This window comes from Myxine glutinosa, chromosome 2 (genome assembly GCF_964187855.1).
Source record: "Myxine glutinosa chromosome 2, kmMyxGlut1.1, whole genome shotgun sequence".
Taxonomy (NCBI): Eukaryota; Metazoa; Chordata; class Myxini; order Myxiniformes; family Myxinidae; genus Myxine; species Myxine glutinosa.
In genome coordinates, this window is record NC_136262.1 from 55,673,946 (window position 1) to 55,818,124 (window position 144,179).

General features: G+C 48.9%; 1 protein-coding gene across 1 annotated transcript; it reads right to left on the minus strand.

Annotated features, from left to right (window-relative positions):
• Positions 1 to 41,048: 41,048 nt before the first annotated feature.
• Positions 41,049 to 99,732, minus strand: LOC144890888 (uncharacterized). Its single transcript, XM_078772785.1, has 3 exons — positions 99,597 to 99,732; positions 92,263 to 92,342; positions 41,049 to 43,139 (listed from the first exon to the last, which is right to left on the minus strand). The coding sequence occupies exons 1-3, from the start codon at positions 99,681 to 99,683 to the stop codon at positions 42,899 to 42,901; spliced, it is 408 nt and encodes a 135-aa protein (XP_078628911.1). The 5' UTR covers positions 99,684 to 99,732; the 3' UTR covers positions 41,049 to 42,898.
• Between the last annotated feature and the right edge of the window lie 44,447 nt (positions 99,733 to 144,179).

Genomic DNA, 144,179 nt, shown 5'->3' on the forward strand with positions numbered 1-144,179 from the left:
GGTCCGAATCTCACTCCTCGACACCAATTGTTACAGACACGACTTTGATGTTAAGGTGGGCCGAGCGGAATGGCCGTCGTGTCCGCACAAATTACCCGATTGTACTCGAACGTTGACGAAGCCGCGCCACGCTGGCTCAATAAGGAAAAAGAAGACACACGGCTGAATTATAATGACAGACACCAGGGATACGGTTCTCAAGACCTCCGGAGGAGATTATATTCATGCGGAAGGTCAGATTACAGGGACGAGAGGTACAACATAGAAAGACAAGCACTTAGACACAATCTTATATTATTCCCCAACAGACGACAGGCAAACGGGACAAGGCTGACTCACACGGGGGTTGATGGCAGGAAAGCGGTTGTCGATGGCTCCAGGTCCTCCTGGGCTCAGGGCAGGATCGACCCGGTCCGGTCCAGAGATGCGGAAGGTTGCACAGCGCTCGAAGTGGCGTCTTTTCGTCTCAAGCTGGGGGCGCATCTGACGTCACATCCGGCGCGTGGCCGCGTATATCCGGCGGGGAGTGACACGCCCTCGGCTCGTTAGCTCCGCCTCGTGGAATCGGCACGTTGCTTCTCATTGGGTGCGTGCGGGGGGTTTACCAGGCTCCGCCCTTGACGAGGAGCTGACAAGGAGCCCCTTCGTGGTAACCCCGTGGAGCGCATGGTCTGGAGCGCATCGTCTGGAGCGCATTGTCGATGGCGGCGAACCGAGCCGGTGGGAGGACGCACACTCCCCCCTGCGCAGCGCCGTGCCCCTCTGTTGTTGTAGACGGGGAAGAAGATGGGAGGAGGTATGGGAAAGGTCCTAAACTCACTACTGGTGCCATATAATCACATTCTGGTGCAACGAAGAGTCATAATTAATGGAAACGAGGCCTTAACTGACATAGATTAAGAATAACTAGGAAGATGTCCGAAAGTGGTCTACGTGTGGTGCGGTGGACCTGGGCACGACATTTAATGGGGGAATAAGGGGAAGGTCGGCTCTACTGATTGTTATTTACATGCAATGGGACTAGGGAATGGGGGATTGGGGAAAGTTGGGGAGTATTGGAGAAAATAGGGGAATATTTACAAGCGGATATGGAGGCCAAATTCCATATTCGCAACAATATATATATTATATATATATATATATATATATATATATATATATATATATATATATATACACACACATATATATATCATACATAAATATATAAGTACGATAATAAACCTTTGTACAAAATGTGAAAAAACTCAGGTGTGTGAATACTTTCCGAAAGCACTGCATTTTATTTTACGATTCAGATCTGTATTGAAATCTTATTTTTCTTTTTATAATATCCATCATGGAACGTACAGCAAGTTTCAGGTTCCTCACCTTTGCATCAGAGTGAGGGTGGAAGTGTGGCCCAAAGCTAATTAAACACCTGACTTCGTTCAAGGTCTCCCATGAAATCTGCTTTTCAGACTTACGCCTATATAAGAAGCTTATCAATAGAAATAGAGGAAAATTGCACTGGTACTTACATTTTGAATGCACACTTGGCAGCGAAATTGCTATTCCTAGACAAGCCCACATGTTAAGCTGAATAAGGTACTGTGATGGGGCATCCTGGATCGGAGTGATGGTTAGGAAAAATAAATAAAAAATCAAGTGCGCAAAAGTGCAAAAAGTAATTGTATTTGAAGGACATTTGGCAATCCCACTCCCCCAAGCCAAACCCTAACACCTTACATAAGAGAAAGATGATTAATTCATTTTCATATCGAATGTAGCCTGTGGCTGCTGTTAGTTGCACCATTTCAGGAAGCACAGCTGTGCCTCTGATACAGTGCCCCCTGCAGGTTTGAGCAGGAATTTGTAATTTGTTCATGGTGCTGAGAATATATGTACATATTGTTACATTTGTGGGGGTAGGGATACTTTAGACCAGGTAGATTTGTGTAGGTAGCATACTCCGACTGTTGTAAAGAAGAAGAACCGCCACCATGTAATAATTAGAGGACCTGTTTGGCCCAGATGTCGGATGAAGTTGTATATTTGCCCTCGTCATGAGGGGGCGGGGCATGTTATTTAGCTAAGGGATTAGGTTAAGTAATTCCCTGTTCGTCGTTCCCTTTGTGATTTATCCTTTATCTCTTTTGGCACCACACCATAGACACTAGCGCAGAAAATGCCCATTAACTGCATTAAATAATAATAATAATAAAAACCAAATGGAAGCCAGTTCTGAGCACTGCTAATAGGACACTACCATCTACATCACTACGAAGGTCGAGCAAGCTGAAGACACGCCCAGAAGGACAGTGATTGGGCAGGAGTTGACCAACAGGAAGGCCGGCGTAAGAAGTAACTCACCGATTGGTAGAGGGAAGGGCGAGTCGGACTGCATCACAAGAGTGGACTGCATGTGGATCGGTGGAGAGCTAGACAATGTAGCGGTGGCCTGCGGGCATTGGTGGAGAGGCACAGATGACGTCACGAGACGATCAATAAAAGAAGACTCGGACGTACATTTTAACTCTTCTTCTTGCCACTCACGTTTTCCTCTTGCCCTCACGTCTTCCTCTTGCCCCTCACCTCCCTCGCTTCTTGGTTCTACTTTTGGCTCTTTGCTCTGATGGTAGTCTTTTGTTCACGGGGAAGGCTTCATCGCGGCCAGGAGTTTCACCCAGACAGGCGTGGCTGGAAGAGCGAATCGCACGCCTGCTCGTTCACTTCACACACTGTGCCAGGAGTGAGCAGACCATGCAGCGAGGCATGGCTTTGCACGCGCGCAAAACGACGAGCGGTTTCCCGCCAACACCAGAGCCGCGGCGGGACTGCGCGCCGGGGCCTGGAATAATTCAGGCGTGACGCATGGCCAAGTTGAGCTAAGTGCCACGATAAAACACACTGTACATTCATTTTCAGTTATTCTTCCCTTTCGTCTGTTTTCAAGTCTGTTTGTGGGGACGTCCCGCTTCAGCATCTTATTACCGTCGCGTTTTTCTTGTTACCTGCATTCCGTTTAACCCTTTGAGTATGGGATTTTTTTTTTTTATAAAAGTACCCCCGGTACGGGATTCATTTGGCATTACGGGAATGCAACCACGTACTAACGATCTATGTATAGGTATCGTCGATGATGTGCAGTAACATCATCCGTACACAAAACTTTTCCACGGGTTGCGGCACTGGACGTCATCCGTACTCAAAGGGTTAATAAACCTGTTATTTTTGTACATTCTAATTCCCGTCTTTGGGACTGCCCGCGGGATAGACAGGAAAAACCCTTCCTCCCTCCCCCTTATCTTTCTTCCTCCAACGTATACATAAAGTCAGCATTTGAACTGAACGCCCCGGAGTAACGCTCGATTGCCTTCCATGACTCTCCCGGTGTTAACTTAGAGGAGCAGTCATGCGACAGTATGGATCGATATAAATAAATAAATATATATATATATATATATATATATATATATATATATATAACATCATTTCAAAACACACCTGGTCACAAGTGTGCCTCACTGACTGGGTCCTCAGTCGAGGTCCTCAGCATCATCCTGTTTTTGGCCCTTCAACCTCGGTACGGTCAGCTAAGGTGGGCCAGCAGGGGCACATACGTCTCCACATGCAGCAGCTACACCTGGATGCGTACATATCCCCACCCCCAGCCAGTGAGAACACAGATGACAACAACAAAACTGCCTCCACTCCCACAATCCACTCACTCACAAACAAAACCCCCCCCCCCCAAAAAAACCACACCTAACCAACCGACCACCTACTCTTAAAACATGCACCACTCAAACAAAAACACATTCATGCAAAAAAAAACCCACTCCTGCAACACACACACACACACACACACACTCACACCATTCACGCACTCCAAGCCGAGCAAGAAATGCAGAAAAGAACCTGCCAATATATCCTCTACACCCCACCTCAAATAGCTGACATGACAATTGCCAACCCTTCTCCCGACACTGCCTCCAGCTCACTTTACTTTACGCTCTTCCACTCGTGCACCTCCTCCATACCATACACACACACACACACACACACACACACACACACACGCACACACACACACACACATATATATATATATATATATATATATATATATATATATATATATTGTTACAGACGCGGTGGTGGATGTTAGTTTACCGAGCGGTTTGGTATGACCACGTCTGCACAGTTTACCCGATTATGCTCGAACGTTGACTAGTCGCGCTACGCTAGATCAATGAAGGAAAAGGACACAACTGCTGGATTCAAATGACACGACACCAAGGGTTCAGTTCTCAAGACCTCCGGAGGAGGTTATATTATGGCGGAAGGTTAGACTACAGAAATGAGAGGGACAGCATAGAAAGACAAGCACTTAGACACACTCTTATATTAACCCCAACAGACGACAGATAAACGGGACAAAAGGCTGACTCACACGGGGATTGATGGCAAGGAAAGGCAGGCAGTCGATGGCTCCAGGTGCACCTGGGCTCAGGGCAGAATCGACCCAGTTCGGTCCGGTCCAAAGATGCGGGGAGGTATCGTCGCGCTGGGGGTGGCGGTGGCTTCCTCTGCTCTCCGTAGTTCAGGCGCATCTCACCTCACATCCGGTAAGTCGCCGCGTATATCCGGCGGGGAGTGACACGCCCTCGGCTCGTTAGCTCCGCCCCAGCTGGAATCGGCTCGTTGCTTCTCATTGGGTGCGTGCGGGGGGGTTACCGGCTCCGCCCTTGACGAGGGCTGACAGGGAGCCCCTTCGTGGTAACCCCGTCGGAGCGCATGGTCATGGCGTGAGGACGCACACTCCCCGCACGCCGCACCGCGCCCCTCTGTTGTTGTAGTTGTTGTTGTAATTGTTGTTGTTGTTGTTGTTGTTGTAGTTGTTGTTTCATGGGGAAGATGGGAGGAGGTAAGGGGAGGTCCTAAACTCACTACTGGTGCCATACAATCACATTCTGGTGCAACGAAGAGTCATAATTAATGGAAACGAGTCCTTAACTGACATAGACTAAGAATAACTAGCAAGATGTCCGAAAGTTGTCTACGTGAGATGCGGTGGACCTGGGCACGACATTTAATGGGGGAAAAAGGGGAAGGTCGGTTCTACAGAGTGTTATTTACAGGCAATGGGACTAGGGAATGGGGGATTGGGGATAGTTGGGGAGTATTGGGGAAATAGGGGAATATTTACAAGCGGATATGGAGGCCAAATGCCATATTCGCAACATTGCACCCTTCTCTACCCTCGGGGCGTCCCGACCCGATAAATTTTTACCTACTTTAGTGTGGCACGCAGATGTAGTTCCCTCTACTATTAACTCTACCCTGAGTGCGACAGTTTTACAGATATTCACAAATGAGTAAATATGTCCCCCTGCGACGTTGCACCCTTCTCCTCACAGAAACACACCCACAGGATAACCGAATCCGGAAAGAATTCGCAAACTAAACATACAGCCGGTAGGGAGCATTATTTACAAGACTACGCTGATATTTACACTACGATCCAGGACCTGTTTTTGGAGGAACACATGCAGATGTTATGCATAGAGAGAGCACGCATGCCAGCATCGATACCACCAACCCACGAGTGCTCTGTGGCCTACGGCCTTTAATAATGTGCAGAGCACCCCTTCCAAGCATCAAAAGCACCACCCCATCACACAGTCAGCACCATCCGGTGCACCAATAAAGTGTCTATAAATCATTGTGTGGTGTCGCAGCCGGCCGATGTTCTGCCGCTGGTCTTGCCTTCGTGTGGTGCACTTGGCCTTCTTACTTCTTTAAAAAATAAAGAAAGGCGCCAACCGCGTCCATTTCTCTATTGTGACCGTCAGGGGGCCAACTGTTAGTGGTTCACCTTGTATGGCATAGGTGCCACGTTGACCCATAGGTCCATCCATGGGTGGTGCTTGGCCGCAAAAGAACTGCGGTCCATTGTGGGTGGCCACAAACATTGCGGTCCATATGGTGTATCGATCCAGGCAGCAAGCAGCGAAAGTGCAGGCCCACAACTGCGTAGCCAGCACCTCTCTCTCCTCTCTCTCTACCCCAAAGCCAGATCCTCGGAGGTGGGAGACAAAAGAAGAAGACAAGTGAGTAAGGTGGTAAGGGCGCAAAAGTGCACGCAATGTAAGGTGATGCACACTGGGGGCACATGGGAACCAGGTGAGACAGGTACGTTCCTACCGTACGCCCCCCCCCCCCACCAGGTAACCTACATGGCCCCTCCCTTACCCCTTACTGTATCCACAAAACACAACACTACCCATAAACATCTACTTTACAAATCAACAAACATCCCTACTGTCTTCCCCGTTCCTCCCATATACCAAATTCGTCTTCTCTCCCTCCTAACCAATCAAATTTTCCATTTTCAACTCAACATCATAATTTGCCATCTCCAACTCAACATCATAATTTGCCATTACCAATTCATCATCAGTCCCTCCTAGGGAGGGAGAGATGGAATCACCCCAATGTCTCATCCACGTCGTGATGCGTCTCACAAATCCAACAGCAGTCCTTACTTCCTGCAACACAAAACAAAGAAAACACAGGTGTGGAGTCATCATCATCACCACAGGTAAGTGGCTGCGTATGGTGCGACAGGTTCATCAATCCTAACTATTTCCTAAATGACTTTAACAACTTTACACTACCCGGGGTCTTTCTCCGGCCAAACCATTGGCCCTCTTACACTATGGGTTCTAAAAACCAATTCCCATTGGCCAAACTGTGGTGCTTTTCAATTTGGGGTCTCACTCCCCCGATTCATCTCCCGGTGCCCTCGTACAATTTCTGGGCTGCGACGTGTCCCTCTCCCAGCGGGTCTACCCACCTGCACACCTCCACCACTGCAGTTGCCTCCGAGCTTACCTGCTCCTTACCCTAACCTAACTACCTGGGGAAGGCCCTCTGGCACTGTCCCCACTCGGTGCCCTCTCTGGCACTGGGCTGCCCGATCCACACCCAGGATCCTCAGGCACCCACTCACAACTACCGGCTCCCAGAGCCCACCTGCGGCCTCACCTGGCCGACATCCTCACAGTGGTGGAGTGCCCAACCAACTACACACACTAACAGGCTACACGCCCAGCCATTTCCACGACACTAATGCACCCATCCACAATACCATTCTGCAACCGCACCACAAATGCCAATATCCAACCACAATTTACCTATACCCTCTACCTAACACTTACACTACCCGCCCCGGGTACTCGTGAAAGGGGTCCACTCTTCCCCCATTCACACCTTCGCACCATGCACACCACGCCGTACCACTTACTCCAACTCTCTCCACACACCTGTACCTGCACACCTGTGCTCTCACACCTGGTGCCACCTGCACCCTTCTCTCCCCAAGCGCATTCGCGCTGATCCACACACTCATTACTCACACACTGCTCCACACACCTGTCCAGTTCTCACACCTGTGCAATCACACCTGTTCGATCACACCTGTTCAATCCTCACCTGTTCAATCCTCACACACACGGCATCATCTCAGCTAACTACTCCCCTCTGAAACTTGCGCTTCCCAGTCGTCCCTTTAAACGATTGCGCTCCCACGTCATTATCATCCATACTAATCTACCTGCGTCCCCACTACAGGTATCAGTCACTAACTAACCTTAACGTCACCTAATGTCAATCTCTTCTAGATCCCTACAATATAACCTAACCCACCCGGGCTAGTTTTCACTGCCACACACCCCATAAGCTATTGCTCCTTTGCCCCCACCATGGGAAGGGTGGCAGGGATGCCACCCTTACCCACCGGGCCTATCGCTCCTCAATTCCCCAGTCCTCTGGCACTAATAAGCCCCCCTTATTCAGAGGTACTGGGTCCCGCCTCGGCATCTAAAGCCGAGGCAATCCACGGGGGCGCCTGCTCGCCGGTGTAAGGTCTTATCCGGTCGGCGTGGACGATCCGAGGGAGGGCTCGTGGCCCCATTTTGATCTTAATGACCACGTCACAGATTTGCGACAGGACGACTCCTGGGCCTTGCCAGGGGGAGGTGAGTTTTGGGCACCTTCCCTTCCGCCTCCGGGGATTAAAGAACCAAATCTTCATCCCCGGAGCGTATTGACTCCCCTGGCTCCGGTCGTCGTACCTGCGCTTCATCTTTTCCCCCGCCAGATGGAGTTGGCGGCGGGCGAAGGCATGGACTAGCTCCATGCCTTCCTCTAGGTGACGTGCGTACCCCTCCCTCGGCGGGTTAACCACTGTGTCTGGCACGGGACCGCATAGCAAGTCGGCGGGAGCCCGTAACTCCCGCCCATACATAAGCAACGCTGGACTGCATGCGGTGGCCCCGTGCTGGCTGGTTCGGTAGGCCATAAGCAGATAAGGGAGATGTTCGTCCCAGTCATCCTGACGGGTGGCGGTGAACAGTGCCAGTTGTTGTATCAATGTTCTGTTGAACCGTTCCACCATCCCGTCAGATTGTGGCCGCAAGGGCGTGGTTCTTGTTTTCCGAATTGACAGGAGACTGCACACATCTTTTAGCAATTTGCTCTCAAAATTTCGTCCCTGGTCGGTGTGCAACTCCTGTGGAATCCCATGCCGGCACACAAATCCTTCCACGAAGGCCTGCGCTACCACCCCTGCTTCTTGGTTGGGGAGGGCGTAGGCCTCCGGCCACTTGGTGAAATAGTCCATTACAACGAGGATATACTTATTACCTTGGCGGGCGCGGGGCAGCGGTCCTAGAATATCCATAGCCACCCGCTCAAGGGGGGCCCCCACCTGATGTAATTGAAGGGGGGCCCTCATCCTCCGTGCTGGTCCCTTTTTGGCAGAACAGGCGTCGCATCTCCGACACCAGTCCTGTATGTCGCGCCCCATATTCACCCAATAGAACCTCCGGCGGACCCGAGATATTGTCTTTGTCCTGCCCAAATGGCCGCCGGAGCGGGTACCATGCACCTGTTGCAATATGACGTTCTTGAATTTGTCAGGGACTATCACCAGCCAGGAAGTTCTATCAGAGGGAACCTCCACCCACTTGCGATACAAGATGTTGCCTTTCAATTCCAGGGTCTGCCACTGAGCCCAATATGCCTTTGTTTGTGCTCCGAGGGGGGTGACCTCTTCCCCCTTTGGTCTGTGCCCCAATTTGACCCAATTGAACACTGGCCCCAGGACAGGATCCTCCTGCTGGGCCGTGCTCCATGCCAAAGTTCCGAATTCCTCATCTGCGGTTAGTGGCAAAATTGGCCCTCTCACCCGGGTTGCCCGGACAACGAGGGTCGGGTCCGAATCGCCCAATTGTTCCCTCTCCTCGTGTCTCGCACAAAATTTGCAGTTTTCCCCCAGACAAGGACGCCGAGAGAGTGCGTCCGCATTACCATGGGCCTTCCCGGCCCTATGGGCCACATCAAAATCGTACTGCTGCAACTTTTCCAACCACCTTGCAATTTGGCCCTCCGGTTCCTTGAACCGAAGGAGCCATTGCAAGGAGGAATGGTCAGTTCTAACCAAAAATTTCCGCCCGTACAAGTACGGGTGGAAATGGTTCATGGCAGCCAGCATAGCCAATAACTCTTTGCGAGTGACGCAATAATTTCTCTCGGGCCTACTTAAGGCCCGACTATAATAACCAATCACTCTCTCCACGCCCTCCTGTGTCTGAGACAAAACTGCGCCCAATCCTTCCTGGCTCGCATCCGTGTCCAGGGTAAATGCCCCGTCGCTAGTGGGGTAAGCTAGAAGGGGTGCGGATGTGAGACACCCCTTCAATTTTTGGAAGGCCTCGTGGCACTCCCGTGTCCAATTAAATCGCGTCCCCTTCTCCGTAAGCCGGTGGAGGGGACGGGCCAACTCCGCAAATTTCGCCACAAAGCGCCAGTAGTAGGAGCAGAGTCCCAAAAATCCCCGCACCTCTTTGATGGTACGTGGTGCGGGCCACTCCTCTACCGCTTTAATTTTGTCTGGGTCCGTTTTTACCCCCTCGCGGCCGATCACGTGACCTAGATAGGCCACCTCTCTTGCAAACAAAGTGCACTTACTCGGGTTCAGCTTCAACCCTGCCTGTCTGAGGCACCCGAACACCTGGTCCAAATTAGCTACTGCCTGGGGGAACGTTTGGGCATGTACCAGGACGTCATCCAGGTACACCAGGCATGATTGCCATGGCATGCCGCCCAGTACATGCTCCATCAATCTTTCAAAGGTGGCGGGGGCGTTACACAAACCAAACGGCATCACAGTAAACTGATACAGTCCCTTACCTGTGGAAAATGCCGTTTTCTCCTTCCCTGCCCGATCCATCTCCACCTGCCAATACCCACTCTTGAGGTCCAAAGTTGTGAACCAATTTGAGCCCGCAACGGCATCGAGGGTGTCATCAATCCTTGGCAGGGGATATGAGTCCTTGAGTGTCACGTTGTTTAGCTGGCGATAGTCCACGCAGAACCGCGTGGTCCCATCCTTCTTTTTGACCAGCACAACAGGTGACATCCAAGGACTTCCCGAGGGCTCGATCACGCCTGCGTCGAGCATTTTTTCAACCTGCTCGTCAGCTTCCGCCCTCTTGCTCCAAGGGAGCCGTCGGGCGGCCTGACGAATAGGCCGGGCCTCACCGGTGTGGATCTGATGTTTCACCAGGCCCGTACGTCCAATATCCTCGGTGGACAGGGAGAAGAGGTCCAAATGGGACCCAACCAGTTTGTGTAAGGCCTCCCTCTGGGTACCTCCCAACTCTACGCTACTACGATTTACCATCTCGCAAATGGGATCGGGCCAATTCCTACTTGTTATTGAAGGCTCCCCCCGGGGTCGGCTCGGCTGGACGTTCTCGCCCCTCACTGTCGCGACTTCCTCAACTGGGGTGCAGCCAGCTACCCTCGTGCCCCTTACTATAGTGCGTGGTTCTGTACTTATATTTATTACTCGGACGGCCACTACCGGTCCGTCCGTTTTTACAAGGGTGCGGCCCACGATTAAACCCGGTATGGACTGCGCTGCCACCGGTTCGACCAGGCCGCAGGACTCCTGCCACGTTGGGCGAGCTGCCCACCGGGCCGGCACTATCGCCTCGGCCCTTGGGGGGATGGTCACGGCCTCGGAAGCCTCCAGCTCCGCTCTCTCGGCCGTGCTCACTCCCCCTAACGGCAGCTCTTCTACTCCCACCTGCAGGATCCCCCGGCACAAATCGATTTTACAGCCGCTGGCAGTCAACAGGTCCAACCCTATTAAACATGGGTCGCACACCTCCGCCACCCAAACATCTATCTCCCTCCTTACCGACCCTAACTTGAGGGTCACAGAACCACGCCCTATGATCGGGGCCGTTACCCCGGTAGCAAGCTGCAAACTATAATTTTGCAGGCGCTGGATCTTATCCCAGCCACCTGCGCTCGAATCAAGGACCACAGGGCTGATGATCGTGGCGCTAGCTCCTGTGTCCACTACGGCGTCTACCCCCACGCCGGCAATTTTGCATCGAATTGTCAGGCTACCGGTTCCAATTTGGCCACAATAAATGACCTGTCGCGTCAATGAGGGCTCTCCTCCATCCTCTTCTGCCGAACACCGCCCTACGTGCCCGACACCTTCTAGTTTCCCGGGGTCTGGCGGGGGGGTGTCTGGGGTCGGCTAACCCGCTCCCCCCTGGGCGGAGTTGAGGACCTCAACCGCCGGGGATCATCCCGGCGCGCGGCTCGACAGTGCCGCGCCAGGTGACCCAGACGGTTGCAGGTATAGCACCTCACCTGATAAGGTGCTTGCCTCCGGAATTCCAAATTTCCCCCCCTGTAGGTCCGAATTGGATTACCCGCTCGTGGTCCACCGCGGGCCACCTCCGGGGCCGCCTGCCATGGTCCAGGTCCCGCCAGGCGCTGGTCCACCAGCCTCCGGACCATGCCCGCCAGGTCAGGACCCACGTCGTGGGCGGGCCCCCTAAGGGGTCCGCCCTCCATCGGGGGTCCCACCTGGCGGACCGCCATTGCGAGACGCTCGCCCCCCCGGGCCAGGGGCCTCGCTGCTTCCCAACGGGTCGCAGCGTCAGCCGCCTGGCTCAGAGTCTGCGGGCGCCACATGGCGAGCTGTTGCCGGAGCTCAATGTCCGGGAGGGCCTGGATAAAATGGTCCAGCGCCAGGCTTTCCCGGGAATCCGCTGCCATGCTAGCATGTGCGATCCCCACTGCGCGGCGAATGTCGTGGGCAAGTTCCCCGATGGCTTCCTGGGGCTTGCGCTTTCGCAGCGCGAGCTGAGCTTTAACAAGCTCGCTCTGCTGTTCTATGCCGAATCGATTAATTAGGGCGTCGCGGAGGGCTGGCAGGGTGAGAGCACCCGCTGGTAATGCCGTCAGTACCTCCGCCGCCGCGCCGCGCAATGCGGCCACCAGGTGTACTCCACCTTCGTCCTCACCCCAACCGTTGCCCTTACACACACAGTCGAACTGCGCCAGGTACGCGCGTAGATCACTCTTGCCGTCATACGGCGCGAGTGGGACCTTGTGGGACCACCTCGCATGCGAGTCGTTGCCCGCCTGCCGGACCCCGTGCGTCGCCCCTTGCGGGGTCAGCGCGGGGCCGAACCGGCCGGGCCCCCACAGTACATTACCCCCAAGGGGCTCTCGTGCCTCCCCGGTCCCTCCAACAACTACCCCTGTTGGTGTCGATGCATGGGTCACCCCTCCGCAACCCGCTACCCATGCTATACCACCACAACCTTGCTCACCCACACCTCGCACCTCTCGTTCCATACCCTCCGGACCAGCCATACACCTCACTCTTGGCCTCTCACGAACATCCGGGTCTATCTCGACCCCCAAGCTTATTAAATCACCTGGCGCATCATACGCACGACCATATTGGTCACCACTTACACCGGGTCCTCTTTCTCTTCGCTTCTCCTCCATCACCTGCGAATCCCTCATCCGGTTAATGAGCACATCATCACGATCCGAACACAGACTTTGGACCAATTCTTTTACTTCCTCCTTTATCTCTTTCTTATCCTCTCTCCGTCGCTTCTTAATTTCGCTCACCCCTTCTTCCACTTCTTCTAATTTCTGCTTCACCTCCTTCATCTCTTCGTGCGCCCCTTTAAGTTCTTCCTCTAACTCCACTTTATTTTTTTCTTTGTGCTCCCGCACCTCCCGCTCTTTAACCTCCATCACCTCTACCACCTTGTCCATTTTCCTCGTCAGGTCCTCATGTACCGTCTGACACTCTTTTTTAATTACCCCTACGTCCTTTTTCATCTCCTTCTGTGTCGATTTTAAACCCTCTATTACCGCTGTGTTCTTCTTTACCTGGTCCCCCAACTCCTTTTGTCCCACTGTCAGTTGTTCTACTCCCAGCGTCAACTCCTCTATACCACCTTGCAATTTTACAGTCCCCTTTCTCACCTCCTTCTCCATGCGCTCCTTACAGTGCCTCACCTCCTCGCGCACTCCTCCGACCTCCTCACTCACTCCTCTTCTGATCTCCTCTCCCATCACTTGCATCTCCTGCCCAGATGCCACCCTCATCTGCTCCATTTCCTCCCTGTGAGCATCCAGTTTGGTTTCTACCCCCATTCTGACCCCCTCTATCTGCTGCCCCATTTGTTTAACTTCCCTTTCCGCTTGGTCCCTCATGTCCCTCAATTTGCCTTCCATGGTGTTTTCTAACCCCTCTAACCCTTTTTGCATCCCTTCCATTTGATTCTCTTGAGCGGCCATTCTGTTTTCTACCCCCATTAACCCCTCCTGTATTTCCCCTAATCTATTGTCTAATTTCCCAAATTTCTCGTCTAATCCCTTAAAATTATTGTCTAATCCCTCACCAGTACCCCTCGCTTCGTCCCTCATTACCCCCATTTGGCCCTCTAATCGCTCACCCTGAGCATCCATCCGGTTCCCCATTACCCCCATTTGGCCCTCCAATCGCTCACTATTCTGGGCCATAAGGGCCTTTATTTGTATAAAAAAAAGGTTCAAATCCACCAGGGGCGCTGCCACGGTCACGGGCGTGGACGCCGTCGCCATCTGCGAGGCGCCATTTTGCGCGCCCGCTACTTCGTGCGTGACGGTGCTACTTTGCGAACCTGCTACCCTCACTGCTTCGCTCTCCTCGCGTCCCTCAATTTGGTCCTGGACCGACCCTGCCTCACTCTCCACTACCGGACCCCAGCTGTCTTGGTCTGCCATAGCGCGACTTTCAAAATTCGGGTTTTTATTTTCGTATAACAAAATCAAATTTCGCCGTTATAATTTCGCGCGGGAAACGCGCTCCGAATCGATTCTACTACAAATTTGGGCCTAATAAATTTAGTCCCGGGTCCGAATTCCACTCCTCGACACCAATTGTTACAGACGCGGTGGTGGATGTTAGTTTACCGAGCGGTTTGGTATGACCACGTCTGCACAGTTTACCCGATTATGCTCGAACGTTGACTAGTCGCGCTACGCTAGATCAATGAAGGAAAAGGACACAACTGCTGGATTCAAATGACACGACACCAAGGGTTCAGTTCTCAAGACCTCCGGAGGAGGTTATATTATGGCGGAAGGTTAGACTACAGAAATGAGAGGGACAGCATAGAAAGACAAGCACTTAGACACACTCTTATATTAACCCCAACAGACGACAGATAAACGGGACAAAAGGCTGACTCACACGGGGATTGATGGCAAGGAAAGGCAGGCAGTCGATGGCTCCAGGTGCACCTGGGCTCAGGGCAGAATCGACCCGGTTCGGTCCGGTCCAAAGATGCGGGGAGGTATCGTCGCGCTGGGGGTGGCGGTGGCTTCCTCTGCTCTCCGTAGTTCAGGCGCATCTCACCTCACATCCGGTAAGTCGCCGCGTATATCCGGCGGGGAGTGACACGCCCTCGGCTCGTTAGCTCCGCCCCAGCTGGAATCGGCTCGTTGCTTCTCATTGGGTGCGTGCGGGGGGGTTACCGGCTCCGCCCTTGACGAGGGCTGACAGGGAGCCCCTTCGTGGTAACCCCGTCGGAGCGCATGGTCATGGCGTGAGGACGCACACTCCCCGCACGCCGCACCGCGCCCCTCTGTTGTTGTAGTTGTTGTTGTAATTGTTGTTGTTGTTGTTGTTGTTGTAGTTGTTGTTTCATGGGGAAGATGGGAGGAGGTAAGGGGAGGTCCTAAACTCACTACTGGTGCCATACAATCACATTCTGGTGCAACGAAGAGTCATAATTAATGGAAACGAGTCCTTAACTGACATAGACTAAGAATAACTAGCAAGATGTCCGAAAGTTGTCTACGTGAGATGCGGTGGACCTGGGCACGACATTTAATGGGGGAAAAAGGGGAAGGTCGGTTCTACAGAGTGTTATTTACAGGCAATGGGACTAGGGAATGGGGGATTGGGGATAGTTGGGGAGTATTGGGGAAATAGGGGAATATTTACAAGCGGATATGGAGGCCAAATGCCATATTCGCAACAATATATATATATATATATATATATATATATATATATATATATAGATATATATATATATATATATATATATATATATATATATATATATATATATATTGTTACAGACACGACTTTGATGTTATGGTGGGCCGAGCGGAATGGCCGCCGTGTCCGCACAAGTTACCCGATTATACTCGAACCTTGGCCGAGCCGCGCTACGCTAGATCAATGAAGGAAAAGGACACAACGGCTGGGATTAAAATGACACGACACCAGGGATACGGTTCTCAAGACCTCCGGAGGAGGTTATAATATGGCGGAAGGTTAGATTACAGGAATGAGAGGGACAGCATAGAAAGATAGGCACTTAGACACACTTATCTTAATTCCCGACAGACCACAGATAAACAGGACAAAACTGACTCACACGGGGATTGATGGCAAGGAAAGCGGGCAGTCGATGGCTCAAGGTGCACTCTTGGCTCAAGGACAGAATCGACCCGGTCCGGTCCAAAGATGCGGGGAGGTATCGTCGCGCTGGGGGTGGCGTCCTTTGCTCTCCGTAGTTCAGGCGCATCTGACTTCACATCCGGTAAGTCGCTGCGTATCTCCGGCGGGGAGTGACACGCCCTCGGCTCGTTAGCTCCGCCCCAGATGGAATCGGCCCGTTGCTTCTCATTGGGTGCGGGGGGTTACCGGCTCCGCCCTTGACGAGGGGCCGACAGGCAGCCCCTTCGTGGTAACCCCGTCGGCGCACATGGGTAATGGCGGCTAACCGAGCCGGAGTGAGGACGCACACTCCCCGCGCGCGCCGTTGTTGTAGTTGTTGTAGTTGTTGTTGTAGTTGTTGTTTGGGGAAGAAGATGGGAGGAGGTATGGGAAGGTCCTAAACTCACTACTGGTGCCATACGATCACATTCTGGTGCAACGAAGAGTCAGAATTAATGGAAACGAGTCCTTAACTGACATAGACTAAGAATAACTAGCAAGATGTCCGAAAGTTGTCTACGTGAGATGCGGTGGACCTGGGCACGACATTTAATGGGGGAAAAAGGGGAAGGTCGGTTCTACAGAGTGTTATTTACAGGCAATGGGACTAGGGAATGGGGGATTGGGGATAGTTGGGGAGTATTGGGGAAATAGGGGAATATTTACAAGCGGATATGGAGGCCAAATGCCATATCCGCAACATTGCACCCTTCTCTACCCTCGGGGCGTCCCGACCCGATAAATTTTTACCTATTTTAGTGTGGCACTCAGATGTAGTTCCCTCTACTATTAACTCTACCCTGAGTGCGACAGTTTTACGGATATTCACAAATGAGTAAATATGTCCCCCTGCGACGTTGCACCCTTCTCCTCACAGAAACACACCCACAGGATAACCGAATCGCGGAAAGAATTCTCAAACTAAACATACAGCCGGTAGGGAGCATTATTTACAAGACTACGCTGATATTTACACTACGATCCAGGACCTGTTTTTGGAGGAACACATGCAGATGTTATGCATAGAGAGAGCACGCATGCCAGCATCGATACACCAACCCACGAGTGCTCTGTGGCCTTACGGCCTTTAATAATGTGCAGAGCACCCCTTCCAAGCACCAAAAGCACCACCCCATCACATAGTCAGCACCATCCGGTGCACCAATAAAATGTTTAATGATCATGGTGTGGTGTCGCAGCCGGCCGATGTTCTGCCGCTGGTCTTGCCTTCGTGTGGTGCACTTGGCCTTCGTACTTCTTTCAAAAATAAAGAAAGGCGCCAACCGCGTCCATTTCTAGATTGTGGCCGTCAGGGGGCCAACTATAAGTGGTTCACCTGTATGGCATAGGTGCCACGTTGACCCATAGGTCCATCCACGGGTGGTGCTTGGCCGCAATAGAACTGCGGTCCATTGTGGGTGGCCACAAACATTGCGGTCCATATGGTGTATCGATCCAGGCAGCAAGCAGCGAAAGTGCAGGCCCACAACTGCGAAGCCAGCACCTCTCTCTCCTCTCTCTCTCTGCCCCAAAGCCAGATCCTCGGAGGTGGGAGACAAAAGAAGCAGACAAGTGAGTAAGGTGGTAAGGGCGCAAAAGTGCACGCAACACAAGGTAATGCACACTAAGGGCACATGGGAACCAGGTGAGACAGGTACGTTCCTACCGTACGCTCCCCCCCCCCCCCCCCACCAGGTAACCGACATGGCCCCTCCCTTACCCCTTACTGTATCCACAAAACACAACACTACCCATAAACATCTATTTTACTAATCAACAAACGTCCCTACTGTCTTCCCCGTTCCTCCCATAAACCAAATTCGTCTTCTCTCCCTCCTAACCAATCAAATTTGCCATTTTCAACTCTCATCAAAATTTGCCATCACCAATTCATCATCAGTCCCTCCTAAGGAGGGAGAGATGGAATCACCCCAATGTCTCATCCACGTCGTGATGCGTCTCACAAATCCTCACAGCAATTCTCATTTCCTGCACACAGAACAAAGAAAACACAGGTGTGGAGTCATCATCATCACCACAGGTAAGTGGCTGCGTATGGTGCGACAGGCTCATCAATCCTAACTATTTCCTAAATTACTTTAACAACTTTACACTACCCGGGGTCTTTCTCCTGCCAAACCATTGGCCCTCTTACACTATGGGTTCTAAAAACCAATTCCCATTGACCAACCTGTGGTGCTTTTCAATTTGGGGTCTCACTCCCCTGATTCATCTCCCGGTGCCCTCACACAATTTCTGGGCTGCGACGTGTACCTCTCCCAGCGGGTCTACCCACCTGCACACCTCCACCACTGCAGTTGCCTCCGAGCTTACCTGCTCCTTACCCTAACCTAACTACCTGGGGAAGGCCCTCTGGCGCTCTCCCCACTCGGTGCCCTCTCTGGCACTGGGCTACCCGATCCACACCCGGGATCCTCAGGCACCCACTGACACTAACGGCTCCCAGAGCCCACCTGCGGCCACACCTGGCCGACATCCTCACAGTGGTGGAGTGCCCAACCAACTACACACACTAACAGGCTACACGCCCAGCCATTTCCACAACACTAATGCACCCATCCACAATACCATTCTGCAACCGCACCACAAATGCCAATATCCAACCACAATTTACCTATACCCTCTACCTAACACTTACACTACCCGCCCCGGGTATCCGTGATGGGGGTCCACTCTTCCCCCATTCACACCTTCGCACCATGCACACCACTCCGTACCACTTACTCCAACTCTCTCCACACACCTGTACTTGCACACCTGTGCTCTCACACCTGGTGCCACCTGCACCCTTCTCTCCCCAAGCGCATTCGCGCTGATCAACACACCCACTACTCATACACTGCTCCACACACCTGTCCAGTTGCACACCTGTGCAATTCTCACCTGTTCAATTCTCACACACACGGCATCATCTCAGCTAACTACTCCCCTCTGAAACTTGCGCTTCCCAGTCGTCCCTTTAAACTATTGCGCTCCCTCGTCATTATCATCCACACTAATCTACCTGCGTCCCCACTACAGGTATCAGTCACTAACTAACCTTAACGTTACCTAATGTCATCGTCTAGGGCCCTATCAATATCCTAACCCACCCGGGCTAGTTTTCACTGCCATCAACCCCATCAGCTATTGCTCCTTTGCCCCCACATGGGAAGGGTGGCAGGGATGCCACCCTTACCCACCGGGCCCATCGCTCACTACCAATTTTGCACATCAAATTTCAACAAATCAAAAATTTTGCCAATCACTACCCATCATCTGCCAATCACTACTGCCAATCCCTTGCCAATCATCAAATTTTGTTTTTCTCTAATTTTGGGTCCAAAACACTAACCTCATCACCCAGTCTACTCACTAATGCCTCTCGGTGCGCCAATTCCCGTCCAAAGCCCGGCTTCGTAAAGCCAAGCCATGAATGCGGGTTGTTCCGTGCTAGCGGCTGGATGCGTCCGGCATTCGGTGCAGGGACGGGGGCTTACCCGGGCCGAGATCCCACGCACCATCTCGGCGTGGAGCCATCCAATGTCCCGATCTCGACCTGCCGGACTGCCTCAACAAAAAGTGGTCGCCATGACGACCCTTTCTATCGGGCTGCCCGCTTCGCCTAGTGGAGCACGGACGCGGCCGTTCAAAGCGAGGCCCAGCACGCACCGAGGGCCCGATTCGGCTAAAAGTCGACCTAACCTCTAAACCGGTTACCTTCGATGCCTCACCTGCATGCTTACACCCCGCAGCCCGTTCCTTGCTCACACATCCAGCCGTTTCCATGCTCCTCGTACCTTTCCTTACACACCCAGGTACACCCATTCCACTCACAGCCTTGGTCACACATCTGACCACCGAACACTTTGGCACACATTCGTTGGTCGCACACCTCACCAACACATCTCTTCGCGCCCCCTCCTCGGTCACCTCCTCTGTGACAATCACAGGTGTGCTCTCATTCGCACACCCAACCACGTGCCTCACTACCAATTCCAGCGTGCATTCCCACTCACGCTCTACCATTCCAGGTGTGCATCCTTCCATCCCAGGTGTACATCCTCGCTCACCTGTCACAACCAACTCACTCTCCTTGTCACTCTCACTACTCTCACCTCCATTCTTGACAGCGCACTCACCCTTACTCTTGACAGCGCACTCTTTCCTCATGCACCTGTCCGTTACACACCTTTCTCGCGCACACTCTCCCGTTACCCCCTCTGTAACACTCACCACAGGTGTGCATTCTTCCTTGCCTTTGACAGCGCACTCTTTCCCCATGCACCCGTCCGTCACACACCTTTCTCGCGCACACTCTTGCGCACACTCTCCCGTCACACCCTCTGTAACACTTACCACACCGCGCTTCCATGTGCTCCCTCGCACACGCGCTACGACCGACTCATTCTCGCCAGCACCCTCACTCCTTGGCACGCACTTTTTCCTCACACACCCCAGAGTCGGACTTTCTCGCACACCTCCTTTTTCGCACACCAGACCTGTCGCACACTTCACCAACGGCCTCTCACGAACACCCGGGTCCATCTCGACCCCCAAGCTTCTTAAATCCCCTGGCGCATCATACGCACGACCATATTGGTCACCACTTACACCGGGTCCTCTTCCTCTTCGCTTCTCCTCCATCACCTGCGAATCCCTCATCCGGTTAATGAGCACATCATCACGATCCAAACACAGACTTTGGACCAATTCTTTTATCTCCTCTTTTATCTCTTTCTTATCCCCTCTCCGTCGCTTCTTAATTTCGCTCACCCCTTCTTCCACTTCTTCTAATTTCTGCTTCACCTCTTTTATTTCCCGGTACGTCTACTCAAGCTCGTCCTCCAAGGCTACCTTGACCGTTTCCATGTGCGTCCTCACCTGCCGGTCCTTCGTCTCCATTACCTCTATCACCTCGTCCAACCTCGTTGTCAGTCCCTCACGTACCATCTGACATTCCCTCTTCGTCGCTATCAAGTCATCTTTTAGTTCTTTCTGTGTCGCTTTTAATCCTCTCAATACCGCAGTGTTCCTTTGAACCTGCTCCGTTACTTCTTTTTGTCCCTCCGTCAGCTGTTCCACCTCCTGCGTCAGGTCCTCTATGCCCCCTTGTAACTTTACAGTCCCCTTTCTCACCTCCTTCTCCATGCGCTCCTTACAGTGCCTCACCTCCTCGCGCACTCCTCCGACCTCCTCACTCACCCCTCTTCTGATCTCCTCTCCCATCACTTGCATCTCCTGCCCAGATGCCACCCTCATCTGCTCCATTTCCTCCCTGTGAGCATCCAGTTTGGTTTCTACCCCCATTCTGACCCCCTCTATCTGCTGCCCCATTTGTTTAACTACCCTTTCCGCTTGGTCCCTCATGTCCCTCAATTTGCCTTCCATCCTGTTTTCTAACCCCTCTAACCCCTTTCGCATCCCTTCCATTTGATTCTCTTGAGCGGCCATTCTGTTTTCTACCCCCTCTAACCCCTTTTGCATCCCTTCCATTTGATTCTCTTGAGCGGCCATTCTGTTTTCTACCCCCATTAACCCCTCCTGTATTTCCCCTAATCTATCGTCTAATTTCCCAAATTTCTCGTCTAATCCCTGAAAATTATTGTCTAATCCCTCACCAGTACCCCTCGCTTCGTCCCTCATTACCCCCATTTGGCCCTCTAATCGCTCACCCATTTGTTCCATAAAGGCCCTCATTTGCAGGAGGAAAAGGTTCGAATCCACCAGGGGCGCTGCCACGGTCGCGGGCGCGGTCGCCGTGACCAGCGAGGCGCCATTTTGCGCGCCCGCAACGTCGGGCGCAACGACGCTATTTTGTGCGTCGGCTACCCTCACTGCTTCGCTCTCCTCACGTCCCTCAATTTGGTCCTGGACCGACCCTGCCTCACTCTCCTCTACCGGACCCCAGCCGACTTGGTCTGCCATAGCGCGACTTTCAAAATTCGGGTTTTTATATTTTGTAAAACACAATCAAATTTCGCTGTTATAATTTCGAGCGCGTAAAACGCGCTCCGGATCGAATTCTACTTCCCAACACCAAAATGTTACCCTAATGGTATCCTTGGTGTTCCAAAATTTGGGCTAAATGAATTTAGTCCCAGGTCCGAATCCGACACTCCTGACACCAATTGTTACAGACACGACTTTGATGTTATGGTGGGCCGAGCGGAATGGCCGCCGTGTCCGCACAAGTTACCCGATTATACTCGAACCTTGGCCGAGCCGCGCTACGCTAGATCAATGAAGGAAAAGGACACAACGGCTGGGATTAAAATGACACGACACCAGGGATACGGTTCTCAAGACCTCCGGAGGAGGTGATAATATGGCGGAAGGTTAGATTACAGGAATGAGAGGGACAGCATAGAAAGATAGGCACTTAGACACACTTATCTTAATTCCCGACAGACCACAGATAAACAGGACAAAACTGACTCACACGGGGATTGATGGCAAGGAAAGCGGGCAGTCGATGGCTCAAGGTGCACTCTTGGCTCAAGGACAGAATCGACCCGGTCCGGTCCAAAGATGCGGGGAGGTATCATCGCGCTGGGGGTGGCGTCCTTTGCTCTCCGTAGTTCAGGCGCATCTGACTTCACATCCGGTAAGTCGCTGCGTATCTCCGGCGGGGAGTGATACACCCTCGGCTCGTTAGCTCCGCCCCAGATGGAATCGGCCCGTTGCTTCTCATTGGGTGCGGGGGGTTACCGGCTCCGCCCTTGACGAGGGGCCGACAGGCAGCCCCTTCGTGGTAACCCCGTCGGCGCACATGGGTAATGGCGGCTAACCGAGCCGGAGTGAGGACGCACACTCCCCGCGCGCGCCGTTGTTGTAGTTGTTGTAGTTGTTGTTGTAGTTGTTGTTTGGGGAAGAAGATGGGAGGAGGTATGGGAAGGTCCTAAACTCACTACTGGTGCCATACGATCACATTCTGGTGCAACGAAGAGTCAGAATTAATGGAAACGAGTCCTTAACTGACATAGACTAAGAATAACTAGCAAGATGTCCGAAAGTTGTCTACGTGAGATGCGGTGGACCTGGGCACGACATTTAATGGGGGAAAAAGGGGAAGGTCGGTTCTACAGAGTGTTATTTACAGGCAATGGGACTAGGGAATGGGGGATTGGGGATCGTTGGGGAGTATTGGGGAAATAGGGGAATATTTACAAGCGGATATGGAGGCCAAATGCCATATCCGCAACAATATATATATATATATATATATTATATATATATATATATACATATATATATATATATATATATATATATATATATATATATATATATATATAGTTACATTTGTGGGGGTAGGTGATGTAATACCAGAAGGGAGATAGAACTGTGTAGGGTAGCATTGACCACATGAGAGTGGGAAGCCAATCTCGATGTATTTATGTGGAAAAACTGTGAGCTTCAGATCGTTTACATGTCACTGTAGGAGCTTTGCTCCCACGTCAATTGGAAGAATGGACGCGACAAAAAGCTGGAATTCGTCCGAGTTTCTTTATTGTCACAAAACCACTCGGGTACTCTGAAAAGCCCGTTTATCGGGCAGCAATATATATACACACATTATCCCGGAGCGTTTGCCCGGGAAAGGCGAGAGGGGGCGTGGCCGGGCGTCCTGGCCGCGGCCTGGCAAGTCGAGGGCGGGCATGCCCGGGCATGCCCGGGCGTCCCGGACGCGGCCTGGCAAGTCGAGAGCGGGCGTGGCCGGGCGTGCCCGGGCATGCCCGGGCGTCCCGGCCGAGGCCTGGCAAGTTGAGCGCGGGCCTGCCCGGGCGTCCTGGATGAGCCCGGCATGGTGATCGCTCCGCATCCTTGGTAGGTGCAAGGCGATTGTGTAAACCCAGCGGTAGCCGCTACACACGTCCCCCCAGAATCGACTTGCACCGGCAGGGTCAATTTAAGGGGGGTCCTGATGACCCGGCCGAAGCGACCCCTGGTGGGTCGTGCGGGGGGGGGTCCGGTGTGGTGGTGGGGCGGTCGAGTGGGGGGCACCGTGGACGGGGGGTGGCCTCGCCGCGGTGGAAGGGCCAACCGTGGCGGTTGGTCGATGTCCACGTGCGCCGGCTTGAGGCGGTCCACCGCAATCCGGTCCGACCTGCCGCCGATGTCGATGATGAACGACTTGTCGTCCCGTCGCAGGACCCGGAAGGGCCCGTCGTACGGCGGCCGGAGTGGCCCCCGATGTGCGTCATGACGCACAAAAACGTACTCCGCTGTGCGAAGCGCTGGGGGGTACGTAGGACTGGGGGTCACCGTGGTGGGATGTTGGCACGGGGGCAAACCGTTGGGCGGCCTCCTGGAGGTCCGAGCGCTGGTGAGCTGTGGACCAGGGACTGGTAGCGTCGGGCACGAATTCGCCCGGGACGCGTAGCGCCTGGCCGTAGACAAGCTCGGCGGTGGATGCCCGGAGGTCCTCCTTGGGGGCCGTGCGGAGGCCCAAAAGGACCCACGGCAGCCGGTCGGCCCAACCGCCGTCTTGAAGGCCGGCCATGAGCGCGGCCTTCATGGAGCGGTGGAATCGCCCGCACAACCTGTTGGCTTGGGGGTGGTAGGCCGTAGTATGGTGGAGCTTGACCCCCAGGTTGCGGGCGACTGCGCCCCACAGCTCGGAGGTGAACTGCGGTCCGCGCTCCGACGAGATGTCCGCCGGTGCGCCGAAGCGGGCGACCCAGGTGGCGATGAAAGCCTGCGCCACGTCGGCGGTGGTGGTGGAGACGAGGGGAACGGCCTCCGGCCACCTGGTGGTCGTGTCCACCATGGTGAGCAGGTGTGGTCGAAACGTCGTTCAGGCACGGTGAAAGGTGCCAGCGGGGCCTGGGTGTGTCGGTGGACCTTGGCCTGTTGGCAGGCTGTGCAGGTGCTGGTCCAATCGCGGACGTCCCATCGAAGGCCGTGCCAGACGAATCGCGCCGACACCAGCTTCTGGGAAGCTTTCCGGCCCGGGTGGGAAAGGCCGTGGAGGGAGGCGAAGATGCGGCGTTGCCAGGTAACGGGCACGATGGGGCGAGGCTGGCCTTGGGAGACGTCGCAGAGCAGGACAGTGTCCGCGAAGGGGATGTCGGCCAGGCGGAGGCCCGTGTCCGCCGCCCGGAGGGCTTGCACCGTGGTGTCGGTGGTTTGGTCCGCCGCCATAAGCGCGAAGTCCACGCCGAGGTGGACTGCGTTTGCGCTGGCCCGAGAAAGACAGTCGGCCACGGCGTTGTTTTTGCCGGCGACGTGCCGGATGTCCGTGGTAAACTCCGACACGGCGGAGAGGTGGCGCTGTTGGCGGGCCGACCACGGCTCCGTGACCTTGGCCATTGCGTAAACCAACGGCTTGTGGTCGACGAACGCCGTGAAGAGTCGGCCCTCCAGGAGGTGGCGGAAATGGCGAACGGCCAGTTGTAGACCGAGGAGCTCACGGTCAAACGTGCTGTATTTGAGCTCGTTCGGCCGGAGCTGCCGGCTGAAAAAAGTGAGTGGCTGCCAAACCCCGTTCACCCATTGCTCATGTACGGCGCCCACCGCGTAGTTGGAGGCATCCGTGGTGAGGGCGATGGGAGCGTTGAGCACCGGGTGAGCGAGCAGTGTTGCGTCGGCGAGGGCCCGCTTTGAGCTTTGGAAGGCTGCGTCCATTGCTGCGGACCAGACGATGTCGTGCTTGGCCGGCTTGCCCCGGAGGGCTTCGTAGAGGGGCCGCATGAGTTGAGCAGGGTGGGGCATGAAGCGGTGATAGAAATTCACCATTCCCAGGAATTCCTGCAGGGCCTTTATGGAGCGGGGACGCAGAAACGTGGTGATGGCCTCGACCTTGGTTGGCAGCGGCACGGCCCCGTTCTTGGTGATGTGGTGGCCCAAAAAATCAACGGCCGTCGTGCCAAAGTGGCATTTGGCCGGGTTGACGATGAGGCCGTGCTCGCTGAGGCACCCGAACAGTGTTCGGAGGTGGAGGAGGTGCTCGGCCCGGGACGTGCTGGCGACGAGGATGTCGTCCAGGTAAACGAAGAGGAACGGCAGGTCACGCAGCATGCCGTCCATCAAGCGCTGGAACGCCTGAGCCGCGTTCTTGAGGCCAAACGGCATCCGTAGGAATTCGAATAAGCCGAACGGCGTGATGACGGCCGTTTTAGGGACGTCGGCCGCCCTGACAGGTACCTGGTGATATCCCCGTATGAGATCGATTTTTGAAAAAATGACCCGTCCTGCCAGACGGGCGGAGAAGTCTTGGATGTGTGGGATCGGATACCTGTCGGGGGTGGTAGCGTCGTTAAGGCGGCGGTAGTCACCACATGGGCGCCAGCCGCCCCCTGGCTTTGGGACGATGTGTAGTGGCGAAGCCCACGCGCTATCGGAGCGCCGCACGATGCCGAGGTGTTCCAAAGCGTCGAACTCGGCTTTGGCCACGGCGAGCTTGGCTGGGTCGAGGCGGCGGGCTCTGGCGTAGACCGGCGGGCCTGTGGTTGGTATGTGGTGCTCGAACCCATGTCGTACTGCGACGGCCGAAAACGTCGGCCGCGTGAGGGCCGGGAACTCCGTGAGCAGGCGAGCAAACTCGTTTGCCGCCGGGAGGGCGCATGCCAGCTCGGTCGGAGCAGAGCTGCTCAATGTGCATACCAGGGAGCTGATGGTCTCGGCGTTGATGAGGCGACGCCGTTGGACGTCCACCAGCAGTCCATGTGCGCAAAGGAAGTCGGCACCTAGCAGAGCCATGGGCACGTTTGCGGTTACAAACGTCCAAGTAAAGCGTTGGCCGCCGAAGCAGAGGGTGACGTTGCGCGGGCCGAAGGTGCGGATGGCCGATCCGTTGGCCGCAACCAAGGAGGGGCCGCAAACCGCGGACTGCCTGTCCTGATCAGAGGTGGGTGTGACGCTCAGTTGGGCGCCGGTGTCGCACAGGAAGCGCCGTCCGGACGCTTTGTCCGTGATGAAAAGTAAGTTGCCCGTGTGGCCGGCGCTCATGGCTGGTAATGAACGCCGGCCCGGCCGTTTCCCGGCCTGCCTAAGGTGCACGGGGGTCGGCATGTCCGGGCCTTCTGTCCGAACCTGGCATGATAGTAACACCACGCTTGGTCAGGTGGAGGCCCCGGTCGTCGTGCTGGAGGTGGTCGGCTCGGCGTAGCGGCCGCCAATTGCGTCGGCAGTTCGGTCGTCGACCGTGCCGGGTGCTCGGGTGCCATGGGCGTTGCGTCGGACGGCGGTGGGCCCCAGGTCGCTGCTGCAATGCGTTGGCCTGCCGCGGAGATCTTGTCGGCTTCCCTGGCGAGGGCGCGGGGATCCGTGATCGTCGTGCTCGCCAGGGCAAGGCGTACCGGGCTAGGCAGCTGACGGAGGAACAGCTCCTGGAACAGGAATGCCGGAGAGTGCTCGCCGAGCAGCGAAAGCATGTAGTCCATTCGCTCGGACGGGCACGTGTCGCCGAGCTCGGGCAGGTCGAGCAGGCGCCGTGCGCGTTCCGCCTATGGGAGGGCGAAAACGTCGAGGAGGAGCTTTTTAATCGCGCCGTATTGGTCAGCGGCTGGCGGGCTCTCGAGGAGGCTCTGCGCGCGGGCCGCGGTGGCTGAACCGAGCGCTGCTACCACATGGTGGAAGCGGGTGTCGTCGGCCGTGATGCCTCGCAGGGCAAACAGGGAGTCCGCCTGGGCGAACCAAACCACCGCGTGAGCCTCCCAGAAGGTAGGCAGTTTAAGGGCAACTGCCGTGTCCATGTCGGTAGGTCACCAATGTAGGAGCTGTGCTTCCACATCAATCGGAAGAATGGACGCGACAAAAAGCTGGAATTCGTCCGAGTTTCTTTATTGTCACAAAACCACTCAGGTACTCTGAAAAGCCCGTTTATCGGGCAGCAATATATATACACACATTATCCCGGAGCGTTTGCCCGGGAAAGGCAAGAGGGGGCGTGGCCGGGCGTCCCGGACGTGGCCTGGCAAGTCGAGAGCGGGCGTGGCCGGGTGTGCCCGGGCATGCCCGGGCGTCCCGGCCGAGGCCTGGCAAGTTGAGCGCGGGCCTGCCTGGGCGTCCTGGACGAGCCCGGCATGGTGATCGCTCCGCGTCCTTGGTAGGTGCAAGGCGATTGTGTAAACCCAGCGGTAGCCGCTACATCACCACACAGAGGTGATGTTATATTAATTAGGTAGGGTTTAAGTCTAGTTTTTCCCGGTATGTGATTACCTCCTGTGATTTTTCCTATGTTCTTACAATTATAACAAGCCATCCATAAAAACCCACGTCTTTAACCAACAACAACAACAACCAACATAACTGCCGACAGAAACTTGAACATTCTCCAGCAGAGCCGATCATTATCGATAGATAATTAACCCCGCCCACCAATCTAGCAAGGATAAAGGCCACGCCCCGAAGTTTGTCATTGATCGGGCCTGACCATGGGGCGATTTTATGGGGCTCGGTGATTGGTCGGGTTGACATCAGGGTTACGTAAGAGCGAGAAGGTTCGAGCAGGGGAAGATGAAGAATCGGAGTCTTTCTCTCGTGCTGACTTCGTGCCGGCCCTCCGTGCGACTCGAACGGGTCGCGTGCTTCTCCCTCCTCCAGCCGTGCCCGGACTCATCCACGCGGAGTCGCCTCCTTGTCTGGAACCAAGATGAGAGGTCCGCCGGCACAGGAACGCGCAAAGGGCAACAGGGGAAGAAAGGAACGGGTCTCCAACGTGGGGAGGCAGGAAGAGGCAGGCAGAGGTGAAGAGGCGAAGAAGCGAAGAGAAGAGTGAAAGGGCCAAGAGTCGAAGAACAACAACATGCATTTTAAAGGCCATTTTCCCTGCTAGAGCGGGGGTTAGCCTTGCGGTCCCCATGACAATCTTCTCCATTTTGCCCTATTTTCTGCATCTCTCCTTGTTAACCCCCTTGACCACATTTCTTCTTCCACCATCTTTAGCCAAGTCTTTTTCGGTCTTCCCCGTCCTCTGCTTCCTTCTACATTCATTTCCATCACTCTTCTCAACCAGTCACTTTCATCCTTCCTCAACACATGACCAAACCATCTCAACCTGTTCCTCTTCACAGCATCAATCACAGGCTCTATTCCCATCATCTTTCGCAATTCATCATTTGTCTTCCTCTCTCTCAACGATACTCCACACATCCACCGAACCATTCGCATTTCCACCCTTTCCAACCTTCGTTGCTGCACTACGTTTATTACCCATGTCTCGCTCCCATAAATCATAACACTTCTCACACATGCAGCATACACCTTTCCCTTCAGCTTCAACGACACTCCCCTCATCATCAGCACGCCACCCAGTTCCCGAAACTTCTTCCATGCACATCTCACTCGAGCAACCGTTGCCGAGTCTGATCCACCTTCTCCATTCAGCATGTCTCCGAGGTAGCAAAATGTTTTCACACCTTCCAGCTTCACGCCATCTCCAAGATCCAACTCAACATTTCCTCCATCTGCAGCTCCCTCTGTGCACACCTTACATTTGAATGTAGCTGCCACACTGGTTAATGACCCTCTCAGACCACTACACTTTTGATGAACCCACTCAGCGCACATTGTACATTGAATGGAGTTCACTCCGACACCCTTCCTACACACAGCACAGGGCCACTTCCCAGTTCTTTCCACCTCACCACATGCTTTACCACTTGCCATCACCTTCGTCTTTCCGATATTCACCTTCAGACCTTTTGTCTCCATACATTCCTTCCACGTGGTCATCTTTTCCTTCAGTCCATCCATACTTTCCGCAATCAACACCAGATCATCTGCATACAACAACTCCCATGGTAAACCCTCCTTTACGTTCTGAGCCAGCACCTCCATCACAGCTACAAATAGTAATGGACTTAGTACCGACCCCTGATGCACTCCCACCTTCACCTCAAACTCACCACTGTTCCCGTCCTTCGTCCTTACAGCTGTGCGCGCTCTTTTGTACATTGCCATCACTACTCTGATCAACCATTCCTCCACTCCTAACTTCCTCAATGCCCATGTCAATACTTTGCGTGGTACCCTATCGAATGCTTTCTCCAGATCAACAAACCCAAGAAACAACTTCTTCCTCTTCTCCATGTACTTCTCCTGCAACTGCCTCACAATGAAAAGCGCGTCTGTCGTTCCTCTTCCTGGCATGAATCCAAACTGCATTTCGTCGATCTTCACTTTCTTCCTTATCCTCCTCTCCAACACCCTTTCCAATACCTTCATTCCATGCTCCAATAACTTTATCGCTCGGTACGAGCCACACTCCAGAGGGTCACCTTTCCCCTTGTATAGAGGGATGAAGGTACTCAGTTCCCAATCCACTGGAATGCGGCCTTCTTTCACCACCAGATTACAGATCTCTGTCATTCTCTTCACACCCCAACTTCCTGCTGCCTTCAACATATCTCCCACAACTCCCGTCGGCCCTCCCGCTTTTCTACCCTTCATTGCTTTTATCGCTTCCTCAACTTCCTTCTCAGTTATCTTCTCTGCCGGTCCTAAAACAGGGTTACTCTCTATGTTGCCATCCCATTCATTCTCTGTATTCAACAGCATTTCCATATATCTTTTCCATCTTCCTTTAATTCCATCTGGGTCGACAACGATTTGTCCCACTTCATCCTTCAAGCAACTCACCCCCATCACATCACACCTCTCTTTCGCTATCTGCTTTGCAATCCTGAATACTGCTTTCTGACCCTCTTCCGAATCCAAGCGTTCTCCGAACATTTTCCTACATGCCTCCTGCGCCTTTGCTACCTCTTTCTTTGCAGCCTTCCTGGCTGCCTTATAACTTTCATGCTCTGCTGTTTCTGCTCCCGTACCCTTCGCCTTCTGCCACTCCTTGAACTTCTTCCTCTTCTCGTCAATCCTCTTTCCAACTTCATCATCCCACCACCATGTTTCCGAGTGCCTCGGTGGTCCTTTTGTCCATCCACATACCTCACCAACGGCTCCCAACAGACAAGCTTTCATTGACATCCAACCACTTTCAAGCTCAACCACATCATCCTCGACCCTACTCAGCCTCTCTTTTAATGCCTCCCTTACTGTCACCTCTTTCAACCTCCACACCTTCATTCTCGGTTGGTACTTCACCCGCCGAGCTCTCCTCGCACCTTTCACCCTTACGTCGCAGACAACCAAGTGGTGCTGTGAAACAGCCTCCTCCCCCGGGATCACCTTTGTGTCCCGGAGGTGCCCCCTATCTCGCCTACGCACCATCAGGTAGTCAACGGTTGTCGTCGACCCACCTGACGTGTATGTAACAAGCTTATTATCCTCTTTCTGGAACTGAGTATTACAAATCAACAAATCAGCTCCATCAGCAAACTCCAAAATCCTTTCACCTTCTCCATTTCTCACACCATATCCGTAACCCCCATGAACTCCGTCAAAACCATCCATACTCCTTCCCACATGTCCATTTAGGTCTCCTCCTACCACAACAACTTCCTCATCTTTCACGTTTTCCATCAGCTTCTCTATCGCACACCAGAACGTGTCCTTTTCTTCATCGCTTCGACCAACCTGCGGAGCATATCCCGAGATGACGTTCACCAAGAGCTTTCCAATCATCATTTTCACCATCATCAACCTATCACTCACTCTAGTCACACTCACCACACTGTCTATAAACTCCTCAGAAAACAGGACACCAACACCATTCACGCCCTCCGGGCAGCCTTGCCACACAAACTTGTATTTCTGTCCCTGCCTACCCTTCACCATTCTCACACCACTTCCCTTCCATCTCGTCTCTTGCACACATGCACACACATGCACACACATTGCACACATGCATTGCACACACTCTTGCACAAGAGTCGAAGAACGATGAGGTAAAATGTCGATCTCTTCTCACTTTTATCAGACGTCCTCTGACATCACTGGCGCTTCCCTTCCAATCAGCGCGTTGCTTCTTGGACATCTTTCGCTCCCTCTGCACATCGCCGGCGCTTCTCCTCCAATCAGCACGTTGCTTCTTGTGGTTCTTTCGCGCCCTCCTCACTGATTGGCCAAGTGTCTCGCGCCTTTGGTGTTGGTGTCATCAGTCGGTGGCCAATCAGTGTGGCACGTCCTTCACCTTCCGTACTCTCCGATCGGCAACCTGGTTGTTACTCGCCCCTCCTCTGGCCAATCACAAGTTCTCCTGGGCGTGGCTCTTGGCCTGCCTGTTTGATGTTTGCCTGCCATGCCGCCGTAGTAAGTGGTTGCTTCCGGTCTGTTCTTCCAGTCAGGTTTTATTATGAGAGGGAAGTTAATTAGTGGATGCGCTAATGGGCCTAGCTAATGTCTATGGGTGTGTTGCCATACGGGACACCGGGATGATCACAGGTTTGACATACCAGGGAGTTAGCCTAATACCTACTCTACCTATCAAACGATCATCCTTGTATGACCACAGATATACACTTAATCCGACTAACCGGGCGAGACAGGTCCCTGACTTCCTTACTTCGCGATGGTTCTTCTTCTTCGTGACGTCGGAGCACGTACCTATGCAGATCTACCTGGATCTATTTCTGCCCCTACTCAAAATTCATAACAATATAAAAGTTTTATGAATATAAATTTCATGATTATAGGCAAACATCACCGACTAGATATAAATTTAGGTTTTTATTTCACAGTTTACAGTTATATAAATTACAATTTTCAAATGCTAGATATCGATTGAGGTTTTGTTACGGATGCTTTTACGATATTTTTTCTGTAAATTTTCATTTACTGACACTTTCCGATGGTTCTGTGATTCTTTCCATTGTATCGGCTTCGATGTCCATCGACACGTCAAAGTTCAGCTTTCTATGACACCTGGATGATACCGAACATGAACATAGGTCAGTCAGTGATTAGAAAGAGCTATATATATGTGCAGTGTAGCGGTTACCTTATTGGGACATAATCCACGTGCACGGGCCAGTGGGGCTTTTGATGATGTGGGCATGACGTACGAGCGGTTGTTGAAGCCACGCCCTCCTGTTACGGATTCGTCACTTCCGTCGTTGTGGTTTTCATCCACTGTAAGCATTTTGGGTTCCATGTACTATTAATTGTTATCGTTTAAGTGAAATGGAGATAAGTGTTTTCAAAAGGTAAAAAAATTAGTGTTTTAAAAGAAACTGGAAAACGGATCGGGGGGCATCGGAAGAAGAAGAAGAAGAGAAGAAAAAAAGCGGAGCAAGTGAGGTCGGGAAGAAAAGCTGAGCTGCTTTGAGGTCTCATGGAGACGCTGGCGAACGGGGGTCACGAGCGAACTTTGTGTTTCCTGGGAAAGGGATTCCTGTGACAGAGTGGTTATCGCTGTGACAGATAAACCTGCGTGTCGGGTTTTGCGGTTGATTCTGAAGAGAATCGTTGTTGGAGTGCAGGTACGCCTCCAGTACGGGCCAGTCGGCCATTTTGCCTCGCTACCGCCATTTCGCATCGCTCCAGCCTTTTCACCGCGCTCCAGCCATTTCACCGCACCCAGCCGTTAGCCTGGTTTGCGTGTGTAATGTGGATTTCGATTGGGAATTTGTGGTTCTCCGTTTGGGAGCCGTTGAACGTTCATACCGGAAGATGTGATTTCCCAGTCACCTTTTGAGGGCACCTTTGCACCTCTTTGGCAGCGTGACTGTCAGCCGAACTGGATTCTGGTCTCGATACGACATTTTTCTTGCGATCACCGGAGTGTAGATCGACTTTGGCATGATGCTGGGACAGAAACTTTGGGAATGTTCTTTTCGCTCACTTGGAGCACAGTGAGTTATATTGTAAGAAACTGATGGTACCATCATAGGAATGATATAATATTTGCTGTACAATTGATTAATATTGTTCTTGTGCTGTTATTCTTGTGTGACCTTAATACAATACTTGTTTTTTGATAACAATTGGTGTGGTTTCACCATTGGTCATTGACACACAGAGTAACACATCTTTCTGCCGTGACTCCTTTCGGGGCTCAGAGGTACACTGTGTCCGAGGTTTGGGGAGGATCACGTAACAGAAATTGGGGGCTCGTCCGGGATAGAATTCCCCAACATTCCCAAAATTCCCAAATTTGGAATTTTCTAACATTCCCAAATTTTTCAAAAAAATTGGATTTTTTTGTGTGAATGTTAACAGGTGCTAACTGATAGTCAACATGGTGTTTGATGCAGAAAAGTTTGTGGCATCCCCTAATGAGGCACAGTTCCAGGCGTTAAAAAGATCAGAACTCATGATATTGGCCAAATATTTTAACTTGGAGGTCCGAGTTAGTATGAAGAAAGCAGAGATGCAGTAATTGGTGGTAGAATCTCTAGTGGGACAAGGAACATGGGAAGAGGTAGCCTTGGATTGGTTACCAGAGGAAAAAGGAAATGTGCAGCTCCGGAAAATGGAGATGCAACTGCAGAGCCAGGAAAGGTTAAAAGAGTTGGAATGGAAAGCCGAGGAAAGAAGAGCAGAGGAAAGGAGAGCTGAAGAGGAAAGAAGAGCAGAGGAAAGAGCAGAGGAAAGGAGAGCCGAAAGGGAGTTAAAGGAACGGGACATGGATTATCAGAGGGAACTTATACTCAAGGAGCTGGAATTACTGGGGGGACGGAGAGAAGTAGTATCCATGCCGGCTAGTACGACAACCAGTCAGAACTCTTGGGATGTTGGTAGGCATGTGAGGCTGGTTCCACCCTTCAATGAAAAGGAGGTAGCCAAGTTTTGTTTACAGTTTGAGAAGGTGGCTCAAATGTTAAAATGGCCTGTGGGGTCCTGGACTATGTTAGTGCAAAGTGTTCTGGTAGGTAAAGCTCAAGATATCTATTCGGCTTTACCGATTGATCAATGTGCAGATCATGAGATAGTGAAGAAAGCCATTCTCAAAGCCTATGAATTGGTCACTGAAGCTTACCGACAAAAATTCAGCAATGCCAGGAAGATGGAGAGTGAGACCCATGTGGAGTTTGCCAGAATGAAGGAAACTATGTTTGATAGGTGGTGTGACTCGAAGGAGATTGGGAAAGACTTCAACTTTTTGCGACAATTCATCTTGGTGGAGGAATTCAAACAGTGTGTCCACGTGGACATTAAAGTATATCTGGATGAAAAAAAAGTACCGGAGATGTATGAGGCAGCAACAGTGGCAGATGACTATGCCTTGACACACAGGATGGAGTTCCACAAACCTAACTTCCCGCCTAGAGTTAGCCAGGGGAGTTATGGTAAATCAGGTTCGGAGAACAAATTTTCATGGAGGCGGCCTAGAGAGGACTATGGGGACAAATCTGATACCGCGACTTTTAGGGATCAGAAGACTGCAGTTCCAAGACATTCCTATCTTCCGGGGGGCCCGAGGCAGACCACGAGTTTTTCCTCCGGACCGACTTGCGCTTTTTGCAAGAAACCTGGGCATTTGATGTCCCAATGTTACGTCCTGAAAAGGAAAAATCAGGAGCGGAGTCAGACTAGTGCAACTCTAAATGCGTTGGCCAATGCGAGAAATCGTCCTTGGAGGACAGTGCCTTGTGAAGGTTCCCGTGCCAAAGTTACGGCATCACAGAACGACCTTGTCCAAGAGGTTTACAAACCTTTTATTTCCGAGGGGTTTGTGTCACTGGATGGGGACTTAACCAACCAGAGACCTGTTAGGGTATTGAGGGACACAGGAGCACATCAATCTTTGATGCTTGAGGGCATTTTGCCATTGTTGTCGGAGAAGACGGCAACAGGGGTTAGTGTTCTTTTACAGGGGGTTGGTGGCTATGTTAAAGCTCCTCTTCATGTCATCCATATAAAGTCTGATTTGGTGTCAGGACCGGTCACTGTGGGGTTACAAGCCACTCTTCCTGTAGAGGATATCTCTTTTATTATCGGGAATGATTTGGCCGGTGGTCGAGTTTCTGGTAATCCGATGCTGATTGAAAAGCCCAGTATGGAAAATAACACAGCACAGTTAGAGCAGGAGATTACGGGTATCTTTCCATCCTGTGCCGTGACTCGTGCTATGGGTAGGAAGTGCTCTGAAGAGAAGGAGAAGGAAGGCGATGTGGATTTGGGTTCCATAGAGATATTGGAGGAAAGTCTGGAAGAGGTAATAGGAAAGGGAGTGATTTCAATGAACCGAAGGAAAAGGTGGCATCTGGACCAAAAGAGGAAATGGAGTGTCTGTCGGAGACATCTGGGAACGAGACTGAACAAACGATGCTGGTCCGAAAGAGACTTGTTGAAGAACAACACGGAGATTCGGAGCTCCGGAGTTTGATTGATAAAGCCGTTGCAGAGGAGGAGGCTATGAAGATACCTGTTGGTTACTTCATGAAAGGGGAAATACTCATGAGAAAATGGAGACCACCGGAGGTACCAGCAAACGATAAGTGGAAAGTTCATTACCAAATTGTGGTGCCACTGCCGTAACGGAAGGAGATATTGAGTTTGGCACATTAGACACCTTTGGCCGGGCACCTTGGAGTGAACAAGACATGTGACAGAATATTGGTACATTTTTTCTGGCCCGGATTGCGATGTGATGTGGCAGAGTTCTGTAAATCTTGCCATTCTTGCCAGCTGGTGGGAAAACCTAATCAGAAAGTCCCATCCACATCTTTAAAACCAATTCCAGCTTTTGAAGAGCCATTCAGTCGAGTCATTATTGACTGTGTAGGCCCTTTACCTAAAACTAAGGCTGGACATCAGTATTTGTTGACCATCATGTGTGCTTCCACAAGGTTCCCAGAAGCAGTGCCTCTTAGGAAAATTACTGCGGCAGTTATTGCGAAGGCCTTGATTAAATTTTTCACTTTGGTTGGCCTACCTAAGGTCATCCAGTCTGATCAGGGTTCCAATTTCATGTCAACGCTTTTTCAGAAAGTGGTACACCTGTTGGGATTGGAGCAAGTAAGATCAAGTACTTACCATCCCGAGAGCCAAGGGGCCTTGGAAAGGTTTCACCAGACATTGAAGAATATGATCAGAACATATTGTTTTGAATGTGACAAGGATTGGGATGAAGGAATACCCTTATTGTTGTTTGCTACGAGGGAATCCGTTCAGGAGTCATTGGGATTCAGTGCTTTTGAACTTGTGTTTGGACACGCAGTTCGAGGACCATTGAAATTGGTGAAATAACAGTGGCTACAGGCGGAGTCGCAGTCGACAATGGTAGAGTATGTGTCAATGGTTAGGCACAGATTGGCAAAGGCTTGTGAAGTTGCGAGAAGAAACTTGAAAGTGACACAGGATAAAATGAAAGTGAGACATGACAAGAAATCTCAGATAAGAAATTTCAGTCCTGAGGACCGAGTGTTAGTGTTGCTTCCTGTTCCAGGTCAGCCACCACAGGCTAGGTATTTTGGTCCCTATGCAATCGAAAGGAGGGTTAATGAAACAGATTACGTGGTGACAACTCCCGACCGACGGAAAAAGCGGCAGCTGTGTCATGTCAACCGACTGAAGAAATACTATGAGAAGAAGCCTGTGAAAAAAATGGTTCCTGTCTCACCTGTCGTGCCTGTAGTTGGGGTGCAAGAGAATCCAGTGTTAAAACTTTTCACTGATCACAACCCCTTAACCTTCATTCAAAAAATGAAAAATAAAAAACAGAGGTTGATGAGATGGAGTTTGGCTTTGCATGAGTTCAACTTGGAAATTGAGCATGTAAAGGGCAGGGACAATGTCGTTGCTGATGCTTTATCCAGAGTGAACTAACTTTGGAAATTCCTCTAGGTTGTTGGAAGTTTCGTTGCTTTATTCTGGGGAATATTAATTATTGTTGCTCACGAGAATTGATCAATTGGGGGTGAGTTTTAACTCTCTTTCTTGAGGGTGGGGAGTGTTATGGATTTGTCACTTCCATCGTTGTGGTTTTCATCCACTGTAAGCATTTTGGGTTCCATGTACTATTATTGTTATCGTTTAAGTGAAATGGAGATAAATGTTTTCAAAAGGTAAAAAAATTAGTGTTTTAAAAGAAACCGGAAACCGGATCGGGAGGAACCGGCAGAAGAAGAAGAGCAGAAAAAAGCGGCGCAAGTGAGGTCGGGAAGAAAAGCCGAGCTGCTTTGAGGTCTCAAGGAGACGCTGGCGAACGGGGGTCACGAGGAAACTTTGGGTTTCCTGGGAAAGGGATTCCTGTGACAGAGTGGTTATCACTGTGACAGATAAACCTGCGTGTCGGGTTTTGTGGTTGATTCCGAAGAGAATCGTTGTTGGAGTGCAGGTACGCCTCCAGTACAGGCCCATCGGCCATTTTGCCTCGCTCCCGCCATTTCGCATCGCTCCAGCCTTTTCACCGCACTCCAGCCATTTCACCGCACCCAGCCGTTAGCCTGGTTTGCGTGTGTAACGTGGATTTCGATTGGGAATTTGTGGTTCTCCGTTTGGGAGCCGTTGAACGTTCATACCCGAAGGTGTGATTTCCCAGTCGCCTTTTGAGGGCACCTTTGCGCCTCTTTGGCAGCGTGACTGTCAGCCGAACTGGATTCTGGTCTCGATACAACATTTTTCTTGCGATCACCGGAGCGTGGATCGACTTTGGCTTGATGCCGGGACAGAGACTTTGGGAATGTTCTTTTCGCTCACTTGGAGCACAGTGAGTTATATTGTAAGAAACTGATGGTACCCTCATAGGAATGATATAATATTTGTTGTACAATTGATTAATATTGTTCTTGTGCTGTTATTCTTGTGTGACCTTAATACAATACTTGTTTTTTGATAACAATTGGTGTGGTTTCACCATTGGTCATTGGCACACAGAGTAACACATCTTTATGCCGTGACTCCTTTCAGGGCTCGGAGGTACACCGTGACTGGGTTTGGGGAGGAGCACGTAACACTCCGAAGAGGGTGTTGGCACTATAAAAGCTGTATGAGTTCCGTTCGCGTGAGGATTTCTGTCGGAATAAAGGAGCTTTTGAACACCTAAGAAATGGCCTCGTCTTCGCGTCATCCGCAACTCCTAAACTGGTTACCCCGGCTGCCCCCGAACGGATTCGGGGGCTTCAAATGAACATAGCAAGCGCAATTTCGATCGACCTGCCTGAGTTTTGCGAACGTTTTCGGGGGCTTCCAACGAGCATGGCGACACCTACATTGGTGACCCCCGCTGCTCCCGAACGTATTCGGGGGCTTCAAACGAACGTGGCAAACGCAGTTTCGATCGAACTGCCGGAGTTTTGGGAACGACGGGTGGCCATTTGGTTCGCGTGCACTGCGCTCAGCTCCTCCTCTGGGACCAGAGGGGCGAGCCTGCTCCAGGATCCTCTGAAGGAATGCAGTTAAGAGACGTTGGTGGCACTGCTGCTCGTCTCCAGATCGGGAGGAACCGGCAGAAGAAGAAGAGCAGAAAAAAAGCGGCGCAAGTGAGGTCGGGAAGAAAAGCCGAGCTGCTTTCGTCGGCGGCACGGCTGCTCGTCACCTTTGCGCGCACTGCTGCTCGTAACCTTTGTGTGCACTGCGCTGGGCTCCTCCTCTGCAAGCAGAGTGGTGAGCCTTCTACAGGATCCTCCAAAGGGGCGCAAGTACGAGACGTTGGTGGCACTGCTGCTCGTCTCCTTCGCGCGCACTGACGTTGGTGGCATGGCTGCTCGTCACCTTCACGTGCACTGCTGCTCGTACCCTTCGCGCACACAGGCTGAGTACTGCTGCTCGTAGCCTTCATGCGCACTACGGCCAAGCACCTCCTCTGCGACCAGAGTGGTGAGCCTTCTCCAACGTGCGCTGCTGCTCGTAGCCTTCACGCGCACTACGGCCAAGCACCTCCTCTGCGACCAGAGTGGTGAGCCTTCTCCAACTTGCGCTGCTGCTTGTAGCCTTCACGCGCACTACGGCCAAGCACCTCCTCTGCGACCATAGTGGTGAGCCTTCTCCAATGAGCACTGTTGCTCGTAGCCTTCGTGCACACTATGGCCAAGCACCTCCTCTGCGACCAGAGTGGTGAGCCTTCTCCAACGTGCGCTGCTGCTCGTAACCTTCACGCGCACTATGGCCAAGCACCTCCTCTGCGACCATAGTGGTGAGCCTTCTCCAACGAGCACTGCTGCTCATCACCTTAATGCGCACTGACCCGAGCAGCAGGGCTGCTCGTCACCTTCACGCGCACTTACCCGAGCAGCATGGCTGCTCGTCACCTTCGCACGCACTGACCCGAGCAGCACGGCTGCTCGTCACCTTCGCGCGCACTGACCCGGGCAGCACCGCTGCTCGTCACCTTCGCGCAACTACATACTACAACTACAATGCGCAAAAACTCGACAACTACAGCTACAGCTCGCGTGTAGAAAGCTGCAACTCGCGCAATTACTACTCCTACTCTGCAACCTCGGGAGGCCCGCGAGGTACCTCAGCAGCCTCCCCCAAGGCCTTGACCTGCCCCCTAGGTTGGCTCAACCCCACGGCGGGGCCGTCCCCCGTGTGAATGCATTCGGGGGGGGGGGGGGTGCATGTAGCGGTTACCTTATAGGGACATAATCCACATGCACGGGCCAGTGGGGCTTTTGATGATGTCGGCGTGACGTACGCGCGGTTGTTGAAGCCACCCTCTCCGAAGAAGGTGTTGGCGCTATAAAAGCTGTATGAGTTCCGTTCGCGTGAGGATTTCTGTCGGAATAAAGGAGCTTTAAACACCTAAGAAATGGCCTCGTCTTCTCGTCATCCGCAACTCCTAAAGCAGTATATAAAACGTTGGCTTTTCCTTAACTATCACATCTTAATCCCACAACATTTTGAATGATCCTCATGAGGGAGAGGGGATTTGTTCTGGGTGCGGGAGTGATCAGATCACACAACAATAAAATGAGTGCTGTTTCACTTCGTTTAAAAAAAGGAAATAGAGAAAGAGCAAAAACCAACTTGAGTACAGACATAGCCTTCCTCATATAAGAGAAGTTCATCAGTGGCAGAAACTTCGAGTCGATGCAGTAATTCGCATCTTCTTACTAAAAGTAGCCATTCTGTGCTAAAACCACCACTTTCATTTTTAGCACGGTCTGAATAATAGCTCCGAGTTCAACAACCACCCGGCAAGTCTTTTTATTGGTCAAGAATAATCTCACTCACCACCCCACGTGCTCAATTCTCACCCAGAAAGTCACATGATCTGGAATGTCAAAGACCAATCGCATATCTTTTTAATGAAGGCTCTTATGGTATCTCGAATCCCTACCTCCTCCCCAAATCATATATCTGTCGGTATCAGCTCGAGGATATTTTCAGCCTATCTGAGCAAAGGTTGTCCAATAATAATGACGTCACAATCATTTTCCAGACTTGCTTTATTAAGACCTGGCGATCAAAATGAATCCAAGGCATACAAATGTGAAAGAAAAGAATCAAACTCAATTGAAGAACAAACATTGGCCGAGACACAGACTAGTGTTACAAGCGATTGATGGGCATTCAGGCCTGCTAAGGGGGGTGAAGTCTGACAGCTTCAACAGCTGGCAGCAACAACCATAACAGCTGCCAGGTATTAGTGTGTGGATATAAAGGTCGATGGCAAGGCCAGGGGACAGAGTGCTCTTGAGATCGTTACAAGTCTTCAGTGCGCAGGTGTTCCACCTTTAAGAGGTCAAAGACAAAACACATTTGACTGCATAAATGAGGTATCTGAAGTCATAAAAGAGGAAACAAAACTGATGGATAACCAAACGTTTGTCCATTATATTGTGGAATTATAGCTCGTGCTTCGTATGCAGACTGCGATTGCTTGGCTGCATAATTTTCTGATTAAATTCTGAATTCCAGGCTTAACACCCAACTCCATCCCTTCTTTTTCTCTTCTGCGGAATCGACTCAATGAACCTGGTGCTTCTTGCCCCTCACTTAAGAGTTTCTAGAGTGCTGCCCAATGTCACCTCATGCTCCCTCCCATATCCACCCTGCTCTCTTTTTACACTCACTGGCCCACTCCCTTCATCCACTCATGTGACGTCTTTGGCTTCATGTTCTCCTTTGATCCCCAAACATCTGTGAACCTGCTGCCCCCTGTTGATTAGCTCTATGAGCCGAGATGTCTGCATGCAATTTTTAAAATCTCTTTATTTCTGTTCAAAATGATAATAAAGTACAGCTATGTCACAGTCACTCTTTTGTTTATTATTTCATCAAAATTTTCATGTTTGATCACATGACACCCACAATTTGTATCAAAACCAACAGTGGAACTTTTGCAATTGTCGACAGCAAATTTGAATACTATTTCACATGTGACATTGAAAACTCATGAGACATTAATTTCGTAGGCAGTATAATTAATTAAAGAATTACCAATCAGGTATTTTATGTCACATAACCAAAACTTGGTGGCTATTGCACAAAAGATGAGCACTAGGCCGAGAGACCAGCTGAGATGCAGTGTGCCCCAAATCCACAGCCATCTCTCACCCAACTTTCCCAAAGGTTTTATGCTTTATCGAGTTTGCAGGGGGAGGTGCTAACTCGATGCCACCTCATTGTTTCCCAGATCTCAGCACAGAGACCAGGCCAGGCGGAACGACTGAGGAATCATTTACCAACCTCGGCTCAACAGAAATGCTTCACGCAAGAGTCCGGTTTGACAGGCATTCGTTTTTGAGGACAATAGATTCACCATTGAAGCAGTATGCTAACCTGTTGAATCCACCACAAAGCCACAACATTGTGGTAAAGGTCAAGAAATAATTAGAGACATCACAAAAGGGCCAACCGGGTCACAAACTACAATTAAATCCGTTTTTTAAACTTCATCAGAAATACTCATGGATATGAGTTGGAACAAACTGAACTTGTGAATGAAAAAATAAAGACAATAATGGGGTGCTCTGAAGGGCTAATAATCTCGAGCTATATTCACGCATAAAGGAGATGTGGTTGAGAAGATCCTGTAAATCTCGCACCCAGTGCATCTCACTGGTAAGACCTAGCCAAAGCTTTGAAGGTGTGTGAGCACCCAGAGTAGCAGGACAAATTGAAGGATCTTTAGAGTAAATGGCATAAAGCCACAAAAACAAAACAAAACCAAAATTAAATGTATGACATTTCAATCTAATGAGAAACAAAACATCAATAAAAAATGAAAACAAAGCTTCAACTTAAATAGAGATTTATGATATAACATGAGGGCATTTCATGGAGCTAAGGTTTGGAACTGGCCTGTTCCAGACTCAAAGGTATATTAGGGTCCGAGTTATAGCCCACTGGAGCAGGTGTGCCGAGCCTTTCTTGTGCGGCTTGTAGAGTCTTTGCGTGAGTGGGAAAAAGGACAAATTGCTGGCGAACATCCATGCAGAATTGGTCAAGGTTCATAGAATGTTCCTTGATTGCCAGCTCTTTCTCAAGCTGAATGATAACACCTCGCAGGGATGTGTCTTTCTCACTGGGCAAAGGCAAAATAAAAGAGGGAGTGAGAACATGAGGGGAATAAAGAAAAAAACATTTTGACTTTTACACAGATAGAGGCCAGTGGGCTCATCATGCCTTCATTGCATCCAATGGGATGCAATATATATATATACAGTATATATATATATATATATATATATATATATATATATATATATATATATATATATATATATATATATATACAGACTTGGCATTTAATATGGAATATTTTATTTTCTTGACTTGAGTATACTTTCTTAACTCAGTATATCAATCTGGTGAGTTTTTTTTCCACTTTGGTGATTTATTTGTTAAAAGAACCATGTCACTGATTGTCTGGCGCAGCTAGAAGTCAACAACCGGATTATATCACAGGTGGCGTGGCAAAATGTACGGACAGGTGCATTTGATGATTGGCTTCACAGTCGGGTATACAAGGGTTGCTGTGTTCTGTATTAGTGGAAAACAACTGCTGCACGTCTCCAAAAGTTATTGCCGCTTCCTCTGGAGATGGTCCGTCAACTCGACAATGCTGTTTGTCATGGAGTGGTGGCTTTACGAAATTAGGGCATGAAACAGCATGCTATTGCTCGGCAGTATGGCATCACTCAAGGTCAGGTCTCAAAGATCCTGAAACGAAATGCTCAGAGGGGTGTCCCTACTCCAATACCGAGGCCAGGACGTCCCCGCAGAACCACAAGGAGGGATGATCGCCAGCTGCACTGGTTAGTCCGCAATGGCCGTACCAAGTCAGCTAATCGGCTTCGGGCTGAGTGGCAGCAACTGACAAATGTGCCTGTATCCAGAAGGCTAGTCAACCAACGACTAGTTCAAGCAGGCTATCGTGAAAGGCGTCCCCTGAGAAAGCCACGCCTGACCAGACAACACCGCCAGCGTCGATTGCAGTGGGCCAGAGAGCACCGTCAATGGCAGCCAGGACACTGGAATCACGCGATCTTCAGTGACGAGTATAGATTTCTGGTCTATCGTCAGGATGGCCGCATCAGAGTGCACAGACAAGTGCATGAAGCCTACAACAAAGATTGTATAGTGCCAAGAGTCCAAGCTGGAGGTGGTGGGGTGACCGTTTGGGCTGCTTTTCATGCAGGGGGCGAAACTGACCTGGTTGTTCTGAATGGAAACCTGAACCAGTTCAAGTACAGGGCCATTCTGGAAAAACATTGCTTCCATTTGCTCGTGCAGCCTTTCGAGGAAACTTTGTCTTCCAAGATGACAATGCACGGCCTCATCGTGCTCGCATGATCCAACACTTTCTTGCTGACCGTGGTGTAGAGCATATGGAGTGGCCTGCCATGTCCCCGGATATGAATCCGATAGAGAACTTGTGGGCAGAATTAATGCGTCAAATCGACCACTTGGACGAGCAGCCGACCTCTGTGCGTGAATTGCAGCAGGCTATTGTCACTGCATGGCAAGCGATTCCTGTCCAAACCTTGGCAAATCTCGTGAGCAGCATGCCTCAACGTGTACGTGCTCTCCTGAATGCCCGTGGGGGTGACACAAAGTACTGAACTGTAATTTTACTGTCTGTAATCCCAGTTGTAATTTAACTTTTGTTTTTGTTAAAAAAAAATTCTGACTAATGTGCAAAATAAAGAGATACTTCTGGAAAACGTACAGAAGTTTAACACAGTACTGTCCATGAATTGAGTTCGATATCAGTTTAGATCACTTTCAAGGATCAATTTATTTGTTTCGAAATGTCAAGTGTGGTTTTTGTTTCTTTTAAAGGTCACTAACAAAATCTAGAATAATTTCAACATAATTCCAATGAACTTTTGGTTCTAAGACATCTTGAAAAGTAAGTTCACCCCACAAAAAAAATATTCCATATTAAATGCCAAGTCTGTATATATATATATATATAATGGCCTCTGTTATTTTTTTCCTCTGTTCCTAATGACACCAGAGCACACACAAATAGTAATAAATCGCCCATTAACCACACAAAATAAAAACCAACTGGAAGCAGGACATTAAGCCCTATCGCAGATAACATCGACTTGGTGAGCACACAGGCACAAAAGGTCCATGAAGCCACGCCCCAAAAAGCAGTGATTGGTCCCGGATTTGATTGGCGCAAGGACTGGTAAGATGGGACTCGCTGATAGGAGCGGACACAAAGACGTCGTGGGATGACGTCAAAGCCTCGAGTACAAAACTATTAGAACGGTGGACATTTTCAGCTCTCGGGTTCTGCATCTGGTGGTGAACGGTCGTGTCCCGACATCGCTCTTCCTCTTTCATTCTCGAGTCCTGCCTTTTGACAACAAATGTCGAGGCTCTGGACTTCCTTGCATCGTCTGGCTATGGTGTTGGTGTACAAGATCGTGAGGATAAGCGTGGCTGGAAGAGCGGGCTGTGCGCCAAGGCCTACTGCCGCCACAACAAGCGCATTTTCGTGCGCAAGGACGTAGAGGCCTCAGACGATCTTTGACAATTCCTGACGGGGTTCAAGAGCAACTTGGAGCTAAGTGCCACACATCACACATTTATTTTCCAGTTCTTTTTCCCATCGTTTGTATTTCAGTCTGTGTGTGGGAGCTCCAATTAGGAATTTAGTTTTATTGTGCATTCTTTGTTCCGGGCATTTTCTTTAATAAAGACGGTATTTTTGTACAGTTTAATTCCGTGTCGTTTGAGTTAATTTATCCAGGTGAGAAGACGTCAGGTGGACCCTTGCAGGTAAGCACTCACGGCTTCTCCCCCACTTGCTCCCCGCGTGTATAACGAAGATCCGCCATTTAATTGAACGCCTCGGAGTTCGTTTCAATTGAACGCTCGTTTGGTCATCTGTGCCACCCTGCAGTGTTCGCCAGAGGGCAGGCACACATCAATATATATATATATATATATACTGTATATATATATATATATATATATATATATATATATATATATATATATATATATTGTCGTGCGAATACCCTCAGTTAAGACCGTGGGATAGTGGATAGCCTGAACGAGCTTTAACTGCGAGGCGATGATCAATTGTGGATTTGACTATGCAAGCACGGGAGGAAGAATGAAGAGGATGAAGCGGCACGCTCTTATCTCACGGCCCGCACGCGCCAGCGTCTTCAACCTTCAAATTAATAACTCAATCGAACGTGGAGGTAAAATGTACAAAAGGAATATTTATTACGGACTCGAGAACAAAGGAAACGCGACGGTTAATAAATAATGTTCCTAATTCGGGATCCTGCACACAGACTTCATACAGTCATGCGAAAAAGAAAGTACACCCCATGTAAAGTTTTGACTTTTTCAACATATTTCAACATACAGCTATTTGATCTTCATTTCAACAATATTGAAAGATAAAGGTGATATAATATAACAAATATCATGAAACATTTACATTTTGCAGTCCATTGTATAATTTAAATAAATATAAATACAAATTTCGCATGTGGAAAATGTAAGTACACCCCTACATTTATCACTACTTCAAATACCTAAATTTAGAATCAGGTGCACCAGCTCAGGTGCAAATGATTAGAACATCGTCAGAGAGGATCTTGGAGGAACCTGTCTTATTTAAACCTCAGACATTTCGTTTGGTTAGCTCTTTGTTGTTGAAGTGTGCGGCGTCACCATGCCTAGATCAAAAGAGCTTTCTGATGCCTTCAGAAAGAAGGTTATAGATGCCTACGAGTCTGGGAAGGGATTTAAAAAGATCTCCAAACAATTTGAAATCAATCATTCGACTGTCCGGAAGATCATCGACAAGTGGAGAAGATTCCAAACAACTGCCAACTTGTTCAGGCCAAGCCACCCCAGCAAGTTCAGCCCGAGAGCAGACCGCAAGATGATGAAATAAGTCTCTAAGAACCCTGGAATGTCATCACGGGACGCACAGGTAGCTCTTGCCACTGTTGATGTCAAAGTGCACGAGTCTACCATTAGAAAGAGGCTGCACAAATTTGATATACATGGGAGGTGTGCCAGGAGGAAACCTTTGCTGTCCAGAAAGAACATCAGGGCACGACTAAAGTTTGCCAATGAACACCTAGGCAAAGACCAGCACGTCTGGAACAATGTGCTCTGGACAGATGAGTCAACGGTAGAGCTATTTGGCTACAGTTCCAGAAGACATGTTTGGCGAAAACCAAAGACAGCATTTGACCACAAGAACCTGATACCAACTGTAAAGCATGGTGGTGGAAATATGGTTTGGGGCAGCTTTGCTGCATCAGGGCTTGGGCAGCTCACCATCATAGAATCCACTATGAATTCTTCATTGTACCAGAGGGTGCTTGAGGATAATGTGAGGCCATCTGTCGGAAAGTTGAGGCTTAACCGAAGGTGGACCTTGCAACATGACAATGACCCTAAACATACCAGTAAATCCACCAAGGAATGGGTGAAAAGAAAGAAATGGAGGGTTCTGGAATGGCCAAGTCAAAGCCCGGATCTAAATCCCATCGAGATGTGGTGGGGGGATTTGAAACGAGCTGTGCATGCAAGAAAACCCTCAAACATCGTACAGCTGAAAGAATTCAGCATGGAGGAGTGGGCAACAATTTCCCCCAGACAATGTCAGAGACTGGTAGACAGTTATCAGAAACACCTACTTGAGGTTGTTTCTGCCAAAGGGGGCAATACCACCTATTAGAGCCAAGGGTGTACTTACTTTTTCCACATGCGAAATTTGCATTCATGTTTATTTAAATTATACAATGGACTACAAAATGTAAATGTTTCATGATATTTGTTATATTATATCATCTTTATCTGTCAATATTGTTGAAATGAAGATCAAATAGCTGCATGTTGAAATATGTTGAAAAAGTCAAAACTTTACATGGGGTGTACTTACTTTTTCACGTGACTGTACATACTATATATATATATATATATATATATATATATATATATATATATATATATATATATATATATATATATATATATATATATATATATATATATATATATATATATATATATATATATATATATATATATATATATATATATATATATATATATATATATATATATATATATATATATATATATACAGACTTGGCATTTAATATGGAATATTTTTTTTGTGGGGGTGAACTTACTTTTCAAGATGTCTTAGAACCAAAAGTTCATTGGAATTATGTTGAAATTATTCTAGATTTTGTTCATGTGACCTTTAAAAGAAAAAAAACCACATTTGACATTTCGAAACAAATAAATTGAACCTTGAAAGTGATGTAAACTGATATCGAACTCAATTCATGGACAGTACTGTGTTAAACTTCTGTTCGTTTTCCAGAAGTCTCTCTTTATTTTGCACATTAGCCAATTTTTTTTTTAACATAAACAAAAGTTAAATTACGACTGGGATTATGGACAGTAAAATTACAGTTCAGTACTTCGTGTAACCCCCACGAGCATTCAGGAGAGCACGTACATGTTGAGGCATGCTGTTCACGAGATTTGCCAAGGTTTGGACAGGAATCGCTTGCCATGCAGTGACAATAGCCTGCTGCAATTCACGCACAGAGCTGGGCTGCTGGTCCAAGTTGACTATCAATTCTGCCCACATGTTCTCTATCGGATTCATATCCTGGGACATGGCAGGCCACTCCATATGCTCTACACCACGGTCAGCAAGAAAGTGTTGGATCATGCGAGCACGATGAGGCCATGCATTGTCATCTTGGAAGACAAAGTTTCCTCGAAAGGCTGCACGAGCAAATGGAAGCAATGTTTCTTCCAGAATGGCCCTGTACTTGAACTGGTTCAGGTTTCCATTCAGAACAACCAGGTCAGTTTTGCCCCCTGCATGAAAAGCAGCCCAAACGGTCACCCCACCACCTCCAGCTTGACTCTTGGCACTATACAATCTTTGTTGTAGGCTTCATGCACTTGTCTGCGCACTCGGACACGGCCATCTTGACGATAGACCAGAAATCTAGACTCGTCACTGAAGATCACGTAATTCCAGTGTCCTGGATGCCATTGATGGTGCTCTCTGGCCCACTGCAATCGGCGCTGGCGGTGTTGTCTGGTCAGGCGTGGCTTTCACAGGGGATGCCTGGCACGATAGCCTGCTTGAACCAGTCGTTGGTTGACTAGCCCTCTGGATACAGGCACATTTGTCAGTTGCTGCCACTCAGCCTTAAGCCAATTAGCTGACTTGGTACGGCCATTGCGAACTAACCGGTGCAGCTGGCGATCATCCCTCCTTGTGGTTCTGCGGGGATGTCCTGGCCTCGGTATTGGAGTAGGGACACCCCTCTGAGCATTTCGTTTCAGGATCTTTGACACCTGACCTTGAGTGATGCCATACTGCTGAGCAATAGCACGCTGTTTCATGCCGTAATTTCATAAAGCCACCACTCCATGACAAACAGCATTGTCGAGTTGATAGACCATCTCCAGAGGAAACGGCAATAACTTTTGTAGACGTGCAGCAGTTGTTTTCCACTAATACAGAACGCAAAAACCCTTGTATACCCGACTGTGAAGCCAGTCATCAAATGCACCTGTCCGTACATTTTGCCACGCCACCTGTGATATAATCCTGTTGTTGACTTCTTGGTACGACAGACAATCAGTGACATGGTTCTTTTAACAAATAAATCACCAAAGTGTAAAAGAAACTCACCAGATTGATATACTGAGTTAAGAAAGTAAGCCCAAGTCAAGAAAAAATATATATTCCATATTAAATGCCAAGTCTGTATATATATATATTGTTGCGGATATGGGACTTGGCCTCAATATCCGCTTGTAAATACTCCCCTATTTCCCCAATACTCCCCAACTATCCCCAATCCCCCATTCCCTAGTCCCATTGCCTGTAAATAACACTCTGTAGAACCGACCTCCCCTTTTTCCCCCATTAAATGTCGTGCCCAGGTCCACCGCATCTCATGTAGACAACTTTCGGACATCTTGCTAGTTATTCTTAGTCTATGTCAGTTAAGGACTCGTTTCCATTAATTCTGACTCTTCGTTGCACCAGAATGTGATTATATGGCACCAGTAGTGAGTTTAGGACCTTCCCATACCTCCTCCCATCTTCTTCCCCAAACAACAACTACAACAACAACTACAACAACAACTACAACAACAACGGCGCGGCGCGGGGGAGTGTGCGTCCTCACACCGGCTCGGTTAGCCGCCATTGACCATGCGCTCCGACGGGGTTACCACGAAGGGGCTCCTTGTCAGCCCCTCGTCAAGGGCGGAGCCGGTAACCCCCCCGCACGCACCCAATGAGAAGCAACGGGCCGATTCCATCTGGGGCGGAGCTAACGAGCCGAGGGCGTGTCACTCCCCGCCGGATATACGCAGCGACTCACCGGATGTGACGTGAGATGCGCCCCGAGCTTGAAGAAGAGCCAGTCACCACCTCCAAGCGCTGAGCGAGCTCCACGCATCGACCCGGTATTGCAGTACCTCCGAGAACGGTGCACCCCCTCCGAGAACGGTGCACCTTGAGCCATCGACTGCCCGCTTTCCTTGCCATCAATCCCCGTGTGAGTCAGTTTTTGTCCTGTTTATCTGTCGTCTGTCAGGTGTCGTCTGTCAGGGAATAAGATAAGTGTGTCTAAGTGCCTGTCTTTCTATGCTGTCCCTCTTGTAGTTGTAATCTGACCTTCCGCCATAATATAACCTCCTCCGGAGGTCTTGAGAACTGAACCCTTGGTGTCGTGTCATTTTAACCCATTCGTTGTGTCTTTTTCCTCAATTGATTTAGCATAGCGCGATTTGGCCAACGTTCGAGTGGAATCGGGTAAACTGTGCAGACGTGGTCATACCAAACCGCTCGGTAAACCAACATCCACAACCGCGTCTGTAACAATATATATATATATATATATATATATATATATATATATATATATATATATATATATGTATGTATATATACTGTGTAGCGGCTACCGCTGGGTTTTCACAATTGCCTTGCACCTATCAAGGACGCGGAGCGATCACCATGCCGGGCTCGTCCAGGACGCCCGGGCAGGCTCGCCCTCAACTTGCCAGGCCGCAGCCAGGACGCTGGGCCACGCCCCCTCTCGCCTTTCCTGGGCAAACGCTCCGGGATAATATGTATATATATTGCTGCCCGATAAACGGGCTTTTCAGAGTGCCTGAGTGTTTGGTTTGATTAAAGCAACTCGGATGAATTCCAGCTTTTTGTCGCGTCCATTCTTCCGATCGACGTGGGAGCCCCAGCTCCTTCATTGGTGACCTACCGACATGGACACGGCAGTCGCCCTTAAACTGCCTACCTTCTGGGAGGCTCACGCGGCGGTTTGGTTCGCACAGGCGGATTCCCTGTTCGCCCTGCAAGGCATCACGGCCGACGACACCCGCTTCCACCATGTGGTAGCAGCGCTCGGTTCGGCCACCGCGGCCCGCGCCCTGAGCCTCCTCGAGAGCCCGCCAGCCACTGACAAATACGGCGCGATTAAGAAGCTTCTCCTCGACGCTTTCGCCCTCCCATCGGCGGAATGCGCACGGCGCCTGCTCGACCTGCCCGAGCTCGGCGACACGCGCCCTTCCGAGCGAATGCACTACATGCTTTCACTGCTCAGCGAGCACTCTCCGGCATTCCTGTTCCGGGAGCTGTTCCTCCGTCAGCTGCCTAACCCGGTACGCCTCGCCCTGGCAAGCACGACGATCACAGATCCCCGGGCCCTTGCCAGAGAAGCCGACAAGATCTCCGCCGCAGGTCAGCGCATCGCAGCAGCGACATGGGACCCACCGCCGTCCGACGCAACACCCATGGCGCCGGAGCACCCGGCACGGTCGACGACCGAACTGCCGACGCAATTGCCGGCCGCTACACCGAGCCGACCACCTCCAGCACGACGACCGGGGCCTCCACCTGACCAAGCGTGGTGTTACTATCATGCCAGGTTCGGACAGAAGGCCCGGACATGCCGACCCCCGTGCACCTTCGGCAGGCCGGGAAACGGCCGGGCCGGCGTTCATTACCAGCCATGAGCGCCGGCCACATGGGCAACTTACTGTTCATCACGGATAAAGCGTCCGGACGGCGCTTCCTGTGCGACACCGGCGCCCAACTGAGCGTCATATCCGCCTCTGACCAGGACAGGCAGTCCGCGGTTTGTGGCCCCTCCTTGGTTGCGGCCAACGGATCGACCATCCGCACCTTCGGCCCGCGCAACGTCACCCTCTGCTTCGGCGGCCAACGCTTTGCTTGGACGTTTGTAACCGCAAACGTGCCCATGGCTCTGCTAGGCGCCGACTTCCTCTGCGCACACGGACTGCTGGTGGACGTCCAACGGCGTCGTTTAATCAACGCCGAAACCTTCAGCTCCCTGGTATGCACATTGAGCAGCTCCGAGCTGGCATGCGCCGTCCCGGCGGCGAACGAGTTTGCTCGCCTGCTCACGGAGTTCCCGGCCCTCACACGGCCGACGTTTTCGGCCGTCGCAGTACGGCATGGGATCGAGCACCACATACCAACCAGGGGCCCGCCGGTCTACACCAGGGCCCGCCGCCTCGACCCAGCCAAGCTCGCCGTGGCGAAGGCCGAATTCGACGCGTTGGAGCACCTCGGCATCGTGCGGCGCTCCGATAGCGCGTGGGCCTCGCCACTGCACATCGTGCCAAAGCCGGGGGGTGGATGGCGCCCGTGTGGCGACTACCGCCGTCTCAATGACGCTACCACCCCCGACAGGTACCCGATCCCGCATATCCAAGACTTCTCCGCCCGTCTGGCGGGACGGGTCATTTTTTCGAAAATTGATCTCATACGGGGATATCACCAGGTACCTGTCAGGGCGGCCGACGTCCCTAAAACGGCAGTCATCATGCCGTTCGGCTTATTCGAATTCTTGCGGATGCCGTTTGGTCTCAAGAACGCGGCTCAGACGTTCCAGCGCTTGATGGACGGCGTGCTGCGTGACCTGCCGTTCCTTTTTGTTTACCTGGACGACATCCTCGTCGCCAGCACGTCCCGGGCCGAGCACCTCCTCCACCTCCGAACACTGTTCGGGCGCCTCAGCGAGCACGGCCTCATCGTCAACCCGGCCAAATGCCACTTCGGCACGACGGCCGTTGATTTTTTTGGGCCACCACATCACCAAGAACGGGGCCGTGCCGCTGCCAACCAAGGTCGAGGCCATCACCACGTTCCCGCGTCCCCGCACCATAAAGGCCCTGCAGGAATTCCTGGGAATGGTGAATTTTTATCACCGTTTCGTGCCCCGCGCTGCTCAACTCATGCGGCCCCTCTACGAAGCCCTCCAGGGCAAGCCGGCCAACCACGACATCGCCTGGTCCGCAGCAATGGATGCGGCCTTCCAAAGCTCAAAGCGGGCCCTCGCCGACGCAACACTGCTCGCTCACTCGGTGCTCAACGCTCCCATCGCCCTCACCACAGATGCCTCCGACTACGCGGTGGGCGCCGTACATGAGCAATGGGTGAACAGGGTTTGGCAGCCACTCGCTTTTTTCAGCCGGCAGCTCCGGCCGAACGAGCTCAAATACAGCACGTTTGACCGGGAGCTCCTCGGTCTACACCTGGCCGTCCGCCACCTCCTGGAGGGCCGACCTTTCACGGCGTTCGTCGACCACAAGCCGTTGGTTTACGCCATGGCCAAGGTCACGGAGCCGTGGTCGGCCCGCCAACAGCGCCACCTCTCCGCCGTGTCGGAGTTTACCACGGACATCCGGCACGTCGCCGGCAAAAACAACGCCGTGGCCGACTGTCTTTCCCGGGCCAGCGCGAACGCGGTCCACCTGGGCGTGGACTTTGCGCTTATGGCGGCGGACCAAACCACCGACACCATGGTGCAAGCCCTCCGGGCGGCGGACACGGGCCTCCGCCTGGCCGACATCCCCTTCGCGGACACTGTCCTGCTCTGCGACGTCTCCCAAGGCCAGCCTCGCCCCATCGTGCCCGTCACCTGGCAACGCTGCATCTTCGCCTCCCTCCACGGCCTTTCCCACCCGGGCCGGAAAGCTTCCCAGAAGCTGGTGTCGGCGCGATTCGTCTGGCACGGCCTTCGTCGGGACGTCCGCGATTGGACCAGCACCTGCACGGCCTGCCAACGGGCCAAGGTCCACCGACACACCCAGGCCCCGCTGGCACCTTTCACCGTGCCCGAACGACGTTTCGACCACGTCAACGTGGATCTGGTGGGCCCCCTCCCCCCGTCACGGGGGTTCACACACCTGCTCACCATGGTGGACAGGACCACCAGGTGGCCGGAGGCCGTTCCCCTCGTCTCTACCACCACCGCCGACGTGGCGCAGGCTTTCATCGCCACCTGGGTCGCCCGCTTCGGCGCACCGGTGGACATCTCATCAGACCGCGGACCACAGTTCACCTCCGAGCTGTGGGGCGCGGTCGCCCGCAACCTAGGGGTCAAGCTCCACCGTACTACGGCCTACCACCCCCAAGCAAACGGGTTGTGCGAGCGATTCCACCGCTCCATGAAGGCCGCGCTCATGGCCGGCCTTCAAGACGGCGGTTGGACCGACCGGCTGCCGTGGGTCCTTTTGGGCCTCCGCACGGCCCCCAAGGAGGACCTCCAGGCATCCACCGCCGAGCTGGTCTATGGCCAGGCGCTATGCGTCCCGGGCGAATTCGTGCCCGACGCTACCAGTCCCTGGTCCGCAGCTCATCAGCGCTCGGACCTCCAGGAGGCCGCCCGACGGTTTGCCCCCAGGCCAACATCCCACCACGGTGACCCCCAGTCCTACGTCCCCCCAGCACTTCGCACAGCGGAGTATGTTTTTGTGCGTCACGACGCACATCGGGGGCCACTCCGGCCGCCGTACGACGGGCCCTTCCGGGTGCTGCGACGGGACGACAAGTCGTTCGTCATCGACATCGGCGGCAGGTCGGACCGGATTGCGGTGGACCGCCTCAAGCCGGTGCACGTGGACGTCGACCACCCACCACGGGTGGCCCTTCCGCCGCGGCGAGGCCGCCCCCCGTCCACGGTGCCCCCCACTCGACCGCCCACCACCACACCGGACCCCCTCCCACGACCCGCCAGGGGTCGCTTCGGCCGGGTCATCAGGACCCCCCTCAAATTGACCCTGCCGGTGCAAGTCGATTCTGGGGGGACGTGTGTAGCGGCTACCGCTGGGTTTTCACAATCGCCTTGCACCTATCAAGGACGCGGAGCGATCACCATGCCGGGCTCGTCCAGGACGCCCGGGCAGGCTCGCCCTCAACTTGCCAGGCCGCAGCCAGGACGCTGGGCCACGCCCCCTCTCGCCTTTCCTGGGCAAACAACGCTCCGGGATAATATGTATATTGTTGCGGATATGAGGACTGTGTATATTTTTTTGATTGTGTGAATTATTATTATTGTTTATTCTGCGCCCCCTGCCTCCGGAGCTGTGTAAAGGTCAAAGGGAATCCCATAATTAGTCCACAAGCATACACGTCAGCCAATAATAGAATACCCCTGTTCGATAGTTATATCTTATTCTGTGTTTTAGGGTAAGGCTGTGTCTCCCATTAATTGAAGTACTCCATTGCACCAGTGAAAGAGATAGATTCCCTTCATTCCCATTCCCAAAACCTCCATTCCCCCTTTTCGTCGTTTGGCAATTACCTCCCCTCCAATAACCGCCATTGATCACGAGGCAGGGTCGGAGAAGAAAGGCGTGTCTCCACCTCGTCATAGAGGGGAGGAGTGAGCCAGCCCCACTCGACCAACCATGAGCCAGGGGTTTGGCTAGAGAGGGCGGAGGAAGAGCGATCGGGGAGGTTCGCAAAGGTTGAGGGGCGGGGCCTATATAACCCACAGCGCGACGCTCCCCAAGCAGTCGAGCTTTGAAGAAGAAAGAGAGGCGCTGAGAGGAGGGAATGAGCAGGCGTGACCGCAGCTAAAATCCGCAGCGCGACGCTCCCAAAAGAGAAGCTGAGCCAAGCTTTGAGAGAGGAGCTTTGACCGGCAGACAAAAGGGAGCCCAAGCCGTTGAGAAGAGAGAGGGTCCAAGAAGCAGAGCTGAGTTGTGTGGTTTTGGTCATCAGTGGTTGCGTTGTGGTGGTCAGTGGTTGCGTTGGTTGCGTTGAGTTGTCGGTGGTGAGGAGTGATTGGACCAAGAGAACATAGAGAACATCCAAGGAGAGGACATCCCAGAAAGCACAAAGCCTGTTGTAATCCTGGAAAAGCAGCGGCGACCACAGCAGCAACAACACCCAACAGCCGCTTGGGGCCTGGACGGCGGTTTTGAGCAGGGCCGCGAAGGAACGGCGGCTGCTAAACGCGCCGATCGTGCTGTACAATACAACTCCTAGCCATCCTCTCCTTCCAGCCAATTCCTGTCATCATTCCCCGCGTGAGTCTGTCTTTTGTTTGTTCTGTCCCTGGGTTAATTAAGACTGTAGGTAAGCTAGCGTTGCACTGTGTCACCTGCGTCTCATGTTCCTGTAAATAAACGTGACTGCTTGCTTCCTACTTGTATGTGTAAATAATAAATCCAATTACTCTTCTGTCCGTCTTCTCGTCTTATTCCTTTTCCTCTTTGCATTCGGTCGTTTTAGAGTTGTCCAGATTGGGCAGCTGCGGTGCGATACGGCCAAAGTTTGGGGTGAATCGGGTGAGTTGGGGAAGCATCGGGGGAACTGTTAGTGTTAGGTCACGGTAATACACCACCGCTCGGTCAATATAACATCTTGTCCGCGACCCGTAACAATTGGTGTCTGGGAGTGAGATACGGACCCGAAGCGCACTTAACGCGCTCAAAATTACAAGCTGCTGGAAATTTGTGTTGTTTTACAAAAACCCGAATTTTGAAATCGCGCCATGGCTGGTCAAGGCGATCGGATGCCGGTGGGTGAGCTAGAGGAGGGGTTAGGAGTAACCCAGGATCAGAGTGACGAAGTAGAGGAGAACATTGGCAATATGGTTGAGGGGGTATCAGACGCACAAAATGGCGCTCTTGCGCACGAGGTTTCAGGCGCGCAAAAAGGCGCCTCACACGTGCGCGCGGTCAGCCGAGCCCGCTGTATCAGCGGGCTTTAACATGCAGCCGATTGACATGCAGGCCCTCATTGCGCAGCTACAGGCAGCCGTACAGATGAGTATGGGAGACCAAATTGGAGGTTTGAAAAACAGTATGGGGGTAATGAGGGACGAATTGAGGGCTGATAGTGAGCGAATGAGGGACGAATTGAGGGCTGATAGTGAGCGATTAGAGGGCCAAATGGGGGCAATGAGGGACGAAGCGAGGGGTACCGGTGAGGGGTTAGACAAGAAATTTGGGAAGTTAGACAATAATTTTGAGGGGTTAGACAATGGGATAAAAGAGGTGAAAAATGGGTTAATGGGGTTAGAAAATAGGATGGAGGACAAAATGCGGGAAATAGGGGAACAATCTGCCAGGGAAATCAAACGAATGGGGAACCAGATAGAGGAGGTGCAAATCGAGTTAGAAAGTAAATTGGATGCTCAGAGGGATGAATTGGGACAGATGAGGGTAGCATCTACAAAAGAGATGGAGGAGATGAAGGAGGAAATACGACGAGGTGTAAGTGAGGAGGTCTCGGGGGTACGCGAGGAGGTAAAGCGAGGCGAAAAGCGTATCGAGAAAGAGGTGAGGAATAATACGGCAAAGTTACAAGGGGGAATAGAAGATCTGACGGAGGAGGTGGAACAGCTGACGGAGGGACAAAAAGAACTAGTGGAGCAGGTACAAAAGAACACTGCGGTACTAGGAGGGTTAAAGGCGACACAAAAAGAAATTAAAAATGACTTAATAGCGACACAGAGGCAATGTCAGATGGTACGTGAGGGACTAACAATGAGGTTGGACGAGGTGACAGAGGTAATGGAGACGAAGGACCGGCAGGTGAGGATGCACATAGAGACGGTCACGGTAGCCTTAGAGGACGAACTTGAGGAGACGCACCGGGAAATAAGAGAGGTGAAGCAAAAATTAGAGGAAGTGGAAGAAGAGGTGAGTGAAATTAAGAAGGGACGGACAGAAACTAAGAGGGAGATAAAGGAGGAAGTAATGGAATATGTACAAGGTCGGTGCTCAACTCATGATGTGCTGCTCACTAACCAAATAAAGAGTTTGCAGGTGGAAAAAGAGGTGCGGAGACGAGGTGCCAAGGTGAGTGGCGAAATATTCGGCAATGTATATGATGTGAGGAAAGCTTCAGTCGGCTTGGGGATTGGTTTGGATCCGGGTGTTCGTGAAAGGCCGTTGGTGAAGTGTGCGACAGGTCTGGTGTGCGAAGAAAGAGGTGTGCGAGAATGTCCGACCATGGGGTGTGTGAGGAAAAAGTGCACGCCGAGGAGTGAGTGCGCCGTCAAGAGTGAGTTGGTCGAAGCGCGTGTGCGAGGGGGTACATGGAAGCGCGGTGTGGTAAGTGTTATGGAGGAAGTAACGAAAGAGTGTGCGCAAGAGTGTGCGCGAGAAAGGTGTGTAACGGACAGGTGCATGGGGAAAGAGTGCGCTGTCAAGAGTAAGGGGGAATGCACGCCTGTGGTGAGTGTTACAGAGGATGTAACGAGAAAGTGTACGCCTGTGGTGAGCGTTACAGAGGATGTAACGGGAGAGTGTGCGCAAGAGTGTGCACGAGAAAGGTGTGTAACGGACGGGTGCATGAGGAAAGAGTGTGCTGTCGAGAGTAAGGGTGAGTGCGCTGTCAAGAATGGAGGTGAGAGTAGTGAGAGTGACACGGAGCGTGAGTTGGTTGTGACAGGTGAGCGAGGATGTACACCTGGCATGGAAGGATGCACACCTGGAATGGTAGAGCGTGTGTGGGAATGCACACTTGAGTTGGTCGTGAGGCACGTGGTTGGGTGTGCGAGTGAGAGCACACCTGTAATTGTCACAGAGGAGGTGACCGAGGAAGGGGCGCGAGGAGGTGTGTTGGTGAGGTGTGTGAGCGACGAATGTGTGCCAAGGTGTTCGGTGGTCAGGTGTGTGACCAGGTCTGTGAGCGGAATGAGTGTACCGAGGTGTGTAAGGAAAGGTACGAGGAGCATGGGAACAGCTGGAGGTAGTAGCAAGAAAGGGGTAGCGTATGCGTGTAAGCATGCAGGTGAGGCATCGACGGTAACCGGGTTAGCGGTTAGAGCGACTTTTAGCCGAATCGGGCCCTCGGTGCGTGCCGGGCTTCGCGTGCCGCGAGAACCAGCGGGGATCCGAGCCACGGCGGGTTCGAAAGGACCGCCGTACGCGATCCACGCTGGGCCTCGCTTGGAACGGCCGCGTCCGTGCTCCACTAGGCGGAGCGGGCAGCCCGATAGGAAGGGTCATCATGGCGACCACTTTTTGTTGAGACGTGCCGGCAGGTCGAGATCGGGACATTGGATGGCTCCACGCCGAGGTGGTGCGTGGGATCTCGGCCCGGGTAAGCCCCCGTCCCTGCCCCGAATGCGGGACGTATCCAGCCGCTGGCACAAAACAACCCGTATTCATTGCTCGGCTGTACGAAGCCGAGCTTTAGAAGGGAATTGGCACACCGAGAGGATCTAATAAGTAGACGGGTGATGAGGATAGTGTTTTGGCCCCGAAATTAAAAAAAAAAGGAAAATTTGATGATTGGTACGTTGATTGGCTGAAATTTGGTGTGCCAAATTGATAGTGGGACCTCCCCGATGTGGTGGGATGGGCAGTCCACCATCCCCCCACAGAAGGGGGGGGGGGGGCAAAGGAGCACTAGTTTATGGGGTTTATGGCAGTGAAAACTAGCCCGGGTGGGTTAGGATATTGTGTGTAGGGCCCTAGAAGATTGACATTAGGTAACGTTAAGGTTTAGTTAGTGACAATGACACCTGTAGTGGGGACGCAGGTAGAGTAGAGTGGATGATAATGACGTGGGAGCGCAATAGTTTAAAGGGACGACTGGGAAGCGCAAGTTTCAGAGGGGAGTAGTTAGATGAGATGATGCCGTGTGTTTGAGGATTGAACAGGTGTGATTGCACAGGTGTGCAACTGAACAGGTGTGTGGAGCAGTGTATGAGTGAGTGATGGTGATGTGTGTTGTGTTGACCAACTGGTCCAGGAAGAGGAGGAGGGTGCAGGTGGCACCAGGTATGATTGCACAGGTGTGCAACGACAGGTGAATGGAGGACAGGTGTATGGAATAAATGGTATGGAGTATTGGAATGGATGGTCGTGGAGTGAGTATGGTGGAAATTGTGGAGTGGAGTGGATGGTGCGAAGGTGTGAATGGGGGAAGAGTGGACCCCCATCATGGATACCCGGGGCGGGTTGTGTAAGTGTTAGGTAGAGGGTACAGGTAAATTGTGGTTGGATATTGGCATCTGTGGTGCGGGTGACAGAATGGTATTTGGATGGGTGCATTAGTGTTGTGGAAATGGCTGGGCGTGTAGCCTGTTAGTGCGTGTAGTTGATTGGGCACTCCACCACTGTGAGGATGTCGGCCAGGTGAGGCCGCAAGTGGGCTCTGGGAGCCGGTAGAGTTGTTGTGGATGGGGCCCGAGGATCCGGAGGACGGACCCGGGTAGCCCAGTGCCAGAGGGCACCAAGGGGTGACAGAGCCAGGAGGGGCCTTCCCCAATTAGATAGGTTAGGTCAAGGAGCAGGTAAGCTCGGAGGCAACTGCAGTGGGGGAGGTGTGCAGGTGGGTAGACCTGCTGGGAGAGCTACACGTCTCAGCCCAGAAATTGTGCGAGGGCACCGGGAGATGAATCGGGGGAGTGAGACCCCAAATTGAGAAGCACCACAGTTTGGTCAATGGGAATTGGTTTTTAGAACCCATAGTGTAAGTTGGCTAATGGATTGGCAGGGAGAGACCCCGGGTAGTGTAAAGTGTGTTAATGTCATTTAGAGGATAGTTAGGATTAGGAAGTCTCCTCGCACCATCTGCATCCACTCACCTGAGGTGACAGGTACTCCACACCATGCCATGTTTAATTATTTTTGATGCAAATGTTTTGGATTGTGAGACGCATCATGACGTGGGTGTGACATTGTGCTTTGTTGTTCCATCTCTTCCTCCTTATGAGGATTGATGACGAATTGGGTGATGGCAAATTTTGGATAGTGGGGGAGTGAAGACGAATTTGGTATAAGGGAAATAAGGGGAAGACGTGACGGTAGCGACGGATTGGTAATGTGTAGATTTTTGTACATATGGGGTAAGGGCAAGGGTAGTGTAGGTGACAGGGGGGTGACGTACGGTAGGGACGAGCTTTCTCATTTCGCTCTCCGTGCGCATTTCGCCTTGCATTGCCTTATTGACGTGTACCCTTGTGACCTTACCCCTCGCTCATTTCTCTTGTCCCCCTTTTGTCTCCCACATGACCTGTGCGCCATGGGGCGCCGAGGGGAGCGTGCGTGAGTCGGCCATTGTGCGCCCGGAACTCTCAGAACCAGCTGTCTGCATCGATGCACCACATTATGGACCACATGTCTGTGGCCGAGCACCACTTATGGACCCCATGGGTTGGGGCATGGCCCCTCTGCTGGAACCGGCCATGAGGGCCCAAAATCTTGCTGGCGGACCTTGACCACAGGGCACCGATGCCCCACAGGTGAACCACACGTAGTCGGCCCTGTGGGCCATAAATAAAGAAAATAAAATGGACACGTTGGGCACACTTTATTGCAAATAGGCCGCCAGTAAGAAAATGAAAGAAAGACAACATCTGGAAGAACAAATAATAATAACCAGCAGAGGGAGCCGAAGAGCAAGAGATCACCTGCAGGGTTAGGGGTTGTTGGTTTTATTTTCTTGAACAATGGTGACTGCACCGATTGGTGCTTGGGGGTGTATTGGTGCGTTTTTGGGTGCTTTCATGGTGCATTGATGCAGAGCAGACTGTCTCCCCCCCCAGAAAGAACAATCACAGGTCCTGGGTTAGCCTTGTAAATAAAAATAGCGTCATTGTAAATAATGCTCCCCACCGTCAGTGTGTAGTTTGAAGACCATTCCGCAATTCGGTTAACTGTGGGCGTAAGTCTGTTAGGCAGGGTGCAATGGAGCAGCGGGACACATTTATTTATGTTTTAAAACTGTCGCACTCAGGGTCAGGTTAAAAGTAGAGGGAACTACACCTACGTGTCACACTAAATAAAAGTTGTAGGCCCGGAACGTACCTAAGAGGAGGAGGGTGCAGTGTTGCGGATATGAGGACTGTGTATATTTTTTTGATTGTGTGAATTATTATTATTGTTTATTCTGCGCCCCCTGCCTCCGGAGCTGTGTAAAGGTCAAAGGGCATCCCATAATTAGTCCACAAGCATACACGTCAGCCAATAATAGAATACCCCTGTTCGATAGTTATATCTTATTCTGTGTTTTAGGGTAAGGCTGTGTCTCCCATTAATTGAAGTACTCCATTGCACCAGTGAAAGAGATAGATTCCCTTCATTCCCATTCCCAAAACCTCCATTCCCCCTTTTCGTCGTTTGGCAATTACCTCCCCTCCAATAACTGCCATTGACCACGAGGCAGGGTCGGAGAACAAAGGCGTGTCTCCACCTCGTCATAGAGGGGAGGAGTGAGCCAGCCCCACTCGACCAACCATGAGCCAGGGGTTTGGCTAGAGAGGGCGGAGGAAGAGCGATCGGGGAGGTTCGCAAAGGTTGAGGGGCGGGGCCTATATAACCCACAGCGCGACGCTCCCCAAGCAGTCGAGCTTTGAAGAAGAAAGAGAGGCGCTGAGAGGAGGGAATGAGCAGGCGTGACCGCAGCTAAAATCCACAGCGCGACGCTCCCAAAAGAGAAGCTGAGACAAGCTTTGAGAGAGGAGCTTTGACCGGCAGACAAAAGGGAGCCCAAGCCGTTGAGAAGAGAGAGGGTCCAAGAAGCAGAGCTGAGTTGTGTGGTTTTGGTCGTCAGTGGTTGCGTTGTGGTGGTCAGTGGTTGCGTTGGTTGCGTTGAGTTGTCGGTGGTGAGGAGTGATTGGACCAAGAGAACATAGAGAACATCCAAGGAGAGGACATCCCAGAAAGCACAAAGCCTGTTGTAATCCTGGAAAAGCAGCGGCGGCCACAGCAGCAACAACACCCAACAGCCACTTGGGGCCTGGACGGCGGTTTTGAGCAGGGCCGCGAAGGAACGGCGGCTGCTAAACGCGCCGATCATGCTGTACAATACAACTCCTAGCCATCCTCTCCTTCCAGCCAATTCCTGTCATCATTCCCCGCGTGAGTCTGTCTTTTGTTTGTTCTGTCCCTGGGTTAATTAAGACTGTAGGTAAGCTAGCGTTGCACTGTGTCACCTGCGTCTCATGTCCCTGTAAATAAACGTGACTGCTTGCTTCCTACTTGTATGTGTAAATAATAAATCCAATTACTCTTCTGTCCGTCTTCTCGTCTTATTCCTTTTCCTCTTTGCATTCGGTCGTTTTAGAGTTGTCCAGATTGGGCAGCTGCGGTGTGATACGGCCAAAGTTTGGGGTGAATCGGGTGAGTTGGGGAAGAATCGGGGGAACTGTTAGTGTTAGGTCACGGTAATACACCACCGCTCGGTCAATATAACATCTTGTCCGCGACCCGTAACAATTGGTGTCTGGGAGTGAGATACGGACCCGAAGCGCGCTTAACGCGCTCAAAATTACAAGCTGCTGGAAATTTGTGTTGTTTTACAAAAACCCGAATTTTGAAATCGCGCCATGGCTGGTCAAGGCGATCGGATGCCGGTGGGTGAGCTAGAGGAGGGGTTAGGAGTAACCCAGGATCAGAGGGACGAAGTAGAGGAGAACATTGGCAATATGGTCGAGGGGGTATCAGACGCACAAAATGGCGCTCTTGCGCACGAGGTTTCAGGCGCGCAAAAAGGCGCCTCGCACGTGCGCGCGGTAGCCGAGCCCGCTGTATCAGCGGGCTTTAACATGCAGCCGATTGACATGCAGGCCCTCATTGCGCAGCTACAGGCAGCCGTACAGATGAGTATGGGAGACCAAATTGGAGGTTTGAAAAACAGTATGGGGGTAATGAGGGACGAATTGAGGACTGATAGTGAGCGAATGAGGGACGAATTGAGGGCTGATAGTGAACGATTAGAGGGCCAAATGGGGGCAATGAGGGACGAAGCAAGGAGTACCGGTGAGGGGTTAGACAAGAAATTTGGGAAGTTAGACAATAATTTTGAGGGGTTAGACAAGAAATTTGGGAAGTTAGACAATAATTTTGAGGGGTTAGACAACGGGATAAAAGAGGTGAAAAATGGGTTAATGGGGTTAGAAAATAGGATGGAGGACAAATTGCGGGAAATAGGGGAACAATCTGCCAGGGAAATCAAACGAATGGGGAACCAGATAGAGGAGGTACAAATCGGGTTAGAAAGTAAATTGGATGCTCAGAGGGATGAATTGGGACAGATGAGGGTAGCATCTACAAAAGAGATGGAGGAGATGAAGGAGGAAATACGACGAGGTGTAAGTGAGGAGGTCTCGGGGGTACGCGAGGAGGTAAAGCGAGGCGAAAAGCGTATCGAGAAAGAGGTGAGGAATAATACGGCAAAGTTACAAGGGGGAATAGAAGATCTGACGGAGGAGGTGGAACAGCTGACGGAGGGACAAAAAGAACTAGTGGAGCAGGTACAAAAGAACACTGCGGTACTAGGAGGGTTAAAGGCGACACAAAAAGAAATTAAAAATGACTTAATAGCGACACAGAGGCAATGTCAGATGGTACGTGAGGGACTAACAATGAGGTTGGACGAGGTGACAGAGGTAATGGAGACGAAGGACCGGCAGGTGAGGATGCACATAGAGACGGTCACGGTAGCCTTAGAGGACGAACTTGAGGAGACGCACCGGGAAATAAGAGAGGTGAAGCAAAAATTAGAGGAAGTGGAAGAAGAGGTGAGTGAAATTAAGAAGGGACGGACAGAAACTAAGAGGGAGATAAAGGAGGAAGTAATGGAATATGTACAAGGTCGGTGCTCAACTCATGATGTGCTGCTCACTAATCAAATAAAGAGTTTGCAGGTGGAAAAGAGGTGCGGAGACGAGGTGCCAAGGTGAGTGGCGAAATATTCGGCAATGTATATGATGTGAGGAAAGCTTCAGTCGGCTTGGGGATTGGTTTGGATATGGGTATTCGTGAAAGGCCGTTGGTGAAGTGTGCGACAGGTCTGGTGTGCGAAGAAAGAGGTGTGCGAGAATGTCCGACCATGGGGTGTGTGAGGAAAAAGTGCACGCCGAGGAGTGAGTGTGCCGTCAAGAGTGAGTTGGTCGAAGCGCGTGTGCGAGGGGGTACATGGAAGCGCGGTGTGGTAAGTGTTACGTAGGAAGTAACGAAAGAGTGTGCGCAAGAGTGTGCGCAAGAAAGGTGTGTAACGGACAGGTGCATGGGGAAAGAGTGCGCTGTCAAGAGTAAGGGGGAATGCACGCCTGTGGTGAGTGTTACAGAGGATGTAACGGGAGAGTGTGTGCAAGAGTGTGCGCGAGAAAGGTGTGTAACGGACGGGTGCATGAGGAAAGAGTGTGCTGTCGAGAGTAAGGGTGAGTGCGCTGTCAAGAATGGAGGTGAGAGTAGTGAGAGTGACACGGAGCGTGAGTTGGTTGTGACAGGTGAGCGAGGATGTACACCTGGCATGGAAGGATGCACACCTGGAATGGTAGAGCGTGTGTGGGAATGCACACTTGAGTTGGTCGTGAGGCACGTGGTTGGGTGTGTGAGTGAGAGCACACCTGTAATTGTCACAGAGGAGGTGACCGAGGAAGGGGCGCGAGGAGGTGTGTTGGTGAGGTGTGCGAGCGACGAATGTGTGCCAAGGTGTTCGGTGGTCAGGTGTGTGACCAGGTCTGTGAGCGGAATGAGTGTACCGAGGTGTGTAAGGAAAGGTACGAGGAGCATGGGAACAGCTGGAGATAGTAGCAAGAAAGGGGTAGCGTATGCGTGTAAGCATGCAGGTGAGGCATTGACGGTAACCGGGTTAGCGGTTAGAGCGACTTTTAGCCGAATCGGGCCCTCGGTGCGTGCCGGGCTTTGCGTGCCGCGAGAACCAGCGGGGATCCGAGCCACGGCGGGTTCGAAAGGACCGCCGTACGCGATCCACGCTGGGCCTCGCTTGGAACGGCCGCGTCCGTGCTCCACTAGGCGGAGCGGGCAGCCCGATAGGAAGGGTCGTCATGGCGACCACTTTTTGTTGAGACGTGCCGGCAGGTCGAGATCGGGACATTGGATGGCTCCACGCCGAGGTGGTGCGTGGGATCTCGGCCCGGGTAAGCCCCCGTCCCTGCCCCGAATGCGGGACGTATCCAGCCGCTGGCACAAAACAACCCGTATTCATTGCTCGGCTGTACGAAGCCGAGCTTTAGAAGGGAATTGGCGCACCGAGAGGATCTAATAAGTAGACGGGTGATGAGGATAGTGTTTTGGCCCCGAAATTAAAAAAAAAAGCAAAATTTGATGATTGGTACGTTGATTGGCTGAAATTTGGTGTGCCAAATTGATAGTGGGACCTCCCCGATGTGGTGGGATGGGCAGTCCACCATCCCCCCACAGAAGGGGGGGGGGGGCAAAGGAGCACTAGTTTATGGGGTTTATGGCAGTGAAAACTAGCCCGGGTGGGTTAGGATATTGTGTGTAGGGCCCTAGAAGATTGACATTAGGTAACGTTAAGGTTTAGTTAGTGACAATGACACCTGTAGTGGGGACGCAGGTAGAGTAGAGTAGAGTGGTTGATAATGACGTGGGAGCGCAATAGTTTAAAGGGACGACTGGGAAGCGCAAGTTTCAGAGGGGAGTAGTTAGATGAGATGATGCCGTGTGTTTGAGGATTGAACAGGTGTGATTGCACAGGTGTGCAACTGAACAGGTGTGTGGAGCAGTGTATGAGTGAGTGATGGTGATGTGTGTTGTGTTGACCAACTGGTCCAGGAAGAGGAGGAGGGTGCAGGTGGCACCAGGTATGATTGCACAGGTGTGCAACGACAGGTGAATGGAGGACAGGTGTATGGAATAAATGGTATGGAGTATTGGAATGGATGGTCGTGGAGTGAGTATGGTGGAAATTGTGGAGTGGAGTGGATGGTGCGAAGGTGTGAATGGGGGAAGAGTGGACCCCCATCACGGATACCCGGGGCGGGTAGTGTAAGTGTTAGGTAGAGGGTACAGGTAAATTGTGGTTGGATATTGGCATCTGTGGTGCGGGTGACAGAATGGTATTTGGATGGGTGCATTAGTGTTGTGGAAATGGCTGGGCGTGTAGCCTGTTAGTGCGTGTAGTTGATTGGGCACTCCACCACTGTGAGGATGTCGGCCAGGTGAGGCCGCAGGTGGGCTCTGGGAGCCGGTAGAGTTGTTGTGGATGGGGCCCGAGGATCCGGAGGACGGACCCGGGTAGCCCAGTGCCAGAGGGCACCAAGGGGTGACAGAGCCAGGAGGGGCCTTCCCCAATTAGATAGGTTAGGTCAAGGAGCAGGTAAGCTCGGAGGCAACTGCAGTGGGGGAGGTGTGCAGGTGGGTAGACCTGCTGGGAGAGCTACACGTCTCAGCCCAGAAATTGTGCGAGGGCACCGGGAGATGAATCGGGGGAGTGAGACCCCAAATTGAGAAGCACCACAGTTTGGTCAATGGGAATTGGTTTTTAGAACCCATAGTGTAAGTTGGCCAATGGATTGGCAGGGAGAGACCCCGGGTAGTGTAAAGTGTGTTAAAGTCATTTAGAGGATAGTTAGGATTAGGAAGTCTCCTCGCACCATCTGCATCCACTCACCTGAGGTGACAGGTACTCCACACCATGCCATGTTTAATTATTTTTGATGCAAATGTTTTGGATTGTGAGACGCATCATGACGTGGGTGTGACATTGTGCTTTGTTGTTCCATCTCTTCCTCCTTATGAGGATTGATGACGAATTGGGTGATGGCAAATTTTGGATAGTGGGGGAGTGAAGACGAATTTGGTATAAGGGAAATAAGGGGAAGACGTGACGGTAGCGACGGATTGGTAATGTGTAGATTTTTGTACATATGGGGTAAAGGCAAGGGTAGTGTAGGTGACAGGGGGGTGACGTACGGTAGGGACGAGCTTTCTCATTTCGCTCTCCGTGCGCATTTCGCCTTGCATTGCCTTATTGACGTGTACCCTTGTGACCTTACCCCTCGCTCATTTCTCTTGTCCCCCTTTTGTCTCCCACATGACCTGTGCGCCATGGGGCGCCGAGGGGAGCGTGCGTGAGTCGGCCATTGTGCGCCCGGAACTCTCAGAACCAGCTGTCTGCATCGATGCACCACATTATGGACCACATGTCTGTGGCCGAGCACCACTTATGGACCCCATGGGTTGGGGCATGGCCCCTCTGCTGGAACCGGCCATGAGGGCCCGAAATCTTGCTGGCGGACCTTGGCCACAGGGCACCGATGCCCCACAGGTGAACCACACGTAGTCGGCCCTGTGGGCCATAAATAAAGAAAATAAAATGGACACGTTGGGCACACTTTATTGCAAATAGGCCGCCAGTAAGAAAATGAAAGAAAGACAACATCTGGAAGAACAAATAATAATAACCAGCAGAGGGAGCCGAAGAGCAAGAGATCACCTGCAGGGTTAGGGGTTGTTGGTTTTATTTTCTTGAACAATGGTGACTGCACCGATTGGTGCTTGGGGGTGTATTGGTGCGTTTTTGGGTGCTTTCATGGTGCATTGATGCAGAGCAGACTGTCTCCCCCCCAGAAAGAACAATCACAGGTCCTGGGTTAGCCTTGTAAATAAAAATAGCGTCATTGTAAATAATGCTCCCCACCGTCAGTGTGTAGTTTGAAGACCATTCCGCAATTCGGTTAACTGTGGGCGTAAGTCTGTTAGGCAGGGTGCAATGGAGCAGCGGGACACATTTATTTATGTTTTAAAACTGTCGCACTCAGGGTCAGGTTAAAAGTAGAGGGAACTACACCTACGTGTCACACTAAATAAAAGTTGTAGGCCCGGGACGTGCCTAAGAGGAGGAGGGTGCAGTGTTGCGGATATGAGGACTGTGTATATTTTTTTGATTGTGTGAATTATTATTATTGTTTATTCTGCGCCCCCTGCTTCCGGAGCTGTGTAAAGGTCAAAGGGCATCCCATAATTAGTCCACAAGCATACACGTCAGCCAATAATAGAATACCCCTGTTCGATAGTTATATCTTATTCTGTGTTTTAGGGTAAGGCTGTGTCTCCCATTAATTGAAGTACTCCATTGCACCAGTGAAAGAGATAGATTCCCTTCATTCCCATTCCCAAAACCTCCATTCCCCCTTTTCGTCGTTTGGCAATTACCTCCCCTCCAATAACCGCCATTGACCACGAGGCAGGGTCGGAGAACAAAGGCGTGTCTCCACCTCGTCATAGAGGGGAGGAGTGAGCCAGCCCCACTCGACCAACCATGAGCCAGGGGTTTGGCTAGAGAGGGCGGAGGAAGAGCGATCGGGGAGGTTCGCAAAGGTTGAGGGGCGGGGCCTATATAACCCACAGCGCGACGCTCCCCAAGCAGTCGAGCTTTGAAGAAGAAAGAGAGGCGCTGAGAGGAGGGAATGAGCAGGCGTGACCGCAGCTAAAATCCACAGCGCGACGCTCCCAAAAGAGAAGCTGAGACAAGCTTTGAGAGAGGAGCTTTGACCGGCAGACAAAAGGGAGCCCAAGCCGTTGAGAAGAGAGAGGGTCCAAGAAGCAGAGCTGAGTTGTGTGGTTTTGGTCGTCAGTGGTTGCGTTGTGGTGGTCAGTGGTTGCGTTGGTTGCGTTGAGTTGTCGGTGGTGAGGAGTGATTGGACCAAGAGAACATAGAGAACATCCAAGGAGAGGACATCCCAGAAAGCACAAAGCCTGTTGTAATCCTGGAAAAGCAGCGGCGGCCACAGCAGCAACAACACCCAACAGCCACTTGGGGCCTGGACGGCGGTTTTGAGCAGGGCCGCGAAGGAACGGCGGCTGCTAAACGCGCCGATCATGCTGTACAATACAACTCCTAGCCATCCTCTCCTTCCAGCCAATTCCTGTCATCATTCCCCGCGTGAGTCTGTCTTTTGTTTGTTCTGTCCCTGGGTTAATTAAGACTGTAGGTAAGCTAGCGTTGCACTGTGTCACCTGCGTCTCATGTCCCTGTAAATAAACGTGACTGCTTGCTTCCTACTTGTATGTGTAAATAATAAATCCAATTACTCTTCTGTCCGTCTTCTCGTCTTATTCCTTTTCCTCTTTGCATTCGGTCGTTTTAGAGTTGTCCAGATTGGGCAGCTGCGGTGTGATACGGCCAAAGTTTGGGGTGAATCGGGTGAGTTGGGGAAGAATCGGGGGAACTGTTAGTGTTAGGTCACGGTAATACACCACCGCTCGGTCAATATAACATCTTGTCCGCGACCCGTAACAATTGGTGTCTGGGAGTGAGATACGGACCCGAAGCGCGCTTAACGCGCTCAAAATTACAAGCTGCTGGAAATTTGTGTTGTTTTACAAAAACCCGAATTTTGAAATCGCGCCATGGCTGGTCAAGGCGATCGGATGCCGGTGGGTGAGCTAGAGGAGGGGTTAGGAGTAACCCAGGATCAGAGGGACGAAGTAGAGGAGAACATTGGCAATATGGTCGAGGGGGTATCAGACGCACAAAATGGCGCTCTTGCGCACGAGGTTTCAGGCGCGCAAAAAGGCGCCTCGCACGTGCGCGCGGTAGCCGAGCCCGCTGTATCAGCGGGCTTTAACATGCAGCCGATTGACATGCAGGCCCTCATTGCGCAGCTACAGGCAGCCGTACAGATGAGTATGGGAGACCAAATTGGAGGTTTGAAAAACAGTATGGGGGTAATGAGGGACGAATTGAGGACTGATAGTGAGCGAATGAGGGACGAATTGAGGGCTGATAGTGAACGATTAGAGGGCCAAATGGGGGCAATGAGGGACGAAGCGAGGGGTACCGGTGAGGGGTTAGACAAGAAATTTGGGAAGTTAGACAATAATTTTGAGGGGTTAGACAAGAAATTTGGGAAGTTAGACAATAATTTTGAGGGGTTAGACAACGGGATAAAAGAGGTGAAAAATGGGTTAATGGGGTTAGAAAATAGGATGGAGGACAAATTGCGGGAAATAGGGGAACAATCTGCCAGGGAAATCAAACGAATGGGGAACCAGATAGAGGAGGTGCAAATCGGGTTAGAAAGTAAATTGGATGCTCAGAGGGATGAATTGGGACAGATGAGGGTAGCATCTACAAAAGAGATGGAGGAGATGAAGGAGGAAATACGACGAGGTGTAAGTGAGGAGGTCTCGGGGGTACGCGAGGAGGTAAAGCGAGGCGAAAAGCGTATCGAGAAAGAGGTGAGGAATAATACGGCAAAGTTACAAGGGGGAATAGAAGATCTGACGGAGGAGGTGGAACAGCTGACGGAGGGACAAAAAGAACTAGTGGAGCAGGTACAAAAGAACACTGCGGTACTAGGAGGGTTAAAGGCGACACAAAAAGAAATTAAAAATGACTTAATAGCGACACAGAGGCAATGTCAGATGGTACGTGAGGGACTAACAATGAGGTTGGACGAGGTGACAGAGGTAATGGAGACGAAGGACCGGCAGGTGAGGATGCACATAGAGACGGTCACGGTAGCCTTAGAGGACGAACTTGAGGAGACGCACCGGGAAATAAGAGAGGTGAAGCAAAAATTAGAGGAAGTGGAAGAAGAGGTGAGTGAAATTAAGAAGGGACGGACAGAAACTAAGAGGGAGATAAAGGAGGAAGTAATGGAATATGTACAAGGTCGGTGCTCAACTCATGATGTGCTGCTCACTAATCAAATAAAGAGTTTGCAGGTGGAAAAGAGGTGCGGAGACGAGGTGCCAAGGTGAGTGGCGAAATATTCGGCAATGTATATGATGTGAGGAAAGCTTCAGTCGGCTTGGGGATTGGTTTGGATATGGGTATTCGTGAAAGGCCGTTGGTGAAGTGTGCGACAGGTCTGGTGTGCGAAGAAAGAGGTGTGCGAGAATGTCCGACCATGGGGTGTGTGAGGAAAAAGTGCACGCCGAGGAGTGAGTGTGCCGTCAAGAGTGAGTTGGTCGAAGCGCGTGTGCGAGGGGGTACATGGAAGCGCGGTGTGGTAAGTGTTACGGAGGAAGTAACGAAAGAGTGTGCGCAAGAGTGTGCGCAAGAAAGGTGTGTAACGGACAGGTGCATGGGGAAAGAGTGCGCTGTCAAGAGTAAGGGGGAATGCACGCCTGTGGTGAGTGTTACAGAGGATGTAACGGGAGAGTGTGCGCAAGAGTGTGCGCGAGAAAGGTGTGTAACGGACGGGTGCATGAGGAAAGAGTGTGCTGTCGAGAGTAAGGGTGAGTGCGCTGTCAAGAATGGAGGTGAGAGTAGTGAGAGTGACACGGAGCGTGAGTTGGTTGTGACAGGTGAGCGAGGATGTACACCTGGCATGGAAGGATGCACACCTGGAATGGTAGAGCGTGTGTGGGAATGCACACTTGAGTTGGTCGTGAGGCACGTGGTTGGGTGTGTGAGTGAGAGCACACCTGTAATTGTCACAGAGGAGGTGACCGAGGAAGGGGCGCGAGGAGGTGTGTTGGTGAGGTGTGCGAGCGACGAATGTGTGCCAAGGTGTTCGGTGGTCAGGTGTGTGACCAGGTCTGTGAGCGGAATGAGTGTACCGAGGTGTGTAAGGAAAGGTACGAGGAGCATGGGAACAGCTGGAGATAGTAGCAAGAAAGGGGTAGCGTATGCGTGTAAGCATGCAGGTGAGGCATCGACGGTAACCGGGTTAGCGGTTAGAGCGACTTTTAGCCGAATCGGGCCCTCGGTGCGTGCCGGGCTTTGCGTGCCGCGAGAACCAGCGGGGATCCGAGCCACGGCGGGTTCGAAAGGACCGCCGTACGCGATCCACGCTGGGCCTCGCTTGGAACGGCCGCGTCCGTGCTCCACTAGGCGGAGCGGGCAGCCCGATAGGAAGGGTCGTCATGGCGACCACTTTTTGTTGAGACGTGCCGGCAGGTCGAGATCGGGACATTGGATGGCTCCACGCCGAGGTGGTGCGTGGGATCTCGGCCCGGGTAAGCCCCCGTCCCTGCCCCGAATGCGGGACGTATCCAGCCGCTGGCACAAAACAACCCGTATTCATTGCTCGGCTGTACGAAGCCGAGCTTTAGAAGGGAATTGGCGCACCGAGAGGATCTAATAAGTAGACGGGTGATGAGGATAGTGTTTTGGCCCCGAAATTAAAAAAAAAAGCAAAATTTGATGATTGGTACGTTGATTGGCTGAAATTTGGTGTGCCAAATTGATAGTGGGACCTCCCCGATGTGGTGGGATGGGCAGTCCACCATCCCCCCACAGAAGGGGGGGGGGCAAAGGAGCACTAGTTTATGGGGTTTATGGCAGTGAAAACTAGCCCGGGTGGGTTAGGATATTGTGTGTAGGGCCCTAGAAGATTGACATTAGGTAACGTTAAGGTTTAGTTAGTGACAATGACACCTGTAGTGGGGACGCAGGTAGAGTAGAGTAGAGTGGATGATAATGACGTGGGAGCGCAATAGTTTAAAGGGACGACTGGGAAGCGCAAGTTTCAGAGGGGAGTAGTTAGATGAGATGATGCCGTGTGTTTGAGGATTGAACAGGTGTGATTGCACAGGTGTGCAACTGAACAGGTGTGTGGAGCAGTGTATGAGTGAGTGATGGTGATGTGTGTTGTGTTGACCAACTGGTCCAGGAAGAGGAGGAGGGTGCAGGTGGCACCAGGTATGATTGCACAGGTGTGCAAGGACAGGTGAATGGAGGACAGGTGTATGGAATAAATGGTATGGAGTATTGGAATGGATGGTCGTGGAGTGAGTATGGTGGAAATTGTGGAGTGGAGTGGATGGTGCGAAGGTGTGAATGGGGGAAGAGTGGACCCCCATCACGGATACCCGGGGCGGGTAGTGTAAGTGTTAGGTAGAGGGTACAGGTAAATTGTGGTTGGATATTGGCATCTGTGGTGCGGGTGACAGAATGGTATTTGGATGGGTGCATTAGTGTTGTGGAAATGGCTGGGCGTGTAGCCTGTTAGTGCGTGTAGTTGATTGGGCACTCCACCACTGTGAGGATGTCGGCCAGGTGAGGCCGCAGGTGGGCTCTGGGAGCCGGTAGAGTTGTTGTGGATGGGGCCCGAGGATCCGGAGGACGGACCCGGGTAGCCCAGTGCCAGAGGGCACCAAGGGGTGACAGAGCCAGGAGGGGCCTTCCCCAATTAGATAGGTTAGGTCAAGGAGCAGGTAAGCTCGGAGGCAACTGCAGTGGGGGAGGTGTGCAGGTGGGTAGACCTGCTGGGAGAGCTACACGTCTCAGCCCAGAAATTGTGCGAGGGCACCGGGAGATGAATCGGGGGAGTGAGACCCCAAATTGAGAAGCACCACAGTTTGGTCAATGGGAATTGGTTTTTAGAACCCATAGTGTAAGTTGGCCAATGGATTGGCAGGGAGAGACCCCGGGTAGTGTAAAGTGTGTTAATGTCATTTAGAGGATAGTTAGGATTAGGAAGTCTCCTCGCACCATCTGCATCCACTCACCTGAGGTGACAGGTACTCCACACCATGCCATGTTTAATTATTTTTGATGCAAATGTTTTGGATTGTGAGACGCATCATGACGTGGGTGTGACATTGTGCTTTGTTGTTCCATCTCTTCCTCCTTATGAGGATTGATGACGAATTGGGTGATGGCAAATTTTGGATAGTGGGGGAGTGAAGACGAATTTGGTATAAGGGAAATAAGGGGAAGACGTGACGGTAGCGACGGATTGGTAATGTGTAGATTTTTGTACATATGGGGTAAAGGCAAGGGTAGTGTAGGTGACAGGGGGGTGACGTACGGTAGGGACGAGCTTTCTCATTTCGCTCTCCGTGCGCATTTCGCCTTGCATTGCCTTATTGACGTGTACCCTTGTGACCTTACCCCTCGCTCATTTCTCTTGTCCCCCTTTTGTCTCCCACATGACCTGTGCGCCATGGGGCGCCGAGGGGAGCGTGCGTGAGTCGGCCATTGTGCGCCCGGAACTCTCAGAACCAGCTGTCTGCATCGATGCACCACATTATGGACCACATGTCTGTGGCCGAGCACCACTTATGGACCCCATGGGTTGGGGCATGGCCCCTCTGCTGGAACCGGCCATGAGGGCCCGAAATCTTGCTGGCGGACCTTGGCCACAGGGCACCGATGCCCCACAGGTGAACCACACGTAGTCGGCCCTGTGGGCCATAAACAAAGAAAATAAAATGGACACGTTGGGCACACTTTATTGCAAATAGGCCGCCAGTAAGAAAATGAAAGAAAGACAACATCTGGAAGAACAAATAATAATAACCAGCAGAGGGAGCCGAAGAGCAAGAGATCACCTGCAGGGTTAGGGGTTGTTGGTTTTATTTTCTTGAACAATGGTGACTGCACCGATTGGTGCTTGGGGGTGTATTGGTGCGTTTTTGGGTGCTTTCATGGTGCATTGATGCAGAGCAGACTGTCTCCCCCCCAGAAAGAACAATCACAGGTCCTGGGTTAGCCTTGTAAATAAAAATAGCGTCATTGTAAATAATGCTCCCCACCGTCAGTGTGTAGTTTGAAGACCATTCCGCAATTCGGTTAACTGTGGGCGTAAGTCTGTTAGGCAGGGTGCAATGGAGCAGCGGGACACATTTATTTATGTTTTAAAACTGTCGCACTCAGGGTCAGGTTAAAAGTAGAGGGAACTACACCTACGTGTCACACTAAATAAAAGTTGTAGGCCCGGGACGTGCCTAAGAGGAGGAGGGTGCAGTGTTGCGGATATGAGGACTGTGTATATTTTTTTGATTGTGTGAATTATTATTATTGTTTATTCTGCGCCCCCTGCCTCCGGAGCTGTGTAAAGGTCAAAGGGCATCCCATAATTAGTCCACAAGCATACACGTCAGCCAATAATAGAATACCCCTGTTCGATAGTTATATCTTATTCTGTGTTTTAGGGTAAGGCTGTGTCTCCCATTAATTGAAGTACTCCATTGCACCAGTGAAAGAGATAGATTCCCTTCATTCCCATTCCCAAAACCTCCATTCCCCCTTTTCGTCGTTTGGCAATTACCTCCCCTCCAATAACCGCCATTGACCACGAGGCAGGGTCGGAGAAGAAAGGCGTGTCTCCACCTCGTCATAGAGGGGAGGAGTGAGCCAGCCCCACTCGACCAACCATGAGCCAGGGGTTTGGCTAGAGAGGGCGGAGGAAGAGCGATCGGGGAGGTTCGCAAAGGTTGAGGGGCGGGGCCTATATAACCCACAGCGCGACGCTCCCCAAGCAGTCGAGCTTTGAAGAAGAAAGAGAGGCGCTGAGAGGAGGGAATGAGCAGGCGTGACCGCAGCTAAAATCCACAGCGCGACGCTCCCAAAAGAGAAGCTGAGACAAGCTTTGAGAGAGGAGCTTTGACCGGCAGACAAAAGGGAGCCCAAGCCATTGAGAAGAGAGAGGGTCCAAGAAGCAGAGCTGAGTTGTGTGGTTTTGGTCGTCAGTGGTTGCGTTGTGGTGGTCAGTGGTTGCGTTGGTTGCGTTGAGTTGTCGGTGGTGAGGAGTGATTGGACCAAGAGAACATAGAGAACATCGAAGGAGAGGACATCCCAGAAAGCACAAAGCCTGTTGTAATCCTGGAAAAGCAGCGGCGGCCACAGCAGCAACAACACCCAACAGCCGCTTGGGGCCTGGACGGCGGTTTTGAGCAGGGCCGCGAAGGAACGGCGGCTGCTAAACGCGCCGATCGTGCTGTACAATACAACTCCTAGCCATCCTCTCCTTCCAGCCAATTCCTGTCATCATTCCCCGCGTGAGTCTGTCTTTTGTTTGTTCTGTCCCTGGGTTAATTAAGACTGTAGGTAAGCTAGCGTTGCACTGTGTCACCTGCGTCTCATGTCCCTGTAAATAAACGTGACTGCTTGCTTCCTACTTGTATGTGTAAATAATAAATCCAATTACTCTTCTGTCCGTCTTCTCGTCTTATTCCTTTTCCTCTTTGCATTCGGTCGTTTTAGAGTTGTCCAGATTGGGCAGCTGCGGTGCGATACGGCCAAAGTTTGGGGTGAATCGGGTGAGTTGGGGAAGAATCGGGGGAACTGTTAGTGTTAGGTCACGGTAATACACCACCGCTCGGTCAATATAACATCTTGTCCGCGACCCGTAACAATTGGTGTCTGGGCGTGAGATACGGACCCGAAGCGCGCTTAACGCGCTCAAAATTACAAGCTGCTGGAAATTTGTGTTGTTTTACAAAAACCCGAATTTTGAAATCGCGCCATGGCTGGTCAAGGCGATCGGATGCCGGTAGGTGAGCTAGAGGAGGGGTTAGGAGTAACCCAGGATCAGAGGGACGAAGTAGAGGAGAACATTGGCAAAATGGTTGAGGGGGTATCAGACGCACAAAATGGCGCTCTTGCGCACGAGGTTTCAGGCGCGCAAAAAGGCGCCTCGCACGTGCGCGCGGTAGCCGAGCCCGCTGTATCAGCGGGCTTTAACATGCAGCCGATTGACATGCAGGCCCTCATTGCGCAGCTACAGGCAGCCGTACAGATGAGTATGGGAGACCAAATTGGAGGTTTGAAAAACAGTATGGGGGTAATAAGGGACGAATTGAGGGCTGATAGTGAGCGAATGAGGGACGAATTGAGGGCTGATAGTGAGCGATTAGAGGGCCAAATGGGGGCAATGAGGGATGAAGCGAGGGGTACCGGTGAGGGGTTAGACAAGAAATTTGGGAAGTTAGACAATAATTTTGAGGGGTTAGACAAGAAATTTGGGAAGTTAGACAATAATTTTGAAGGGTTAGACAACGGGATAAAAGAGGTGAAAAATGGGTTAATGGGGTTAGAAAATAGGATGGAGGACAAATTGCGGGAAATAGGGGAACAATCTGCCAGGGAAATCAAACGAATGGGGAACCAGATAGAGGAGGTGCAAATCGGGTTAGAAAGTAAATTGGATGCTCAGAGGGATGAATTGGGACAGATGAGGGTAGCATCTACAAAAGAGATGGAGGAGATGAAGGAGGAAATACGACGAGGTGTAAGTGAGGAGGTCTCGGGGGTACGCGAGGAGGTAAAGCGAGGCGAAAAGCGTATCGAGAAAGAGGTGAGGAATAATACGGCAAAGTTACAAGGGGGAATAGAAGATCTGACGGAGGAGGTGGAACAGCTGACGGAGGGACAAAAAGAACTAGTGGAGCAGGTACAAAAGAACACTGCGGTACTAGGAGGGTTAAAGGCGACACAAAAAGAAATTAAAAATGACTTAATAGCGACACAGAGGCAATGTCAGATGGTACGTGAGGGACTAACAATGAGGTTGGACGAGGTGACAGAGGTAATGGAGACGAAGGACCGGCAGGTGAGGATGCACATAGAGACGGTCACGGTAGCCTTAGAGGACGAACTTGAGGAGACGCATCGGGAAATAAGAGAGGTGAAGCAAAAATTAGAGGAAGTGGAAGAAGAGGTGAGTGAAATTAAGAAGGGACGGACAGAAACTAAGAGGGAGATAAAGGAGGAAGTAATGGAATATGTACAAGGTCGGTGCTCAACTCATGATGTGCAGCTCACTAACCAAATAAAGAGTTTGCAGGTGGAAAAAGAGGTGCGGAGACGAGGTGCCAAGGTGAGTGGCGAAATATTCGGCAATGTGTATGATGTGAGGAAAGCTTCAGTCGGCTTGGGGATTGGTTTGGATCCGGGTGTTCGTGAAAGGCTGTTGGTGAAGTGTGCGACAGGTCTGGTGTGCGAAGAAAGAGGTGTGCGAGAATGTCCGACCATGGGGTGTGTGAGGAAAAAGTGCACGCCGAGGAGTGAGTGTGCCGTCAAGAGTGAGTTGGTCGAAGCGCGTGTGCGAGGGGGTACATGGAAGCGCGGTGTGGTAAGTGTTACGGAGGAAGTAACGAAAGAGTGTGCGCAAGAGTGTGCGTGAGAAAGGTGTGTAACGGACAGGTGCATGGGGAAAGAGTGCGCTGTCAAGAGTAAGGGGGAATGCACGCCTGTGGTGAGTGTTACAGAGGATGTAACGAGAAAGTGTACGCCTGTGGTGAGCGTTACAGAGGATGTAACGGGAGAGTGTGCGCAAGAGTGTGCGCGAGAAAGGTGTGTAACGGACGGGTGCATGAGGAAAGAGTGTGCTGTCGAGAGTAAGGGTGAGTGCGCTGTCAAGAATGGAGGTGAGAGTAGTGAGAGTGACACGGAGCGTGAGTTGGTTGTGACAGGTGAGCGAGGATGTACACCTGGCATGGAAGGATGCACACCTGGAATGGTAGAGCGTGTGTGGGAATGCACACTTGAGTTGGTCGTGAGGCACGTGGTTGGGTGTGTGAGTGAGAGCACACCTGTAATTGTCACAGAGGAGGTGACCGAGGAAGGGGCGCGAGGAGGTGTGTTGGTGAGGTGTGCGAGCGACGAATGTGTGCCAAGGTGTTCGGTGGTCAGGTGTGTGACCAGGTCTGTGAGCGGAATGAGTGTACCGAGGTGTGTAAGGAAAGGTACGAGGAGCATGGGAACAGCTGGAGATAGTAGCAAGAAAGGGGTAGCGTATGCGTGTAAGCATGCAGGTGAGGCATCGACGGTAACCGGGTTAGCGGTTAGAGCGACTTTTAGCCGAATCGGGCCCTCGGTGCGTGCCGGGCTTTGCGTGCCGCGAGAACCAGCGGGGATCCGAGCCACGGCGGGTTCGAAAGGACCGCCGTACGCGATCCACGCTGGGCCTCGCTTGGAACGGCCACGTCCGTGCTCCACTAGGCAGAGCGGGCAGCCCGATAGGAAGGGTCGTCATGGCGACCACTTTTTGTTGAGACGTGCCGGCAGGTCGAGATCGGGACATTGGATGGCTCCACGCCGAGGTGGTGCGTGGGATCTCGGCCCGGGTAAGCCCCCGTCCCTGCCCCGAATGCGGGACGTATCCAGCCGCTGGCACAAAACAACCCGTATTCATTGCTCGGCTGTACGAAGCCGAGCTTTAGAAGGGAATTGGCGCACCGAGAGGATCTAATAAGTAGACGGGTGATGAGGATAGTGTTTTGGCCCCGAAATTAAAAAAAAAAGCAAAATTTGATGATTGGTACGTTGATTGGCTGAAATTTGGTGTGCCAAATTGATAGTGGGACCTCCCCGATGTGGTGGGATGGGCAGTCCACCATCCCCCCACAGAAGGGGGGGGGCAAAGGAGCACTAGTTTATGGGGTTTATGGCAGTGAAAACTAGCCCGGGTGGGTTAGGATATTGTGTGTAGGGCCCTAGAAGATTGACATTAGGTAACGTTAAGGTTTAGTTAGTGACAATGACACCTGTAGTGGGGACGCAGGTAGAGTAGAGTAGAGTGGATGATAATGACGTGGGAGCGCAATAGTTTAAAGGGACGACTGGGAAGCGCAAGTTTCAGAGGGGAGTAGTTAGATGAGATGATGCCGTGTGTTTGAGGATTGAACAGGTGTGATTGCACAGGTGTGCAACTGAACAGGTGTGTGGAGCAGTGTATGAGTGAGTGATGGTGATGTGTGTTGTGTTGACCAACTGGTCCAGGAAGAGGAGGAGGGTGCAGGTGGCACCAGGTATGATTGCACAGGTGTGCAACGACAGGTGAATGGAGGACAGGTGTATGGAATAAATGGTATGGAGTATTGGAATGGATGGTCGTGGAGTGAGTATGGTGGAAATTGTGGAGTGGAGTGGATGGTGCGAAGGTGTGAATGGGGGAAGAGTGGACCCCCATCACGGATACCCGGGGCGGGTAGTGTAAGTGTTAGGTAGAGGGTACAGGTAAATTGTGGTTGGATATTGGCATCTGTGGTGCGGGTGACAGAATGGTATTTGGATGGGTGCATTAGTGTTGTGGAAATGGCTGGGCGTGTAGCCTGTTAGTGCGTGTAGTTGATTGGGCACTCCACCACTGTGAGGATGTCGGCCAGGTGAGGCCGCAGGTGGGCTCTGGGAGCCGGTAGAGTTGTTGTGGATGGGGCCCGAGGATCCGGAGGACGGACCCGGGTAGCCCAGTGCCAGAGGGCACCAAGGGGTGACAGAGCCAGGAGGGGCCTTCCCCAATTAGATAGGTTAGGTCAAGGAGCAGGTAAGCTCGGAGGCAACTGCAGTGGGGGAGGTGTGCAGGTGGGTAGACCTGCTGGGAGAGCTACACGTCTCAGCCCAGAAATTGTGCGAGGGCACCGGGAGATGAATCGGGGGAGTGAGACCCCAAATTGAGAAGCACCACAGTTTGGTCAATGGGAATTGGTTTTTAGAACCCATAGTGTAAGTTGGCCAATGGATTGGCAGGGAGAGACCCCGGGTAGTGTGAAGTGTGTTAATGTCATTTAGAGGATAGTTAGGATTAGGAAGTCTCCTCGCACCATCTGCATCCACTCACCTGAGGTGACAGGTACTCCACACCATGCCATGTTTAATTATTTTTGATGCAAATGTTTTGGATTGTGAGACGCATCATGACGTGGGTGTGACATTGTGCTTTGTTGTTCCATCTCTTCCTCCTTATGAGGATTGATGACGAATTGGGTGATGGCAAATTTTGGATAGTGGGGGAGTGAAGACGAATTTGGTATAAGGGAAATAAGGGGAAGACGTGACGGTAGCGACGGATTGGTAATGTGTAGATTTTTGTACATATGGGGTAAAGGCAAGGGTAGTGTAGGTGACAGGGGGGTGACGTACGGTAGGGACGAGCTTTCTCATTTCGCTCTCCGTGCGCATTTCGCCTTGCATTGCCTTATTGACGTGTACCCTTGTGACCTTACCCCTCGCTCATTTCTCTTGTCCCCCTTTTGTCTCCCACATGACCTGTGCGCCATGGGGCGCCGAGGGGAGCGTGCGTGAGTCGGCCATTGTGCGCCCGGAACTCTCAGAACCAGCTGTCTGCATCGATGCACCACATTATGGACCACATGTCTGTGGCCGAGCACCACTTATGGACCCCATGGGTTGGGGCATGGCCCCTCTGCTGGAACCGGCCATGAGGGCCCGAAATCTTGCTGGCGGACCTTGGCCACAGGGCACCGATGCCCCACAGGTGAACCACACGTAGTCGGCCCTGTGGGCCATAAATAAAGAAAATAAAATGGACACGTTGGGCACACTTTATTGCAAATAGGCCGCCAGTAAGAAAATGAAAGAAAGACAACATCTGGAAGAACAAATAATAATAACCAGCAGAGGGAGCCGAAGAGCAAGAGATCACCTGCAGGGTTAGGGGTTGTTGGTTTTATTTTCTTGAACAATGGTGACTGCACCGATTAGTGCTTGGGGGTGTATTGGTGCGTTTTTGGGTGCTTTCATGGTGCATTGATGCAGAGCAGACTGTCTTCCCCCCAGAAAGAACAATCACAGGTCCTGGGTTAGCCTTGTAAATAAAAATAGCGTCATTGTAAATAATGCTCCCCACCGTCAGTGTGTAGTTTGAAGACCATTCCGCAATTCGGTTAACTGTGGGCGTAAGTCTGTTAGGCAGGGTGCAATGGAGCAGCGGGACACATTTATTTATGTTTTAAAACTGTCGCACTCAGGGTCAGGTTAAAAGTAGAGGGAACTACACCTACGTGTCACACTAAATAAAAGTTGTAGGCCCGGGACGTGCCTAAGAGGAGGAGGGTGCAGTGTTGCGGATATGAGGACTGTGTATATTTTTTTGATTGTGTGAATTATTATTATTGTTTATTCTGCGCCCCCTGCCTCCGGAGCTGTGTAAAGGTCAAAGGGCATCCCATAATTAGTCCACAAGCATACACGTCAGCCAATAATAGAATACCCCTGTTCGATAGTTATATCTTATTCTGTGTTTTAGGGTAAGGCTGTGTCTCCCATTAATTGAAGTACTCCATTGCACCAGTGAAAGAGATAGATTCCCTTCATTCCCATTCCCAAAACCTCCATTCCCCCTTTTCGTCGTTTGGCAATTACCTCCCCTCCAATAACCGCCATTGACCACGAGGCAGGGTCGGAGAAGAAAGGCGTGTCTCCACCTCGTCATAGAGGGGAGGAGTGAGCCAGCCCCACTCGACCAACCATGAGCCAGGGGTTTGGCTAGAGAGGGCGGAGGAAGAGCGATCGGGGAGGTTCGCAAAGGTTGAGGGGCGGGGCCTATATAACCCACAGCGCGACGCTCCCCAAGCAGTCGAGCTTTGAAGAAGAAAGAGAGGCGCTGAGAGGAGGGAATGAGCAGGCGTGACCGCAGCTAAAATCCACAGCGCGACGCTCCCAAAAGAGAAGCTGAGACAAGCTTTGAGAGAGGAGCTTTGACCGGCAGACAAAAGGGAGCCCAAGCCATTGAGAAGAGAGAGGGTCCAAGAAGCAGAGCTGAGTTGTGTGGTTTTGGTCGTCAGTGGTTGCGTTGTGGTGGTCAGTGGTTGCGTTGGTTGCGTTGAGTTGTCGGTGGTGAGGAGTGATTGGACCAAGAGAACATAGAGAACATCGAAGGAGAGGACATCCCAGAAAGCACAAAGCCTGTTGTAATCCTGGAAAAGCAGCGGCGGCCACAGCAGCAACAACACCCAACAGCCGCTTGGGGCCTGGACGGCGGTTTTGAGCAGGGCCGCGAAGGAACGGCGGCTGCTAAACGCGCCGATCGTGCTGTACAATACAACTCCTAGCCATCCTCTCCTTCCAGCCAATTCCTGTCATCATTCCCCGCGTGAGTCTGTCTTTTGTTTGTTCTGTCCCTGGGTTAATTAAGACTGTAGGTAAGCTAGCGTTGCACTGTGTCACCTGCGTCTCATGTCCCTGTAAATAAACGTGACTGCTTGCTTCCTACTTGTATGTGTAAATAATAAATCCAATTACTCTTCTGTCCGTCTTCTCGTCTTATTCCTTTTCCTCTTTGCATTCGGTCGTTTTAGAGTTGTCCAGATTGGGCAGCTGCGGTGCGATACGGCCAAAGTTTGGGGTGAATCGGGTGAGTTGGGGAAGAATCGGGGGAACTGTTAGTGTTAGGTCACGGTAATACACCACCGCTCGGTCAATATAACATCTTGTCCGCGACCCGTAACAATTGGTGTCTGGGAGTGAGATACGGACCCGAAGCGCGCTTAACGCGCTCAAAATTACAAGCTGCTGGAAATTTGTGTTGTTTTACAAAAACCCGAATTTTGAAATCGCGCCATGGCTGGTCAAGGCGATCGGATGCCGGTAGGTGAGCTAGAGGAGGGGTTAGGAGTAACCCAGGATCAGAGGGACGAAGTAGAGGAGAACATTGGCAAAATGGTTGAGGGGGTATCAGACGCACAAAATGGCGCTCTTGCGCACGAGGTTTCAGGCGCGCAAAAAGGCGCCTCGCACGTGCGCGCGGTAGCCGAGCCCGCTGTATCAGCGGGCTTTAACATGCAGCCGATTGACATGCAGGCCCTCATTGCGCAGCTACAGGCAGCCGTACAGATGAGTATGGGAGACCAAATTGGAGGTTTGAAAAACAGTATGGGGGTAATAAGGGACGAATTGAGGGCTGATAGTGAGCGAATGAGGGACGAATTGAGGGCTGATAGTGAGCGATTAGAGGGCCAAATGGGGGCAATGAGGGATGAAGCGAGGGGTACCGGTGAGGGGTTAGACAAGAAATTTGGGAAGTTAGACAATAATTTTGAGGGGTTAGACAAGAAATTTGGGAAGTTAGACAATAATTTTGAGGGGTTAGACAACGGGATAAAAGAGGTGAAAAATGGGTTAATGGGGTTAGAAAATAGGATGGAGGACAAATTGCGGGAAATAGGGGAACAATCTGCCAGGGAAATCAAACGAATGGGGAACCAGATAGAGGAGGTGCAAATCGGGTTAGAAAGTAAATTGGATGCTCAGAGGGATGAATTGGGACAGATGAGGGTAGCATCTACAAAAGAGATGGAGGAGATGAAGGAGGAAATACGACGAGGTGTAAGTGAGGAGGTCTCGGGGGTACGCGAGGAGGTAAAGCGAGGCGAAAAGCGTATCGAGAAAGAGGTGAGGAATAATACGGCAAAGTTACAAGGGGGAATAGAAGATCTGACGGAGGAGGTGGAACAGCTGACGGAGGGACAAAAAGAACTAGTGGAGCAGGTACAAAAGAACACTGCGGTACTAGGAGGGTTAAAGGCGACACAAAAAGAAATTAAAAATGACTTAATAGCGACACAGAGGCAATGTCAGATGGTACGTGAGGGACTAACAATGAGGTTGGACGAGGTGACAGAGGTAATGGAGACGAAGGACCGGCAGGTGAGGATGCACATAGAGACGGTCACGGTAGCCTTAGAGGACGAACTTGAGGAGACGCACCGGGAAATAAGAGAGGTGAAGCAAAAATTAGAGGAAGTGGAAGAAGAGGTGAGTGAAATTAAGAAGGGACGGACAGAAACTAAGAGGGAGATAAAGGAGGAAGTAATGGAATATGTACAAGGTCGGTGCTCAACTCATGATGTGCAGCTCACTAACCAAATAAAGAGTTTGCAGGTGGAAAAAGAGGTGCGGAGACGAGGTGCCAAGGTGAGTGGCGAAATATTCGGCAATGTGTATGATGTGAGGAAAGCTTCAGTCGGCTTGGGGATTGGTTTGGATCCGGGTGTTCGTGAAAGGCCGTTGGTGAAGTGTGCGACAGGTCTGGTGTGCGAAGAAAGAGGTGTGCGAGAATGTCCGACCATGGGGTGTGTGAGGAAAAAGTGCACGCCGAGGAGTGAGTGTGCCGTCAAGAGTGAGTTGGTCGAAGCGCGTGTGCGAGGGGGTACATGGAAGCGCGGTGTGGTAAGTGTTACGGAGGAAGTAACGAAAGAGTGTGCGCAAGAGTGTGCGTGAGAAAGGTGTGTAACGGACAGGTGCATGGGGAAAGAGTGCGCTGTCAAGAGTAAGGGGGAATGCACGCCTGTGGTGAGTGTTACAGAGGATGTAACGAGAAAGTGTACGCCTGTGGTGAGCGTTACAGAGGATGTAACGGGAGAGTGTGCGCAAGAGTGTGCGCGAGAAAGGTGTGTAACGGACGGGTGCATGAGGAAAGAGTGTGCTGTCGAGAGTAAGGGTGAGTGCGCTGTCAAGATTGGAGGTGAGAGTAGTGAGAGTGACACGGGGCGTGAGTTGGTTGTGACAGGTGAGCGAGGATGTACACCTGGCATGGAAGGATGCACACCTGGAATGGTAGAGCGTGTGTGGGAATGCACACTTGAGTTGGTCGTGAGGCACGTGGTTGGGTGTGCGAGTGAGAGCACACCTGTAATTGTCACAGAGGAGGTGACCGAGGAAGGGGCGCGAGGAGGTGTATTGGTGAGGTGTGCGAGCGACGAATGTGTGCCAAGGTGTTCGGTGGTCAGGTGTGTGACCAGGTCTGTGAGCGGAATGAGTGTACCGAGGTGTGTAAGGAAAGGTACGAGGAGCATGGGAACAGCTGGAGGTAGTAGCAAGAAAGGGGTAGCGTATGCGTGTAAGCATGCAGGTGAGGCATCGACGGTAACCGGGTTAGCGGTTAGAGCGACTTTTAGCCGAATCGGGCCCTCGGTGCGTGCCGGGCTTCGCGTGCCGCGAGAACCAGCGGGGATCCGAGCCACGGCGGGTTCGAAAGGACCGCCGTACGCGATCCACGCTGGGCCTCGCTTGGAACGGCCGCGTCCGTGCTCCACTAGGCGGAGCGGGCAGCCCGATAGGAAGGGTCATCATGGCGACCACTTTTTGTTGAGACGTGCCGGCAGGTCGAGATCGGGACATTGGATGGCTCCACGCCGAGGTGGTGCGTGGGATCTCGGCCCGGGTAAGCCCCCGTCCCTGCCCCGAATGCGGGACGTATCCAGCCGCTGGCACAAAACAACCCGTATTCATTGCTCGGCTGTACGAAGCCGAGCTTTAGAAGGGAATTGGCGCACCGAGAGGATCTAATAAGTAGACGGGTGATGAGGATAGTGTTTTGGCCCCGAAATTAAAAAAAAAAGCAAAATTTGATGATTGGTACGTTGATTGGCTGAAATTTGGTGTGCCAAATTGATAGTGGGACCTCCCCGATGTGGTGGGATGGGCAGTCCACCATCCCCCCACAGAAGGGGGGGGGGCAAAGGAGCACTAGTTTATGGGGTTTATGGCAGTGAAAACTAGCCCGGGTGGGTTAGGATATTGTGTGTAGGGCCCTAGAAGATTGACATTAGGTAACGTTAAGGTTTAGTTAGTGACAATGACACCTGTAGTGGGGACGCAGGTAGAGTAGAGTGGATGATAATGACGTGGGAGCGCAATAGTTTAAAGGGACGACTGGGAAGCGCAAGTTTCAGAGGGGAGTAGTTAGATGAGATGATGCCGTGTGTTTGAGGATTGAACAGGTGTGATTGCACAGGTGTGCAACTGAACAGGTGTGTGGAGCAGTGTATGAGTGAGTGATGGTGATGTGTGTTGTGTTGACCAACTGGTCCAGGAAGAGGAGGAGGGTGCAGGTGGCACCAGGTATGATTGCACAGGTGTGCAACGACAGGTGAATGGAGGACAGGTGTATGGAATAAATGGTATGGAGTATTGGAATGGATGGTCGTGGAGTGAGTATGGTGGAAATTGTGGAGTGGAGTGGATGGTGCGAAGGTGTGAATGGGGGAAGAGTGGACCCCCATCACGGATACCCGGGGCGGGTAGTGTAAGTGTTAGGTAGAGGGTACAGGTAAATTGTGGTTGGATATTGGCATCTGTGGTGCGGGTGACAGAATGGTATTTGGATGGGTGCATTAGTGTTGTGGAAATGGCTGGGCGTGTAGCCTGTTAGTGCGTGTAGTTGATTGGGCACTCCACCACTGTGAGGATGTCGGCCAGGTGAGGCCGCAGGTGGGCTCTGGGAGCCGGTAGAGTTGTTGTGGATGGGGCCCGAGGATCCGGAGGACGGACCCGGGTAGCCCAGTGCCAGAGGGCACCAAGGGGTGACAGAGCCAGGAGGGGCCTTCCCCAATTAGATAGGTTAGGTCAAGGAGCAGGTAAGCTCGGAGGCAACTGCAGTGGGGGAGGTGTGCAGGTGGGTAGACCTGCTGGGAGAGCTACACGTCTCAGCCCAGAAATTGTGCGAGGGCACCGGGAGATGAATCGGGGGAGTGAGACCCCAAATTGAGAAGCACCACAGTTTGGTCAATGGGAATTGGTTTTTAGAACCCATAGTGTAAGTTGGCCAATGGATTGGCAGGGAGAGACCCCGGGTAGTGTGAAGTGTGTTAATGTCATTTAGAGGATAGTTAGGATTAGGAAGTCTCCTCGCACCATCTGCATCCACTCACCTGAGGTGACAGGTACTCCACACCATGCCATGTTTAATTATTTTTGATGCAAATGTTTTGGATTGTGAGACGCATCATGACGTGGGTGTGACATTGTGCTTTGTTGTTCCATCTCTTCCTCCTTATGAGGATTGATGACGAATTGGGTGATGGCAAATTTTGGATAGTGGGGGAGTGAAGACGAATTTGGTATAAGGGAAATAAGGGGAAGACGTGACGGTAGCGACGGATTGGTAATGTGTAGATTTTTGTACATATGGGGTAAGGGCAAGGGTAGTGTAGGTGACAGGGGGGTGACGTACGGTAGGGACGAGCTTTCTCATTTCGCTCTCCGTGCGCATTTCGCCTTGCATTGCCTTATTGACGTGTACCCTTGTGACCTTACCCCTCGCTCATTTCTCTTGTCCCCCTTTTGTCTCCCACATGACCTGTGCGCCATGGGGCGCCGAGGGGAGCGTGCGTGAGTCGGCCATTGTGCGCCCGGAACTCTCAGAACCAGCTGTCTGCATCGATGCACCACATTATGGACCACATGTCTGTTGCCGAGCACCACTTATGGACCCCATGGGTTGGGGCATGGCCCCTCTGCTGGAACCGGCCATGAGAGCCCGAAATCTTGCTGGCGGACCTTGGCCACAGGGCACCGATGCCCCACAGGTGAACCACACGTAGTCGGCCCTGTGGGCCATAAATAAAGAAAATAAAATGGACACGTTGGGCACACTTTATTGCAAATAGGCCGCCAGTAAGAAAATGAAAGAAAGACAACATCTGGAAGAACAAATAATAATAACCAGCAGAGGGAGCCGAAGAGCAAGAGATCACCTGCAGGGTTAGGGGTTGTTGGTTTTATTTTCTTGAACAATGGTGACTGCACCGATTGGTGTTTGGGGGTGTATTGGTGCGTTTTTGGGTGCTTTCATGGTGCATTGATGCAGAGCAGACTGTCTCCCCCCCAGAAAGAACAATCACAGGTCCTGGGTTAGCCTTGTAAATAAAAATAGCGTCATTGTAAATAATGCTCCCCACCGTCAGTGTGTAGTTTGAAGACCATTCCGCAATTCGGTTAACTGTGGGCGTAAGTCTGTTAGGCAGGGTGCAATGGAGCAGCGGGACACATTTATTTATGTTTTAAAACTGTCGCACTCAGGGTCAGGTTAAAAGTAGAGGGAACTACACCTACGTGTCACACTAAGTAAAAGTTGTAGGCCCGGGACGTGCCTAAGAGGAGGAGGGTGCAGTGTTGCGGATATGAGGACTGTGTATATTTTTTTGATTGTGTGAATTATTATTATTGTTTATTCTGCGCCCCCTGCTTCCGGAGCTGTGTAAAGGTCAAAGGGCATCCCATAATTAGTCCACAAGCATACACGTCAGCCAATAATAGAATACCCCTGTTCGATAGTTATATCTTATTCTGTGTTTTAGGGTAAGGCTGTGTCTCCCATTAATTGAAGTACTCCATTGCACCAGTGAAAGAGATAGATTCCCTTCATTCCCATTCCCAAAACCTCCATTCCCCCTTTTCGTCGTTTGGCAATTACCTCCCCTCCAATAACCGCCATTGACCACGAGGCAGGGTCGGAGAAGAAAGGCGTGTCTCCACCTCGTCATAGAGGGGAGGAGTGAGCCAGCCCCACTCGACCAACCATGAGCCAGGGGTTTGGCTAGAGAGGGCGGAGGAAGAGCGATCGGGGAGGTTCGCAAAGGTTGAGGGGCGGGGCCTATATAACCCACAGCGCGACGCTCCCCAAGCAGTCGAGCTTTGAAGAAGAAAGAGAGGCGCTGAGAGGAGGGAATGAGCAGGCGTGACCGCAGCTAAAATCCACAGCGCGACGCTCCCAAAAGAGAAGCTGAGACAAGCTTTGAGAGAGGAGCTTTGACCGGCAGACAAAAGGGAGCCCAAGCCGTTGAGAAGAGAGAGGGTCCAAGAAGCAGAGCTGAGTTGTGTGGTTTTGGTCGTCAGTGGTTGCGTTGTGGTGGTCAGTGGTTGCGTTGGTTGCGTTGAGTTGTCGGTGGTGAGGAGTGATTGGACCAAGAGAACATAGAGAACATCCAAGGAGAGGACATCCCAGAAAGCACAACGCCTGTTGTAATCCTGGAAAAGCAGCGGCGGCCACAGCAGCAACAACACCCAACAGCCGCTTGGGGCCTGGACGGCGGTTTTGAGCAGGGCCGCGAAGGAACGGCGGCTGCTAAACGCGCCGATCGTGCTGTACAATACAACTCCTAGCCATCCTCTCCTTCCAGCCAATTCCTGTCATCATTCCCCGCGTGAGTCTGTCTTTTGTTTATTCTGTTCCTGGGTTAATTAAGACTGTAGGTAAGCTAGCGTTGCACTGTGTCACCTGCGTCTCATGTCCCTGTAAATAAACGTGACTGCTTGCTTCCTACTTGTATGTGTAAATAATAAATCCAATTACTCTTCTGTCCGTCTTCTCGTCTTATTCCTTTTCCTCTTTGCATTCGGTCGTTTTAGAGTTGTCCAGATTGGGCAGCTGCGGTGCGATACGGCCAAAGTTTGGGGTGAATCGGGTGAGTTGGGGAAGAATCGGGGGAACTGTTAGTGTTAGGTCGCGGTAATACACCACCGCTCGGTCAATATAACATCTTGTCCGCGACCCGTAACAATATATATTGCTGCCCGATAAACGGGCTTTTCAGAGTGCCTGAGTGTTTGGTTTGATTAAAGCAACTCGGATGAATTCCAGCTTTTTGTCGCGTCCATTCTTCCGATCGATGTGGGAGCCCCAGCTCCTTCAACTGTATATACTAGGGCATGCCCGTACTATATATATAGGACGTGCCCGTAAGTGCGTGATGTTACCGTACAATGAATGTATCGTCCCGACGCCGCAGCTCGGATGGCGCTGCAGTTAATCGGGCCCCCAAATTCCTCATCGACGATAACTAAACAATATATTATATGAATCGCACCGTACATACCTCCTTCTAGATCTTGTTCTTGTCTTGATATACTCACTCAGGCTCACTCTATCACGACTGAGTCCTCCCAGCTCCTCCAAATGGCGCCCGCTAGCCGCTACGTAAGTCCGGAAGTGACGTCCTCATTTTACTGTCCGGAAGGTCGCAAATCGCAGTTACGATGAATCGCAAATTAGTTTTAATTAGTTTTAAAACATAGTTTAACGGCAACATAGTTTGCCGACGGGAAATAAATGAATACGCTCTCAAATGTGCCATCCGAGGCAGAGTCTGTTCGCCACGTTCGGCACACGTGATAGCTCGCTGCTCTCTGATTGGTTGAATCGTTTTTTGGACATAGCTCGGTAACTACTTCTGCGATTAATTTAAAACCTTGAAAAGGCACATCCTCGGGTCCCCAGCAATATACCTGGCAAGTTTCAAGTATATCGGACCGGTAGTTGTCGAGAAACAGCGGTCACAGACAAACATACATACAAACATACAAACATACAAACATACAAACATACAAACATACAAACATACAAACATACACACAGAGATTGCTGGAATTATAGATAGATATACATATATATATATGTATATAATTTCCAGAAGAGAAAGAAAAGGGGAATGTTTGGAGCATATGTGAAGGAATTGAATGGGGGAATGCGGTTTGGGGAGGGTAGGTTTAAATATCCCACCACTTTGCATGTATAGCATGTATATCACCTGACTATTTCAAACGACGACTTGCGATAGCGAGTGTGAGCAGCGAACAGATATTGTACTTTCAAATATTCCACCATTTTGCATGTATAGCATGTATATCACCTGACTATTTCAAACGACGACTTGCGATCGCAAGTGTGAGCAAAGAACAGATATTGTACTTTCAAATGTTCCTTGTAAAAACAAAACAAAACAAAAAACAACGTGCTTCATGATGCAGTTCCCCCTGCTGGCAATGCACGGAATAGCAGTACAAGGTCAAGTGCAATTTAAATAAAATATAAAAAAACTTCTAGAAAAACACCAAAAAAATACAACAAGGGATTCGAGAGAGAACTTTGGAGAAGCCTGAAATTGCATTCACTCACAAGGCGTGGCTGAGCTGAGAGCTCAAGCTCGATATGTTCGAGTGAAGTTGTTTTTTCTCCAACAGCAAGGCTTCTTGAGCCTGAAACAAACAACGAAGTTGCCCCATAGTCAGCAGAGGGAGGGGTAGGTATTACCACACACAAGAACATTGCAGGACATTGTAGTGGTATATATAATCGCAATCGCAAGATAATCATCCTCTCGTAATCCCAAGTTTGGAGTTGTGGCCTCAGCCTCTTATGTTTCCAATTTTAAAGTGTACGGAGGGCAATGTAAATAACCTGAAGGTGGCCGGCATTATGTTTTCGGGTTGTCCGTTCATCCGTTCATCCATACGGGCTAAACCTCGTTTTTCTCAGCAACCACATGTCCAATTGAGACTAAACTTTCAGGGTAGGAGTGACACCCACGCAGAATGTTTTTATTTATTTATGATAATTGTGACATCATAGGTCACGTGGTATGGCAGCCATATTGGATTAACCGCGTAAATAATAAAAAAAATTATTTCTCGGAAACCGCTGAATGGAAAAATTTGAAACTTGGCACTGTCAAGTACTCCCAATGGGGAACAAAAGCATGATAATGATGACATATAATAGGTGAAGCGGTATACCAGACAAAAATGTTTTAATATAATTACTTGTCCTAAAATTTTGAAATTGCATGCGCATGATCAATGACAAATTTGTATTGAAATATTAAATTTATGAGATCATAGGTCACAAGGTTGGGCAGCCATATCGGATTTAACCGAAAACCTTTAAAAAAACATCTTCTCCCAAACCACCAAATCGATCGACTCGAAACTTTATGTGTGTCATTGACCAAACATGGCGATTATAAGAAGATCACGAAAATATAATTGGTCACATGGTGTGGCAGCCATATTGGATTGAAGGAAAATATTAAATAATTATATCTCTGAAACCGCTTACCCTATCGATGCGAAATTTTACAAATATCATCGAACAGCACTGTTGCATATAGTTTGAAAATGATGATGCCGTAGGTCACGTGGTTTGGCAGCCATATTGGATAGAAAAATGAACCTTATCCAATCAACATGAAACTTCACAAACATGATCCCCTACCCATACATATGCAGTGTGTACATTATTAAGGTCATATGTCATGTGGTATGGCAGCCATATTAGCTTGAAAGCTGATATTTTTTTAAAATCCCTTCTCTGAAGCCGCTTCACCGATCAATGTGAAACCTGTCATGGCTGGTGAAAATGTGATACTTGAAAACAGCTGAAAGGATTTAAATCAAACTTGCTTATTTTTAGGACAGTGAACGACGGCATCTACCCATTTAGTCAGGTTCACTATGTCACTAAATTATATTTCGTTCAAAATCATGGTAGGTTAGCAAACCTATACATTTTTGGAAAGGTTATAGCATAAGGAAACTAAAAATCGATGTTTACATTTGGAGAGATACCTGTATGGCGGCCATTTTGGATTTTCAAAATGGCCACTGTAAAATACATATTTTGTTCTATTTCTGCCTCTAATTACCCTAAAAACTTTTTAAAATATACTAAACCTATATTTTCAGGGACAAGGAATCCAATGAAAGTATCAAATTAGTGCTATGGGGAATGGTAAGACACGAATCAAAGGTTTTGAATTGCAAAATACTGTCTTTATATTCGCGATAAGTTGCATAATCAAATACATGTTATCATTTTGTACAGGCAGTTAATAACATGAAAATGTGTCACAATAATTCATATCACCAAACATACACAGGCAGTCAGCAAAATCATATATACACATGCAGTCAGTATAACTTCACATCTACACAGGCAGTCAATGACAAAATATACACAGGCAGTCAATGGCATCAAACATACACGATTACAGAATATGCCATTTAGAGTTCGTCGTCACTGTCCTGTGTGTCGTATCCGACAATATAGTCCGCATCGTTTTCACAGTCCGTTCCACACAAGCAAAGGTCGGTCAAATTGATTGGCAAATCGAATTGGTCGAATGGTCGATCGAATCGAATTCGATGAATCGAATCGAATCGAATCGATCGAATTGGTCGAATGGTCGATCGAAACGATTGGTCAAATGGTCGAATTGGTCGAATGGAATTGGTCGAATCGAATTGGTCGGAATTGGCAAATGTAAACATTGATTTTCAGATTTTCCATGTAATAACGTTTCCAAAAATGTATAGGTTTGCTAATCTACCATGATTTTGAACGAAAAAACATCGTGAACCTGACTAATTTGTGAACCTGAATTTGTGAAAAGATGTGAACCTGAACATCGTGAACCTGAACGTGAACCTGACGATTCGAGTTTTTGTCAAACCTCGACTCTGATTCTGCAACTGGACCAGATGGCATCAGCCCACGGGTCCTAAAATCCTGCTCTGCCGCTCTATCTCACCCTCTCTCTGTTCTTTTCACCCTATCTTTTGCTCAAGGTCATCTGCCAGCATCCTGGAAATCAGCAAACATTACCGCTTTACACAAAAAGGTGCAAAAACAGATCCTTGCAACTACAGACCAATCAGCCTGCTCCCAATTATCAGCAAAGTCATGGAATCCATCATTGCTTCGGATATGAAATCTTTCCTCTTCTCCAATGGCTTGATCTCTGATCATCAATTTGGTTTCAGACCAGGTCACTCTACTCTGGACATGCTGCTTCTGCTGTCTCAACAATGGATGGAGGTCCTCAATGCCAAACAGGAAATCAGAGCTGTCTCCCTTGACATATCACGTGCCTTCGATACGGTCTGGCACCCAGCCAGCTCTGCTCACCAAACTCTCCTCCTATGGTATCCATGGAAATCTCCATGCATGGCTTGCGGACTTCCTCTCTGGTCGTAGTCAACGTGTGGCCCTGAATGGATTTCTCTCATCTCCCCTTCCCGTTCAGGCTGGAGTTCCCCAAGGCAGTGTGCTGGGCCCTGTGCTTTTTCTGGTCTTTATCAATGATCTCTCCGACTCTCTGGAAAATCCTCTGTATCTCTTTGCTGATGACTCCACTCTCTGCCGCTCCATTCCTCTTCCCTCAGATCGGCAGTCTGCAGCCTCCTCACTCTCTGAAGACCTGGACAAAATCACAGACTGGTCAAACATGTGGAACATGTCTTTCAATCCTGACAAATCTCACACTCTTACTATGTCTCTCCGAAAAGATCGACTGGACAACCCTCCCATCTACTTTCTCAACAATCCTCTCCAAGAAGTTCTGTCGCTCAAGCTTTTGGGTCTCACCATCTGCCATGATCTTTCTTGGGAAAACCACATTTCCAAGCTGGCCTCCAAAGCCAGTCGCCGACTGGGCATCCTCCGTCGTGCGAAGTCCTTCCTAGGCACACCTGAGCTCCTCACCACATACAAGGCTTTCATCCGCAGCTCAATGGAATACTGTTCTCCCCTATGGGCTGGTGCTCCTGCCTCACACCTGGCTCGACTTCACGCTGTTGAATCCAAAGCTTTCAGAATCATTGGAATCTCCCGCGATGAAGCTATCTCTGAGGGCCTTTCACTCACTCACCGCAGGCAGGTAGGTGGTCTTTCTGTCTTCTACCGACTCCTCTCCGGCCTTGCTCCCCCAGCTCTCTCTGTGCTCTGTCCCCCAAATATTCCTACAGGTCGCACAAGATCTGCCAGCCACCCTCTGATGGTTAAACTGCCGAAATCTCGGCTCTCTGCTCACCTTCACTCTTTCATTCCTCTTTTCTCCCGCCTCTGGAACAAACCGCCACACTCACTTCAATCACACTCCTCCCTCCAGGTCTTCAAAACAGCTGTTCACCACCATCTCTTATCTTCCCCCATCCAAAACCTTGATCTTTTCTACCCCCACTAATTCACCCCAGATCCACCTTGTTTGAAATTCCAACTTCTTTCCTGGAAGTCTTGGCAGTGTCCATATGTTTTATACCTCTCCCACCCCCCTCCCCTTCCCATGCCTCCCCCCCAAAGCCCTCTCCCTCCCACAGTTCTCTCGATGTCTCCATGTCTCTCGGTCCCTGCTCTCAAATGTTGTGTTTGTGTCCTTCCTCCTCTCTCCCCATCTTGTCTACCGCTCTCGATGTTATTTGTTTTGTGTGTCTGTTTGTCTTTCTGTGTGATTAATGTTCGCTCTTTCACGAGCCTCGATCTTGTATACAAAAAAAATAAAAAATAAAAATTGTGGGAATATGCGGAGGCATATTGGCGACACAGTCACATTGCTGTTGTTCTTTTTTGTACCTCAATACCATATCCTGTCACAATGCTTTATTTTCCATATTCAGGCTCGATGGGATCATCAGGTCAGACGTGAGCATTACTTCCTTGTTTTCAATGATTGCTTTTGGTTTATGTTTCAACGAATTTTCTGAAACTGGGATATCAAAGTTTTTGTTGATGTGCCAGTGGATTACGCCATGTATGTTTTTGTGCCTTTGTGTGTACAGCTGTTCTGATACGAGTTTTTTACATCCCAATGTGAGGTGACTCATGCTTTCTGTTTCTATCTTGCAGAACCTACACCTGTCTGATTGACTCAATCCCACCATTTTATTAAAGCCATTCGTGTATTGTCGTTGGTCTTGGGCATTTATTATGATTGGTTGTCCATCCCAGTTGAGCTTACCTCTTATAAGCATTCTAATGAGCCTTGTTTGTCGTTGCCCAGTCTATCCAATTCTTTTTTAAATATCTTTGTGTGTGTGTGTGTGTGTGTGTGTGTGTGTGTGTGTTTAATGTGTTTGGTACAGCTATTACTGTTCAATAAATAAATTATTACGTTTATGTATGGTGTGTGCACGTGTGTCTTTGTGTGCATTTTTTTTTTTGCTTCATGTACATGCTTTTCCAGTGTCCCCATTTATGTGCATGCGTGTGCATATCAGTTCATTTATCTACAATAATAAAAGAGAGAGAGTATGTGTGTTTGTTTGTGTGTGTGCCGCCTCTAACTCCAAAACCATGAAACCTAGCAGCCCCAAACAAACCCCCTTCTTTCTCCTCCACCATCTCTGTCTCACCTCCATCCTGTCTTTCCCTCATCCATCCTCTCTCTACCACACCCCTCTCTGTCTCTCCCACCACTCTCTCTCTCCCACCTCTCTCTCTCTCTCTCTCTCTCTCTGTCTGTCCCCTCCACTCCCCCCCTCTCCCCCCCCCCCACTTTCCCCCACTCCCCCCCCCCCCCCCCACTCCCCAGTGCCGGCTTAAGCCTTGCCAGGGTTGGAAGCAAAGAATATTTTTGGCCCGGTCTCAACATGAGTGCCACCCACGGAGCACACAGGTCGTCTGAGGTTGAGTGAAGAATCTCTAGTCTCTCTGACGTATTAATATTTAGAGTTGACGGAGTTATATTAACAAAATATGTTTGTTATTTTTCCTCATTTAATTGATTACCTGCACACATATAAGTAATATTAAACTGAAATAGAATCATGAACTTCTAAAAAAACATCAGAAAACTCTCAAGCAGAACTCACGTGTAAGAATAATACTGAAGCAATATATAATGGACAATAAGACAAATACTGTTTGAATATAAAACTAGAAGGGCACTCAGTAGAGCACAAACCTCCGCCAGGCTGAACAGTTTTTTTTTGTATCCCACTGATAGGCCGGATCTGGATTCGGACCTGAAACAAAATCTAATCGGCTTGTTCTTATCACATAACCAACTCGTCCCCCATGTTTAGTCATGAATCGTCCATAACTTTTATAAACATCATGTTATATGTCGCTTTTCGCTCGATCTCTCAATGGTGAAGAATCACTTAAAAATTAAATAATTCTCGTATCCGAATCCACATTCAGATCTTCACCACAATCGAACCGATTACCCAACCTCTCCACCAAGTTTCGTCCAAATCCGTCCATAACTGTTTTGAGATATCGTGCTATATATCGGTTTAGCCCAATCACTCAACAGAGTTTTAGCCCTATCACTCAGATATAATTTCGTCCACTGGAAGCGAGTCCAGCATTCCGTGCTCAATGCTGAGAAGTGAGAGGTTTCGCATTTGTTGCTGTCCCATGGTTGAATGCAGAGACTTTTTGACACTCTTGAGGATGCTGAATGACCGTTTGCGCTACAGTTTGTCACCACCAGATGACAGAATGTTGATGACATGGGGGATCGAATTGCAAAGTGAGACAAAAACATATTCACTCCTTTTTTTGGGTCCGGTCAAGATCTGGGCCAGGAGAAAATGACCCATTTGCCCCCGCTATAATCCACCATTGTGCATACGCATGCTTTTGTGTATTTTTACACTCTTTTCTAGAGAAATATGGGATCATCAAATTCCACAAGTTAGCTTCAGGAGATACTGTGGCATCTCTTTTGAGGAGGTAGTGTGGGAAACAAATGCAGATGGGACAGCTGGCTTTAAATTCTCATTCAACAAGGGCATGCCCCTAAGATGCAAAACCTCCTGGTGAATGTGCACCAAAAAGGCAGTTGTAGTGGAATTTGTTTAATCCCATGGGGGAGCAATAGTGAGAGGAGTTTGCATTGCTTTCTCAACTGGATGGTATTCATAGAATACTTAGCCTGCGCAGTCAACTTGTTGTGAGCCAACTCTTCTGTTTTTGAACATTTTTTTCTTTGATCCAATATGACTGCCAGACCACGTGAGCGATGACATCATACATTTATATTCACTAATGTAATTGTTGCATAGATCACGCCCAATACATTTCAAACTGATCAGATGAAGCGCTGTCCCTATCGAATTATGACGTCATAATTATGGCACCAATGACGTCATCGTTAACAACACCTATTCCCCAAGGGGAGTGCTTGACAATGAGCCATGTTTAAATTTTTTCCATTGAGCAGTTTCAGAGATATAGAGGTGCAACCTTTTTCGATTTTTTCCAAGATGGCATCTGCACCACGTGACCTGACGTGATAATTATCATTTAAAAAATTATACAGGAGGAGCTGCACATATTCTGAAAATTTCGTGTCCATCAGTCCAACAGTTGCAGAGGAATTTTTGTTTTATTAATACTGATCAGATCAAGCGTTGTACTTATCGAATTATGATGTCATAATTAAGGCACCGGTGACATCACCATCAACATATCTTATTCCCCATGGTGAGTACTTGATAATGAGCCATGTTTCAATTTTTTCCATTGTGTGGTTTGGGAGATATAGAGGTATAAGTTTTTTCCAATATGGGGTCTGTACCATGTGACCTATGACGTCATAGTTATGAATAAAAAAATTCTACAGGCGGAGGCGCTTCTATGGTAAAATTTCTTGTCAATCGGACCAACGGTTGCGGTGAAAATGAATTTTTTAAATGCAGACACGTACGGCATACGGCACACGTACTTACCTGAATGCTTAACCCCGCTTTTCGCTTCGCGAGCGCAGGGTAATGAGAGAAACTGCCATTTGTGCCAGGAAATGCTCCTAGGTACATACGCTGGCATCAAATTGGGGTTCCCTTGATTATTGCATCCACACGAGCCCTTGGTAAAAAGGACAAACTAATAACAAATTAAATTTGTCGCGGTCACGTGTGAATTATAGTGCAAGTGCCTCGTACGGCTATCCGACTCAGTCCATTGAGGCCTCCCCTTGGGCCCACCTGATCGCGGCAAAGCTCCATGTTCGGTCGATCAGTACGGGCGTCGAGACGGCTGTGGACCAACATTAGTGGAGCTGATTTAGCTGCAGTGTCAGTCTGGAGTTGTCTGATTTCCTCCTCAATGTCCTCTAGCTTTGCCTTTGTCTGAAAAAGAGATGAATGACATTGGAATGTTAGTTTCATCTGTTCCAGTTGTTCCTCAGTTTATGGTATATCGCTCTTCGATGACCCACATATTTTGTAGAAAACAAAAGAGTTGAAAGTCACAGTATACCTATCAGGAAATAATTAATATCCATATGCAAGTGCTAGCACATGTGAACAAAATAGCCCCGAATGGGCCGACGGTCATCTCTTGAGGTTCTTGAGGACCTCCCTGGTAGCCCCGATGATCCAAAATAGGAAAAGTTCTAAGACTGAGCAATCCTGTGGACCATCGAGTCGAAGAGCTGTATTGGGTTTCAGAATTGGTAAATAAGAGACGAGTAGGGATCCGAAGTTTCAGGGGGTAATCCCCCTTGGAAGCCCCATGATCCAAGATCGAAAAATTGAAGCCCCAGAAATTGTGCGGGCTCATTTCTTGTATTCATGTGTCAAGTTTCAGAAGAATCAGTGGGGTGATAAAGGCCGGAGGAGTAGCTGAAATAGCAAAAGGCTAGTTAACAGATGACCGGACGGACATCACATCCCATTTTATAAGGTTATCTCGTCGAGATCGAGATGAGATGACCTAACCAGCTTAACGTGTCTCCTCGTTGACCTAACATATTTGCCAGTAATTTTCTTTTAATTCTATGATCCAAATTCTGCAGGGATTTGAACCTTGGGCCATAGCCGAGCTGAGCCTAGCTTAACCGAGAAAGCAGAGAAGTACTGCTGAGATATCCTGCTCACAGAACAACGGGTTAACCCCAATCGCAGTCCACATGTAAGATGTCATCTGATAATGTACAAACATAGGGTTTACAAATTAAAGAAGCAAAATGGATCAATGCACGTGTCTTGTCCCCGCACTTTATCGAGCTGCCACTTCAATTCAGCAATAGCAAGTTCATAGGAATGGTTGAGCTGGTGGAAGGCAAAGTCCGTCATCCGGCGTTGAGTCAACATCTCTCCATTGATCTGTGCAACAAGGGTGAGAATGCAGTTTGTTGGACCATGTTAGTTAGACATTATTACAATATGGATGAGTTTGATTCATTAGAGAACCGTCTGCATACGACATGTGTCACATATATGCAAAGGATTGGGGGAGGGGAGGGATGGGTGAATTTATAAAAAGGGTGAAATCAGAAGGATTGGGAGAAAACTGAAGGCAAGAAAGTTGGAAAGGAACTAGGAGAGGGAAAAAGGAGAGGAGAGACCAGGAACAGCAAAGTAGTTAAGCGGGGTATATGGAATGTATGGCGTTTCATGGGTTTGGGGTGGGGGGCAGGAGGGAGGGAGGGGGGGGGCTCTGTGTGTACAGCTGTTCTGACACGAGTTGTTTTTTTTTTTTACATCCTGATATGAGGTGACTCGTGCTTTCTGTTTCTAGCTTCCAAAACCTACACTTGTCTGAATGACTCAGTCCCACCACTTTCTTAAAACCATTCATGTAGTGTCCATGGTCTTGGTGTCCATTCGTTCTCCATCCCAGTTGAACTGACCTCTTCTTTTATGATTCCAAAGAGCCTTCTTTGTCGATGTCCAATCTGTCCAACTTTTTATTTGCACATCAATGCTCTTTTATCGTTTTCCCAGTTGTCAGTGTATGTCGGTTGATATTTCCTTTTATCTTCTTTGCGAAATCTTTGCAGCATTGGAGCTGTATTTGTTACTGTTTCTGTTTCATGTGTGACACCTTATATTCACACCTGTCATTGAAATTTTTTTTCAAGGTGGGTTAGGGATACCTTTTCTGTCTTTTTGTTTGCATACAAATTGGATTTGGTGATTTGTTGAACTTTTCACGTACTCAGCCAATGCTATGGTTGTATTTCTGTGCACCTGGTTGAGCCCTGTCAGACCACTGCCTCCTCGTCTCAGCAGGTACATTCTCAGGATGCATTGATTTTTGTAAAACATTTTGTGGATAGTGAAGTTCCCTTGTTTGGATATCCAGTTTATTGATTTCTGATTGCGGCCATGTTATTATTCCACAGCTGTACAGGAATATTGCTGTATTAGAATTCCACAGCTGTACTGGAGTATTGCGAGTTGGTTTATGGCTTTGATTTTGTTCCTTGGAGAAAGGTATATTTTCAGGATCAGCCTCGTTCTATGTAGGTATTCTTTGGTAATTGTTTTGTGCATTTGTTTGTGGCATATTTGGTGGCCTTCTTCGTTTCTAGGGTATTTTTTTTTTTTTTTTTTTTTTTGTATACAAGATCGAGGCTCGTGAAAGAGCTAACATTAATCACACAAAAAGACAAACCGACACACAAAACACAAAAAACAAGGGGAGCGGCAGACAAGATGGGGAGAGAGGGGGAAGGACACAAAAGAGAGGGGGAAGAGGGGGAAGGACACAAACACAACATTTGAGAGCAGGGACATCGGGAGGACTTGGGGGGAGGTGGGAGAGGAATAAAACATATGAACACTGCAAGGACTCGGGTGAATTACCGGGGGTAGAAAAGATCAAGGTTTTCGATGGGGGAAGATAAGAGATGGTGGTGAACAGCTGTTTTAAAGACCTGGAGGGAGGAGTGGGATTGAAGGGAGTGGGGGAGTTTGTTCCAGAGGCGGGAGAAAAGGGGAATGAAAGAGTGAAGGTGAGCAGAGAGCCTAGACTTTGGCAGTTTAACCATAAGAGGGTTGCAGGCAGATCTTGTGCGACCTGAAGGAATATTGGGGGGACAGAGCACAGAGAGAGCTGGGGGAGCAAGGCTGGAGAGGAGTCGGTAGAAGACAGAAAGACCACCAACCTGCCTGCGGTGAGTGAGTGAAAGGCCCTCGGTGTTGACTACATCGCAGGAGATTACAATGATTCTGAAGGCTTTGGCCTCAACAGCGTGAAGCCGAGCAAGGTGTGAGGCAGGAGCACCAGCCCAGAGGGGGGAACAGTATTCCATTGAGCTGCGGATGAAAGCCTTGTATGTGGTGAGGAGCTCAGGTGTGCCAAGGAAGGACTTCGCACGATGGAGGATGCCCAGTCGGCGACTGGCTTTGGAGGCCAGCTTGGAAATGTGGTTTTCCCAAGAAAGATCATGGCAGATAGTGAGACCCAAAAGCTTGAGCGACAGAACTTCTTGGAGAGGATTGTTGAGAAAGTAGATGGGAGGGTTGTCCAGTCGGTCCTTTCGGAGAGACATTGTAAGAGTGTGAGATTTGTCAGGATTGAAAGACATGTTCCACTTGTTTGACCAGTCTGTGATTTTGTCCAGGTCTGCAGAGAGTGAGGAGGCTGCAGACTGCCGATCTGAGGGATGAGGAATGGAGCGACAGAGAGTAGAGTCGTCAGCAAAGAGATAGAGAGGATTTTCAAGAGAGTCAGAGAGATCATTTATGAAGACCAGAAAAAGCACAGGGCCCAGAACACTACCTTGGGGAACTCCAGCCTGAACAGGAAGAGGAGATGAGAGAAACCCATTCAGGGCCACACGTTGACTAGGACCAGAGAGGAAGTCCGCCAGCCATGCGTGGAGATTTCCATGGATACCAAAGGAGGAGAGTTTGGTGAGCAGAGCAGGGTGCCAGACCGTATCGAAGGCACGTGAAATGTCAAGGGAGACAGCTCTAATTTCCTGTTTGGTGTTGAGGACCTCCATCCATTGTTGAGAAAGCAGAAGCAGCATGTCCAGAGTAGAGTGACCAGGTCTGAAACCAAATTGATGATCAGAGATCAAGCCATTGGAGAAGAGGAAAGATTTAATATCTGAAGCAATGATGGATTCCATGACTTTGCTGATTATTTGGAGAAGGCTGATTGGTCTGTAGTTGCTGGGATCTGTTTTTGCACCTTTTTTGTGCAAAGCGGTGATGTTGGCTGATTTCCAAGCAGATGGCAGATGACCTTGAGCAAAAGAGAGGGTGAAGAGAACAAAAGAGGGAGTGAAAGAGCAGAAGAACATGATTTTAGGACCCGTGGGCTGATGCCGTCAGGACCAGTTGCAGAATCAGAGTCGAGGGTTGACAGAAACTTTTCCACCTTGTCAGGAGGAAAGGACACAGAGTCCAGGAGCAGCTGGGTACGACTGGGTATGGTGGGTACAGAGAGGGATGGGTTTGGGACACAAGATTTAGAGGCAAACACAGAGTTGAGGCATTCAGCTTTTTCACGTGCGGAGTCAGCCGTTAGGGCGTTTGAGGTGAGGGAGGGGATGGAGGGGGAACAAACACCAGAAACAGATTTGACCAGATGCCACCAGGATTTGGAAGAGGGAGACAGAGAAGAGAGTTCGGTCTTGAGAATGGTGAGATATTGTTTCCTGGCTCTCCTGAGGGTGGACACACACTTGTTTCGGGCTTTGTGAAAGGAAATGAGATTTCCTTCCGTTGGATTTGCTTTCCAGGAGACGAAAGCAAGTTGTTTCAGGGCAACAGCCTCACCACAAGATTCCGTGTACCATGGACGGGAGGAAGGGTATGACAACTGAAGACGAGATGGGATAAATCTGTGCATGAGAGAGAGCAATTTACTTTGAAAGAATTCCCAGGATGAGTTGATGTCAGAGGCGGTAGAGATGGGAGACCAGTCCAGATGATTGATGGCTGCTTGAAGACCGTGCCAGTTTGCCTGAGTGAAATGCCAGACTCGTCGACGCTGAGGAGGCTCTCTGAGAATGGTCAGAGAGATGTCCACTTTGACAAGCACATGATCAGATGAGCCGATTGGAGCAGAAGAAGAGCAGCAGACATTTTCAGGGAAGTTTGTCATAGCCAAATCCAGAAGAGAAGATGCTCCGTTGACTGAGACCCGGGTCGGGAAATTGACAGATTGTGTCAGTTCCAGTGAGTCGCAGAAGTCCTTTGCTGAAGAGCCATGGCTGGTGAGAGAGGTACCCACACCCAGCCAACTGGCATGGTGACAATTGAAATCACCACATATGAGGAAGAGAGAGTTGGGATGGGTAGATAGAAGTTGGTCCATATTATCAGACAGTGAGATGTAGATGGAGTCATCGCTGATTGGTGGACGGTACAACACACATATGAACAAAAGGTGGGAGCGAAGGGGAAGCCGTAGCCAAAGGTATTCCTGGGGGTGAGGTGGAGAGAGGGCAGTGGAGGGCGAGTGAGGAAGAGAGTTTTTTTATAAAGATAGCAATCCCACCTCCAGGACGAGGCTCAGGTCTATCATACCGGAGGAGGGAGTAACCTGGGAGAGATACCAAGGCATCAGAGACATCATGAAGGAGGAAAGTTTCTGTTAAGCAGATCACATCTGGTTTGTCAGAAGCAACCTGTATGGAGAGGTCAATCAAGTTTGAGCGAAGGCCCCGGATGTTTGAGGTCCATACCGTTAATGAAGAGGAAGGGGGAGCATCGGGTCCAGAACAGGGGGGGGGGGGAGGGGTAGGGTAAGATGTGGAAGAGGAGGAAGAGGTAGGGAGAGCTGTTGAAGGTGTGTCAGAGATTTCAGAGATTTCAGAATAGCTTGGAGAAAGGGAAGAATGAGGCGGACAAAAGGTTTGATGGAGATTGGGTGAGGCACAGTGAGGTGTTATTTGAGGAGGGGGAAGAGCGAGGCAGAAGGTTTGGGGAGATGATGAAGGTGAAAGTTGGAAGGGGGAAGAAGCAGGGAGGATGCTTTGAGGAGGAGGGGTGAGAGGGGAGTCTAGGAGGGGAGGAGCGAGGGAGAGTCTCGGAGGGGAGGGGTGTGGGGGGAGTTTAGGAGGGAGGGGAGGGAAGGGGCAAGGGGGGAGATTTGAAAGGGATGGGTGATGGGGAGGATTTGGAGGGGAGGGGTGAGATTGGATTTTTGAAAAGTGTACGATTCATGGGAAACGAACATTTTTTGCAAAATGAGTTTGAGACCTTCGAGTCAAAAATACGTTTGAGGACACTGGAGGAGGGGTGGAGTTCTGGATAGTTTAGGGAATGTAGAAAGGAGGAACTGTAAGAGATGGTATTATATATATTTTTTGGAATGAATAGATTTGGTGAGCAAGACGAAAGCATCCTTTTGTAGGAAAAGAAGAAAAGGGTGTTATAATATATGAGAGAAAATAGTTGTTCAGGGGAGAGATTATACATTTCTAACCGCGTGATCGCGAACGAAGAACGAACGAACAAAAAGAACAACAAATAAACGAATAAGACCTGGGAAGGAAATATTTTTTTGGGGTTTTTTTTTGTGAGTAGAGATATTAAACAAGGAGGTACGGGGTGAACGACTGGGACGAAACAGAGAACGAAAATAATTTCAGCGCATTCGACGAATCGCTGAGAGAAAAACAAAACCACAAGGTCGGAGACGGTACGGTAGTCTAAGCCTACGAGTACTAGGCCGCAGAATACTCGATACCATTAACCGACGATTGTGTATACATGTACGAAAAATTAGCACCGAAAATTTTCCAAAAGATACGCTATAGGTACACACACCGAAAGATAGATACAGTCTTGACAAAAACACGATGGTGAAAGATCACTTAGCTTCGAGAGCGTGAGCGCATGGAGCAGCTTCGAAAAGACGTGACCTCGCCGTGATCTCGCGAGACTTTTCATTTGTATGATGCTTCATTCACCAGCTCTTGTATTGTTGTGTTTACTGTTTAGGTTGATTTTAGTCCTTTTTGTTAGTCCACCTTGTATGAATGTGTACTCGGCCACTTATCTAGCCCAAATTCCATTTGAATGTCATTGAAGTACCGTTTCACTAATTTCAGTTGTTCTACCAATTTTTCCATATTCGGTGTGAAGAGTTTTAAATCATACGTGATGTACATTAGATGTGTCAGCTTCCTGTCTCTTTGGACATTCTTTTATTGTATGTTGGGGTGTATCTGTGTCTTTGCTCATTATTGAGATTACTCAGGGTCAGGTAAAAGATCCCATGTCGTATCTTCACCCAGGTATTTCAATCTTTCCTTCTGAGTGCTCTAATATCAATGTAATATTCCAGATTTTGGTTATTTATTATTTTTGGTCAATTCGTTTGGTTATTTGGGGGTTGATGTTGTACAATTGCATGCATTTTATCATCCATGAATGTGGAACACTATCAAAAGCTTTTTTGTAGTCTATCCATGCTGGGGATAATTTGTTCTTCTAGTTTTACAGTTTTTGAGTACGGCCTTGTTTTGTAGTAGGTGATCTATTGTTCTGTAGCATCCTCTCTTACATCCCTTCTGTTCTGCCTTTAGGCCTCGTTTTTGTTGTTACATCCACTAGCAAAGGTGCATGGCGGTTATGTTTTCACCCCTGTTTGTCTGTCTGTTTGTTTATGAGTAGGATATCTCAAATGGTTACGGATGGATTCGGACAAATCTTTGTTGACAGGATTGCTGTATGACAAGGACGAGTTGATTCCGTTTTGGTGAAGATGCTGATCTGGATACAAGATAAAATAAACAAAAAAAAATTGTGATTCTGAATGCGCTCTACTGAGTTCTGTTCTAGTTTTCAAACATGTGGTTTTGCTTTCTCCTGTTGTTGAACTTGTATGTTTTTTTTTCAATCTTCCTTGCTATCATTTCTATTTTGAGTTTGTTTTCAGCACACATTATCTGTAGGTCTTTCTCTTCTATTTTATGTTTGTTTTTTTTGGATCTTTTTCTTTGGCTTTGGCCTTCGATTCCCTCTCACGAATTGTTATATTTATCCTGTTTCCTTCTCAGTTGTTCCCTCTCTGTCTCTAGTCTGTTTCCATGGTGGTTTTGACTACTGTTCATGGGCCTAGTCTATTCTTGTCGTTATTTTTGCCCGTTCCTTTTTCTTGAAGGAGCAGAGCCGCTGCAAAGCACAGTATTGATTTCATTTAAGGCGGATAAATTTTGGTATAATTTTCCTAATCGGAACCCTGGTGTTGGGCTAGCGGCTAGGGTGCCGGCTTAGGATCCAATGGATCCTGGGTTCGAATCCCGGCCGATTGCTGAATTAACGCCAGGGGGGTTGACTCAGCCTGTCATCCTTCCGAGGTCGGCAAATTGAGTACCAGTTCACTGGTAATTCCCTGTTTGTCGTTAAAGGCGGCAAAAAGGGTTGGCGTCAGGAAGGGCATCCGGCCGTAAAACATTGCTTCAAAAAGGGGACCGAAAAACAACAACAACCACGGTTCCCGAAAAAGGCCAACCCCCGCTTTGCGGGGAAAAATGGCCTCTAAAGGTGTTTTTTTTTTTTTTTTTTCCTAATCAATCCTAATCCTAATCAATCCATTTCCTAATCAATTGATCCTGATGAGCTTTTTCGTTTATTTGTTGATTTCCCTTCGATAGAGTTGTGGTCTCTCTCTCAGTGGTGTCAGTCTTATCTCTAACACTTGTGTTGGCCAGCTCTTCTTCCAATCTAAGTTGCTCTTCATCATCCTCGTCGTCGTCCTCCTCAACTTCATTTTGCTATTTTCCCTCTTCCTGCTGATCTTCATTAATCATTGTTCGCGTTTTCATCCCGTCTAACTTTGTAGCTGTCGCCCGGTACATGTCAATGGGTCAGTTATACTACCCACTTGGGGTGGGTCCATGTCTACTCCTCCCCACCACTTCTTATTGTGTCTCCTCCACTGGGTCCTCGGTGTCATGCCACGTTCCATGCCCCGGTTTCGCCATATAGTACCTACCTAGACCACCACGGTTAAGTTCCCTTCATCCCTCTGTCCACCCCCGGCAAGCATTTGGCTCAAATCCTCCTCCCATATTCTGCCATTTGTCTTCTGGCCCAATAGGCGCCCGCGGAACTACGTAACTTCCGGTGAGTGCAACCTTCGCGACAAGTCACGTGATTGGATACGTTGAAAACAAACCACAAAAGGGCACGTGTTACAGCCGGAAATTATGGAAATGGTGTAGGTTATTTGATCATAACTCGCTTAATTCTTGTCTGATCTTTAAAATTTTAACTTTCCGACAAGCTAGAAATAATTCTCTTTCTAACAATATAAAGTTTTATGAAAAATAATACGAAATGTTTGTATAGCCGCCCGCGGAACTACGTAACTTCCGGTTAGTGCACCCTTCGCGACAACAGTCACGTGATTGGATACGTTGAAAACAAACCACAAAAGGGCACGTGTTACCGCTTACTTCCGGTAGTCTCACCCTCATCTAAAGTCACGTGAAAAAGTAAGTACACCCCATGTAAGGTTTTGACTTTTTCAACATATTTCAACATACAGCTATTTGATCTTCATTTCAACAATATTGACAGATAAAGGTGATATAATATAACATTATCATGAAACATTTACATTTTGTAGTCCATTGTATAATTTAAATGAACACAAATGCAAATTTCGCATGTGGAAAAAGGAAGTACACCCCTACATTTATCACGACTTCAAATACCTAAAATTAGAATAAGGTGCAACAGCTCAGGTTCAAATGATTAGAACATCGTTAGAGAGGATCTTGGAGGAACCTGTCTTATTTAAAGCTCAGACATTTAGTTTGGTTTGCTCTTTGTTGTTAAACTGTGCGGCGTCACCATGCCTAGATCAAAAGAGCTCTCTGAGGCCTTCAGAAGGAAGGTTATAGATGCCTACGAGTCTGGGAAGGGATTTAAAAAGATCTCCAAACAATTTGAAATCAATCATTCGACTGTCCGGAAGATCTACAAGTGGAGAAGATTCCAAACAACTGCCAACTTGTTCAGGCCAGGCCGCCCCAGCAAGTTCAGCCCGAGAGCAGACCGCAAGACGCTGAAAGAAGTCTCTAAGAACCCCAGAATGTCATCGCGGGACCTACAGGTAGCTCTTGCCACTGTTGATGTCAAAGTGCACGAGTCTACCATTACAAAGAGGCTGCACAAATTTGATCTACATGGGAGGTGTGCCAGGAGGAAACCTTTGCTGTCCAGAAAGAACATCAGGGCAAGACTAAAGTTTGCCAATGAACACCTAGGCAAAGACCAGCACTTCTGGAACAATGTGATCTGGACAGATGAGTCAAAGGTAGAGCTATTTGGCCACATTAGCAGAAGACATGTTTGGCGAAAACCAAAGACAGCATTTGACCACAAGAACCTGATACCAACTGTAAAGCATGGTAGTGGAAATATTATGGTTTGGGGCAGCTTTGCTGCATCAGGGCTTGGGCAGCTCACCATCATATAATCCACCATGAATTCTTCATTGTACCAGAGGGTGCTTGAGGATAGTGTGAGGCCATCTGTCGGAAAGTTGAAGCTCAACCGAAGGTGGACCTTGCAACATGACAATGACCCTAAACATACCAGTAAATCCACCAAGGAATAGCTGAAAAGAAAGGAATGGAGGGTTCTGGAATGGCCAAGTCAAAGCCCAGATCTAAATCCCATCGAGATGTTGTGGGGGGATTTGAAACGAGCTATGCATGCAAGAAACCCCTCAAACATCGCACAGCTGAAAGAATTTTGCATGGAGTGGGCAAAGATTTCTCCCAGTTAATGTCAGAGACTGGTAGACAGTTATAAGAAACGCCTACTTGAGGTTGTTTCTGCCAAAGGGGGAAATACCACCTCTTAGAGCCAAGGGTGTACTTACTTTTTCCACATGCGAAATTTGCATTTATGTTTATTTAAATTATACAATGGACTACAAAATGTAAATGTTTCATGATATTTGTTATATTATATCACCTTTATCTATCAATATTGTTGAAATGAAGATCAAATAGCTGTATGTTGAAATACAGACTTGGCATTTAATATGGAATATTTTTTTTGTGGGGGTGAACTTACTTTTCAAGATGACTTAGAACCAAAAGTTCATTGGAATTATGTTGAAATTATTCTAGATTTGGTTAATGTAACCTTTAAAGGAAACAAAAACCACATTTGACATTTCGAAGCAAATAAATTGATCCTTGAAAGTGATGTAAACTGATATCGAACTCAATTCACAGACAGCACTGTGTTAAACTTCTGTACGTTTTCCAGAAGTATCTCTTTATTTTGCACATTAGCCAAATTTTTTTTAACAAAAACAAAAGCTAAATTATGACTGGGATTACGGACAGTAAAATTACAGTTCAGTACTTCGTGTAACCGCCACGAGCATTCAGGAGAGCACGTACATGTCGAGGCATGCTGTTCACGAGATTTGCCAAGGTTTGGACAGGAATTGCTTGCCATGCAGTTACAATAGCCTGCTGCAATTCACACACAGAGGTAGGCTGCTGGTCCAAGTTGTCGATTTGACCCGTTAATTCTGCCCACAAGTTCTCTATCGGATTCATATCCGGGGACATGGCAGGCCACTCCATATGCTCTACACCACGGTCAACAAGAACGTGTTGGATCATGCGAGCACGATGAGGCCGTGCATTGTCATCTTGGAAGACAAAGTTTCCTCGAAAGGCTGCACGAGCAAATGGAAGCAATGTTTCTTCCAGAATGACCCTGTAGTTGAACTGGTTCAGGTTTCCATTCAGAACAACCAGGTCAGTTTTGCCCCCTGCATGAAAAGCAGCCCAAACGGTCACCCCACCACCTCCAGCTTGGACTCTTGGCACTATAATAATAATAATAATTCATTGATTTTGTATAGCGCTTTTCAAGAAGCCCAAAGGCGCCCAAAGACTATACAATCTTCGTTGTGGGCTTCATGCACATGTCTGCGCACTCGGATGCGGCCATCTTGATGATAGACCAGAAATCTAGACTCGTCACTGAAGGACACGTGATTCCAGTGTCCTGGCTGCCATTGACGGTGCTCTCTGGCCCACTGCAATCGGCGCTGGCTGTGTTGTCTGGTCAGGCGTGGCTTTCTCAGGGGACGCCTGGCACGATAGCCTGCTTGAACCAGTCGTTGGTTGACTAGCCTTCTGGATACAGGCACATTTGTCAGTCGCTGCCACTCAGCCCTAACCCAATTAGCTGACTTGGTACAGCCATTGCAGACTAACCGGTGCAGCTTGCGAGCATCTCTCCTTGTGGTTCTGCGTGGACGTCCTGGCCTCGGTATTGGAGTAGGGACACCCCTCTGAGCATTTCGTTTCAGGATCTTTGACACCTGACCTTGAGTGATGCCATACTGCCGAGCAATAGCACGCTGTTTCATGCCAGAATTTCGTAAAGCCACCACTCCATGACAAACAGCATTGTCAGGTTTACGGACCATCTCCACAGGAAGCGGCAATAACTTTTGTAAACGTGCAGCAGTTGTTTTCCACTAATACAGAACGCAACAACCCTTATATACCCGATTGTGAAGCCAATCGTCAAATGTACCTGTCCTTACATTTTGTCACGCCACCTGTGATATAATTCTGTTATTGACTTCTTGCTGCGAAAGACAATCAGTGACATGGTTCTTTTAACAAAGACATCACCGAAGCGTAAAATAAACTCACCAGATTGATATACTGAGTTCAGAAAGTAAACCCAAGTCAAGAAAAAAAAAATATTCCATATTAAATTCCAAGTCTGTATGTTGAAAAAGTCAAAACTTTACATGGGGTGTACTTACTTTTTCACATGACTGTATATGGCGTATCTTTTATTCTACTTTTAATCAGGAAGTTATGGGTCATTGACGCAACTTTTTCAAATTTATAGCACTGTCTCCTTTCTGGTGGCCATTTTGTATTCTTGAATTGGTCCATGAATCTTACCCTCTGGCTTGCATCCACCATTGCTCATGTAATCCTTACTCATGGACTGGTATGTGTTTGTCACACTACTCCTACTACAGTTCTCAGTTCTAGGCCGATTACATCTCCAGATTTGCTACATAGAATCAGAATGACCCCAATTAGTGTATAGGGGAGGGTTTGGGGGTAGGAGTGGTCGACGAGGGACGCAAATGCTCTATGTAAATGTGTATTGTGTAGCGCCACTTTCAGGTGGGAGAGGGTATTACAAGTGCCTTCCCTTTACAATGGAGTAATCCTGTCAAAGGCAGTAATCCTGTCCAATGCAGTAATCCTTTACAATGCAGTAATCCTGTCCAATGCTTTTCCCGAAACAGAAACAGTTCCCGAAAAAGGCCCACCCCCGCTTGCGGGGAAAAATGGCCTCTAAAGGTGGTTGTTTTTTTTAATCCTGTCCAATGCAGTAATCCTTTACAATCCAGTAATCCTTTCCAATGCAGTAATCCTGTCCAATGCAGTAATCCTTTACAATGCAGTAATCCTTTACAATGCTGTAATCCTTTACAATGCTGTAATCCTTTACAATGCAGTAATCCTTTACAATCCAGTAACCTGTCCAATCCAGTAATCCTGTCCAATGCAGTAATCCTTTACAATCCAGTAATCCTTTGCAATCCAGTAATCCTGTCCAATGCAGTAATCCGTTACAATCCAGTAACCTGTCCAATCCAGTAATGCTGTCCAATGCAGTAATCCTTTACAATCCTGTAACCTGTCCAATGCAGTAATCCTGTCCAATCCAGTAATCCTGTCCAATACAGTAATACTTTACAATCCAGTAATCCGGTCCAATGCAGTAATCCTTTACAATCCAGTAATCCGGTCCAATCCAGTAATCCTGTCCAATGCAGTAATCCTGTCCAATCCAGTAATCCTGTCCAATGCAGTAATCCTGTCCAATGCAGTAATCCTGTCCAATGCAGTAATCCTTTACAATCCAGTAATCCTTTACAATCCAGTAATCCTTTACAATCCAGTAATCCTTTACAATCCAGTAATGCTTTACAATGCTGTAATCCTTTACAATGCAGTAATCCTTTACAATCCAGTAATCCTTTACAATCCAGTAATCCTTTACAATCCAGTAATCCTTTACAATCCAGTAATGCTTTACAATGCTGTAATCCTTTACAATGCAGTAATCCTTTACAATCCAGTAACCTGTCCAATCCAGTAATCCTGTCCAATGCAGTAATCCTTTACAATCCAGTAATCCGTTCCAATGCAGTAATCCTTTACAATCCAGTAATCCGGTCCAATCCAGTAATCCTGTCCAATGCAGTAATCCTTTACAATGCAGTAATCCTTTACAATGCAGTAATCCTGTCCAATGCAGTAATCCTGTCCAATTCAGTAATCCTTTGCAATCCAGTAATCCTGTCCAATGCAGTAATCCTTTCCAATCCAGTGATCCTGTCCAATGCAGTAATCCTTTGCAATGCAGTAATCCTTTCCAATGCAGTAATCCTGTCCAATGCAGTAATCCTGTCCAAAGCAGTAATCCTGTCCAATGCAGTAATCCTTTACAATGCAGTAATCCTGTCCAATGCAGTAATCCTTTACAATGCAGTAATCCTTTACAATGCAGTAATCCTGTCCAATGCAGTAATCCTTTACAATGCAGTAATCCTGTCCAATGCAGTAATCCTTTACAATGCAGTAATCCTTTACAATGCAGTAATCCTTTACAATGCAGTAATCCTTTACAATGCAGTAATCCTTTACAATGCAGTAATCCTTTACAATGCAGTAATCCTGTCCAATGCAGTAATCCTTTACAATGCTGTAATCCTTTACAATGCAGTAATCCTGTCCAATGCAGTAATCCTTTCCAATGCAGTGATCCTGTCCAATGCAGTAATCCTGTCCAATGCAGTAATCCTTTACAATGCAGTAATCCTGTCCAATGCAGTAATCCTTTACAATGCAGTGATCCTGTCAAATGGAGTAATCCTATACAATCCAGTAATCCTTTGCAATGCAGTAATCCTGTCCAATGCAGTAATCCTGTCCAATGCAGTAATCCTGTCCAATGCTGTATTCCTTTACAATGCAGTAATCCTGTCCAATGCAGTAATCCTTTCCAATCCAGTTATCCTTTACAATGCAGTAATCCTTGACAATGCAGTAATCCTGTCCAATGCAGTAATCCTGTCCAATGCAATAATCCTTTACATTGCAGTAATCCTATACAATGCAGTAATCCTATACAATGCAGTAATCCTTTACAATGCAGTACTCCTTGACAATGCAGTAATCCTTGACAATGCAGTAATCCTGTCCAATGCTGTAATCCTTGACAATGCAGTAATCCTGTCCAATGCAGTAATCCTGTCCAATGCAGTAATCCTTGACAATGCAGTAATCCTGTCCAATGCAGGAATCCTTGACAATGCAGTAATCCTGTCCAATGCAGTAATCCTGTCCAATGCAGTAATCCTTGACAATGCAGTAATCCTTGACAATACAGTAATCCTTGACAATGCAGTAATCCTGTCCAATGCAGTAATCCTGTCCAATGCAGTAATCCTTGACAATGCAGTAATCCTGTCCAATGCAGTAATCCTTTACAATGCAGTAATCCTATACAATGCAGTAATCCTTGACAATGCAGTAATCCTGTCCAATGCAGTAATCCTGTCCAATGCAGTAATCCTGTCCAATGCAGTAACCTTTACAATGCAGTAATCCTTTGCAATGCAGTAATCCTTTGCAATGCAGTAATCCTTTACAATGCAGTAATCCTTTACATTGCAGTAATCCTATACAATGCAGTAATCCTTTACAATGCAGTAATCCTTTACAATGCAGTAATCCTTTACAATGCAGTAATCCTTTACAATGCAGTAATCCTTTACAATGCAGTAATCCTTTACAATGCAGTAATCCTTTACAATGCAGTAATCCTGTCCAATGCAGTAATCCTGTCCAATGCAGTAATCCTGTCCAATGCAGTAATCCTGTCCAATGCAGTAATCCTGTCCAATGCAGTAATCCTGTCCAATGCAGTAATCCTGTCCAATGCAGTAATCCTGTCCAATGCAGTAATCCTGTCCAATGCAGTAATCCTGTCCAATGCAGTAATCCTGTCCAATGCAGTAATCTTGTCCAATCCAGTAATCCTTTGCAATGCAGTAATCCTTTACAATGCAGTAATCCTTTACAATGCAGTAATCCTGTCCAATGCAGTAATCCTGTCCAATGCAGTAATCCTGTCCAATGCAGTAAACCTTTACAATGCAGTAATCCTGTCCAATGCAGTAATCCTGTCCAATGCAGTAATCCTTTACAATGCAGTAATCCTGTCCAATGCAGTAATCCTTTACAATGCAGTAATCCTGTCCAATGCAGTAATCCTTTACAATGCAGTAATCCTGTCCAATGCAGTAATCCTGTCCAATGCAGTAATCCTGTCCAATGCAGTAATCCTGTCCAATGCAGTAATCCTGTCCAATGCAGTAATCCTGTCCAATGCAGTAATCCTGTCCAATGCAGTAATCCTGTCCAATGCAGTAATCCTGTCCAATGCAGTAATCCTTTACAATGCAGTAATCCTGTCCAATCCAGAAATCCTGTCCAATGCAGTAATCCTGTCCAATGCAGTAATCCTGTCCAATGCAGTAATCCTGTCCAATCCAGTAATCCTTTACAATGCAGTAATCCTGTCCAATGCAGTAATCCTGTCCAATGCAGTAATCCTGTCCAATGCAGTAATCCTTTACAATGCAGTAATCCTGTCCAATGCAGTAATCCTTTACAATGCAGTAATCCCTTACAATGCAGTAATCCCTTACAATGCAGTAATCCCTTACAATGCAGTAATCCCTTACAATGCAGTAATCCCTTACAATGCAGTAATCCTGTCCAATGCAGTAATCCTTTACAATGCAGTAATCCTGTCCAATGCAGTAATCCTTTACAATGCAGTAATCCTGTCCAATGCAGTAATCCCTTACAATGCAGTAATCCTGTCCAATGCAGTAATCCTTTACAATGCAGTAATCCCTTACAATGCAGTAATCCTGTCCAATCCAGTAATCCCTTACAATGCAGTAATCCTGTCCAATCCAGTAATCCCTTACAATGCAGTAATCCCTTACAATGCAGTAATCCTTTACAATGCAGTAATCCTGTCCAATGCAGTAATCCTGTCCAATGCAGTAATCCTTTACAATGCAGTAATCCTGTCCAATGCAGTAATCCTTTACAATGCAGTAATCCTGTCCAATGCAGTAATCCTTTACAATGCAGTAATCCTTTACAATGCAGTAATCCCTTACAATGCAGTAATCCTTTACAATGCAGTAATCCTTTACAATGCAGTAATCCTTTACAATGCAGTAATCCTTTACAATGCAGTAATCCTGTCCAATGCAGTAATCCTTTACAATGCAGTAATCCTGTCCAATGCAGTAATCCTTTACAATGCAGTAATCCTGTCCAATGCAGTAATCCCTTACAATGCAGTAATCCTGTCCAATGCAGTAATCCTTTACAATGCAGTAATCCTGTCCAATGCAGTAATCCTGTCCAATGCAGTAATCCTTTACAATGCAGTAATCCTGTCCAATGCAGTAATCCTGTCCAATGCAGTAATCCTGTCCAATGCAGTAATCCTTTACAATGCAGTAATCCTTTACAATGCAGTAATCCTTTACAATGCAGTAATCCTGTCCAATGCAGTAATCCTTTACAATGCAGTAATCCTGTCCAATGCAGTAATCCTGTCCAATGCAGTAATCCTTTACAATGCAGTAATCCTTTACAATGCAGTAATCCTGTCCAATGCAGTAATCCTTTACAATGCAGTAATCCTGTCCAATGCAGTAATCCTTTACAATGCAGTAATCCTGTCCAATGCAGTAATCCTGTCCAATGCAGTAATCCTTTACAATGCAGTAATCCTTTACAATGCAGTAATCCTTTACAATGCAGTAATCCTTTACAATGCAGTAATCCCTTACAATGCAGTAATCCTTTACAATGCAGTAATCCTGTCCAATGCAGTAATCCTGTCCAATGCAGTAATCCTTTACAATGCAGTAATCCTTTACAATGCAGTAATCCTGTCCAATGCAGTAATCCTGTCCAATGCAGTAATCCTGTCCAATGCAGTAATCCTGTCCAATGCAGTAATCCTGTCCAATGCAGTAATCCTGTCCAATGCAGTAATCCTTTACAATGCAGTAATCCTTTACAATGCAGTAATCCTGTCCAATGCAGTAATCCTTTACAATGCAGTAATCCTGTCCAATGCAGTAATCCTTTACAATGCAGTAATCCTGTCCAATGCAGTAATCCTTTACAATGCAGTAATCCTGTCCAATGCAGTAATCCTGTCCAATGCAGTAATCCTGTCCAATGCAGTAATCCTGTCCAATGCAGTAATCCTTTACAATGCAGTAATCCTGTCCAATGCAGTAATCCTGTCCAATGCAGTAATCCTTTACAATGCAGTAATCCTTTACAATGCAGTAATCCTGTCCAATGCAGTAATCCTTTACAATGCAGTAATCCTGTCCAATGCAGTAATCCTTTACAATGCAGTAATCCTGTCCAATGCAGTAATCCTTTACAATGCAGTAATCCCTTACAATGCAGTAATCCTGTCCAATGCAGTAATCCTTTACAATGCAGTAATCCTTTACAATGCAGTAATCCCTTACAATGCAGTAATCCTTTACAATGAAGTAATCCTGTTCAATGAAGTAATCCTGTTCAATGCAGTAATCCTGTTCAATACAGTAATCCTTTACAATGCAGTAATCCTGTTCAATACAGTAATCCTTTACAATGCAGTAATCCTGTTCAATACAGCAATCCTTTACAATGCAGTAATCCTGTTCAATACAGTAATCCTTTACAATGCAGTAATCCTGTTCAATGCAGTAATCCTTTACAATGCAGTAATCCTGTCCAATGCAGTAATCCTGTCCAATACAGTAATCCTTTACAACACAGTAATCCTTTACAATGCAGTAATCCTGTCCAATGCAGTAATCCTGTCCAATACAGTAATCCTTTACAATGCAGTAATCCTTTACAATGCAGTAATCCTGTCCAATCCAGTAATCCTGTCCAATCCAGTAATCCTTTACAATGCAGTAATCCTTTACAATGCAGTAATCCTTTACAATGCAGTAATCCTGTCCAATCCAGTAATCCTGTCCAATCCAGTAATCCTTTACAATGCAGTAATCCTGTCCAATCCAGTAATCCTGTCCAATGCAGTAATCCTGTCCAATGCAGTAATCCTGTCCAATGCAGTAATCCTTTACAATGCAGTAATCCTGTCCAATCCAGTAATCCTGTCCAATGCAGTAATCCTGTCCAATGCAGTAATCCTGTCCAATGCAGTAATCCTGTCCAATGCAGTAATCCTGTCCAATGCAGTAATCCTGTCCAATCCAGTAATCCTTTACAATGCAGTAATCCTTTACAATGCAGTAATCCTTTGCAATGCAGTAATCCTGTCCAATGCAGTAATCTTGTCCAATCCAGTAATCCTTTACAATGCAGTAATCCTTTACAATGCAGTAATCCTGTCCAATGCAGTAATCCTTTACAATGCAGTAATCCTTTACAATGCAGTAATCCTTTACAATGCAGTAATCCTGTCCAATGCAGTAATCCTGTCCAATGCAGTAATCCTGTCCAATGCAGTAATCCTTTACAATGCAGTAATCCTGTCCAATACAGTAATCCTTTACTATGCAGTATTCCTGTCCAATCCAGTAATTCTTTACAATGCAACAATCTTGCCCAATGCAGTAATCCTTTACAATGCAACAATCTTGCCCAATGCAGTAATCCTGTCCAATGCAGTAATCCTGTCCAATGCAGTAATCCTTTACAATGCAGTAATCCTTTACAATGCAGTAATCCTTTACAATGCAGTAATCCTTTACAATGCAGTAATCCTGTCCAATCCAGTAATCCTTTACAATGCAGTAATCCTTTACAATGCAGTAATCCTGTCCAATGCAGTAATCCTGTCCAATGCAGTAATCCTATCCAATGCAGTAATCCTGTCCAATGCAGTAATCCTGTCCAATGCAGTAATCCTGTCCAATGCAGTAATCCTGTCCAATGCAGTAATCTTGTCCAATCCAGTAATCCTTTGCAATGCAGTAATCCTTTACAATGCAGTAATCCTGTCCAATGCAGTAATCCTGTCCAATGCAGTAATCCTGTCCAATGCAGTAATCCTGTCCAATGCAGTAATCTTGTCCAATCCAGTAATCCTTTACAATGCAGTAATCCTTTACAATGCAGTAATCCTTTACAATGCAACAATCTTGCCCAATGCAGTAATCCTTTACAATGCAGTAATCCTTTACAATGCAGTAATCCTTTACAATGCAGTAGTCCTGTCCAATGCAGTAATCCTGTCCAATGCAGTAATCCTGTCCAATGCAGTAATCCTTTACAATGCAGTAATCCTGTCCAATACAGTAATCCTTGACTATGCAGTAATCCTGTCCAATCCAGTAATCCTTTACAATGCAACAATCTTGCCCAATGCAGTAATCCTTTACAATGCAACAATCTTGCCCAATGCAGTAATCCTGTCCAATGCAGTAATCCTGTCCAATGCAGTAATCCTGTCCAATGCAGTAATCCTGTCCAATGCAGTAATCCTTTACAATGCAGTAATCCTTTACAATGCAGTAATCCTTTACAATGCAGTAATCCTGTCCAATCCAGTAATCCTTTACAATGCAGTAATCCTTTAATGCAGTAATCCTGTCCAATGCAGTAATCCTGTCCAATGCAGTAATCCTATCCAATGCAGTAATCCTGTCCAATGCAGTAATCCTGTCCAATGCAGTAATCCTGTCCAATGCAGTAATCCTGTCCAATGCAGTAATCTTGTCCAATCCAGTAATCCTTTGCAATGCAGTAATCCTTTACAATGCAGTAATCCTGTCCAATGCAGTAATCCTGTCCAATGCAGTAATCCTGTCCAATGCAGTAATCCTGTCCAATGCAGTAATCTTGTCCAATCCAGTAATCCTTTACAATGCAGTAATCCTTTACAATGCAGTAATCCTGTCCAATGCAGTAATCCTTTACAATGCAGTAATCCTTTACAATGCAGTAATCCTTTACAATGCAGTAATCCTTCACAATGCAGTAATCCTGTCCAATGCAGTAATCCTTTACAATGCAGTAATCCTGTCCAATGCAGTAATCCTTTACAATGCAGTAATCCTTTACAATGCAGTAATCCTTTACAATGCAGTAATCCTGTCCAATCCAGTAATCCTTTACAATGCAGTAATCCTTTACAATGCAGTAATCCTTTACAATGCAACAATCCTGTCCAATGCAGTCATCCTGTCCAATGCAGTAATCCTGTCCAATGCAGTAATCCTGACCAATGCAGTAATCCTTTACAATGCAGTAATCCTGTCCAATGCAGTAATCCTGTCCAATGCAGTAATCCTGTCCAATGCAGTAATCCTGTCCAATGCAGTAATCCTGTCCAATGCAGTCATCCTGTCCAATGCAGTAATCCTGTCCAATGCAGTAATCCTGACCAATGCAGTAATCCTTTACAATGCAGTAATCCTGTCCAATGCAGTAATCCTGTCCAATGCAGTAATCCTTTACAATGCAGTAATCCTTTACAATGCAGTAATCCTGTCCAATGCAGTAATCCTGTCCAATGCAGTAATCCTTTACAATGCAGTAATCCTTCACAATGCAGTAATCCTGTCCAATGCAGTAATCCTTTACAATGCAGTAATCCTTTACAATGCAGTAATCCTTTACAATGCAGTAATCCTGTCCAATGCAGTAATCCTTTACAATGCAGTAATCCTGTCCAATGCAGTAATCCTTTACAATGCAGTAATCCTCTACAATGCAGTAATCCTTTACAATGCAGTAATCCTGTCCAATCAAGTAATCCTTTACAATGCAGTAATCCTGTCCAATGCAGTAATCCTTTACAATGCAGTAATCCTTTACAATGCAGTAATCCTTTACAATGCAGTAATCCTGTCCAATGCAGTAATCCTGTCCAATGCAGTAATCCTGTCCAATCCAGTAATCCTGTCCAATGCAGTAATCCTGTCCAATCCAGTAATCTTGTCCAATCCAGTAATCCTGTCCAATGCAGTAATCCTGTCCAATGCAGTAATCCTGACCAATGCAGTAATCCTGTCCAATGCAGTAATCCTGTCCAATGCAGTAATCTTGTCCAATCCAGTAATCCTGTCCAATGCAGTAATCCTGTCCAATGCAGTAATCTTGTCCAATCCAGTAATCCTTTAGAATGCAGTAATCCTTTACAATGCAGTAATCCTGTCCAATGCAGTAATCCTGTCCAATGCAGTAATCCTGTCCAATGCAGTAATCCTTTACAATGCAGTAATCCTGTCCAATGCAGTAATCCTGTCCAATGCAGTAATCCTGTCCAATGCAGTAATCCTGTCCAATGCAGTAATCCTGTCCAATGCAGTAATCCTGTCCAATGCAGTAATCCTGTCCAATGCAGTAATCCTGTCCAATGCAGTAATCCTGTCCAATGCAGTAATCCTTTACAATGCAGTAATCCTGTCCAATGCAGTAATCCTGTCCAATGCAGTAATCCTTTACAATGCAGTAATCCTTCACAATGCAGTAATCCTGTCCAATGCAGTAATCCTTTACAATGCAGTAATCCTTTACAATGCAGTAATCCTTTACAATGCAGTAATCCTGTCCAATGCAGTAATCCTTTACAATGCAGTAATCCTGTCCAATGCAGTAATCCTGTCCAATGCAGTAATCCTTTACAATGCAGTAATCCTGTCCAATGCAGTAATCCTTTACAATGCAGTAATCCTGTCCAATGCAGTAATCCTTTACAATGCAGTAATCCTTCACAATGCAGTAATCCTGTCCAATGCAGTAATCCTTTACAATGCAGTAATCCTTTACAATGCAGTAATCCTTTACAATGCAGTAATCCTGTCCAATGCAGTAATCCTTTACAATGCAGTAATCCTGTCCAATCCAGTAATCCTGTCCAATGCAGTAATCCTGTCCAATGCAGTAATCCTGTCCAATCCAGTAATCCTGTCCAATCCAGTAATCCTGTCCAATGCAGTAATCCTGTCCAATGCAGTAATCCTGTCCAATGCAGTAATCCTGTCCAATGCAGTAATCCTGTCCAATCCAGTAATCCTGTCCAATGCAGTAATCCTGTCCAATGCAGTAATCCTGTCCAATGCAGAAATCCTTTACAATCCAGTAATCCTGTCCAATGCAGTAATCCTGTCCAATGCATTAATCCTGTCCAATGCAGTAATCCTTTACAATGCAGTAATCCTGTCCAATGCAGTAATCTTGTCCAATCCAGTAATCCTTTACAATGCAGTAATCCTGTCCAATGCAGTAATCCTTTACAATGCAGTAATCCTGTCCAATGCAGTAATCTTGTCCAATCCAGTAATCCTTTACAATGCAGTAATCCTGTCCAATGCAGTAATCCTTTACAATGCAGTAATCCTGTCCAATGCAGTAATCCTGTCCAATGCAGTAATCCTGTCCAATGCAGTAATCCTGTCCAATGCAGTAATCCTGTCCAATGCAGTAATCCTGTCCAATGCAGTAATCCTGTCCAATGCAGTAATCCTGTCCAATGCAGTAATCCTGTCCAATGCAGTAATCCTGTCCAATGCAGTAATCCTGTCCAATGCAGTAATCCTGTCCAATGCAGTAAGCCTTTACAATGCAGTCATCCTGTCCAATGCAGAAATCTTGTCCAATGCAGTAATCCTGTCCAATGCAGTAATCCTGTCCAATGCAGTAATCCTGTCCAATGCAGTAATCCTGTCCAATGCAGTAATCCTGTCCAATGCAGTAATCCTGTCCAATGCAGTAATCCTGTCCAATCCAGTAATCCTGTCCAATGCAGTAATCCTGTCCAATCCAGTAATCTTGTCCAATCCAGTAATCCTGTCCAATGCAGTAATCCTGTCCAATGCAGTAATCCTGTCCAATGCAGTAATCCTGTCCAATGCAGTAATCCTGTCCAATGCAGTAATCTTGTCCAATCCAGTAATCCTGTCCAATGCAGTAATCCTGTCCAATGCAGTAATCTTGTCCAATCCAGTAATCCTTTACAATGTAGTAATCCTGTCCAATGCAGTAATCCTGTCCAATGCAGTAATCCTGTCCAATGCAGTAATCCTGTCCAATGCAGTAATCCTGTCCAATGCAGTAATCCTGTCCAATGTAGTAATCTTGTCCAATCCAGTAATCCTGTCCAATGCAGTAATCCTGTCCAATGCAGTAATCTTGTCCAATCCAGTAATCCTTTAGAATGCAGTAATCCTTTACAATGCAGTAATCCTGTCCAATGCAGTAATCCTGTCCAATGCAGTAATCCTGTCCAATGCAGTAATCCTTTACAATGCAGTAATCCTGTCCAATGCAGTAATCCTGTCCAATGCAGTAATCCTGTCCAATGCAGTAATCCTGTCCAATGCAGTAATCCTGTCCAATGCAGTAATCCTGTCCAATGCAGTAATCCTTTACAATGCAGTAATCCTTTACAATGCAGTAATCCTTTACAATGCAGTAATCCTTTACAATGCAGTAATCCTTCACAATGCAGTAATCCTTTACAATGCAGTTTTTTTTTTTTGTTTTTTATTTGTATACAAGGTCGAGGCTCGTGAAAGAGCGAACATTAATCACACAGAAAGACAAACCGACACATAAAACATATAACATAGGGAGCGGTAGACAAGATGGGGAGAGAGGGGGAAGGACACAAACACAACATTTGAGAGCAGTGACCGAGAGACATGGAGACATCGAGAGATCTGAGAGAGGGCGAGGGCTTGGGGGGGGGGGGGCGTGGGAAGGGGGCGGTGGGAGAGGTATAAAACATATGGACACTGCCAGGACTTCCAGGAAAGAAGTTGGAATTTCAAACAAGGTGGATCTGGGGTGAATTAGCGGGGGTAGAAAAGATCAAGGTTTTGGATGGGGGAAGATAAGAGATGGTGGTGAACAGCTGTTTTAAAGACCTGGAGGGAGGAGTGGGATTGAAGGGAGTGAGGGAGTTTGTTCCAGAGGCGGGAGAAAAGAGGAATGAAAGAGTGAAGGTGAGCAGAGAGCCGAGATTTCGGCAGTTTAACCATCAGAGGGTTGCTGGCAGATCTTGTGCGACCTGTAGGAATATTTGGGGGACAGAGCACAGAGAGAGCTGGGGGTGCAAGGCCGGAGAGGAGTCGGTAGAAGACAGAAAGACCACCTACCTGCCTGCGGTGAGTGAGTGAAAGGCCCTCAGAGATAGCTTCATCGCGGGAGATTCCAATAATTCTGAAAGCTTTGGTTTCAACAGCGTGAAGCCGAGCTAGGTGTGAGGCAGGAGCACCGGCCCATAGGGGAGAACAGTATTCCATTGAGCTGCGGATGAAAGCCTTGTATGTGGTGAGGAGCTCAGGTGTGCCGAGGAAGGACTTCGCACGACGGAGGATGCCCAGTCGGCGACTGGCTTTGGAGGCCAGCTTGGAAATGTGGTTTTCCCAAGAAAGATCATGGCAGATAGTGAGACCCAAAATCTTGAGCGACAGAACTTCTTGGAGAGGATTGTTGAGAAAGTAGATGGGAGGGTTGTCCAGTCGATCTTTTCGGAGAGACATAGTAAGAGTGTGAGATTTGTCAGGATTGAAAGACATGTTCCACTTGTTTGACCAGTCTGTGATTTTGTCCAGGTCTTCAGAGAGTGAGGAGGCAGCAGACTGCCGATCTGAGGGAAGAGGAATGGAGCGGCAGAGAGTGGAGTCATCAGCAAAGAGATAGAGAGGATTTTCGAGAGAGTCAGAGAGATCATTGATGAAGACCAGAAAAAGCACGGGGCCCAGAACACTGCCTTGGGGAACTCCAGCCTGAACAGGAAGAGGAGATGAGAGAAACCCATTCAGGGCCACACGTTGACGACGACTAGAGAGGAAGTCCGCCAGCCATGCATGGAGATTTCCATGGATACCAAAGGAGGAGAGTTTGGTGAGCAGAGCGGGGTGCCAGACCGTGTCGAAGGCACGTGATATGTCGAGGGAGACAGCTCTAATTTCCTGTTTGGCATTGAGGACCTCCATCCATTGTTGAGACAGCAGAAGCAGCATGTCCAGAGTAGAGTGACCTGGTCTGAAACCAAATTGATGATCAGAGATCAAGCCATTGGAGAAGAGGAAAGATTTCATATCCGAAGCAATGATGGATTCCATGACTTTGCTGATAATTGGGAGAAGGCTGATTGGTCTGTAGTTGCTAGGATCTGTTTTTGCACCTTTTTTGTGCAAAGCGGTGATGTTGGCTGATTTCCAAGCAGATGGCAGATGACCTTGAGCAAAAGAGAGGGTGAAGAGAACAGAGAGAGGGTGAGACAGAGCAGCAGAGCAGGATTTTAGGACCCGTGGGCTGATGCCGTCGGGTCCAGTTGCAGAATCAGAGTCGAGGGTTGACAGAAACTTTTCCACCTTGTCAGGAGGAAAGGACACGGAGTCCAGGAGCAGCAGGGTACGACTGGGTATGGTGGGTACAGAGAGGGATGGGTTTGGGACACAAGATTTAGAGGCAAACACAGAGTTGAGGCATTCAGCTTTTTCACGTGCGGAGTCAGCTGTGTAGCCGTTTGAGGTAAGGGAGGGGATGGAGGGGGAACAAACACCAGAAACGGATTTGACCAGACGCCACCAGGATTTGGAAGAGGGAGACAGATAAGAGAGTTCGGTCTTGAGAACGGAGAGATATTGTTTCCTGGCTCTCCTGAGGGTGGACACACACTTGTTTCGGGCTTTGTGAAAGGAAATGAGATTTCCTTCCGTTGGATTTGCTTTCCAGGAGACGAAGGCAAGTTGTTTCTGGGCAACAGCCTCACCACAAGATTCCGTGTACCATGGACGGGAGGAAGGGTATGACAACTGAAGACGAGATGGGATAAATCTGTGCATGAGAGAGAGCAATTTACTTTGGAAGAATTCCCAGGATGAGTTGATGTCAGAGGTGGTAGAGATGGGAGACCAGTCCAGATGATTGATGGCTGCTTGAAGACCGTGCCAGTTGGCCTGAGTGAAATGCCAGACTCGTCGACGCTGAGCAGGCTCCCTGAGGATGGTCAGAGAGATGTCCACTTTAACAAGGACATGATCAGATGATCTGATCGGAGCAGAAGAAGAGCAGCAGACATTTTCAGGGAAGTTAGTCATAACCAAGTCCAGAAGAGAAGATGTTCCGTTGACTGAGATCCGGGTCGGGAAATTGACAGATTGTGTCAGTCCCAGTGAGTCGCAGAAGTCCTTTGCTGAGGAGCCATGGCTGGTGAGAGAGGTACCCACACCCAGCCAACTGGCATGATGACAGTTGAAATCACCACATATGAGGAAGAGAGAGTTGGGATGAGTAGATAGAAGTTGGTCCATATCATCAGACAGCGAGATGTAGATTGAGTCATCACTGTTTGGTGGACGGTACAACACACATATGAACAAGAGGTGGGAGCGAAGGGGAAGCCGTAGCCAGAGGTATTCCTGGGGGTGAGGTGGAGAGAGTGCAGTGCAGGGCGAGTGAGGAAGAGAGTTTTTGATAAAGATAGCAACCCCGCCTCCAGGACGAGGCTCAGGTCTATCATACCGGAGGAGGGAGTAGCCCGGGAGAGATACTATGGAATCAGAGACATCATAAAGGAGGAAAGTTTCTGTTAAGCAGATCACGTCTGGTTTGACAGAAGCAACCTGTATGGAGAGATCAGTTAAGTTTGAACGAAGGCCCCGGATGTTTGAGGTCCATACCGTTAATGAAGAGGAAGGGGGAGCATCAGATACAGAACAGGGGGGAGGAGGGGTAGGGTAAGATGTGGAAGAGGTGGAAGAGGTAGGGAGAGCTGTTGAAGGTGTGTCAGAGATTTCAGAATAGCTCGGAGAAAGGGAAGGATGGGGCGGACAAAAGGTTTGATGGTGATTGGGTGAGCCACAATGAGGTGTTATTTGAGGAGGGGGATGAGCGAGGCAGAAGGTTGGGGGAGATGGAGGTGAGAGTTTGAAGGGGGAAGAAGTGGGGAGGACGCTTTGAGGAGGGGGAGTGAGAGGGGGGAAATTGAGAAGCAATGAGGGTGGGGAGATTTGAAGGGGAGGGGTGAGGGGGGAGTTTGGGAGGGAAGGGGCAAGGGGAGGGATTTGAAAGGGATGGGATATGGGGGAGATTTGGAGGGGAGGGGTGAGGCAGGAGTCTAGGAGGGGAGGGGCGAGGGGGCGTCTTGGCGGGGAGGGGTGAGGGGGTAGTTTAGGAGGGAGGGGGCAAGGGGGGAGATTTGAAAGGGATGGGTGATGGGGAAGATTTGGAGGGGAGGGGTGATGGGGAAGATTTGGAGGGGAGGGGCCATGGGGAAGATTTGGAGGGGAGGGGTGAGATTGGATTTTTGAAAGTGTACGATTCATGGGAAACGAACATTTATTGCAAAATGAGTTTCTTGTGACCTTCGAGTTAAAAATACGTTTAAGGACGCCGGATGGAGGATGGAGTGCAGGAGAGTTTAGGGAATGTAGAAAAAAACAGTAATCCTTTACAATGCAGTAATCCTGTCCAATGCAGTAATCCTTCACAATGCAGTAATCCTGTCCAATGCAGTAATCCTTTACAATGCAGTAATCCTGTCCAATGCAGTAATCCTTTACAATGCAGTAATCCTTTACAATGCAGTAATCCTTTACAATGCAGTAATCCTTTACAATGCAGTAATCCTTTACAATGCAGTAATCCTTTACAATGCAGTAATCCTTCACAATGCAGTAATCCTGTCCAATGCAGTAATCCTTTACAATGCAGTAATCCTTTACAATGCAGTAATCCTTTACAATGCAGTAATCCTGTCCAATCCAGTAATCCTTCACAATGCAGTAATCCTGTCCAATGCAGTAATCCTGTCCAATGCAGTAATCCTTTACAATGCAGTAATCCTTTACAATGCAGTAATCCTTTACAATGCAGTAATCCTTTACAATGCAGTAATCCTTTACAATGCAGTAATCCTGTCCAATGCAGTAATCCTTTACAATGCAGTAATCCTGTCCAATCCAGTAATCCTGTCCAATGCAGTAATCCTGTCCAATCCAGTAATCCTGTCCAATGCAGTAATCCTGTCCAATGCAGTAATCCTGTCCAATGCAGTAATCCTGTCCAATGCAGTAATCCTGTCCAATCCAGTAATCCTGTCCAATGCAGTAATCCTGTCCAATGCAGTAATCCTGTCCAATGCAGTAATCCTGTCCAATGCATTAATCCTGTCCAATGCAGTAATCCTTTACAATGCAGTAATCCTGTCCAATGCAGTAATCCTTTACAATGCAGTAATCCTGTCCAATGCAGTAATCTTGTCCAATCCAGTAATCCTTTACAATGCAGTAATCCTGTCCAATGCAGTAATCCTTTACAATGCAGTAATCCTGTCCAATGCAGTAATCCTGTCCAATGCAGTAATCCTGTCCAATGCAGTAATCCTGTCCAATGCAGTAATCCTGTCCAATGCAGTAATCCTGTCCAATGCAGTAATCCTGTCCAATGCAGTAATCCTTTACAATGCAGTAATCCTGTCCAATGCAGTAATCTTGTCCAATCCAGTAATCCTTTACAATGCAGTAATCCTGTCCAATGCAGTAATTCTTTACAATGCAGTAATCCTGTCCAATGCAGTAATCCTGTCCAATGCAGTAATCCTGTCCAATGCAGTAATCCTGTCCAATGCAGTAATCCTGTCCAATGCAGTAATCCTGTCCAATGCAGTAATCCTGTCCAATGCAGTAATCCTGTCCAATGCAGTAATCCTGTCCAATGCAGTAATCCTGTCCAATGCAGTAATCCTGTCCAATGCAGTAATCCTGTCCAATCCAGTAAGTTTGAATGTCTCCTTTGATTCCACAGACCCGGGCTCTGCCTGTATGGGGTCAGTGTCCCATTATTTAGGGTTTCGTTTTCTTTTCTTTTCAACATAAGATTCGTTTTCATCTTTCCTTGGTGTCCTTCCCCCTCCCCTGGCACTGATCTTTCCCCTCGGGAATCGCCACCCGGGCCAACCAACATTCCTAGTCAAGGCGCGAATACCCTTGCATCGCTTCGGACTTACCACCTTCTCCTCTGCCAGACCCACAAGAACATCGCTCTCATTCTTGGTTTTCAGGGCCTCTCATAGTCCATCGGAGACCAAAACAGCCACAGAACATATTCCTGACAGATTATGGGCAGCAAAATGTCACACACCACGTGATGGCCTATGCCTTCGTCCTCCATCGACCCTTTGAGACTCGCTCAGATTGCTAGTCCTCCCTCCAAAATACTTCTTCCTCCTCTCCCTCCCCTAACCTTCGAGATTTTGTCCTTGCACCACCGGTGACATGACAAGACAATTATTGCGTGCTGGCTTCAGCCTGTGTTGTCAAATTACTGTATTGACAAGATAGTCAGAGTTAAAAATAAAGACAGGAGACACACAGGATGCAAAAAGGTAAATTAAACATGAGGTCATCAGGTGGGTGCTGAAGAGATTCACCATGTTCAACGCTGCTGCTGCGGCTTGACGGAGATTTACTGAAACCCGGATATCAGCCTCGATGTGGTCGTTGTTGTTTAGGTTGAATGTCTCCCAGTCATTCACGCTGAGCTCTCTGCAATTGCATTTGTTACTCACAGTTCATAATCCCATGAAATAAATAAAAAAATTAACTAGAACGCCACTCAGTAGAGCGCATACTCCCGCCGTGGGTCAAGTTGAGCTCAGTAGAGCGCATACTCCCGCCGTGGGTCAAGTTGAGCTCAGTAGAGCGCATACTCCCGCCGTGGGTCAAGTTGAGCTCAGTAGAGCTCATACTCCCGCCGTGGGTCAAGTTGAGCTCAGTAGAGCGCATACTCCCGCCGTGGGTCAAGTTGAGCTCAGTAGAGCGCATACTCCCGCCGTGGGTTTAGTTGGAATACTACGTTTTGTTTAACATCCCCTCTCCCCAAAACAATAAATGAAAAAGAAAGTAAGCCCTAACTGTCAGAGAATTTATTTTGATATATCTCGGAATTGGAGGAGAAAAACATCATTTAAGAATAAGAATAAAAGCTTTAATGCGGTAAAACAGAAAAGAAAATTACCAAAAAAAATTCCTGGATCCGGAATAATATCCTGAGCTTCACCAAAAACTAATCAATTCTTCCTTATCCCAAGGGCAATCATTTCACCAACTTTCATCCAAATCCGTTCAGAACTTTTCCAGATATCTTGTTCACAAACACACGAACACATGAACATACACACGGACGGACACGATCGAATGCATTACTCCCTGGCGGGAGTAATAATAATAGCCTGGCGGGAGTAATAATAATAGCCTGGCGGGAGTAATAATAATAGCCTGGCGGGAGTAATAATAATAGTCTGGCGGGAGTAATAACAATAGCCTGGCGGGAGTAATAATAATAGCCTGGCGGGAGTAATAATAATAGCCTGGCGGGAGTAATAACAATAGCCTGGCGGGAGTAATAATAATAGCCTGGCGGGAGTAATAATAATAGCCTGGCGGGAGTAATACTAATAGCCTGGCGGGAGTAATACTAATAGCCTGGCGGGAGTAATAATAATAGCCTGGCGGGAGTAATAATAATAGCCTGGCGGGAGTAATAATAATAACCTGCCGGGAGTAATAATAATAGCCTGGCGGGAGTAATAATAATAGCCTGGCGGGAGTAATAATAATAGCCTGGCGGGAGTAATAATAATAGCCTGGCGGGAGTAATAATAATAACCTGGCGGGAGTAATAATAATAACCTGGCGGGAGTAATAATAATAGCCTGGCGGGAGTAATAATAATAGCCTGGCGGGAGTAATAATAATAGCCTGGCGGGAGTAATAATAATAACCTGGCGGGAGTAATAATAATAACCTGGCGGGAGTAATAATAATAACCTGGCGGGAGTAATAATAATAACCTGGCGGGAGTAATAATAATAACCTGGCGGGAGTAATAATAATAGCCTGGCGGGAGTAATAATAATAACCTGGCGGGAGTAATAATAATAACCTGGCGGGAGTAATAATAATAACCTGGCGGGAGTAATAATAATAACCTGGCGGGAGTAATAATAATAACCTGGCGGGAGTAATAATAATAGCCTGGCGGGAGTAATAATAATAACCTGGCGGGAGTAATAATAATAACCTGGCGGGAGTAATAATAATAACCTGGCGGGAGTAATAATAATAACCTGGCGGGAGTAATAATAATAACCTGGCGGGAGTAATAATAATAACCTGGCGGGAGTAATAATAATAACCTGGCGGGAGTAATAATAATAACCTGGCGGGAGTAATAATAATAACCTGGCGGGAGTAATAATAATAACCTGGCGGGAGTAATAATAATAACCTGGCGGGAGTAATAATAATAGCCTGGCGGGAGTAATAATAATAACCTGGCGGGAGTAATAATAATAACCTGGCGGGAGTAATAATAATAACCTGGCGGGAGTAATAATAATAACCTGCCGGGAGTAATAATAATAACCTGGCGGGAGTAATAATAATAACCTGGCGGGAGTAATAATAATAGCCTGGCGGGAGTAATAATAATAGCCTGGCGGGAGTAATAATAATAGCCTGGCGGGAGTAATAATAATAGCCTGGCGGGAGTAATAATAATAACCTGGCGGGAGTAATAATAATAACCTGGCGGGAGTAATAATAATAGCCTGGCGGGAGTAATAATAACAACCTGGCGGGAGTAATAATAATAGCCTGGCGGGAGTAATAATAATAGCCTGGCGGGAGTAATAATAATAACCTGGCGGGAGTAATAATAATAACCTGGCGGGAGTAATAATAATAACCTGGCGAGAGTAATAATAATAACCTGGCGAGAGTAATAATAATAACCTGCCGGGAGTAATAATAATAACCTGGCGGGAGTAATAATAATAACCTGGCGGGAGTAATAATAATAACCTGGCGGGAGTAATAATAATAACCTGGCGGGAGTAATAATAATAACCTGGCGGGAGTAATAATAATAACCTGGCGGGAGTAATAATAATAACCTGGCGGGAGTAATAATAATAACCTGGCGGGAGTAATAATAATAACCTGGCGGGAGTAATAATAATAACCTGGCGGGAGTAATAATAATAACCTGGCGGGAGTAATAATAATAGCCTGGCGGGAGTAATAATAATAACCTGGCGGGAGTAATAATAATAACCTGGCGGGAGTAATAATAATAACCTGGCGGGAGTAATAATAATAACCTGGCGGGAGTAATAATAATAACCTGGCGGGAGTAATAATAATAACCTGGCGGGAGTAATAATAATAACCTGGCGGGAGTAATAATAATAACCTGGCGGGAGTAATAATAATAACCTGGCGGGAGTAATAATAATAACCTGGCGGGAGTAATAATAATAGCCTGGCGGGAGTAATAATAATAACCTGGCGGGAGTAATAATAATAACCTGGCGGGAGTAATAATAATAACCTGGCGGGAGTAATAATAATAACCTGGCGGGAGTAATAATAATAACTTGGCGGGAGTAATAATAATAGCCTGGCGGGAGTAATAATAATAGCCTGGCGGGAGTAATAATAATAGCCTGGCGGGAGTAATAATAATAACCTGGCGGGAGTAATAATAATAACCTGGCGGGAGTAATAATAATAACCTGGCGGGAGTAATAATAATAACCTGGCGGGAGTAATAATAATAACCTGGCGGGAGTAATAATAATAACCTGGCGGGAGTAATAATAATAACCTGGCGGGAGTAATAATAATAACCTGGCGGGAGTAATAATAATAACCTGGCGGGAGTAATAATAATAACCTGGCGGGAGTAATAATAATAACCTGGCGGGAGTAATAATAATAGCCTGGCGGGAGTAATAATAATAACCTGGCGGGAGTAATAATAATAACCTGGCGGGAGTAATAATAATAACCTGGCGGGAGTAATAATAATAACCTGCCGGGAGTAATAATAATAACCTGGCGGGAGTAATAATAATAACCTGGCGGGAGTAATAATAATAGCCTGGCGGGAGTAATAATAATAGCCTGGCGGGAGTAATAATAATAGCCTGGCGGGAGTAATAATAATAGCCTGGCGGGAGTAATAATAATAACCTGGCGGGAGTAATAATAATAACCTGGCGGGAGTAATAATAATAGCCTGGCGGGAGTAATAATAATAACCTGGCGGGAGTAATAATAATAGCCTGGCGGGAGTAATAATAATAGCCTGGCGGGAGTAATAATAATAACCTGGCGGGAGTAATAATAATAACCTGGCGGGAGTAATAATAATAACCTGGCGAGAGTAATAATAATAACCTGGCGAGAGTAATAATAATAACCTGCCGGGAGTAATAATAATAACCTGGCGGGAGTAATAATAATAACCTGGCGGGAGTAATAATAATAACCTGGCGGGAGTAATAATAATAACCTGGCGGGAGTAATAATAATAACCTGGCGGGAGTAATAATAATAACCTGGCGGGAGTAATAATAATAACCTGGCGGGAGTAATAATAATAACCTGGCGGGAGTAATAATAATAACCTGGCGGGAGTAATAATAATAACCTGGCGGGAGTAATAATAATAACCTGGCGGGAGTAATAATAATAACCTGGCGGGAGTAATAATAATAACCTGGCGAGAGTAATAATAATAACCTGCCGGGAGTAATAATAATAACCTGGCGGGAGTAATAATAATAACCTGGCGGGAGTAATAATAATAACCTGGCGGGAGTAATAATAATAACCTGGCGGGAGTAATAATAATAACCTGGCGGGAGTAATAATAATAACCTGGCGGGAGTAATAATAATAACCTGGCGGGAGTAATAATAATAACCTGGCGGGAGTAATAATAATAACCTGGCGGGAGTAATAATAATAACCTGGCGGGAGTAATAATAATAACCTGGCGGGAGTAATAATAATAGCCTGGCGGGAGTAATAATAATAACATGGCGGGAGTAATAATAATAACCTGGCGGGAGTAATAATAATAACCTGGCGGGAGTAATAATAATAGCCTGGCGGGAGTAATAATAATAACCTGGCGGGAGTAATAATAATAGCCTGGCGGGAGTAATAATAATAACCTGGCGGGAGTAATTATAATAGCCTGGCGGGAGTAATAATAATAGCCTGGCGGGAGTAATAATAATAGCCTGGCGGGAGTAATAATAATAGCCTGGCGGGAGTAATAATAATAACCTGGCGGGACTAATAATAATAGCCTGGCGGGAGTAATAATAATAGCCTGGCGGGAGTAATAATAATAGACTGGCGGGAGTAATAATAATAACCTGGCGGGAGTAATAATAATAGCCTGGCGGGAGTAATAATAATAGCCTGGCGGGAGTAATAATAATAGCCTGGCGGGAGTAATAATAATAGCCTGGCGGGAGTAATAATAATAGCCTGGCGGGAGTAATAATAATAACCTGGCGGGACTAATAATAATAGCCTGGCGGGAGTAATAATAATAGCCTGGCGGGAGTAATAATAATAGCCTGGCGGGAGTAATAATAATAACCTGGCGGGAGTAATAATAATAGCCTGGCGGGAGTAATAATAATAGCCTGGCGGGAGTAATAATAATAGCCTGGCGGGAGTAATAATAATAGCCTGGCGGGAGTAATAATAATAACCTGGCGGGAGTAATAATAATAACCTGGCGGGAGTAATAATAATAGCCTGGCGGGAATAATAATAATAACCTGGTGGGAGTAATAATAATAACCTGGCGGGAGTAATAATAATAGCCTGGCGGGAGTAATAATAATAGCCTGGCGGGAGTAATAATAATAGCCTGGCGGGAATAATAATAATAACCTGGTGGGAGTAATAATAATAACCTGGCGGGAATAATAATAATAACCTGGTGGGAGTAATAATAATAACCTGGCGGGAGTAATAATAATAGCCTGGCGGGAGTAATAATAATAGCCTGGCGGGAGTAATAATAATAGCCTGGCGGGAATAATAATAATAACCTGGTGGGAGTAATAATAATAACCTGGCGGGAGTAATAATAATAGCCTGGCGGGAGTAATAATAATAGCCTGGCGGGAGTAATAATAATAGCCTGGCGGGAGTAATAATAATAGCCTGGCGGGAGTAATAATAATAGCCTGGCGGGAGTAATAATAATAGCCTGGCGGGAGTAATAATAATAACCTGGCGCGAGTAATAATAATAGCCTGGCGGGAGTAATAATAATAGCCTGGCGGGAGTAATAATAATAGCCTGGCGGGAGTAATAATAATAGCCTGGCGGGAGTAATAATAATAGCCTGGCGGGAGTAATAATAATAACCTGGCGGGAGTAATAATAATAGCCTGGCGGGAGTAATAATAATAGCCTGGCGGGAGTAATAATAATAACCTGGCGGGAGTAATAATAATAACCTGGCGGGAGTAATAATAATAACCTGGCGGGAGTAATAATAATAGCCTGGCGGGAGTAATAATAATAGCCTGGTGGGAGTAATAATAATAGCCTGGCGGGAGTAATAATAATAGCCTGGCGGGAGTAATAATAATAGCCTGGCGGGAGTAATAATAATAACCTGGCGGGAGTAATAATAATAGCCTGGCGGGAGTAATAATAATAGCCTGGCGGGAGTAATAATAATAGCCTGGCGGGAGTAATAATAATAGCCTGGCGGGAGTAATAATAATAGCCTGGCGGGAGTAATAATAATAACCTGGCGGGAGTAATAATAATAACCTGGCGGGAGTAATAATAATAGCCTGGCAGGAGTAATAATAATAACCTGGCGGGAGTAATAATAATAACCTGGCGGGAGTAATAATAATAGCCTGGCGTGAGTAATAATAATAGCCTGGCGGGAGTAATAATAATAGCCTGGCGGGAGTAAAAATAATAACCTGGCGGGAGTAATAATAATAGCCTGGCGGGAGTAATAATAATAGCCTGGCGGGAGTAATAATAATAGCCTGGCGGGAGTAATAATAATAGCCTGGCGGGAATAATAATAATAACCTGGCGGGAGTAATAATAATAACCTGGCGGGAGTAATAATAATAGCCTGGCGGGAGTAATAATAATAGCCTGGCGGGAGTAATAATAATAGCCTGGCGGGAGTAATAATAATAGCCTGGCGGGAGTAATAATAATAACCTGGCGGGAGTAATAATAATAGCCTTGCGGGAGTAATAATAATAGCCTGGCGGGAGTAATAATAATAGCCTGGCGGGAGTAATAATAATAGCCTGGCGGGAGTAATAATAATAACCTGGTGGGAGTAATAATAATAGCCTGGCGGGAGTAATAATAATAGCCTGGCGGGAGTAATAATAATAACCTGGCGGGAGTAATAATAATAACCTGGCGGGAGTAATAATAATAACCTGGCGGGAGTAATAATAATAACCTGGCGGGAGTAATAAATAATAACCTGGCGGGAGTAATAATAATAGCCTGGCGGGAGTAATAATAATAACCTGGCGGGAGTAATAATAATAGCCTGTCGGGAGTAATAATAATAGCCTGGCGGGAGTAATAATAATAACCTGGCGGGAGTAATAATAATAACCTGGCGGGAGTAATAATAATAACCTGGCGGGAGTAATAATAATAACCTGGCGGGAGTAATAATAATAACCTGGCGGGAGTAATAATAATAACCTGGCGGGAGTAATAATAATAACCTGGCGGGAGTAATAATAATAACCTGGCGGGAGTAATAATAATAACCTGGCGGGAGTAATAATAATAACCTGGCGGGAGTAATAATAATAACCTGGCGGGAGTAATAATAATAGCCTGGCGGGAGTAATAATAATAACCTGGCGGGAGTAATAATAATAACCTGGCGGGAGTAATAATAATAACCTGGCGGGAGTAATAATAATAACCTGGCGGGAGTAATAATAATAACCTGGCGGGAGTAATAATAATAGCCTGGCGGGAGTAATAATAATAACCTGGCGGGAGTAATAATAATAACCTGGCGGGAGTAATAATAATAACCTGGCGGGAGTAATAATAATAGCCTGGCGGGAGTAATAATAATAACCTGGCGGGAGTAATAATAATAACCTGGCGGGAGTAATAATAATAACCTGGCGGGAGTAATAATAATAGCCTGGCGGGAGTAATAATAATAACCTGGCGGGAGTAATAATAATAACCTGGCGGGAGTAATAATAATAGCCTGGCGGGAGTAATAATAATAACCTGGCGGGAGTAATAATAATAGCCTGGCGGGAGTAATAATAATAGCCTGGCGGGAGTAATAATAATAGCCTGGCGGGAGTAATAATAATAACCTGGCGGGAGTAATAATAATAACCTGGCGGGAGTAATAATAATAGCCTGGCGGGAGTAATAATAATAACCTGGCGGGAGTAATAATAATAACCTGGCGGGAGTAATAATAATAGCCTGGCGGGAGTAATAATAATAACCTGGCGGGAGTAATAATAATAACCTGGCGGGAGTAATAATAATAGCCTGGCGGGAGTAATAATAATAGCCTGGCGGGAGTAATTATAATAACCTGGCGGGAGTAATAATAATAACCTGGCGGGAGTAATAATAATAGCCTGGCGGGAGTAATAATAATAGCCTGGCGGGAGTAATAATAATAACCTGGCGGGAGTAATAATAATAGCCTGGCGGGAGTAATAATAATAACCTGGCGGGAGTAATAATAATAACCTGGCGGGAGTAATAATAATAGCCTGGCGGGAGTAATAATAATAACCTGGCGGGAGTAATAATAATAACCTGGCGGGAGTAATAATAATAGCCTGGCGGGAGTAATAATAATAGCCTGGCGGGAGTAATAATAATAACCTGGCGGGAGTAATAATAATAACCTGGCGGGAGTAATAATAATAGCCTGGCGGGAGTAATAATAATAGCCTGGCGGGAGTAATAATAATAACCTGGCGGGAGTAATAATAATAGCCTGGCGGGAGTAATAATAATAACCTGGCGGGAGTAATAATAATAACCTGGCGGGAGTAATAATAATAGCCTGGCGGGAGTAATAATAATAACCTGGCGGGAGTAATAATAATAACCTGGCGGGAGTAATAATAATAGCCTGGCGGGAGTAATAATAATAGCCTGGCGGGAGTAATAATAATAACCTGGCGGGAGTAATAATAATAACCTGGCGGGAGTAATTATAATAGCCTGGCGGGAGTAATAATAATAGCCTGGCGGGAGTAATAATAATAACCTGGTGGGAGTAATAATAATAGCCTGGCGGGAGTAATAATAATAGCCTGGCGGGAGTAATAATAATAACCTGGCGGGAGTAATAATAATAACCTGGCGGGAGTAATAATAATAGCCTGGCGGGAGTAATAATAATAACCTGGCGGGAGTAATAATAATAACCTGGCGGGAGTAATAATAATAACCTGGCGGGAGTAATAATAATAACCTGGCGAGAGTAATAATAATAACCTGGCGGGAGTAATAATAATAACCTGGCGGGAGTAATAATAATAGCCTGGCGGGAGTAATAATAATAACCTGCCGGGAGTAATAATAATAACCTGGCGGGAGTAATAATAATAACCTGGCGGGAGTAATAATAATAACCTGGCGGGAGTAATAATAATAACCTGGCGGGAGTAATAATAATAACCTGGCGGGAGTAATAATAATAACCTGGCGGGAGTAATAATAATAACCTGGCGGGAGTAATAATAATAACCTGGTGAGAGTAATAATAATAACCTGCCGGGAGTAATAATAATAACCTGGCGGGAGTAATAATAATAACCTGGCGGGAGTAATAATAATAACCTGCCGGGAGTAATAATAATAACCTGCCGGGAGTAATAATAATAACCTGGCGGGAGTAATAATAATAACCTGGCGGGAGTAATAATAATAACCTGCCGGGAGTAATAATAATAACCTGGCGGGAGTAATAATAATAACCTGGCGGGAGTAATAATAATAACCTGGCGAGAGTAATAATAATAACCTGCCGGGAGTAATAATAATAACCTGGCGGGAGTAATAATAATAACCTGGCGGGAGTAATAATAATAACCTGGCGGGAGTAATAATAATAACCTGGCGGGAGTAATAATAATAACCTGGCGGGAGTAATAATAATAACCTGGCGGGAGTAATTATAATAGCCTGGCGGGAGTAATAATAATAGCCTGGCGGGAGTAATAATAATAACCGACATGCAGTCAAAAAAAATGCAATGCAAGGAGAAAAATATCTTGTTGGTTTTTGCCTCCGACACCAAAGGTGGATGGAGGTGATGTTTTCACCCCTGTCTGTTTGTTTGTGAACTAGATATCTCAAAAGGTTGTGGACGGATTCGGACACAATTTGGCATAGAGGTAGTGCATGTCACAAGGCCGAAATGATTAGATGTTGGTGAAGATCCGGATGCGGATCCGGCTACTGGAATTTTTTAAGTGATTCTTCACCATTGGGAGATGGGGCCAAAAACGATACATAGCAGGATATCTCAAAAAGTTGTGGACGGATTTGGCCGAAACTTGTTGGACCGGTTGGGTGTCTAACAACGACAAATAGATTCGATTTTGGTGAAGATCTGAATATGGATTCGGATATGATAATTATTTAATTTTTAAAGTGATTCTTCACCATTGGGAGACATGGCTAAAAACGATACATAGTAAGCTATCTCAAAAGGTTGTGGATGGATTTGGACGAAACTTGTTGGACCGGTTGGGTGTCTGACAAGGACGATTCGATTCGATTTTGGTGAAGATCTGAATATGGATTCGGGTATGAGAATTATTTAATTTATTAAGTAATTCGACACTGAAGGAGCTCGGGCTCCCACGTCGATCGGAAGAATGGACGCGACAAAAAGCTGGAATTCGTCCGAGTTGCTTTATTCAAACAAAACACTCAGGTACTCTGAAAAGCCCGTTTATCGGGCAGCAATATATATACACACATTATCCCGGAGCGTTTGCCCAGGAAAGGCGAGAGGGGGCGTGGCCGAGCGTCCTGGCTGCGGCCTGGCAAGTTGAGGGCGAGCCTGCCTGGGCGTCCTGGACGAGCCCGGCATGGTGATCGCTCCGCGTCCTTGATAGGTGCAAGGCGATTGTGAAAACCCAGTGGTAGCCGCTACACACGTCCCCCCAGAATCGACTTGCACCGGCAGGGTCAATTTGAGGGGGTCCTGATGACCCGGCCGAAGCGACCCCTGGCGGGTCGTGGGGGGGGGGGGGGGGAGGGTCCGGTGTGGTGGTGGGCGGTCGAGTGGGGGGCACCGTGGACGGGGGGCGGCCTCGCCGCGGCGGAAGGGCCACCCGTGGTGGTTGGTCGACGTCCACGTGCGCCGGCTTGAGGCGGTCCACCGCAATCCGGTCCGACCTGCCAACGATGTCGATGACGAACGACTTGTCGTCCCGTCGCAGGACCCGGAAGGGCCCGTCGTACGGCGGCCGGAGTGGCCCCCAATGTGCGTCGTGACGCACAAAAACATACTCCACTGTGCGAAATGCTGGGGGGGACGTAGGACTGGGGGTCACCGTGGTGGGATGTTGGCACGGGGGCAAACCGTCGGGCGGCCTCCTGGAGGTCCGAGCGCTGGTGAGCTGCGGACCAGGGACTGGTAGCGTCGGGCACGAATTCGCCCGGGACGCGTAGCGCCTGGCCGTAGACAAGCTCGGCGGTGGATGCCTGGAGGTCCTCCTTCGGGGCCGTGCAGAGGCCCAAAAGGACCCACGGCAGCCGGTCGGCCCAACCGCCGTCTTGAAGGCCGGCCATGAGCGCGGCCTTCATGGAGCGGTGGAATCGCTCGCACAACCCGTTTGCTTGGGGGTGGTAGGCCGTAGTACGGTGGAGCTTGACCCCCAGGTTGCGGGCGACTGCGCCCCACAGCTCGGAGGTGAACTGTGGTCCGCGGTCTGACGAGATGTCCGCTGGTGCGCCGAAGCGGGCGACCCAGGTGGCGATGAAAGCCTGCGCCACGTCGGCGGTGGTGGTGGAGACGAGGGGAATGGCCTCCGGCCACCTGGTGGTCCTGTCCACCATGGTGAGCAGGTGTGTGAACCCCCGTGACGGGGGGAGGGGGCCCACCAGATCCACGTTGACGTGGTCGAAACGTCGTTCGGGCATGGTGAAAGGTGCCAGCGGGGCCTGGGTGTGTCGTTGGACCTTGGCCCGTTGGCAGGCTGTGCAGGTGCTGGTCCAATCGCGGACGTCCCGACGAGACGAAGGCCGTGCCAGACGAATCGCGCCGACACCAGCTTCTGGAAAGCTTTCCGGCCCGGGTGGGAAAGGCCGTGGAGGGAGGCGAAGATGCGGCGTTGCCAGGTGATGGGCACGATGGGGCGAGGCTGGCCTTGGGAGACGTCGCAGAGCAGGACAGTGTCCGCGAAGGGGATGTCGGCCAGGCGGAGGCCCGTGTCCGCTGCCCGGAGGGCTTGCACCGTGGTGTCGGTGGTTTGGTCCGCCGCCATAAGCGCGAAGTCCACGCCCAGGTGGACCGCGTTCGCGCTGGCCCGGGAAAGACAGTCGGCCACGGCGTTGTTTTTGCCGGCGATGTGCCGGATGTCCGTGGTAAACTCCGACACGGCGGAGAGGTGGCGCTGTTGGCGGGCCGACCACGGCTCCGTGACCTTGGCCATTGCGTAAACCAACGGCTTGTGGTCGACGAACGCCGTGAAAGGTCGGCCCTCCAGGAGGTGGCGGAAATGGCGGACGGCCAGGTGTAGACCGAGGAGCTCATGGTCAAACGTGCTGTATTTGAGCTCGTTCGGCTGGAGCTGCCGGCTGAAAAAAGCGAGTGGCTGCCAAACCCCATTCACCCATTGCTCATGTACGGCGCCCACCGCGTAGTCGGAGGCATCCGTGGTGAGGGCGATGGGAGCGTTGAGCACCGGGTGAGCGAGCAGTGTTGCGTCGGCGAGGGCCCGCTTTGAGCTTTAGAAGGCCGCGTCCATTGCTGTGGACCAGGCGATGTCGTGCTTGGCCGGCTTGCCCCGAAGGGCTTCGTAGAGGGGCCGCATGAGTTGAGCAGCGCGGGGCACGAAGCGGTGATAAAAATTCACCATTCCCAGGAATTCCTGCAGGGCCTTTGTGGTGCAGGGACGCGGGAACGTGGTGATGGCCTCGACCTTGGTTGGCAGCGGCACGGCCCCGTTCTCGGTGATGTGGTGGCCCAAAAAATCAACAGCCGTCGTGCCGAAGTGGCATTTGGCCGGGTTGACGATGAGGCCGTGCTCGCTGAGGCGCCCGAACAGTGTTCGGAGGTGGAGGAGGTACTCGGCCCGGGACGTGCTGGCAACGAGGATGTCGTCCAGGTAAATGAAAAGGAACGGCAGGTCACGCAGCACGCCGTCCATCAAGCGCTGGAACGCCTGAGCCGCGTTCTTGAGACCAAACGGCATCCATAAGAATTCGAATAAGCCGAACGGCGTGATGACTGCCGTTTTAGGGACGACGGCCGTCCTGACAGGTACCTGATGATATCCCTGTATGAGATCAATTTTCGAAAAAATGACCCGTCCCGCCAGACGGGCGGAGAAGTCTTGGATGTGCGGGATCGGATACCTGTCGGGGGTGGTAGCGTCGTTAAGGGTCACATGGTAGTCACATGGTAGTCGCCACATGGGCGCCAGCCGCCCCCTGGCTTTGGGACGATGTGTAGTGGCGAAGCCCACGCGCTATCGGAGCGCCGCACGATGCCGAGGTGTTCTAAAGCTTCGAACTCGGCTTTGGCCATGGCGAGCTTGGCTGGGTCGAGGCGGCGGGCTCTGGCGTAGACCGGCGGGCCCGTGGTTGGTATGTGGTGCTCGATCCCATGCCGTACTGCGACGGCCGAAAACGTCGGCCGCGTGAGGGCCGGGAACTCCGTGAGCAGGCGAGCAAACTCCTTCGCCGCCGGGAGGGCGCATGCCAGCTCAGTCGGCACGGAGCTGCTCAATGTGCATACCAGGGAGCTGAAGGTTTCGGCGTTGATTAAACGATGCCATTGGACGTCCACCAGCAGTCCGTGTGCACAGAGGAAGTCGGCGCCTAGCAAAGCCATGGGCACATTTGCGGTTACAAACGTCCAAGCAAAGCGTTGGCCGCCGAAGCAGAGGGTGACGTTGCGTGGGCCGAAGGTGCGGATGGCCGATCCGTTGGCCGCAACCAAGGAGGGGCCACAAACCGCGGACTGCCTGTCCTGGTCAGAGGCGGGTATGACGCTCAGTTGGGCGCCGGTGTCGCACAGGAAGCGCCGTCCGGACGCTTTATCCGTGATGAACAGTAAGTTGCCCGTGTGGCCGGCGCTCATTGCTGGTAATGAACGCCGGCCCGGCCGTTTCCCGGCCTGCCGAAGGTGCACGGGGGTCGGCATGTCCGGGCCTTCTGTCCGAACCTGGCATGATAGTAACACCACGCTTGGTCAGGTGGAGGCCCCGGTCGTCGTGCTGGAGGTGGTCGGCTCGGTGTAGCGGCCGCCAATTGCGTCGGCAGTTCGGTCGTCGACCGTGCCGGGTGCTCGGGTGCCATGGGTGTTGCGTCGGACGGCGGTGGGCCCCAGGTCGCTGCTGCGATGCGCTGGCCTGCGGCGGAGATCTTGTCGGCTTCCCTGG

Excerpts from the sequence above, each read along its gene's own strand:
- LOC144890888 (XM_078772785.1), bottom strand. The coding sequence starts at position 99,683 with ATGTACCTAGGAGCATTTCCTGGCACAAATGGCAGTTTCTCTCATTAC. Across the intron at positions 92,343-99,596 it reads AAGCGGGGTTAAGCATTCAG|GCTCAAGAAGCCTTGCTGTT; the intron begins GTAAGTACGTGT and ends TGTTTGTTTCAG. Across the intron at positions 43,140-92,262 it reads TCTCAGCTCAGCCACGCCTT|TGAGAAAGACACATCCCTGC; the intron begins GTGAGTGAATGC and ends GCCTTTGCCCAG.